Source organism: Mya arenaria, chromosome 10 (genome assembly GCF_026914265.1).
Source record: "Mya arenaria isolate MELC-2E11 chromosome 10, ASM2691426v1".
Classification (NCBI taxonomy): Eukaryota; Metazoa; Mollusca; class Bivalvia; order Myida; family Myidae; genus Mya; species Mya arenaria.
In genome coordinates, this window is record NC_069131.1 from 34,299,775 (window position 1) to 34,443,953 (window position 144,179).

Below are 144,179 nucleotides of genomic sequence, written 5' to 3' on the forward strand. Positions count from 1 at the left end.
CATTGACTTGTTTTAGGTAAGTTATTCGTACCCGTGACCTTTAGTCATATAAGGTTCTGGCTGGAACATTACAGATTACTAAAAGGTGTCGAAGACGATATTAAAAACTTATGAACAGAACAATATTTTATGTAAAAATTGGCTTTCGGCTGAATACATATTAAAGTGTTATTTCGGTTCCATCCCTGAAGTAAGTCTTTGTAATGTAAGTTGAAATTCATTCAATTCCATTCCTCGTGGATACCGGAAGATTCTGTTATTCATGTCGCTTATTTCAATCAGTGAACATTAAAAGATAAGTAACAACTATGTAGTTGCTTGAATGTTTTACTAAAATGCAGAGTTGGTAACTTATTACCCTATATGAAAAGGGCGTTAACTAAAACCTGTATTATGTTGTAAGAGCTTCGTATTTGGCAGCAGACGATCATGAACAGCAGCATCGTATCCCGACAATAGTTGTCATATATTGTACTGCACCATAGACCTAATACCAGTGTAGCCTCGGTGAAAAATACCTTGTTTAAAACATGAACAATAATGTTTCGGCCAAGGATCGTCAACACCATCTTCGTCACCGGATCGTCGAGACATATATGTTGTACTTTACTATAGAAATTGTACATAAATAGCCTCGATAAAAAGAGTCTTGTGCAAGTCCTCTACAATACTGTACTAGCATTGTCATGAGCTGTTGGAGCATCCAGAAAGTAGAATTATAATGACAGACATAGAGTGGAGCTAATTTATTTGGGTGTTTAAGTTTTCCAATCCAATGAGCTATAATTAAACGTATTTTATTTTTATATATTTTCATGTAATTATTAAATAAGCATTGCTTTTCTAGTAAAATACTTAGCGAATTGGCAACGATTTCGGTAGCGTTTATCATCATTTCAATGGTAATTTAACCTTTTTAATCTTATTGATAACCTTTAGGAGGGAGATGTTTAATACACTGGATTAATATCTTGATAAATACATTTGGGACAAGTTATTGTTTGTTGTGGGGGGCAGATTTGAATATTAATTCACGGCTTTAGACAAACATTTGCGTGTTATTTACGTTTCCCGGCCGTGGCAAGGTTTTAATATGGGATATTCTAAATTGACATGGTTGAATGAATTTCTCGTGGACCTCTTGAAATAAAATGCACTTCACATTACGCTATTACATGAAATACGTATAACAGGAGTGACCCGTGAGACTATACACAGTCGCTCGTTAAAGAACCTGAGAAGCTCTTACTATGGTTATACTGTATATGCATACAATTGCCAATGACCTAGCCAAATATGTATTAAGTAATACAACAACGGTTAATTTACCGGTAGCGTGAATGTCGACCGAAATACATACAGAAACACGATTCACAAAAGAAAAACAAGTTGATCGAACAAAACACATAATAAATATAACTATTTCTGATCTTGAAATCAGTCCTGTATTCCAAGGTGTTTACTTAATCAAGTCGATCAGTTTGAGGATGAGGGATTTGAGAGGAAAAGTTTAACCTTGTTTAATTTATTGAATTTGAATTATTCCTGAATAGGAACATTTTCATTGTGTATTCATTTATTTTGTTGCTAAGATCTATATTTAAAACATAAAGGTGAAGCGTGAATTATGATTTTTATCAGCGGTCCTTGATGGCCTTATATTCAAATAATTTACAGAGCGGTTGTAATATCCTAGCACCCTAATATCCTAGAATTTTCTTACATTAAATATCTTACCTATCTAATGTGCCAAATTGCAGAACCACACATACGTCCAATTTTTATTTTTGACGTTCTAAAACTGTGTTGAAAATTAATTTGTTGTCGAACAAGAGATAAACAAAATTCATTTCAAAATTTAAAGCGGAATATCGCTCGTCTCGTCCTAGGCGCAAGACGGTGGTGATCAACATATTAAAATTGTATCGATAACACAAGACTATACAAATTGAGACTTATAATAGCACACACATTTTTGGAAGACCTCAATCCCACATACTAATTTAGGGAGCGATATATTACAAAATGATAAAACATTGGTATTTCTAGAAGCGGTTATTTTGGTAGTTGAAATGAGTATGGAAATCATACCACTAGACACTGTAGCTAAGCTTCAAAAAGATTTGATAATTAATTAAGAAGTTATTGCCTGAACACGATATACATACATGTCGATGGGGAACAATTATGGAGTTGTTTGATTTTACCTTTATAAAATGACGACTGATGCTGCATATTTTGCTGACGCTGCCGCATTCGGTCAACACTGTTGAATAACTTATTGTGTCGCATTTATAGACGGGGGAAAAAACTAAATGTCGCCTTAATGTATTAAAAATAATGTTAAGGAAACCTTAATTTGCACAGCTCTATAGCAAAACTCGACATCAAAATCAGTATAGAAATAAGTAGTCGTTACGGCACCCACAAACAGGGTTAATAAGATTGCACAGGAGTGTTTTCAAACAGGTGTGTGCCTTCAATTATGAGGGCTTCGGTTTTGTACTATGTAATAATTAACGTGTTGTATAACTTAATGATAAATCGACATAATAATATATATTAGCAGTGGACCGACAAACATGCTTATTCGTCTATTTTTTAAGAATACATTTATTTATAACATGATCACATATGATATAGTTAGAATGGTGTATACAGCTTTATCTATTTAAAATCAGGCAATGTATTGTATCAAGAACATATTTATTCACTTCCCGTTTTTTTATGTTTGTCTTTACTTGCTTCAAGCTAATCTTTGAACCTCAGGAAGTGTGTTATTACGTCATAGACAAATGATCTTGATCCAACCAGTCACATAGAAGAATATGTTTTATTCGTTATAAAAATATATACAACATATTTTTTTGAATAAGGTCAATTTGGAGCATTATAAAAACATTTCAATACATATAATGCTTTAATACAATGTAAAAAAACAAACGTAAATAAAGTAAACAGACAATACTCCTGTTTTCAGATTCATCCTTACACTTTAATATTCATGTCATATAAGTTTGAGTGAGACATGATGTTTTTGTACCATTGGACATGTTGACCATTCCACGTTTTGCCTTTTGATAAATGATAACACATTTATTCATAAATCAACTGTTTTATAGTATACATATTATTTGAAGCCAATGCAAGTTGGTAGAAAACATAGAATACTATCAGAAAACTATTTTTAAATAAAAATATAACTTATATAAAAAAATATATATATGCAGTTATGCAAATGCTTAAATATTTAATAAAATATAATGTTACGTGCAAATCTTCTCGTACAAAACATTTTGTCAATGAAAACCTTATCAACGCCAAAAACATTTAAAATACTTAATGGCTCGTTAAAATACAACATTTTTTTTTATAAAAATGAAATAAAAAATGTTTAATTGTATGACGTCTTTGTAAACGTTTCTCATTCATTGTGTATTCAAAGTACCTTCTACATCCGGCATAATGCAACACATATGTAATGACAATGATAATGTACAATGCGTTCATTAATCATTAAAGCAGCACTAACTGCGTTCTTACATCAACTTAACGACTGAAAGTATACCCCACGTGCACATTGAATGTCGCTGAATCTTATCAAATGTTACCTATTGCGCGATAAGTTTGCATTTATGCCTCTCCTATGGGATCTCGTTTCGATCAAATACAATACACTACAGTATGACTCAAATAATGAGTGCAGTAAGTATGCAAATGTTTACAATGACAGTCAAAAAACAATGTTTAGATATACATATAAACACTAGCGTTTTGTGAATTATGTGATTACGGTGATGCAGAACTGCAATCATTTTACGTTTACATAAGTCAACATAGCAAATTATACGTAATGAAGCTGAAGATTACATATCTATCCATGATGTTAATATTCATGTGTTCTTGAAAAGGGCAACACATCGACGTCTTGTATCACAATGGTCAGTCGTGTTTACTTCCTCTTGATATTCGCACTTGTGTTGTAGTACACAGCGTCATCTGTTGTATTCAAGGATTGGAGAACACACTCGTAGCAAAAGAAAAACTGTTCCTGAAAAATAAAACCTGTATGCAAAAACAATGATCATTATGGATACACAGTTTTAAAAATATAAAAAAGACGAAAACTTCCAATTTAAATATGCGAATCGATAACATAAACAACGTCATAAATAGGATACAATCTAGGCGAAACAATAGCAACGTTACTTATTTCATTATGCAATCTGAATGCCAACTTGGCAATTACACTACCAAATATGTCGACCTTGAAAACAAATGAACAAATATTAAGAAGTTTAACAAAAAAACATATGATGGACTCATAACGTCAACCGATACAAACTATTAAAATTTATTCGTGTGCAATAAATATAAATATCATTCATGGACATTCGTATTAAAGAAGCAGTTGTTATTCAATGTGTTTCTCGTTCAGTGTATGTTAGGTTTTGAACTTGGCGCCTCTCTACAGGCTTATCGTTAAAATTACTACTGGTTAGTCATCGTGGTTTCCATTGTGCCATTGTGGTGCAAAAATAATACCAAGCATAAATTATATAAAATTATTTGGTTGAGAAAGTAGTTTTATATTTACCTTATTTGGAATGGAAAGCGGTCGTCTTGCTCTGACTTTCCTCACCGCATTGACCACACTGACTTCATTATCTAGACTCAGTGTTTCAAGTAATGTCGAGACAACACATAAAAGTCCGCTCTTACCAGCGCCGTTCCTGTCACAATGATATTATGTCAGGTAAATATTGGTATCTACGACCGTATTAATTAGTTATTTTCTTGTGATATCAAAGGTATTTTTAATATTAACACTAAGACAAAATCTGAAGGCGACTTTGCTAATAAAAGGGTGTACGTACATACAATGCACCAATATCGGTCCGTTCAAGTGAGATGATTTGGATGCGTCTTCAACCTCTTTGATGAAGGCAACAAAATGTTCTGCCGACTTTGGAGTATCGTCATTTCTATCCCAGTCCAAATATTCATAGTGTGGTATTCTCATCTCTGGCTTGGCCTAAAACCCAACGAAAATACTAATGTTGTTGTTGTTGTTGTTGTTGTTGTTTTGGCTTATTTCATACTAGAAATCACATATTTATTTCCATATGAACAATAAGAAACTTTTAAAATTTCAACTTTAAAACAAAAGAGAAATTAGCATTTGCTGTGTTTTCAATAATAATCATACAGCCTTAAATCGAACCTTTTCGTCGGGTTCAAAATGCAGCTTTCTTTTAACAAAGTGTCTTGAATTTTGATCTCTGGCAGACCGTATGGAAATCACACCTTTCTTCATTGATAGGTTGTCACCAGGAACATATAACCCAATCCCCTGCATTAAACAATATAAGTTACAGGAAACCAGTTTCTTCATCTGAATAATATACAGAGGATTTTACATAACTGGCAACTCGATACCGCATTTATTATGTTTTAGGCTTTATCGAAATGAACAAGTATTGAAATAATAATAAGTGCTTCTACATAGACATAGCTAAATAATGAAGAGTATAACTTAACACTAGCTATATATCGCTATATACGTGTAATATCGTACTTTCATAATTGCTACATTATTTGTTGTATGAACAAGATAATAACAAAAACAACACCTGTGCCTCCATACTAACAATACAGGAACAGTTTTCTTGAACAGCAAGTGCAACGAAATCGGAAACTGTGTCAGCCAGAGGTGTTTGTGCAACCAAAAAGCGGTCTTTTGTTTTGAAACTCTGAAAAGTGATTTAAAGTGACAGAAATGTATTAATAGTAATAAGGGAGTTTTGTCGCTCTCGTTTAGCGTATGTTAGGCATTAACGTTAGGCCTTTTTAAAGAGTATTATAACATTTTTTTTCTTTACGTTCTCCCTGTAGTGTACATTGTATATTTATTTTAAAAATGATTAGTCCATTTACTGAATGTAATGGAAACTTCGTTTCAGCAAGTCAACAAATTGTATGCAGACTTATAGAGCTATCATTTCAATCCAAATACTTTTAGAGCTATCATTTGAACATGCGTACGGCAAACTATCGTAAGATCAACAACTTCAATAAAAGCGTTTGTCAGTGTTACTATTTCAGTTAGATACTGTATTTCCGTGATAAAGCAAACAGACTCATATCACTAATCATATTCTTAATATCTAAAGTTATTTTATGTTTTATTTTTATGTGTCTTTTATGATACAAAATTTGTTTGAATTTGCAAATTTGTTTTTGTTAATATTGTTGGATTTTGCAAGTTACAATTTCAATTTCATGTGTGATAGTCATTAATTAACTGAAATTCCTGATTATTCTCGTACGTCTGTTGTTAAGATTGAGGCAGAATTTATGATTGAATAATCATCCTACATACTTACTTACGTTGATGTATATCGCATTGATGTAATCAGATTCGCCTGGTTTCAAAAACAGATAAAGTCGTGGTCTGTTGGAATCACCTAAAATACACAACACTAAGATCATGTTAACAAAAACCACTTCAAAGGACGGGATTTTCAAGTTGACAGAAGAGGGCCCTTTGCAACAGCAGACACCTCCGACACTGAAACAGGTGGCAAATCAAAATCAAAGGAAATATGTTACCAACGGTCATGAGGACGGGTACCGGCCTTTTGAAAATATGGCAGACGTAATATAATATTAGCACAGTTAAATGCATGTGGCTGGACTAACGATAACCGAGTTTTGCGAAAATACGGGATGAGGATATGGTTTCTATTTGTGAGACACAATTTGGAGAATTTGGCGCTAATTGAAGAAAAATAATATACATGGCTAGGATATAATAAATTGGAAATGGGGTTACAAAACCGTCTGGCGCGATATGGCTACTTGGTAAAGATTGTGTTTATGTGAAATAATACAATTCGAGAATGAAACTTATTTTGTACTGAAATGTCCATTAGATGTTAATAATTAAATTCTCAATAACCCTAAAACCAAATCAAATTAACTCAGGCATTTAATGCCAATGTACCCTAAAGCAAATGCTCATTCATTGTAGCTGCATTCTTAGGGTACAAAATAGCATTACAATACATATGTTTAATCAGATTATGGATTCTAAATCATTTTGCCTATACAAATCGAACATAAAATATATAGAAAATGAATTATATGATATAGTTTTTGTTTTTGAATTCCAGTATGTTCAACTACTTTTACACAATCAGCCAGTGTTTAAGTGTTTAAACTTGGTGATTTTTCCTTTGGTCCGGGTGTTATTATTGTTATCTAGTGAGGCCATTTATATGTATTTGTATGATCATGTCTGTATAAAGCACATTTAACGTTACTTACTTACTTAATTTTAATCTTTTAAAATTATTGCCTCAAAATCTCTTAATACCTGAAGAGAAACTAACCTGTCATATTTTGTTATTTAGTGTATGCATATATGTTTATAACATGTTTATTCGTCTAAATAGGCGATTTTGAGATAAATGCCATTTATATATCTAAACCATTTAACGAATGCTGCACTTTTGCAATAAAAATAGTGGTACCTGGTATGTCTGCGTATTTTCTGTTCTTTTTTGTCAGAAGCCGATTTCTTTCCATAGCCTGCAGTTCCTGTTCTGACTTTCGCTCTTGATTCAACTGCATTTTCTAACGAATAATCAGAACACAACATTATATATGCATAATATTAATGTAAATTTTGATACGAAGTAGTTACATTAAACATTAAAACACCGTTAATCCGAACACCGTTTATCCGAATTTATCTTTGTTTCTTAATTTTTATTGGTCCCGATTTTTATCTTATTTTTTTATTAAAAATTTGATCAATTAACCGAATTTTTCGCTCTTTTAAAGTCAAAACTACTGTCCTAAGTTTATATCAATTATCTTTCGTAAACTGAAATCTTGAATGGAGCCTGTCGGTCATCTCATAGTTTCACAAGATACTGGGATAGCATGTGTGCTTCGGCCTGCGGTGATAATGTAGCATAGTAAGGTAATACTAAAGAATTGCATTGAGCACTGGTATGTAACATACGTCGATGTCAGATAATGAGCGACTTATCTTGGATGAGTGATGTTTGTTTATAATCGTTGGTTTACACGGTCTTAATATGATTTAAAATATTTATCTTATCGAATGCAATCGCCACATTACTCTCTCGACTCGCTGTCGAACTATCCGGCGATAAGTTCATAACGTCTTTTAATAAAAAGTAAAAAAAAAAAAAAACGTTTGGCGTTCTTTTACAATAATTCGACATAACTGTATACTGAAAACAAACATTCATAAAAAATGTTGATAATGTGTAGCCGACATTGCAATATTTACCACTACATATTTTACGTCACCAATGATTTACGAACGCTGTCATTGTCGGAAAAGTGATAATCCGGATTATCGTTAGACGGATATCGTTTATCTAGGTCCCGACGACTTTGGATTAACGGTGTTTACATTAATTTTCATTAACATTTGATTCACTATAACCTTTGATACCTTAAGTAACACTCCTACCTCAAACTGCTTCTGTATCTCCTGTTTGCTGGACATCATATTCATATATTCATGGAAGTGTTCTCTTTTTATCAACGAGCAATCAAGTGCCAATGAATGGACCAAAGCTTCGTGTAGATACTTGTATTGACTCTGAAAGTAGAAATCATAGTTATTAGATAAACAGTGGTTTTAGTGTATGCTTTAGTTACTTTCGGGCGTACTGCTGGAATACTTTATAGTATGCATTAATGCTACACTTCCTTGAACTGCATTTGGCATAAAAATAAGATGTAAACATTTAATCAAATTGGTAATGATTGAAAGAAACAAATAACTAGCAAGGAATAAAATATAAAAGAAAGTATTCAATCTTTCTTTTGTCCTATAAATGCATAAATTTCATTTATATGGACACAATCGCACTTTTTACCTTCTCATTATAAAATAGTACTTTAGAATTTATTCCGTGAAACCAATGAATATCGAACGCTGCCCTACTGCGCTTATCTATTAACGGACCACGCCTTTTTGCGCCTATTCATTTAATAATCTTATACAACATATACATTAGCAAACATCTAACCAAAGTCTGAATCATGCTGGGTCTGTTCTGTCTCATGTTGAAAACACATCCCGGGATATCTATTGCTCCTTCTGTTTCACCCACTTTGGTCAGAATGTCCAGAGCTATGTAGGTTCCTGTTCTTCCTACGCCGGCACTGAAGACATATAAAGCTCAATGACTTTCTATTGTGTCTGCCAAGAAGAGAGCATAAAACATGCATTCTTTTACTCAATTATATTAAGTTTAGTTTGATTTGCAAATACCATAATTTTCAATATGTTTAATTTAATACTTTTTTGACAGTCTACGATAGTGTACCTGTGTATCTTAGAATGTATCTGTATCACTTTTTCTGGCGTCATCATACTCAATACACTCAGACTCTCAGACTAATATGATGTGATAAGTAAATTATTTTCATGAGGGAAAGCAATTTTATTCACAGACATGATAATGCTTTTTATACTTTTGTATGACAAACTATGCTAAGGTAAGGCCGGTGACTTTTATATCCGGTGTTTTATACGGTGGCCGGTGACCCGGAATGCAAATGTACGACTTTGATTACGGTTTTATATCAAATAGTTTAAGGATACGTTTTAACTACATACGTTTAAGACGTTATCAATCTTAGTTCATAAATGCACATGTCATTTGGTAGTGTTGTGCAGTAGTGGTTGCATCGATCCCCGGAAATGTTTAATGTCAGATCAAGGTTGCTGGGACACTCCTCGTTATAAGAATATGGCTTACAGTATGTCTGCTGATTTATTTTGCTAATTGCGAAATGTCATACCGTTTTGTAGTTTCAATACCGATACGATGAGAAAATAGTATCAATGTAAAAGATAATGCAATATTAACTTTTAACTTATATATATATATATATATATATATATATATTGCTTATGGAATAGTTTTAGGAGATTACGTTATCGAACGATCCGGTTATTAATAACAGAAAAAAACGGTCCAATTAGAAGTGTATTGATAGCCAAATCATTGCGGCGTATTTGAAACCTAGCACCAAACATTTTTCTTGTTTATTTTAGTATACATCAAATTGAAATACACATTTCCAAGCGAATGCTATCTGATTGTTATTTTATTGTCTTTTACAAAAGCCTGTTGTTTTTTAAACTATATGCACTGCAAAATCAATCAAGAATCTCATATGAATCGCTTCTCATTTTGTGTTTTATTTCGATCTAAAATGCTTTAAATTGATTTCCAAACATGCATTTATTTCATCAATCGTTGAAGCTAAAGGATGAACGGTGAAATAAGCTAAACCACATCTTGACACCCTACCTGCAATGCACTATCACTGGTCCATTAAACGTACTCGGCAAGGCGTTCACTTTCTGTCTTAGCTCTATGATTGATGTGACGTCATCAGGAATGTCCTTGTCTGGCCACGCTGTGAACTGAAGGTGGTGCAGATTTCTTTCTTCGAAATTGTGTTTACCCTGATTTGAAATGAAACATAAATATAAACAATGCACACTGAAATTCGTTTTTCATGTAACTTTTCTTAAAAGAAGACAAGTTTGTCTTTGTTGAACACATAGTAGGTCGAGGAAAGAATGCAACTAAATACATATTACATTTGTACATAATTCGAGTTCCTTTTCATACGATAAATGATACGAAAGCGCAATGTAAAAGTATTATATTTAAGATTAAAAATCTCTACAAATGTAAATTATATTAAAATGGATATTGCATTTAATGATTGTTTTTGTTGTTGTTGTTGTTTTGTTTTTTTGCATTTCGTACTTTGCTTATTACTGACTATCATGTTTGCACTACTGTTTTATTTAAGTTTGTTTTCTTAACTAATAAGAAAATAAAAAAGCCAATTTGGCAAAGAAATCAGTCAAAACGCAGATTTGTGATTGAAATATATTCAAGTACTTACAAAGAAATATCAACCTTTAAGGAAGTCATTAAAGCGCTTGTTTGATCCCGTAATACCTTAAGTGCACATACTTACCATATTTTAAGGGAGAAACTTCCACGTACAATAAGTGATGACATCTTAACTTTAGAATCTATTTATTAAATCCATTTTTGTCTGAGCTTCTTCTGCCTAAGTTTCTTTAATATTAAGATGTATAGTGGAGGCTTTGCACGCTGGAAGCCACATGTTGAAACCTAGACCGCCTCCTCCTAAAGACAATAAATATGATATATATCCTTTACCTGACGCTGAGCTTTTGGGGGGAGTACTTGAAAACTTTGAGTACTCAGTACTGATAACTGATTTACAGGTGAAGGATGGAGTGTCATGAAATGGGTCAGTTGTGCGAATCCGACGATGCGCTATAGTACTCCAAGTCACTGGTTGTGTAGTCATTTGTATCACGTATAGGTTATGGTAATATTAATCAGAATTGGATTATTTGATTATTAATAAGCGTAGCTGCACAAACTCCATCAACCTATGTTCACGTTTATACTCAAACTACTGGCGGTGTCCAAGTAAATTAAACTTTACCTTGGATAACGTTAACTGTCTCCAAATGAAATCTGCGTACAGTCGTTCAACCTTGCACACGACTTCTATATCGCCATATAGTTTTCTCTGACCATGATCTGGCCAATATTGCTCACATTTGGTTTTCTGCAAAGAAAAGAACATTAACTGATTATTAACTATATTGACATAACGTTGCACTTCAGTATTATAATTATACGTTATGTCAACGGCACTCTAATGCCAGAGAGGTAAAAGTGAAAGTATATGATTTTTCAAAATCATTCCCCTCTTTTTCAATATTCTCAATCCCAATAGAACATGATATTCCTACTCAATAATGTTGATGGTATTCATAATAAAATACCAAAATGTCAAATTATACTGTTGTTGCTTTAATCCTCGTTGTAGTTATAACTATATATGTATCATTTTCACTTCTTGTCCATTCAGCACAAAGCAACAACACTCTTTATCATAGAAGGTCATACACTTGTCATTTGAAAACCGCCTTACCTCACCCTCTACGAAGTTTGTCACCATGACAATCTTCTCCACTTTCTGTTGCCAGACCATTCGCCAGAATTGGCCGAAATCGCCCAGCTGCTTAGCCATTGGACCTTAATAGTTCATACTATTTACCATATACGTTTACATTATTATATAATATTTTTGAAAGTGTTTTAAAAAGAACATTTATGTTTATTTGTTTCAAAGGAGCTAATATTATTATAAAACAAACGCTAAATACATGCATCATATTACCTAAAGCAGCTATGTATGCATTTCGTTTCCTGAAACCCTGAAAAAAAGAATTTGTGTTAATTATGCCTACGGTTATTCGATTTAATGTATTTTCAATTTGTATTCACAAATGCCAAGAGTTCAAATATTACGTTTGTAATCAGAAACAGCGATGGCTTAAATTATTACGTTTATACGAATGGACTTTTAAATTATGCAGCTGTAAATGCAATCCAATATCATTTTAACAAGAAGAGTAGACACAATTGCAATACAACTACTTCTACTATATCTGTATTACTACAACTACCACTACCACTACCACTACTACTACTACTACTACTACTACTACTACTACTACTACTACTACTACTACTACTACTACAACTACAAGTACTATTACTACTTCTACTACTACTTCTACTACTATTGCTACTACTATTTCTACTACTACTACTACTACTACTACTACTACTACTACTACTACTACTACTACTACTACTACTACTACTACTACTACTACTACTACTACTACTACTACTACTACTACTACTACTACTACTACTACTACTACTACTACTACTTCTACTACGACTACTACTACTACTACTACTACTACTACTACTACTACTACTACTACTACTACTACTACTACTACTACTACTACTACTACTACTACTACTACTACTACAACTACTACTACACTACTTCTACTACTACTACTACTACTTTTACTACTACTACTACTACTACTACTACTACTACTACTACTACTACTACTACTACTACTACTACTACTACTACTACTACTACTACTATAACTACTACTACTACTACTACTACTACTACTACTACTACTACTACTACTACTACTACTACTACTACTACTATTACTACTACTACTACTACTACAACTACTACTACTACTACTACTACTACTACTACTACTACTACTACTACTTCTACTACTACTACTACTACTACTACTACTACTACTACTACTACTACTACTTCTACTACTACTACTACTTCTACTACTACAACTACTACTACTACTACTACTACTACTACTACTACTACTACTACTACTACTACTACTACTACTACTACTACTACTACTACTACTACTACTACTACTACTACTACTACTACTACTACTGCTACTACTACTACTACTACTACTAATAATAATAATAATAATAATAATAATAATAATAATAATAATAATACGTTTTGCTTTCTCTGGACTTACGTCTATATAGCTTGCATTGATATAGTCTGTGTCTCCTCCATGTACTACAACACGCGTATCATCATCTAAAATTGACATTTATGATGCAATTAAGTACACTTCAGGCCATTGTTGCTCAATCGTGCTCAATAACGAAAAAACAAGTCAAACATATTGGAAAATGAACAAGAAAAGAAAAAAGAAAACAATCGCAGTTATGAACGCCTGAAACATACAGAGATGATTCGGAAACAAACTATTGTAACACTTATACAATCGTACACATCTTAGAAAAGTATCCTGATTCAAAAAGAAGGGAAATGTATCTTACACGGATAAATTCCTTTGTATCGGTTTCTGTGCATGTTTAGCTTAATTTGTGAAACTTCATAGGGTTTCACGAGACCGTACGGTACATTCTGAAAACACACACACACAAAAACACTTTAAAAATTTAAACAGTAATCATGTTCAAAATTGAATAAGTAAATGTTTACCGGAATGTGTACCTACAATTAAACTGACTGTATTACCTGAACCATAAAACACGACCAAGAAACAAAGAGTTATACGTCAAGGCAGTGTACGGTACCTGAAACTCTTCTTCTAGACCCTTTACCGATAGGTTTTGTACATATTCAGGTAAATCGGCTACAGTCAGTTTTAATTTGCTGATTTCTCTTGCGTTGTTGTAATAAACACCTCCTTTTTCCTCGAACATGTTTGTGAATTCCCGTGCACAAAAATCTTCGTCATCTAAAAATACGTTCACTCAAGTAGAAAGTATTTATGTCAACATAAATAGAGGATAATTGTTTGTTCCAGTGTAAGATCGTTATCTGTTTTAGCGAGTACTAATTATTATATTACGAGTGACAAAAATTGAAAACAATAATTTTGCATTATATTATAAGCTTAAAATAGGATTTAAAAAATAAATTAAAATTAAACCTTTTTAGAAAAACGCGGCAATTTGTATGCGCATGTTAGGTCATTTCATATATTACATCGTTGAAATTGTGTGCCAGCCCTGAACGCGCTGACGTTTGATTTGGAATTGAGAGTGTTGATGAATTTCAAAACAGTGAAAATATATCAAAATGATATTTTTACTGTTTGATACAATAAAAATCAATTTCATTTATCTAATTAATCTTTTAAAACCACCGGAAAGAATATGATGAAAAGTATTTATATTACGATTATGATAACTAACCAATTTCAAGATTGTCCTCCGTCAAAATAGACATATCTTCCTTCTCATAGTTCTGCTGTGGTGAAATCTGGTAACTGGTGTTTTCCATGATGGTGACAGAGTGAAGATTATCGGTGTCTTCATTGGCATAATCTGCTTGGGAAGGTCCTATATACACGTAAAAGTTTAATATATTAAAAAGGCCTTCCTTTTAAGGTAGTCAACATCCAGTAGTCCTTTCGGTAAAACATTTTACTAAATGCACAAGGAAGAACATGATTTTTCTCCCAGTTGGGTAAAATTTAGGAACTTTTACATTTAGTTACAAATTTGATACACATCCATCAGAATATTGCTATGAATATACAACATACATCATCAACACGCTATACATAACGCATACGTACTTCCTCTGTTCACCGTTGCGTACAAAGCAGATAAGTTCTCAGGTTCTGTTTCAGGTGTTTTTCTTTGATTTCTCAAATTGACCTTTCTGAAAAGGCATTGGATTCAATTTAGTTTGAAGATTACAATTATCTAAATGAAATAAACAGTGTGATCATTTAAATGCATGTCAATTTCTTCGCTGAAGGCAGACGTATATAGTCACTTTATTACCTTCGTCGAAACAAAATCAGTCCAACAACCAGAATGGCAGCAAGAGCTACAGCTCCTCCGCCAATACCGCCACCAAGGGCTGCTCTTGAAGATGTTTGTGCGTCCGCTTCTGTTTCAATAACTACGGGCATTTCAAGAATACGATGAAAAATAAACCGTGCATAATATAAAATGCAACACATATTAATTATATTTTGGCAAGAACATTTAACTCTTAAATTTTCCAGAAATCAGAAAAGGCGTGAACAAATATTCTATAGTCAATTTACATTGTAGTTGCAAATAAAACCTGTTTTACCTTTAGGACAAAATCTTCCTTTGTATCCAGTTTGACAGCCGTATAAACAAATTCCAGTGTGTTCAGAACAAAGCGTTTCGTTGACTTTTGGTAAACAATAATCATCGCACGTGTTTTCACATTTCTTTCCAAATGTATTTGTAATGCATCCATTTGTACAATTTCCAGTTATGTCACATATTAATTTTTTACAGGTATTGCTACATTCTTTTCTACAATTAGGTCCATATTTTGCATTGTTCTTGCATTGGGTACACGATCCATCTGTTTGATTGCAAGATAAACATTCTTCTTCACACTCTTTGTCACATGTTGGATTCCAGTATCCATTACTGCATCCTTGAATACATCTGCCCGAAGATGAATCGCATTTGTTTTCGGCGCATCGTAATTTGCACGTTTCACATTGTCCATTTTTGTTGGGAAAATATCCACTTTCGCACAGTTGGCAAATAATGCTATCAAACGCCTTTGTACATGAAACACACTTATTAAGATTGCACGAACAACATTCATTTTTATTTGCAAAATAGGATGCATTTGTGCATGAGTCGCAATGTGACGAATTGAAGCAAATGTCTTTTCTACATGTACACTGTTTTTGTGTGTTTGAAAATCCAGGTCTGCAGGCTGAACATTTACCGTAGTGGTCACACGATTGGCAGGAATCTGGGCAAGAATTGTTACAATAATCTCCGAAATATCCAGGCTTGCAAAATAAACACGATCAATCATTCTTTTTGCAATTATTCTCTTGGCACCCATCAGGACAAAGCATTTGGCAGGATATACCAAAGTGCCCGTCATGGCAGGAAGAACAGTAAGTCTCGTTTTCACACGTATAACACCCATTAGAACAGGTTTGCTCACACGCCTGACCGTATCTGCCGGTAACACATTCATTACAATGCGGTGTGTTTGTTGATTTGAAATACTCATTTATACAGGAGCAATTTCCTGTCCGCTTTTCGCATTGATTTTCAGTACAACCTTTGCCGCAACTGTGTTGACAATAACTTCCATAATTACCCAAGTTACAAACCTCGCAATTGTACAATCCATTACACGAATCACAGTTTCTTTTGCATTTCATATCGCACTTGTTTCCAAAATATCGATCAGCACACCTGTCACATTTAACACCCTTCCATCCATCTTTGCATGTGCAAGATCCGTCATTCTGCGAGCAGGTATCAGAGGAGCAACCTTCTGAACACGCCTGCATGCATTCATGACCATAATATCCCGAGGAACACTGATCACATGTGTCCCCAGTATAATACCAATTGCACTGACAAGTAGCGTACTTTGAAAAGCAACTACCGTGTATGCATGTTTCTGCACATTGATATTGACACATACTTCCAAATCGACCGTCCGAACAGGAAGTGCACTGTGTAGAACTAGTGCACGATGTACAGGTATTTGGACATCGTAAACATTGTTCTTTATTCGGGAAATACCCAACCATACAATCAATGCAATTTTTGTATTCTGTACATGTGCATCCAATGCTTTTATAATAGCATTGGCGGCACAATCCGTTGTTGGAATAATATCCAGCTTCGCATACAGTACATCCAATTTGTTTATCACAACTTGCACAATAGTCTCCGCAATGCTTTTCACACCTAGAACCATAATACCCCGTGTTACATTCTGTACAACCATTCCAACGGTTACACGTTTTACACTGATATCCACATGAGGATTCACACTTTTTGTCATAAAAACCTGTTTTACACTGATAGCAGTTATAACGATCACATTTTATACAGTTGCGGTATAGACATTTGTTATAACACCTATTACCCCAATATCCATCTAGGCATCCATTATAGCAGTTATCGTTTTGATCACATGTATATAGACGGGGTACACAGCAACCACAGCCCGTACACTCGCTTGGAATTTCTGCGCAAACTAGAAAAATAGCAATATAAGGAATTATCCTACATATAAAATAAAATGTTCGGACTGATTATACCGCTGAGTCATGTCACGTGAGCTTGTGTCCAATCACATGATGTTAGTACCGATTAAATTATATAATTTAATCATTTAACGTTAAAAACACACTAAAAACTATTAGAGAAAGCTATCAGATTTACAAAGGATAAGGGCAAAACAGAATATTTAAACTTTTAATTTGTCATTCACATGACATTTAAATCATTTTGCATTTCACGTTGTTTTTCACAAAATATACATTTCATAAATTCATCATTAAATGGTTGATTTTTATGCTTATCAATTCCTATTATGTAATGACATGGAGTTTCCTGGCGAATCATATCAAATATGAAGAATACAGTGACTTTCACTTGAATATGTTGCATGAAATTTAGTCAAAGAATAAACTTTGTTCATATAACAGATAGATAAGCAAAATATTGGTTAGATACAAAATCAAGATTGAGCATGTTTAAATTTAAGCAATCTTAAGAGTAACAACATTGTCCGAATAACCAAATGTGTTCATATTCTTGCGTTGGAATAGACTCATATACATAATAAGATTGTTCACATTGAAGAATAGTGCACATACTCGGATATTAATGTACGCATTGCTTACTTCGTGGTTTAAAACATAATACTGTTAACATATGTTACGAATTTTCTCGTAGTATAGTAAAATATAAAGAAATAAAGACATACTTATATCAGTTATAAAAATAATTACATCATTTTTTATTTGTTTTTTTTTCTTAACTGGTTGCCATACAATGACGCGTAATAGAAAATATACCGCTGTTTACTTTCGTACTATAATTGTATAGTTGTTGTCTAAAAGTTTGATAAGAATCAATACAACAAATCTGATCACCACATATCTAGTCAGTTTTAGAAATGTATACACTTAACGTAACTCCAAACGCCCACACTGTTTTTTTATTGATGTTGACATTCTCAATCTTTGTATGAGTATGATCCTTGACCATCATGATACATTTATCAGTATATTTACTGATGTATATGCTAATAATGTCAACATCTACACAGACTAACCGAAACTACATAAAATTGCGTTTATAATAGCATCAAGAATTACTATAAATCATAAATAACTTCGTCGTTCAACTTGATACAGGCCGAAGAGTTATTCGATTTTTTGTACAGTGTAAAATGTAATATATCACTAGTCTACACATTTCCGCACACACACTGTAGCAATGCTTTTTAAGTATATTCGATCAAACTAATGTGCCTTGAAAACCTTCCAATTGACCACTGACATATATCAATGAATTAAACATCATTTAATTAAGTTTAAAAATTGATTTTGATTAAAACAATAGTAGAATGAAATATAAATGTATACCTGTAGTGCCAAGATGCATATTATACGAACGCCAATATATTTGTTTTAGCATTTTGATGAATTTTATACTCTTTGGGCCCACCAAAGAAGTCTGAGAATCAAACAACAGTTATAGCTCGCATGCAGTTCATCATTTCTTTCTTAAGAGAACTATCACACTATTGTACTGGTTCACAACATTGTTCACAACACAAAAAAAAAATGTTTTTGTTTTTTCACAATTCCGATATCATATTTAACTTTTGATACTGTTTTGACGCGACTAGCCGTGACCAGGTTGGAGGAATTGACAACCGAAGTAATCGAACATGCACCGTTCTATGATTTAAACAGTTACATGCCATAGGTTCTACGCGACTAGCCCCATCCCATGATCTGAATGTCAAAAAAACAATGGTTGCTTAGCTTTCCTCCGAAAAGATTTCTGCATGTTCATTTAGAAAATGGTGCCAAAATAACGATTTGTTTGTAATTATACGGTTATTTTTATTATTGTCATATATTTCTATTTTATCCACTATATCCCAAATATTAGTGGTAGTTGATTTACCGAATCGAATACAGGGTTTCTTCGAAATTTGAAGGAATCCGATAGAACAAGTAAGGGGAAAGGGAAGACAGAGGATAACACACACAGTTTAGTATTATAAAAGCTGGAGACAAAAGAATCTCAGTTTTATGATAGTTCATCAAAGTAAACAACTATGAATACATATCCTAACAATTTACACAGCGAAACGGAATGAATTTTGTTACTTAATAGTTTCAGCCCATTTCAGGCGTCATTGTAACAACAGATCCATGAGGTTTTATGAGTTTAAATAAAAAGCAAAATAGTTTTAAAACACATATATATCTTTGCGGAACACGAAAAAGAAGAGTTAAAAGAAATTACTGACTGGAATTAAAAACAAAGTATACTAACCTTGGGCGTGCACAAATACCAGATAAAAAAACACAATATTGAAGCAAATATCCATGCTGAAGTTATAAATGAAACACAATAAAAGCACTTAATTAATTTGTCACCACTTGAATTCAGTCATTGCTTTGTATAACAATTGAATAACAACATCAAAACGTCACTGTAACGTTAACAACTGCATTACAATTTTAACATAAATCATTATTCAAACATAATTTAATGGTGTCTAACCATAACAGCACATTGATAAAAGGCGCACAAATAAGGAAGTGAATATAGATAAGTGCTTACAAGTGTTACGAACTTACTCAAAAGAATACATGTTAAGTAGGTTTTACTTATATTTAAACATTATCATCGACAAAGGTTCTTAGTGTAGATTTATGGAACTCATACTACATTAACTCAAGTGATGTTGGTATTAAATATTGCTATTGTATACAAATACTGATACACTTTTTCAATATAAACTGGTATACACGTTCCTTCCTCTTATTATAAATATATTCCAAGGTAAATTATAATTTAAGATTAATATTTTTAGTTTAAATTATGTAGGTCGTCTTGGTAAACATGTATGCATTCCATTAATCCCAGTTAACATCATAAACTCATAACACGTCTTTGAAAATTCTTTGTTAATGACAAACATAACAATACGAAGGTCTGCATCTGGGATAAGTGGGTTTATAGCTACATATATTTACGGATCAATATTTGTAGCGCATGAGTATATAAATACATTTGTGAACGATAATCCAACCTCAACCAACTTCAAACTCCAGACAGCGTTACTTCTCTTTGTTGTTACTGTCACGAACAAAAAGAAGCGTTTAAAATCATTTCGGACAAATAAGAAGCATTCAAAATTGTAATGATTTCAATCAAACAATACAATTTAATATATATCTTAAAACCTGGATACCTAAAATCATCTGATATTGATTCGTTATAATCATTTAGGAAAGAATAATTTCGAAATATTGCTTTCCAAACATATTTCTGTTATATATGTAGGTGAAACGTATTTATCACACGGTTAAATTGTTCATTCGCATTTACAAATGAAATATAATCCCGTCGTTTAAGTGATTTTGCGTTCTATCTCAAATCAAAACATAAACAATATGTAAAGTGCCTTCTATTTGAAAGCTTTTTTTTTCAATTTATATAAAAAGGCAACATGTTTTCATCAATATTTATGAATTATTTATGAATTATATATCTCGAATAAGTTACAATTTATTAACAGTATTATGAGTAAAGAAGGTATTTATAGACTATAAATACTCATAATACTGTTAATACTGTTAATAAGTGTTAATTACATATTCTTGTACACATCACACTGGGATTTTGGTTTATGTTTTTGTATTCACAGTAGTTATATATATCAAAATCCAGTTTCCAAATTAACTTCGTAAATGATAATTTTACAAGGTTTGATCAATAATTATGTAGACTGGTCCAATAATTGTTTTCATACTACTTGCAACATATTAAAATTGGTACTATTTGAAAGAGTAACCCCTTTTCCATTGACTGCCTTGATTAGAATGCATAATATAGCATATTGCGAGACAACATGATATAATGCAACCGTAGTAACGCGCTACCGACCCAGGTGACATTTTATCGTAATTATGCTTATTTAAAAACTTAATAAATACATATCAGCTGCAGAAGTTCTAAAATAAATCCGCGACTTTGTTTGACGACGTCTGCCCGACGCCATTTGAAAATATGACGTCAATCAGCATTTACATTTTTAAATAAACAGCGTCTGCTGTATGACAGTCACGCATGCTATAAATTTAAATATGTCGTCACCAGAAGGTTTGGAAATTCGCGCAAACATTAAATTTTGCAAAGAAGTAGGGAAAACACCATCCGAAACGTATGCATTCAAGTGGCATTGACGCTTTTCCGATGACCGAAAGTCCCTTGAAGATGATGCAGGTCGTGGACGGAAGTCAACAATCTGACCGTCAGCCGTGTTGTCAATTAAAGAGAAACTGCAAGCGGACTGCAGAATGACTGTACGGGAGCTGTTAGAGGCTGCCAATGTCAGCTATGGAACCGCACACAGCATTCTTACCACAAAATTTAATATGAGGAAGGTATTTAGCAGTATTCACTTGTCTTCACTGATTTCTAATTTAGAGAAGCATAATAAAAGTTTAATACTGGATCGATTGGGGAATATTCAAATTGTTGCAAATTTGATGAACACTAACATTTTATAAGTTGTTCTTCCAAGTTAGGAAATCGCAAACAGTTATTTTTATCATGTTCAAAAGCACAAAATCATATTTTATCATTCTGATAGCCGATGTTCATGCTTTTGCAGGTCCACGCACGCTTGGTGCCACGCATTTTAACCGACATCGAGAGAGACAGGCGCGTGAAGGAGTCGGGGAAGTTTCTACGGCTAAAAAGATGACTTTCTGAACAACGTCATCACGACAGATGAGACCTGGTTATATCTAAGAGAACCAGAGACCAAGGCACACTCAGCTGTATGGAGGAGAGCTGTGTCACCGGCACCTGAGAAAGCACGAGTCTCACGTTCCGCCGTTTAACAGATGAACATGATGTCTGCGGACTGTCGGGAAATGATCCTGTGTCACGCGGTGCCTGTTGGGAGGACGGTCAACGCGGAGTATTATTCGAAGGTAATATTCATTTAAAGTTGATAACAATAATAAACATTTAGAAGAAGTTCAATTAAGTATACTTTCCATATTAATTTACGCATTGTAAAACATGTCCAATATATCAACAATTTGGGTAAATCCATTTTGCGCAAATTGTTTAATTATAAATAGAGATAATCATCTTGTAGTTGCTAAACACCTGTCATGAATACAAACGCAAATTATATAGCACACTTCTAACTGTAATATGACAGTGTGTCTCTTATAACGTTTCAACATTGTGAAATGGTATTCGGCTGTGATCTCATCCGGGCGCTTTGAAAAAAGAGGAGTGACATCCCGGTTGATCATTTCAGCCTCCATCGCGATGGTTCTTCACCGCTGATGTCTATTTCCCAATATGTATGTATTTTGGATTTGCAAATTTTGTTTTAGCTAGGTTTTGGTATATTCCATTGCTTTTAAGAGTCTCCATTAATTTGCTCCCGACTTTTTTTGTTAAGTCCGCCTTTTTTAAACGTTTCTTCTGATTCCATTATCTGTTTTCGGGAATTTGGTACAGCTTATAAAAATGTGGTTAACTTCGCTATGCAGTTTTGTTTAGCGGAAAGGTTGTCTAGAACTGTTATTTGATCTACTCAGCCATTTTAAGTTAGAATATCGTTTAAGATGATAATACCTGAGTCTATCTAGGCTTTATACAATAAGAAAATTAATGCTAAATTTCAAATGTGTGTTTCCCCATATAAATTGATTTCTTATCCAATCAAACGTTTTGCGTTTATTACTACTTTACATACTTTTATTTTGCACCCATACTTCAAACACGTTCTTACAGAAGTCTGGAATGTTTTCACTTACACTGTTAATACTATCTATAGCTGTAAATACTAGGAAGCAAATGTCACATTCATCCAGGAAGCAGTTAAATATGATTTTCATGTGCGTCAGTAAGACATTTGACCATTTTTATCTTTTTTAATCATGTAAGATTCAATTTATATCATAATTATTTCACCAATAGTGCTGTCACCAATAAATATTATTCGTTTCATCTTTACCGTTTTATTGTCCCTTACACATTTGCCAATTGTGCTTTTACTGTTTTCTAATTTATATTTCGGCTTATTCTAAATCATTTGCGTTACGTATTCAGAGCGCCGTAATCTCAGTAGCAATAACATACAAAAATGCAGAAACTGGACACGCCTGTTGTATTTCACGGTTTAAGCTAAACGTTTCAGATCTATACCCATTATTATAACTGCATGCTTTATTATCGAAGTATATAGTTCAGAAAACTGACCATTCATGGAATGAAAGCAATCATAACGGTGAACTATCATGATGAAAAATAGCAAAGGCTTTCCGAAAGTCTAGAAATAGTTCTTTCCCATCTACTTGTAATTTGTCTATATAGCCTTAGACATCGTGTATGCGCCTTATATTTATAAACTAAAGACAACCAGTTTTATGTGCATGATAGTTCACGGCTATAATACATTCATTTACAAGACTGTCAATACCCGGACTTTTATCGGACTTCATTTCAAACACTGCATTTATAACCTCTTCTGAACTAAATAGCCTTTGCATTTATTTGTATTTATCGGTAAGTTTATAATCTAAATAAGTTTATTTTAGATCTGTTTTATATCTTCAGTATACATTTTGTTTGATGCATATACATTTTTACAGTTCATAACTTCTTCATTTAAAATGGCTTTCGGTCGCGGCTGGCATAAGGGTCTATTATATAAATTGAGACAAAAAGTCGTTGTCTCGAACTCTTCGTCATCTTGGGCTGATATACAGTCAGGAGTACCCAAGTCTCTACTCTCTGCCTTCTTCTTTTTTCATCTACATTAACGACATTGTTTCTTGCATTGAAGCTAAAAATGCGTTTTCCTGGATGAAACTAGCCTCTATAATGTTATCGAGACGTTCCAGCTATTATCATTAATTCTGATCTTCAAAATCTAACAACTCGGTCAAGGAAATGGCTAGTCACATTCAACTCTCCAAAACATAGTCAATGATTTTCTCTTGGAAACGGGATGAATTGATTCACCAACCCTTGTTTATACAAAATTTCCAGATAAAAAGGGTTTAGTCGCATAAACATCTCGGTCTCTGCCTCTCTGATTATGTTAGATGGAAATATCATATCAATTATTTTCTCAACAAATCTTGGCAGAGATTACATATTAAATATTCTGCGTTCCCTTAAATTGGTTTTGTCCCATTCTTGCCTTGAAAAATTGTAACGTAGCTTGATAATGCCGCATTTGGAGTATGCTGACGTCGTGTTGGACAATTGTAGAGCCGATTTACATAGCAATGTCGAGGCGATTCAGATTCAAGCAGCACGAATTGTAGCCGGGGCCACAATACTTTGTGACATCCACAGTCTATTGGCTTAGTTAAAGTGGGTCACCCTTGCATATAGAAGAAATAAACATAGACTTGTTAACTTGTATTAGATGAACAACGGCATTACACCTAATTATTTAAATTCCTTAGTCCCCACCCAACCTCAAAACCTTAAAACCGCTATCGTCTTAAAATGTCCTAAAACGTACCCCTATCTGTTTGTCGAACTCAGTCATATCCCTTATCATTGTTTACGTACTATCCGAGTTTGGAGCTACCTTTCACTAGCAAAAACAATCGGAACCTATCCAATCTTTTAAAATTAAACTTCACATACACCTTGCAAGGTTATTCCCGCTTTACAACGTCGGTTCACGGCGATATCAAATCACTGTCGTCTTATGCTTGGTTGCAGTTCTTTTAATCATGATCTTCACATAATAATATCATTAAATCGCCCTTATGCGTCAGAAACGCTATTTAAAGGATTTCCTATTTTCTTCTTATATGGCCCTTATACTCACCACAGAGAAAGGTTTTTTTTAGTGATATCCCCTGTGTACTTACCCTTAATGCTCTTCTCTTAGGTGACAAAAAGGTACACATTTATATGTGAACAGAGGTTTATATCATCTTCAAAGAGATTCCATCTTGTTGGGAAAGCATTGTCGGGGTTGTGTGTCATATATTCAATCTTATACGTATAAAGCTACATTAAATAAACATAATAACAGTATATATCATTGCATGTTCTTTTAACACGTCACTAACTATGAGTTACAAACTAAGCTAAAGTTTTAGTAACTTGCTTTTGGATCCTTACTTTTTCGTATTATTGTAATTGTTTTCTGTTCATGTTAAATTGGAATGGTGTCCGTTGCCATTTCATTGTGTACGTTAAGTGTGCAAATTGATTTTGTGGATTGACTTGATTTTTCAAGGTATGTGAAATATTTTATATTTTGTTCTCTTTCCTGGAGAAATTTTATTCGAGGTCATTTATATAGTTCATGTTTTAGTTAGATATCATGAAATCAATTCTTAAGACTAGGCGGAGTGAGCGCAGCGTCAGTCATCTAACTGACGTAAATTGAACTCCCCAAACGAGCTGTTAACTTAGTAGTCATGTTGAAATGTGAGTTGTCTAAAACCGGTACAATATCATAAAATATTAGTATTAGCAGCAGCAGATCATGAAGGGCATCATCGTCTCAAGTTGCATACTATTGTACCAGATCACCAGTGCCTGTGAAGCCCCGGTTTATTGTACCTTGTCTATTCTTAAAATCTTAGAATTTATTGATTTACAAATCATCAGACTGTATAGCACAGGAAAAAACTATATAGCTGAATATATTATTAAGTAAAAGACTAAGCAAACCGCTGCTCGTCAATGAAATTTGGTACCTATCGTTTGGCATTTTATCATCACATAGGAAATGTCATGAGTGAGGAAATGACTTCACACGTTTTAGGAATACCGCTCCTGGTATTCAGATATTTTAAAAAATGGATGTATATTTAAAATTGTATGGTATTCCTGAAAACAAAAATAGGGCAGTAATTTTGCAAACTCAGTTTCAGTTTTAACGTTATAACTGTTAAAACGATTGTGACGATACTAAGTCACTTTCGTTGGCACGATGTTGCGCGAGATGTTGGTATTGTGTTGTGGGGGAAACCGGAGTACCCGGATAAAACCCACTTGTCCGGCTTCGTGACCACTAACCAAACTCACACGCGCCCAGGCCGGGAATCAAACCCGGGTCGCCTGGGTGAGAAGAGAGTGCGCTAGCCGCTGCGCTAACCGAACAACAAACTCAATTTTGATGAAATTCAATCCAGTGCTAACATGTGTATACATAAAAAGGGTTTTACCCTTCCAAATAATGACAAACAATATACAACAGGCTTTTGGTATGTGATATTAAGCAAAAGAATTTGGCTTAACTCAGGCATTTTATTACATTCTCATTCACAGAAGTTGGTAAAATTAATTATCCTACAGACCTATAGCCTTTACGGATTTATTGTAAAACAGGTAAAGCTATCAAATCAATTTACTGTTATTTTTAACAAAATACTTTATTTACAAATCAAAATGGGAAGGAAGAATACCAATATTTGCCTTGCTTGCCAACTGTCTATGAACATGACTTAACAAATACACAACAAAAGCAAAGGTGCAGAAGAAAAGTAAAAGCTGTAAAAGGCGATGGCAACAATTGGAAACTCTTATATTTTGATAGCAGTGCTCTTCTATATAGTTAATAGTAGATATATCTAAATGAAATACTCGTGAAATACTGTTTGTCATGAGATTTTCCATCCAAAATTGTTATCTTAATTTTTGAGAACTATTTTCCTCCAGTTGTTTTCATTTTTCTCCGATTTCTTTACAAGCTTTGTAGAAACCAAGTCCCAATTGAGTTTGTTCAATTGGTTTCGGTTGTTTGTTATTACTATAAATATTGGCATTAATATTTTGATTTGTAAGACATAAAACATTTTATACTTGTTGGTATGAATGGGAATTTGACTATAAAAACAACAACAACCAAAACCTGAAAATAACAAACAAAATGACCCTCATAATAATTTTACAATTTTGTGGCAATATTTGAATTAAATTAATGATTAAACTAAACTAAATACATTGGGGAAAGACATTTTACATATGAATAGGAAGCTTATCGAACACATTTATTCATTGCGAAGTATTACGGTATCCAACTCATTGGACCGGTTTCACAAACAAATCTAAACATTAACTTAACAAATTAGTGACAAATTTTATTAATTGATTAAATATTAACATCAAAAGACGTTTTATTTCTAGTATGCATGAAGATATTGTGATTAATGCTAAATATGTTTGTGTTGCTTTCTACGTAGTAAGTATCCCGTTTAGTGTAAGTTAGGTTCTTGTACAATTGAACCGTATATTGTTTAAATGTTTGCTACACGCGGACTTGTACTTTCCACTGTATTATGAATTCGATTCACGGGCAAACTTCGCAAATAGTAAGTTATGAAGTATGGCAAAGGGCGACCAATCTAAACGAAGCAAATTGAGCCGATCGGCTTGAACTATGTTTCTCCGGAAATTTAAGGCATTGATAAAGTATGTCTGTTCACAATTCTTTCTCTCAATACGGTGCATATCTGGAGAAATCAAATATATTTTGTATTGTATCGCTACTTTCGTTTTTGGGATACCAATCTCCGTTTGTGGCATGGTTGTAACGCGTTGTAACTTTAGAATGTTTTCTTTTTGACCAACCAAAAAAAATCCAACTGTATTTCCATGTTTAAGGGGAATAACGCTAGTCTCACCACTAGCGGGCTCAAGTTAAAACTGCTCAAGTTTCCTTTAGGTAGACAAAATATGCATTGATTACAAACGAATGCTCAATTTAAGACTGTTATTACCACATGTTTTTTTCTTTAAGCAGGACCATAATCCCAGATACCACGCTAAGAGGCTATATGTTTGATTCCTGAGGAAGAGGATCGTACTGCTTAAGTAACGGCTCATCTAGCGATCTAAAGTGAACCCCTGATCAACCCAAGTTACTTGGGTAATTCATTTGCTAATCAATCTTGATAATGATATTATGATCACAAACACTGTCCTCAAGCTTCAATATAGTTGAATAATGAATATTTACTTGGGGTTGTCTTGATAAGTTAATGAATAGTAACCGTCGAACGTCACGTATTACCTTCCTGCTTTGCACATGGTTATATCAAATATCGACATCTACTAAGGGAGTATTAATATGTACAGCACCGGACCTTTTTGACTCGAGTGTATGAACTAAAGCACGAATTATGCGTAGCGTGTGAAACAAATGTCAATACTACAACCAAACATTTCAAATATTTGTTTGTAAAAGGGTTATTGGATTATTATAATCGAAAAATTTTCTATTGAACGTTTTTTCAGTCTTGCTGATATCTTATCGTACAGATAAAGATCCTCAGGTGAATAGGTGATTGTAACCTCAAAGGCAAAGAAAATGGATCCAACCAGTCACATTGAAGAAAATTCTTTATTGTACAGCATATGTCATTATATTAGGGCAAAATGAAGCATGACTTAAACCGGTCGATACATAAAATGCAAGTATTATGATGTTGTGTAACTAAATCAAACAGAGAAGAATCCTGTTTTAAATTTGCGCAGATTCCTCAATGCACTGTAAAATTTAAGACATGCGATTTTGAGTGGGAAATGATATTTTAGTTTCATTAGACATTTTATCCATTCCACATATGGAAAATAATGTGATTATCTGGTATCTTTTCTCGACAATTGATATTAAAAAAAAATACAAAATATAAATATCTGTGTTTGTTTATTCTGTACATTGATCGATAATATATATTTTTTCATTATTTGTATATTCGTATTACAGATTATTTGAAGTACTTGTTCAGAAACATTGTTAGTATATAAAATACAAAGAACATCAGAAAAATCAATTGGAACCCCCAAAAAAGTATATACAAATACTAATATATTCTTTGCAGCAAAAGTAATGCAAACCATAAATACATAGGTGTAAACATTCATTACAATGGTCTTCTTCATGCAAATCTTTTCTATGTATATCACATCTCGTCTATGACATACCTTTAAACGCCTATAACACTTTAACACACTGAAAGGCTAGATTAATAAGAGCAATTATTTAAACAAAAAACCTTTCAGCCATTGGTTTCCATGTATCAAATATAGTGTGTATTCTGCAAAGTCCTCCAACATGATTGAATAGCTATAGTAAACAAGATGATAATGAAAATGTACAATGCGATCATAAAATATCAAAAAAGTTCCTACAGCCACTTCATTCACTATAAACAACGAGCGTAAAGCCCGAGCTATCAAAGGGGTTAATCGGTTCGGTGTTGTTAGTTTTCTGTAACAAATTGTCAAGCTAATCCTGCACATATTGACGCGCATAGATTATCTATGAATGTTTCTAATCAAATGCTACTTATCGCATGGTACGCTAGCATATTTAGCCTAATTGCCTATCGGATAATACTCTGATAAAATAAAACATGTGATAAAAGGACTCAAAAGCATAAATATATGCAAATATTTACAACGTTATTTACAACACAGTGCTCATTTTTCCATATTAAATACTAGCGTTCTGTTTCTTATGTAATGACGGTTATACAGATGATATGTTTGCAAGTATAACCATGTCTGCAAATGTTATACAGTACAGCTTTACATGTCATCATATATTTGTCAAATGGTTATTCATTTCTTCAAGTCAAGGACACACATCTGATGATATTGCTCTAAATTAGACAGCCGGCTTCATTCACTCTTATAATGTTTAACGCAGCATTCCCTCTTATAGTGTATAACGCAGCATTCCCTTTTAAATTGTATTACGCAGCATTCTCTCTTATGATGTATTACACAGCGTTTTCAGTTGCGTTCAAGGAATGGAGAACACACTCGTGGCAGAAGTAAAACTGCTCCTAAAATATCAAATTCATATAAAATTGCATTTAAAAATGAAGTATATGCATAAATTATTTTTGAATATATAAAAGGAAGGCATGCTCGTACTTTCAAAACATGATTGAACTGTAGTCAGTCTACACGATGAGAGCAAACGAGCACAATTAAGTTAGCGACGTAATAAAAATTCAAAACATCACGATGTAACAACAACGTAGTTACGTAGTTACTACTTCCTGTTCAATGTGACAGACAGCTTGACATAAATGTTAACAGTTGCAGAATTTAAATACAATATTAGTACAAATAGTTTGTGGTTAACACACAGAGATTTGCATAGACTCAAAATGTATTGTTATTAATACTCTGTTATTTTTGTTCAATAATTGTACAGTGAATTCATTAACATTCGTATTAAACAAGCATGGTTAAATTGCGTCTCTAGTTGAGTGTATGTTAGGACTTGAACCTTGTCCACTTTGAGAGGCTTATTGTTAATTATCTTCCCACTTCAATTGTCCCTGTAAGTTATTGGTTTCCATTGTATCATTGTGTTCCAAACCTATTATGAAGCAGATTATGAATCACAATCATACAAAATAGACTAATAGATAAATTATTGCATTGCAACAGTATTACCTTATTTGGAATAGCGAGTGGTCTTCTAACTTTGACATGATTCACCGCATTGACCACACTGACTTCATTATCTTCAATCAGTTTTTCGAGTAATATCGAGACAACACATAAAAGGCCGCTCTTTCCAGCACCATTCCTGTCACAAAGGCCATGTAAATTTATGGATGTTCAATCGTTAAATAAAATACAATGTTTTCATTCCCTCCATAAATTTGCGGTATGTTAGATGTTTAATTTACAGTATCAATCTATGCCTATCAATATCGGATTGTTCATTGTGATTTTGATTGTACAAAGGTTATGTTATAAAATAACAGACAATAATTAAAGGCGAATGGGAGACACGCAAACTTAGTACGTACAGACAATGCAACAGGATCGGTCCCTTGAGGCGAGATGATTTGGAAGCGTCTTCTACTTCATTGATGAATGCAACAAAGTGTTCTGCCGACTTCGGAATATTGAATTTTGTATCCCAGTCCAAGTATTCATAGTGTGGAATCATCACGTCTGTTTTGGTCTTTAATATAGCAATATCATACTTTCACAGGGAATGTTTGAGCTGTTATATAGTCAATGCATTTAACACTGCTGTGGTTGGAGGTGGTGCTATTGTTTAAGTCGTTGGTTGTGGTGCCTTTGCTGTTCTTGTTGTTTTGTGATCGTTGTTTATATTTATGTTTTTTGAATTTGTTTTCGGACGTAAGAAAACTGTTTTAAATTAAATTTAATTTTATAAAAAAAAAGAGAAAATGACATTTTGCTAATTTTGGTAAAATCACATGTCTTAAATCTGACCTTTCTTTCGTGTTCAAAATGTAGCATTCTTTTTACAAAGTGTGTCTCATTCAGAGCTGTGGATGATCGTACGGAAACCATATTCTTCTTCAATGTCCGATTGTCACAAGGAAAGTACAAGCCAATCCCCTGTATAAAACAATGTAAGTAGCAGGAAACCAATTGTTCGTATTTGCATTCCCTATAAAGGATATCATCATTGTATCTCAGTATGGGGTTCATTAGCTATCAAAATTTATAGAGAACGTATTTTATGTTTACGGACTAAATACATAAAAGTCGCTAAAATTCTACAACGTGCAGCCCATTTATTAATGACGCCATGATAGAACTTGTTTAACGAATAATATATATTATATATGCGAATATTGACAATCAATAATGACTTCCTTATAAATGATTTGACATTTATAAAAAAATCAGATTAAAACATGGTGTTATAATATTTGAAGGTAAGCGTAGAAGATTAAAAACGTAACTTTTTAAAATATATTGACAGTCTGATATTACCTCATGCTTTTCCAAGTGTCCCTCCATACTAACGATACATGAACAGTTTTCTTGAACAGCAAGTGTGATGAAATCAGAAACTGTATCAGGCAGAGGTGTTTGCGCAACCAAAAAACGATTTCTAGTTCTTAAACTCTAAAAGTACAGGTTTAAAAGGTCATAAATGATAATTCCAGCAATTCATTAAACGCAAATTATCATTTGAATATATAACATTCACTTACGTTGATGTATATTGCATTGATGTAATCAGATTCGCCTGGTTTCAAAAACAGATACAGACGTGGTCTATTGGAATCACCTAACGATATAAAATACCAAGAATACAGATCATGTATACACATAAACACAAATGTTCAACATTACAAGATATACAATTTTCAAATGAAAAGTGGTTTTGAAATTTCAATCTATTTGATGAGATATGTATATGTGTAAATCGTTGCATTTGAAACATATGTAATATATGTATGATTTCATGTTCTTTAAAGAAAAAAAGATCTTTTGCAAACAAAACAATCGAGGTACCTGGTATATCCGCGAGTTTCCTGTTTTTGATTGTTAGAAGCCGATTCCTTCCAGTAGCCTGTAGCTCCTTATCCGACTTTTGCTCTTGGTTCAATTGCAGTTTCTGAAACATAATGAGAATGCATTATTACATTTAAATATTATATTATACTATGATCATTTTTTCATATAAGCTTGAGTAAAATATGCACATAGTAATTCAAACATGGATTCATTTAAACAGTCTATACTTTCAGTAGCAATCGTACCTCAAACTGCTTGTGTACCTCCTGTTGGCTGGACATCGTCATATATTCATGGAAGTGGTCTCTTTTTATCAACGACCCCTCCATGGTCAATGAATGGACCAAAGCTTGGTAAAGAAACTTGTATTGACTCTTTAAATATAAATCATATATATTAAATAACCGTGATTCTTAGGCATAGGGTAACATCCAGTATTTGTTAATTTTCGACATATTGTTAATAACCTTTAAAGAATGCATTTTTGCTACATTTTGCTATTCATCTGAATCTGTCATGGGTTCTCTAAGATGAAATGAAATTGGTAATGAATAAAAAATATATTATGTACTTAACGAGAAAATAATGAAAAGTAAGGATTCAGTCTCCTTTCTGCCCATTAAATATATTGCTTTGAGTTCAACTACTATATTTAATTCTGATTTCCATCATTTTCAAAATCGAAATGGTACTTCTAAATTTCACATATCAATCCAATGGTTAACATACGTCGCCATAGAAGAAACTGAGATTTACTTACCACCAAATTGCGGAGAATAATTTACATTGTGAAATAACGCTTAAGAAATAAGGAACGGTGCCGTATTGCGACAAATGATTAATCGGAGACGTCATATTGTCTGAGCAAGGATGTCGATGGTTCGGGGTGTGAATTATAGTTGTCTATGGAGCGGACACGATCGTGATTCATAGCAGGTTATAACTCTATTCACAATAGTGATAACGCTTATAGCACTATTCACATTGCAAAAATAGTATTATACATTATATAACAGTTAACATCCCACCATAGTCTGAATCATGTTGAGTCTGTTCTTTCTCATGTTGAGAACACATCCCGGGATATCTATTGCTCCTTCCGCCTCACCCTCGTTAGTCAGAATGTCCAGAGCTATATAGGTTCCTGTTCTTCCAACACCAGCACTGAATTCAAACAGATGTCAATATCAGTCTTTTGAATTTTCCCTGAAGAGAGACTCAAACACGCATGTAATTTTAATTCTGTTAATCTAATTTTGATTTACAAGTAGCGTCAGTTGCAATGCGTGTTTTTCCATGCTTTATGATATTTTTCGAGAGTGTCCCAGTAAATCGTTGTATGTATTTTTATGTTTATATCTGGCATACAATACATTGAAGCTAACACTATTTCATCAGCAATTTACCTGAATGGAAAGCCGTTTAACTTAAAGAAATGATAACAGTCTGAAATTTGCAGCTTAAACATTTAACCATGTATGCCAAACTATGCATAGGATTTAGTGACTGTTTTAAATGACTTTTTGTAAGAAAATAACGTTTGGAAGACACGACAAAAACTTACTCAATGTTGAAAAACTGTTTCAAAAAATATTATGCACTGTTAGCGTGTGTGATTCCATAACACGTATCTAAATAGATTTATTGCGTTTGAAATTGTTTTATGAGGTTGAGTTCTTATTTAGTCAATGAGTCAATGTTTCTATTTATGTACTTCAGAGACGGGTTTATTCCACTATGCTATGCATTAGCCAATGCATTTAACAACTTAGATACACCTAAGTTACCGGAAAGGCCCGTCTATAAACGGCCTATTTCATACATTTTCCTAAGCCAAACCATGTATCCTAGTACATATTAATTTAACACATATTTAATTGTGTAATACAAAACCATGTAACATCTCTATTAAGAACATACCATGCAAAACGAATAATCACTGCTCGCATTAAATAGTCGCAATGGAACTGATACGGCTTTCATTAATAAGATTACCTTGTGATGGTAAGGGATCGCTTCTTAATCTAAACGAAGTTTAATGCATTGTTTTCGAATCGTTTATTATCATGAGTTTTTGGTGTAGGAGTCGTAAGCTTTTTAATTATTTCCTACACGTTAGGGATTGTACGCTTAAATAAATGTATCTGGAACACAGTTTGACATCTAACCTGCAATGCACAATTACTGGTCCGTTAAAGGTACTCGGCAAGGCGTTCACCCTCTGTCTTAACTCTATCAATGATGTAACATTATCAGGGACGTCTTTTGCTGGCCAGCTTGTGAATTGAAGATGATGGAGACTTCTTTCTTCGGAATTCTGTGTCCATGTTTAAAAAAGAAAGTAAAGAGCCAAGAAGAAGTTCATTAGATAACTATTTTATATGTGTTATGGTTATGGTCTTCAATATGTACAATCATATTGCTCTTCCGTTGGTACAGGCATATCTATATAACAATGAACGCCACATGTTCGGAAAACCCCTGATTAATATAAAACCGACGCATGGGTTTGGTCAATTGATGTTTTATTAGGGAAAAATGAAATGGATTTTTCATTGTTGTAGTTGGGTAATCCCAAAGACAAATTGTAAATGAAAAGTACAAAAATAAATCTTGAATACTTTAAAATGAACTCCATAAGTTTGGGAAAACATCTGGTCAGTGCTCGGACTTCAATAATCGTTAAGTGACATAATCTTGTCATACACCGAAAAGCTTAAACATTTACTTCTCAAAAAAGCTCGTTTATAGTCACATCAGAAATATCTAATTGAAATGTACCTTAGAAAGCGTAAATTGTCTCCAAATGAAATCTGCGTACAATTTGTCCACCTTGCACACAACTTCTATATCGCCGTATGGTATACGTTGATTATGATGAGGCCAATATTGCTCGCATTTGGTGCTCTGCAAAGAAACAAATATGTGACTAAAATTCAGGACCATCTAGTTAATGAACTTAAAGGCGAAGGCAGTATCTTTCTGTTGTTCTTCAAATGGCATACGACCATAGTGGAATGACCAAATCCATACATCTTGCATCTCTTTATAACATTTACTGACGTATACATGTACTTATAACCTAAAAGTTGATGTTGCTTTGTAATCCAGTTCAGAATTGTTTAAAAAATTTAAAGTATCAACAAAACCATACCATACTTTATAAGAAGTCTATTTTAATTAATATGTAATATTCAAAGTTCCACCCACATCAAACTTAATCATGGAAGGTAATCTACCTTTCATTAAAAGATCACATTACCTCACCCTCTACCAAATTGGTCAACATGACAATCTTCTCCACTTCCTGTTGCCAAACCATTCGCCAGAATTGACCGAAATCACCAAGCTGCTTAGCCATTGGACCTTAGAATTGTATTATTGATTCTAAAACATGTATATAATCAGCAAATATTCAATACCGTAAGCAATTAGGTTTTATATCAATTTAGTTAATTATTCACGAAAATGGTCGTTAACGTTGTGATATAATTGTTTTCATATTGCATTATAATACAATAAATTATGTGTTAGAAATACGTGAAACTTACCCAAAGTAGAAATGTATGCATTTCGTCTTCTGAATCCCTAAAAAGAGGAATCTCAACTGTGTTAGTTATAAGAACCTTAATTTATTAAAAGTGTTTATTCGCGTTTTTCCATTTATTCATGAAATATGTGCACAAATCCTGGCTTAAATAGTTCTACAAATGCAAATCATCCATCCTATAGCATATACAATATTAAGTTGGTCTGTAATGCCTAAGCCAGAGTGTTATATGACAGAACAGAACATAACAAAAACATGTATTTGGACTTGACCATTTCAAGTTCATCTTCAGACAAAAAATATACAAGCCACGTTAAATTATTAAAAATATAATGTTGATTAATTATACTTCCTTAAACACATAAAAAGAAACTTATTGGTGAGAATATATATATATTTTATGTTACACGAAAATATAATTATATAATTGATCTATCGTAATGAGTGAAAGGTTTGTCACTAATACGGAGCTTTAAATTACTGCAGTTTAAAGTAGGTGCAATGGTAATAATAATATTGATTTATTAAATGCATTTAATGACTATATAGGACTGATTCTAGTGTACAAATTAATGTTAAAGTATTGGCCACAACGACGCGTTTGTAATGTCTTTTACACAGAGATACGATATGTATTTGTTATCTAGAACAAGAGGCCTATTTCAATAAGGAATTGTAGCCATAACTGCACTAATATTTAATGTGCTCAACAAGAGTCACGATTTATCAACATTACAATTACATTCTACGTATGTTTACAATATATAATACCTAATACATGTTGGGACACCAGCTTGGAACGGTCTATAAACACGAGTTAATTATTGAGCGTTGGTGTTTTACTCAATTGTATTGCAAACATAACGATATAGAGTATATATTTGTTGATTTCGGTGTAAGATTGTACTTTCTATCACAAGTGTCATGGCAAAATTATTGTCAAGAGTTGAGAAGACAAACAGTTAAAGAATTTTTTATTTATCATTTATTTATTATATTATTAATTTTCTGCAACATTTTCTCATTCAGAAATGACGTTTTTAGTTTAGATCAAGGAGATTTTAAAAATAGTTCTTTAAGTTGATATGTTCCCTCCTAATCCCCAAATTATTATGTTCACTGTTCTTATTTCACTGGTGAAACACAACCTTTCATCAGAAAGCATGAAAGAAATTATGATATAACGTTTAATTTTAATAACCGATATCATTTTCATTCATAAAATGGGCTCCTGTGTTACTGACAATAGACTTATATAAAGGATAGATACAATCATTTTGCCTTTTAAGAAACAACATACGTCTATATAGCTTGCATTAATGTAGTCTGTGTCTCCGCCGCGTACTAAAACTCGCGTATCATCATCTGAAATGAAACAAGCAAAACATCTACTCTTGCAACGAATACAAATAGTATGAACAGGGTACAAAAATGAATTGGAATCCACAGGCACCAGCGTATATTTTTAACGCTATATAGCAATGAATGACAACTAAATTAAAAAGAAATTGTAAGTGGCCTTACACGGGTAGATTCTTCGATACTTATTTTTGTGCATGTTTAACTTTGTTTGTGAAACTTCAAAGGATTTCACAAAACCGTATGGAATTTTCTGCAATAGATAAATCGAATTAAACATATTAAAAGGCTAGTTCATTATGTTAACATTTCAACGCAAAGTATGTGCACATTACCCTCGAGGTAATGCCATGAGCAATTATGATGAAGTACAATAAGGCGGCGAAAGGTACCTGAAATTCTTCTTCTAGTTCCTTTAAAGAAATATTTTGTACATGTTCTGGAAGATCGGAAACATTCAGTTTGCTAACTTCTCTAGCGTTGTTATAATAAACACCACATCTTTCAACAAATAGTTTTGCAGTTTCATTTGCGAAAATATCATCTTCGTCTGCAAAATCATTAAATGGAGATAACATCAGGTTGATTTTAGAGAAACAAAACTTTTAGAGCATTACATTGAGTTGATATGAACAGATATTTCTCTGTAATAGATTAAGTTTGAATGTTAATGTGCACTTTAAACACGTATCCTCTCTTTATATATACTCAGTCATATCGTTAGTTGGAATTAACATTAGTTTTATGAAATGACACATTTCTCTGGCATTTCGTTAGTTTAAATTAACACGAGCTTTATAAAAACACATATTCGTCTGGCATATGGTTGGTTTGATTAAGCACAAACACCGTATACACAGAGTAAACGTTTTAAAAAAACACCTGTACCAAGTTCAAGATTGTCTTCTGTCAAATAAGGTGTATTTTTCCTATCAGAACTACCCGTAAGTAGACTTTCGTAATCGGGGTTTTCTATGATGATGACAGAGTGAAAATTGTCAGTATCCGCATTAGCGTTCCCTGCTCGCGCAGCTCCTAAAATACGAAAACAAGATTGTTGCCCTATTGTGTGTCTCTATTGAATTATCATTATGTGTTTGTTTGTTCAGTGGCTTATTATTTGATTGATAATCGTTCATAAAAGATGGGTCAATTTTCGTATAGATAAAGTAATTTAGCGTGTGGTGTGCACGTCTACCCAATGCGTATAATCGCTAATAATTTACTTAATTCAAACGTACTGTACCAAATCCTAACATCTTTAGTGCAAACATTATACGTTATAAAACACAAAAAGAACATAACTAATTGTACAGAGGGTTCATACGTACTTCCTTTTTTCACTGTTGCGTACAGGGCGGAAAGGTTCTCGGTTTCTTTTTTGGATAGTTTGCTTCTTCTGAAAATAAATAAGGTACCCTTTACATTTTCAGGTTTACTGTTACCAATATAACCTATGATTCAAAAATGAAGTAGCTTAAGTCAGAAGTAAATATTTAGTGTTCAACCTTCTCCGAAGCAAACAAAGTCCAACAACCACAATGACAGCAAGAGCGACTACTCCTCCGCCAATTCCTCCACCAAGAGCTTCAATTGACGATGGATGTTGTTCCACTACTGCTTCAACTGCGGACATTTCAAGAGCAAGATGAAATCAAAATAAAAATACTGTATAGAACAACTAGCAAACCAGGACCACTTTGTTCAGGAGTAATTTCAAACACGAATTGCACTAAAAATAATTCTGCTTTAGTAACAGAAAATTTTATTACATTTAATTCATTCTAAATGAATACTAATGTTGAAATAGTATACTGAGTCTAGTATTACCTTGATGACAAAATCTTCCCCGGTATCCTGTTTGGCAACCGTATAAACACATTCCTGACTCTTCAAAACAAAGTGTGCTATTGTTCTTTGGTGAACAATGGTCATCACACTTGTTTTCACATTTCTTTCCAAACGTATTTGTTATGCATCCATATTTACAATTGCCATCAATGCCACACTTGGAATATTTACAGGTAGTGCTGCATTCTAGTCTACATTTAGGTCCATACTTGGTATTATTTTTGCATTGTGTGCACGATCCATCTGCTTGACTGCAAGATAAACATTCTTGGGCACATTTGTTGTCACAGGTTTGATTCCAGTATCCATTTGTGCAGCCTTGAATACAATTTCCCGAAGACGAATTGCATTTATTATTAACGCATTGTGAATTGCAAGCTTCACATTGTCCATTTCTATTTGGATAATATCCTCTCTTGCAAATGATGCAATTAATTATATTAAAAAACTTAGCACATGAAAGACAATTCTCAAGATAGCACAAGCAACATTTACCATCATTTGGATAAAAGGAGGTGTTCGTGCATGAGTTGCAGTTAACTGAATTATCGCAAATATCTGTTCTACATGTACACAGTTGCTGCGTGTTCGAAAACCCAGGTTTGCATTCGGAACATACGTCGTGTTGTTTACAAGATAGACATGACTCCGGGCAAGACATGTTACAGTGTTCTCCGAAATACCCACGTCTGCATGATAAACACGACCCATGCTCTTTTTTGCAATTATTTCCTTCGCACTCATCAGGACAAGGTATTTTGCAGGATACCCCAAAGTATCCGTCATTGCACGTTAAACAATGGGACTCATTTCCGCATGTCTTACACCATTGAGGGCATGTTTGCTCACACAGGTCTCCATAGTGTTTATTGTCACATGTGTCACATTTATCTCCTGTCCAACTAGATCTACATGTGCATGATCCGTCTAGTGCTGAACATGTATCAGAGCATCCTGTAGAACATTTCTGTGTACAGTCGTGACCGAAATAACCCGCGACACACTGGTCACACGTCTCTCCGATATAATTGGCATTGCAATCGCATGCAGCATTTGTTGACACACAATTACCGTTAACGCAGTTTGCTGTACATCTATACTGACATATATTTCCAAACCATCCATCCGTACATGACGTGCACTTTGTAGAATTGACACACGTTATACAGTAATTGGGACATTTTTCACATAGTTCTTGTTGTAGAAAATAACCGTCAATACACCCATGACACTGTGAATTAAGAGAACACTTACATCCCGTGTTTTGACATTTCTTGCATGCACCATTTGTAAGGTAATATCCGTGCCTGCATCCAATACAACCGGATTGTTTATTGCATTCCAAACAGTTATATCCACAATAATGCTTACAATTGGCACCATAATATCCGGTATTACATTCTGTGCAACAGTGCCATTTCTGACACGTTTTACAATGACTACTACACTCAGATTCACACTTGTAACCATAAAAGCCAGTTTTACACTCTTGACAGCTATGTCCTCTGTCGCCGTTACATATGGCACAATTAGTATATCGGCATTTGTTATCACACTTATCACCCCAATATCCATCTAGGCAGCCATAATTGCAGTAATCTCCGACTCTACATTTGTTGGACCGTCCGGTTTTGCAGCAACCACAGTTCTGACACTCAATTAGAATTCCTATGCGACATACAAAACATTTTTTTCACTCCACAAGTAAATTAAATTGTTTGGACTGATGCCGTATCATGGGACTTTGGAGAACATATTCTGATACCGATGGTATCATTAATGTACGTGCATTAAGCCTTCACGAAAGAACACTGAAATGTTCAAGCCTACGCAATCCCCTTTTAAAAATATAACAAAAACTAGAGTATTAGAGCGATAGTCTTTGGTAAACGTATTACAACTTTACTCATATGACGTTGTACCTACCTGGAGATTTATATCAAGTACCTTTACTTGTAGTATAATAAGTAAATATGTGGAATCTCATATGACTGACAAAAGTAATTACATATATACTATTTTAGTTTGTTGAGTCGTTTGTCCATAATGACGGTTATTATAGCATACTGGCACACAATGAAATCACCTTTTATATTATTTTTGCACTATACTTTCATTTATATGGTTATGACCTATATCTATAAAACAAAATCACCTTAGTTTAATTAATAAATGAACTTCCAAAAACTTCCAAAGCCACTATAGGAAAATTGAGAGATTTCTTTACTCTTGATGCATATAAGCCTTTACCATAATTTTGAAACAACCAGTATGTTTATAGATGACTTTGTAGTTATTATTAAGTTTTTCACAATAATCCGGAAACTATTATGTCAAATGACGGTAAACAATCCAGAATTGCAGAACATTACATATATCAATGTAATTTAAATCGCCAAACTTAAAACCGTGTAGATTCATTGTTTAATAAAGGGGTGTAAATGCATTTTATTTATTTTTTGACAGGAGAATAAGCATTCGATGAACTTTTATTACAGCAAAATAAAAAGATATTCAATATTCATTCAATAAAGCTGAATAAACAAGCATGTACTATGACAACAAGATAAATGAGTACTCAATATGTATTTAGTTTAGCTTTATAAATATGCATTCAATATGCATTTATTTCAGCAGAATAAATGAGAACTCAATATGCATTTATAACAACAAAATAAATGAGTACTCAATATGCATTTAGTTCAGCGCAATAAATATGCATTCAATATGGGTTGTTTTTTCAGCAGAATAAATGAGTACTCAATATGCATTTATAACAACAAAATAAATGAGTACTCAATATGCATTTTGTTTAGCGGAATAGATATGCATTCAATATGCTTTTATAACAGCAGAATAAATGAGTACTCAATTTGCATTTATAACAGCAGAATAAATATGCATTCAATAAGCATTTATAACAGCAGAATAAATGAATACTCAATATGCATTTATTAAAATGTAATAAATGAGTGCTCAATATGCATTTAGTTCAGAGAAATAAATTAGCATTCAAAAAGCATTATTGTAGCAGAATAAATAAACGTTTAATAAGCATTTATTACAGCAGAATATAATATGCTTTTCTTTCAGCGGAATAAATAGGCAATATACATTACAAATGATATCATGAAATGTGACGGAATAAAACAGAGGAAACGATCGACATACTCCTTAAAAGAATCTACAGTTAGCTTAATTGTTAGTATATAAATACAGAATCAATATATCAGATATATTAGAGAGTTTTGAATGAACATAATTGCTATCGCAGTTAAATGTGACTAAAGTTAAAACATTTAACTTATTTTTAACTTTGAATATTAGTTTAAAAATGTCATACAGAAGACTTACTAAATAAACATATGTGTTGCAACTTTTGCAAAATCAGGTTTTTTTTGAACAGACAACAATGTTAAATTAAAATTCTTCGAACATGAATTATCTCTTGAAAATATTTTTTGAAAATGAAACTATTTTGAAGTCGACACAAATATTCTTCTGCAGACTAAGAGTTTTATTCCACCTGTTTGAAAATTCAAACGGAAATATTAAATGTAACCATTTTCATTTTAGAATGACGATGCTTTTCATGTTTTTTATGTTTATCAAGAGATATTTTAGAAAAAGACCTATTCGTATGTACCTGTCCATATCTTGATTTTTGAAAGAAATGCAAAACAATATTATGTTTCTTATCCGTCTGAGTACAAGTATATAGAAATGTATGTTGATTGTTAAAGAAGCTTTGTGTTTAAGGCTAACACTGTGAATGATGTATGTGGAAGTTTAACGTTGTTTCTGTCCATATGCACTTCTTATTACTTTAAATACTACAGTTTCATACTTTACTTTACCTATAAGATGTTTGTGTTTATATCTGTAGCTTCAAAGACGATTCACCTGGTGAAAATATGTTTGTTATCATTTCCTCGCTTTTGAATACACTGCATTGTTTTAATAGCAATAGTTTAATTTCCATTCATTTTTTTTGAGAAAAAAAAGATAAAACATTTAGCAACTGTAGTGTCAAGATGCATATCACGCGAACACTAATGAAGATGGTATTGTAGTTTGATGATTGTTATACATTTCTTCTTCACAGAAGTACGCGGGCTTGAAATATAACAAATGGCAACACCAAAGGGGCCCGGAAATTGAAACAATATCAATTATAGGTTGCTAAGTCCGGGCGACCATATTTTTTGTATGTTATATAAAAGTCATATAGTTTTGAAAACAAACATCTAAGTTGGTAAGAAAAAAGAGTGTAATGAGAAATAAAGGGAAAAACGAAAAAATACTGACCTTGAGCTTGCACAAATATCAGCCACAGAACCACCACATGGAAGCAAACCTCCATGCTGATGTCATGAAAAAATACAACTTAAATACATTCAAATAGATATGTCATAACTTAAATTAAAGCAACACAATTATAGCAAGTATTGTATGCTTCAAAACATATGCAAACTTTAAATTGTTACTTCGTTTGTTTCCAAATGAATTGCGATTTAAAGATGAATTGCCTTTTAAATATGTCACCACACACATCACGGCAAGTAATCAAATTTTTAAAACATATTCCTAATTCAAATTCCTTGGTTTCTAAATGCATCACGATTTTGAAATTAATCATCATTTAATCATCAAGTTTAAACAATCCAGCCTCGAAACTGTTTGACAAAGAAACAAGGAAACGCTTGCTGATTGTTTTACGGGATTTGTGGTTTACGTATTCATATAAATTTCATGATAAATGTTAAGCTTTATAAAGAGTGTGTAAACGCCTTCAATATTAAAAAAGTAAATGAGGATAATTAATCCCACATACCACACTCTTAGACAACAATACCACTCGCTAAAAAATACAAGACTTTTAGTTACAACAATAGAAAATGAATGTATTATACATGTTGAATAATAGTGTTAGAACAACTAGAACGATAATTTGTTATCTACTCAGGCCAGTACTTATACCTAAATTAAAAGTATATTTAATAGTTCACGTATGCAATTTAGATCAAAGGTACATATTTCATATTTTAAATTTAAAAATTAAACCTTATATTACGATTACGCTCAGGTTCGATATAACCTAATAATTCTTTTTATTACGTATTTCATTTTCAACACTTTCTTAAAGTGTTCAAAGTAACGTTTTCTTACTGCAGTGCTATTGTTTCAGTCAACATTTTGTAAAATATAAGAAATGACTACTATTTAAAGGGTCTTTTATTTTTTTTTACTTTCGGTGTATTACTCATTGCACGGGCTTATTTCTTTTACAATCATAGTCAAATATTCTGTAATTACCTCCCTATCTATCATAATAAAAGCGGTATTACGGTGGTATTCTTAAATGCTGTCAATATCAATATCTAAAATGCACTTGCCCATCTTTGCATCCTCTTGATGCATGTCTAACCTTTACATTTACATGGTGATTGTGTCCAGCTCAAAGATAAAAACTCTAACAATGTATGTCATGTGTTTACGTTCCGGATAGCAAAATTCGATCCTAGGGCACCTGCGTTGCCAGGTAAGGAGGCTTGTCTTACTTAAATGCCATATATTTTTTCTAGCATACCTTAAGTAACATTTTGTATAAAAAGAACTACATAGAAAAACGCATTTTTGTACATTTCACCAATAAGCGCGTGCGATGATATTTTATGACGTCATGACGCGCAGTAATTTTTATTCACTGCATACGTTAGGAAGTTCGTTCAGTATCACGTCTTTTAAGGGTTACTTTGCTTTATTTTGAAGGTATTTTTTGTTAAGTTAATGGTTATAGATCTCATCTATTGAAATGTCATAATTATATTTACATAAATAATAAAAGAAATAAAAATTATTAAATCACAGCGCGTGATTTACCTGGCATGGGGGGAGGTTCCAGATGGAATTTACAAGCACGACTGAATTCATCGGAAATGCATCAGGTGTGCTAGAAAAAATATTTCTTCTAATACCAGTAACAACATGTAGGTCATTATATGCTTGACTTCTCTACGGTAATAGTATCATTATTTTTAAAACTGGTCGAAAATTGTACATAATTCATTTCAATAAAATAAACAAGGTGATAAAAAAATATTGTTTGAATCAAGACCACTCGAATAAATCCTCTGTAATAAACAGTTTAAATCCTGGTACCTGGTATGTTTTTTTTTCCACTGAAGCATATATCTGACGCAGTGACCTCCATTGACGAAGCTTGAGTTTGAACTATATAGTAAACATAATGCAATTACAACTAATGAATGAACTGTTTCTGTATACAGTAGAACACCGCTATTTCGAAGTCGTCGGGACCCAGCTAAATTCTTCGAAATAACGATTATTCAAAATAAACATTGAGAGAAATAATCCGAAGTTCCACCAACGATTGTCTCAGAAATCCGGCGCATCCGAATTCTACTCTACCGGCGTCAGTAAATATTTGTGTCGTAAAAATTTCAAATGGCTGCATTATACCATTGTATTTTACACTATGTGACGTCGCTTTACTCCCTTCCCCTTTACTGCCGATCCGGATATCCTCCCGGGTTTAATACCGGGCCCTTCTCCAGATAGCTCGGCAGTGGGTCGAGTGATAAAGCATCGATCGGTGTTGTTGTGGCAGACATTTCGAATGACGATTTTACCGAAAAAAACATCCGTTATATACAAATAATATCACTCAACATTTATCACTGTATAACATATACAATAAAAAGCTAAATACAGGTTTTAAATATGTCACATAATGTGATGGTATACCTTCCGTCAATAATCATGGCACATATACCTACCACGTGTGCCATTATAGACAGGATTTTAACCTCTTACTTTATGATCCCTCTTCTTAATGCTCATTGGCCATTCTAAAATTGATATTGATGTAATATAACCAGTCAATGTAATTTGCCGTATTTGGGTTATGCGGTGTTTCACTTGATTAAATTGTTATCTGTCATCAAGCCTCGAAAGCTTTAATCAACGTGCTGATAAAACTTAATTTGTAATTTGTAATTATATATTGTCATTAGCGTTTCACGTTCATGTTTCGTAACGTATCAACAATGAAGTGATCGAGTCTTTCCGGCCTTATTATAACGTCATTTGATCAACTGTTTCCGGTAAAGTCGGGTCGTTCTATTAACAGGATAAATAAGAAAGAATTATTGCAAGATTTTCTTACATGAAATTAGGTATTTTTGGAAAGAGATAATTAAATGTTGGTGTCAATATAAATAATGACTTGCGTAATTGGTGTCATTATCGAGGTAATGAACGTTAGATTGGTTTAAGTACGCGTGGAATCCTTCAATCTATGCACATTTTAACCTGTCAAACTGCGTTCATTAACCTAAAATGACATAAAACACGCAATTCATTCCTTAGAAATATGGTGTTATCCGATTAAATTTTAATAACATGATACAAATAAATAGCTATAAAGTCTCTTAGTGGCAACACATTTTATTGTTATGTTATCATAAAAACGTACTGCTGAGACTTATAGAAACTATGACACAATGTGCTCATGTATGGTATATGTTGATTATTATATGTCTAGCAGTTTCCTTTCCCAAAACCAACAGTTCAACTAATGCACGCCGTTTTAAAAATCTGTACCACTTTACTGTCGATTTCTGATCCCATATCATGATAGAACGGTTATTAGTCTAGGAACTTCTTTCGCGTCGCAGAATTTAGCGTGATAAAAATAACTGAAAAATGTCTTATTTTAGGAACATAACATGAAAGGCTTTTACTCGTGCCACCAGCAGCAGGTTAATATTCAACAACTTTATATTCAAAGACACATGATGAGCACGACATTTTCTCAACTGAGAAAACTTGATGTATCTTGGCAAATGTTTGCAAATTTGAATCATTAACGAATTGTATGATGAGTAGCTAACCAAAACAAAAAAGAAGACGATTTCGCGCAATCGATAGTAAAATAAGATGGCAATTTGTAGTGTTTGTTTCATGAACTTCCCTCAGTTTTCTTTCGACCGAGTTGTTCAAATGGTCGCGTTACAACATAGTACAATTAATATAATTAATATACCTTTTTGTGCTGTGACATTTAATAATTGTTTTTTGTATAAGCATTATTTTGTTACTGAGATATAAATTCCTTTGTCGTTATTTTGCTCAATAAAGTGAATTCTGTAAATGCTGACTTGTTTCGCTAGAGAAGCTTCCCTTTACTTCAATACACAAAAGTACATTACTTATTCATATGTGGCTGTTGTCTTGATTTCCAATTTGATTTTGACCATTGCCAACACACAACAGAGCTGTTCACGTTACAGATGTGATGATTTGTAAACACTAATTTGATTAAAGCTTAAAATACAAAGCAAATAAAGTGTTAATTTTGTTTCTGTAACATAATAGATGATTTTGATACTTTGGATAGAAAGATGGACGGGCTGAGGTCGGGCAAGAAAATTATTGCGGGGAATTGGGCTTAAAAGATGGACGAGATAAAATGTTAACAAACAGGAGGCTTATAAAGAGTTTGAGACTAAATGATTGACGACGAGGGTGAGGGAGGGCTGTCGCCTTTTACCAAGGATTGAAATTATAACTAGTATGCAAACACTGTACGGCTTGCGTAGAGTCAGTCATTTGTTCATATTTGTGCCATATCATTTGAGTCGGAAGTCGTATTACATAGTCAATTAGAGCCGCACCATTACATTTACGTTTGCTGCAAATCATACACTTGCTCAAAAGCGCGGGATTATCATACTGACCCTTCTATTCGTAATACTTTGTTCCCCACTTTAAAGGGCCTTATTGAAATCTTAAACTATAGCAAGGACATCATTGGTCTCGTAACGATTGTCTGTTTATGCATGACAGGGAATATGTTAATATATATATATATATATCTTTATTTTTTTAGTTAAGTTTTGTTTTTTATGTAGTATATGTTTGATTTCCCTTTACAAATCATTACACACGCTTCATTGATTATCAAAATCTACCACAATCTTTAATTCTGCAAAAATTGGATATATTTATAACAGTTATAATCCAAAAACTTGAAATACCCTATTAACCTTGACAATTGTTTTGTTTGGAACAATTATTTAGGGATACCATATGAAAACGAGAATAACTGAGCAATCAGGACATTTGTGTTCACATAATGAATAATCACAAACAGGTAGGGCACCCAGAACGTGAGTAATTTAGATTATGCAGGGGCGCTATACTACGTTATCAATGATAGAGTTCACAAAATAGAGTTTCGCATAATCAAATACCGTTGAAATGTATCTAATATCATGCCCCTTTCCAGAATCAGATCGTGTGCCTTATTCAATTAATGAAATGCCAATGCAAGACCCCGGTTTCTTGACGCACGTTACAAGTCTCTTGTAACAGGATTTAGCTGAACTCACTTATTTTATTTTAGTCCTATTTAAAATGAAATCTTATTTATAATTATAACGATGATCCATTTATTTCTTTAATGAAATGAACATTGAGTGCGCTTGTTACGCTTAAGAACTTTCGTGAATTTGGGGCCGGGAATGGAGGATATACACACTTTATTAACATTGAGTGACTTGAAGTTTAACAGTGGTGTTCAGAGTTATTTGAAATAACTTTCCTAATGCAATAACAAAACAACTTTGTCCACTTGAACATTTTCATCCTGATATGAATATAATGAAAGCGTAACCTTCATGCCTGATCAATGTCCACTATTCCTTGTTTTTGTTAACCGCTTCATATGGTAATTGTTATGTCCTCATTCAATAACCTTTAGAATTTTGACAGGTACAGTTTACTACCACGAATATTATTTGGTGTAAGATAATGGTTGCGAATGGAAATTCCTTAAATTTCGCAGTAACTGTAGGCTCTTATTCTAGCTAATGGAACGTATTGCATCTTTTGGGTCCTTTGACATGTAGAGATACTTTTGATTTAAGATAATTCGATCTCATTTAATGTCAATATATAGTTTATATAGTCACACGTGACACGCGGAAACCAAACACTTCCACATCAGAGCCTTGAATGTATCATGTACGTGGTCATTAGTATAATTTTTGTAGGGTTCGCGACCGCTTGAAGAGTTGCGTTTTTAACATATACTTACAAACTATCAATTAACCGGGAATATTAGTAGTGTGTACATACGATTAAGGCTAAGGATGCATAGGGCCTATTTAAATATGATCCTAGGCTAGATAAACTAAGAATAAGTTGCACACACGATACAGCCGTTTGAGTGTCATGCTGTTATAATATACAATATTTGTTCGTCTATAATGTTTTCTCAGATATAAACCCTTTAATTATATACACATTATGTACAAAAAGGCGGAAACATTTCATGTTTAAAACGAGGAAAAAATAATTTAATTAAGTATTATAGGTATACTAGTTTATTTACAAATATAAGCACATTGAGACATTGTTGACATTGACATGTCTGCAACATTTTGGCATAAAAATATACTATTGTTCATGTTGTCAAAAATAATCCGGTAGCTGCTGTCACAAATGTGTCAAACAATAATATATCGCAAAATATGCTCCACTCCTATACACAATCAAACATGTTGCAAAGGATATATTTTTTATTCGGTGTTAAATATTGTCCAAAATTACCGAGCGAAGAATAAGCACAAATACAGCGATTCAACTCTTGGCTTTGCCAACGTTTTTGTTTTGTTTTAAGGTCCTAAATGTTTTTATTTTAAGCGTTAAATTCACACAAAAACTTTATCTAGTGAACATTTGCGATCGTGTGATCATGCTTAAACACAATACTCCTACAGTAAGTATGGTTAATGTTAAAGATTGCGAAAATGTATAATGTGACTTGTATTATCAGGACTTTTTTCATATTTCAAAATTTACTGAAATGTATTTTTTTTTTGCCTATGCCCAAGCGAAAGTGGCTGTTTTATTACGCTTGGTTTGTGAATTATACCTTTCCTACATTATATTTATTGAAACATAAATGAGAACATGCGAAGTTGTTTTATATTTAAACTATTTATAATGAGCCATGTTTGAATATTGAAAGAAAAACATATTAACGCAACCTTATTTACTATATATGTATACATTTTCGCTTTTCTTAAAAAAATTGTCATTTTTGCCAACATCAAAGCCGGTTGGCTAAAACATATAATTCCAAATAACAAATTATGGATAAAGAATTTTATTACCATCATGAAAGTTATCAGTGTTATGTAAATCATTGTGTTCCGTATTTGACCTTTAACTGAAATTAAACATGGACAACCTTCACGTACTTCACAAGCACCACTATATGTTTGGGTAAAAAATTTATCCCTTTTTACTGGTCGAGAGGCTGTCACGTGCAAAGACCACAGGAAGTGCAAGGAAGAAATTAATGCTTTTGTTAACGACCTTGGTATCGAAATTTATAATGTATTTATGTAATCAAATATAAAAATAGTATTGTTCTAATATATATTTGTGTATTTATACATGTTGTGTTAGTGTTTAAAATTATAGTGTGGCCAACAGGAATGAAGTATTTTTCAAAACTGCCGTACATATAACTTGGTAAATCATCAGTCATCATTTATTGATTTTAATCAGCAGAGGCTAGGCAAAAATAAAAAAATAAAAATCATCAGTTGCATTTACCAAAATGATTAATTGAGATGCAACTTCGCCGCATTTTAACCACATTAGTTGATAAACAATGACCTTGTCTATTACTTAAAAGTACTGGCTGGCGTCAATTCTTTACGTTTGTCCTAATGTCAACCCATTTATATGTTATACATTCCGACTTATTCATTCTGTTATAACAGACAACGATGTTTTATATAACATATTTTGCTAGGCGATCGCGGCATTCGTAAATACGGTGTTATAAAGCTGTTAGATTATATATTATTAAGATATATAAAACCATGCGATTAACCTTGGTCTTCGCAATAAGAAGGAAGTGTCCAATTAAGAAGTTTTGACTTTCTTAACTTGATACATTGCGTGTGTGTATGCTGCGTTAATATCTGCTTTCGTATCCAAGTTACTTCCTTATTTGTCTGCTTGATAGTAACGTTAATGTTCTATTTGAATGTTTATAAACTAGGAGTTTTAAGTAAATGTGATGTATAGCTTAATCATGGAGAATTGTTATAAATTGATATTTCTGTGTCTGATATTTGTTCAAACTCAAGGTATGTATATATAACGTTTGTGGTATTTTTGTATTTTTTCTAGGCTTTTGTTAAACTTAAATTCGTGGTTTTGATGATGATGATGATGATGATGATGGTGATGGTGGTGGTGGTGGTGTTGGTGATGATGATGATGATTGTTGTGATGATGATAGTGGTGATGATGATCATCATGATGGTGATGGTGATGGTGATGATGATGATGATGATGATGATGGTGGTGGTGGTGGTGGTGGTGGTGGTGGTGGTGGTGATGATGATGATGATGATGATGATGATGATGATCATGATCATGATCATGATCATGATGACGACGACGACGACGACGACGAGGATGACGACGACGACGATGACGATGATGATGATGATGATGATGATGGTGGTGGTGGTGACGATGGTGGTGATGATGGTGGTGATGATGTTGATGAGGATATTGTTGATGATCTACATAAGTAAGATATATCTAACAATTTCATATTTGAATGTCTAAATAAATATTTGATCTGTTTTGTTTAAAATCTGATGTTGCAAGTATAGTATTTTCATCATGTATCGTTATTCTCTATTCTTTAATGCAATGTGTGGATATATAGTTACATTAACGCTACTATAATTATTATACAGCGATAGCTATATTAACAGGTATCCGTACAATTCACTACGTCACACAACCTATACAAAACGAAGCTTTGGGGAGCCTTAAAGAACTAAATAAATCTTTGAGTACATTAGTGTAATATAATTAGTTTCCGGATCAAATGAAATAAGTTCATAAACAATTGTTTCCATAAAAGACATAACACTTAAAAACATAAAATAATGGGTGGTTAGTTTGTTTTAATGAAAAAGTTGACCAACAAAAAGTATCGCACACACTTATGTATGCATTTTTTACTTGCAGAAAAGTGTAACTATATAATATTGGTTGAACATTCGCTTAGGTAATACATAATTATACTGTTTACCCTCAAACCCGGGGCCGGGATAACATTATTGTTTAGAAAACCACAAAAAATGCTATTATTTAGTGTTGAACGCGAAATGCCTCTTTCCTAGCGAGTGCATGCGCAAGCTTATAAGTAACCCCTTCAATAAATGCGCTACTAGCACTGGCGTATGAATTGGTTGAAGACTGGGTAAAGTGTGACGTCATTGCATTCGTCATGTATTGTATAAAGATCATTAATTTTGCAGTGACACTCATTGTCATTTTATGATACTTTTTATATGTGCTAGTATATGTTATATTATATTGTAACATACTTTCTAACAAAGTGAGAAGCGAGAAGAGCACACAACAACGAAGTTAAATAAGTAAAGTAACAACTACTATGTACTGCCAAGCAGTAAACACGGTAGTTGCAATGTTGAAGTCCGATGGGGAATGCACTGCTATATAAACTGAAGCAACACAAGTTTGAAATGCGTGTTAATAACTGTTCGTGTGTAATCACTTATAATAAGATAAACAAACACAGTCAAACATAATCAGATATGATTTTCACAATGAAATACTTAGATGGCAAATTTTCATTTGCCACGTTGATTTCCTTGTTTAAGGGAGTGAGTTTTTACTGTATACGGTGAACGTGCTAGTTTGTAAGCTGGGAAGAGTTATGCCCTTGCATTGGAACTACATTATATTCCACATAAAGCATTTAATTTCAGTAACTACTGCGTGTTTACATTGTAAAGGTGAACACGCTAGTTTGTACCTTGGGAAGAGTTATGTCCTTTCATTGGAACTACATTATATTCCGTATGCCCATGCGCACAATGATTTCTATAAAACGGCTTTCTACTATCCACCAGGCTTGGACATATGTATAGCGCAGTAGAATAGATACACATGCTTTAAACTTAAGGAGTTAACATAATGACCGACGGCTTGTTTCTACAACAATTATACGTTCTTCTTCAAACGCACTATGTTGTGCCTCGTAGTGGGCAGTAAAGAATTTTAGCAGTAAAAGAATCGGGAGATTCGTGAGACCCTGTTTTATCATGAAACTGTATCCACTTTCTTACACAGTGAATATAGTAACACTAATTAATAACTAAACGGAAATTTGGCGTCTGTAGTCGGCTAACTAGATTATTGATGTTCTGCTTTGACATATCCATTCTAAAGGATTAAACGTGAGTCGTTACGGCGATCTCATTTGTGGACTATCTAAAAGCCAGACTTCAGACGTCAGAAAAGCGTTTAACGTAATTCATTTTTTACTTTGTATCTTTGTTAGGTCCATTTATAAACGTACTTTTTCAAAACATCGCAACTTCACTTTGATAAAACACGGCATTCCCCTGAAATTTCCTCATAAATCAAATGGACTTAATGAGTTTGTGCAGTTAAGTTTATATAAACGAAATCATTAGGACAAATAATACTTTTCTGAACACAAATATTATGGTCGGGTAGTAAGAAGATATTGTTGAGTGTTCCAATAATTAAAATAAACTTTATTTTGTAAACGGTAGCACTTATTTACTGATGGCTGATGGTATCGTCATATGGATTTGTTCAGCACTGTCGGATAAAAATACGAAAATATATATACAAATACACGTTTCCAGTTATTTCCGTTTAATTGAAGTTGATCAATACAATACTGATTAATATTAAAGGAATATTATGTACATTTTTTAACCAAAAAAAACAACAACACTATATTAGCTTGTGTACTATGAACATAATGTCGTTAACATCACTCGAATACACATGACATTTCAAAAAGTATTCGTCAAATTAAACAAAAGAAACAAAGAAAACAGCTGGTTATATGACGAACATAGAAAATTAAGTACCCATTCAATACATATTTCGGAGATAAAATACAACCACAGTGTCAATAATCTAAATATGAATCTCTTTGTTAGAAAAGGAAAACCACAGATAGAATGAAAGATCCAAATGGAAGACGTATTTCGTATTTCGCAGACATTGAGGGCAAAAAGTTAAGTTAAATTAGTTTATTAAACGTCCCTTCTTTTGCGTGTAGCTGGTATCAGCATTTCTATTTAATTAACTTCCGTGTTTATCAGATTACATTATTAGATACATTCTTTCAAATATTGTTGAACAGTTGATTTATCTTAAAAGTATATGTCCGTAAAACATCGAACAGTAATGCATTTTGAAAAAAAAACAGAATAGTTTGTATATTCTAATTTTGTTTGTAGAATAGTAAAAAAGCCGGAATATAAGTGTTGATATACAAATTTGAAGGTGCCTTCATCTTGATCATGGATGGTTACCTCAGCATGGTGATTGTTTGTCTGATAGCTGTTCAAATTCAAGGTATGTAGTTCTCCTGTTGTTCTATATTTTTTGCAGGATTGATAATTTATACTTAAGTGAGATCTTCTTAGTAGCTTAAATGCGACTGTGGAATTCCTTTTATTAGTTTGGTCAATATAATTTTCAATTGCATTCTACCAACTTACATATGTAGATACTCTACATACTTTCTTCAATACAAGTTAAATATTTTTCGTTTAGTAATACTTATGTTAAAAGCCGATTGATTGGCAATTTCGCATTTTTATGCTTTCTCCAGATCGCATAAACTATGATATAACATCTCTTTAACACAGAAAGAAGAATTGTTACCAGTTTTCTTATCTCTTTTTTTTCAAGTAATTTGCGTACAAATTCCCGATGAGTGTCAGAGTTGTGGTTGCTGTGCTTACCGAAACTACAATATATGTGATAACAATGGTTACTGTTATAATGGGTGTCAAGATGGATACTGGGGTGACAGGTGTTACAACAAATGCAAGTACGCTAACTGTTTACGATGTGCAAGAATTAATGGCAATACTTGCGAGGAGTGTAAAACAGGCTACTACGGATACAATTGTGGATCTTTGTGTGGAACTAATTGTAATACGTGTGACAAAAATAGGGGATGCCTTTCTTGTGTGAAAGGATACTGGGGAACATCATGTTCTGATGAATGTGGATATCAATGTAAATCGTGTAACAAATGGAGTGGTTGTACAGAATGCAATGCAATCTATTATGGATCAAGATGCGAATATTACTGCGGAAACAATTGTGCGAGTTGTGATAAACGTGTAGGTTGTACTGCGTGCGACACAGGGTATTATGGACCCTCTTGCATGTGTGATGCAAACTGTGTTCATTGTGATAACCTAAAAGGATGTACAGGATGCAAACTCGGATACTATTCAAATAAAGGAGTATGTTATGAATGTGTTTATAAAACCAATGGGTGCACATGTTCTAATTCCCATAACTGCATTGGTTGCATTGAAGGGTATTTTAAGGAGTCATACCTTTGTTCACCATGTCCCTATAACTGTACATCGTGCACTACGTCTACACAGTGCACTTCCTGTACGGACGGTCGATTTGGAAATATATGTCAGTATAAATGTCAAGGAAATTGTATACATGGTAGTTGTGTTTCAATGCAAGCTTTTTGCCAGTGCAAAAGAGGTTATACTGGTTATAAATGTGACCATTGTATGTCAGGATACTATGGTTTCGGCTGCACGCAGTGTTCACTAGGCTGCTCTGATACATGCCATCAACATGACGGATTTTGCACTTGCAAATATGGCTGGGCAGGGGATAGATGTGACACATGTGCTGATAAATACTTTGGAAACATGTGCAACAGAAAATGCAATAGTAACTGCGAAGCATGTACTGCGGAATATAACTGTTCCCTTTGCATACCTGGACGTTATGGTGATTACTGTCAATTCAAATGTGGGAAAGGCTGCAAACATGACAAGTGTGATTTTAAATCAGGATATTGCCATTGCAAGAATGATAATTTCATTACAGGATATTGTCATGATTGTAAATCCGGACAATATGGTCAAACGTGTGAGCAGACGTGTCTACAGACGTGTAATACATGCGAACACGAGTCTTATTGTCTTTCCTGCCAAAGGGGATATTTTGGGATATCCTGTAAAATACCATGTCCTGATGGGTGCGAAGGTAACAATTGCAAACAGGAAACTGGATCATGTATTTCATGCAAACGCGGGTATTTGGGAGCACAATGCAACAAAACTTGTCCCGAATCATGCCGATCATGTGACCAGTCCGGTAAATGTTCCGAATGCAAATCTGGTTTTTCAAACACACAAAGACAATGTACATGTAGAACAGATATTTGCGTCGATTCTGATTGCAAACTATGTACAAATACGTCGTATTTTGCAAATGATGATTATTGCTGCTTGTGCAACATTGATAGTTGTGTTTCTTGTGAAAAGACTCTTGATACCATTAATTGCAAAACATGCAAAAGTGAATATTTTCCTGACAATAATGGACAGTGTGAAAAATGCAATTCACAATGCGTCGCAAATGAGTGTGATTCGTCATCGGGAAGATGTCTTCACGGTTGCTCAAATGGATATTGGAATGATTCCTGTGAAAAAGAGTGTCATACAGATTGCTTATCTTGCAATCAAGCACATGGATCGTGTTTACAATGTAAGAACAATACAAAATATGGACCTGATTGTAGACTAAATTGTAGCACTAACTGTAAAGATTCTATGTGTGACATAAGTGGGAATTGCACATACGGATGCATTTTAAATATGTATGGAAAGCAATGTGAAAACATTTGTGAAAAATATTGTACACCTAAGGACAATAAAACACTTTGTTCTGACAAGACAGGAATGTGTTTATACGGCTGCGACACTGGCTTCAGGGGACTATTTTGTCCTAAAGGTAAAACAGGCTTTACTTTCATAGTTGTGTCTACATTAAAATTGGATTTACCAAGAAGACTTTTGGTTAATAAAACATAACGTTTTTAATGCAAATATCTAAAATTTGTTTCATGCGTTGTTTATATTTTTTGTTACTCTTATTATCTCCCAAGTCATTGAAACAGTAGCGGAAACACAAACATCGTCAGCTGCAGCACTTGGAGGAGGAATCGGTGTAGGAGTTGTAGCTCTTGCTGCCATTGTTGTTGTTGGACTCATTTTGCTGAGAAGAAGGTAAGAAAATTATATTAAACGTCTCACTTTAGCGTTATTAATGGCATGCAATTTTATTATTCATACTTTTTAGCTTGCTTTATGTTATAGTAAACTTGAAACTTCAATTTAATCCAACACATTTTTATTAGAAGAGTCAATATGAGCAACAGAAGAAAAACACCTGAAAAAGAACCTGAGAACCTTTCCGCCCTGTACGCAACGGTGAACAAACGAAGTACGTACTATGAGCTCTCTGAACTGTCAGCAATGTTCTTGTGTACTTATAACATATAGTTTTACAATGTATAAGAATTTGTTCAAGTTAGTTCCAAATAAGTTACTAATAAGGGAAAATGCTACTGTAATTGAAAGTTGAATAAACACTAAGTTATCTTACAGACGACATTTTGAATACATGCATTTACCTGTATTACAATCACAATATAGCTATTGTCATTTTCTATTAACGGTTGAATGTTGATCAACTGTGGAGACAAAAACATTTTCATAGCAAACAATGGAAACAAAAGATAATTATTGATAGCTAATTCGCTCTCTCAGGAGCATCCCACGTAGAGAACGCCAATGACGATTCCGACAATTCGCACTCTGTTACCTTCATAGAAAACCACAATTACCAGAGTCCACCACCGAAGAGGTCTGTCAAAGAAAGGACTCCTATCTTTTCAGAAGACAATCTTGAAATTGGTAAGAGTGTTATTCAATTGGTTAAAATAAGGTCATTTTATGTTTCTACCATGCTTCTGTTATATCAAATGAACAATATGCTAGGCGATTTATTTAATTTACAAATATCGTGCTTAGTTAAACCAAATTTATGTAAGATGATATTTTCTTCATGTAAAACTTATGTTAAAGCAAATAAACAATATGCCGGACGGATCTTTCAATAAAGCTTATCTTAATCTGAAACATATGAGATGCCAACGATATTGCAGACGAAGATGATGCCTCTGCAAGGGAAATTGCAGTCAAATTTGAGGAAAATGGTGGTGTTTATTATAACAACGCTAACGAAGTCGGCAAATTCAAAATACATGTTGCAGATCTACAAGAATATGTGCAAAATTTATCTTCGAAGCACACAGAAGAAGAATTTAAGGTAAAGTACACCCCATAGATGTTCATTATTCTGAATTACTCGATTCTTTTAGTGAGGGATCATGTGCAAGTATGTCGTATTTAGATGTTTATGTATATTATTACTCGATTGTAAACGAATTGTCCTAATTTTCTTCATTCGTTAATCTTTCATTACAATGTTTTATTTTAAACTTGCAGAAAATTCCATATGGTCTTGTGAAAGCTTATGAAGTTTCACAAACCAAACTCAACATGCACAAAAATAGGTACAGAGGAATCTACCCGTGTAAGAACAGAAATTTCATTATCAACTTACTGTGTTCGCATTGCACAATATTTACATTTGCTTAGTTACTTGACGTGCATACTGAATAAAAGACGAGCTGTTATGACGTATTTCTTTATCTCAGTACAGTGCTCTTTTAGGATTTACGTGACCTTTTTAGCCAGTGAAACATGCAGTAAGAATCATTGGCTTCTAATGTATACAAATGCAAAGACAGTAGGGCACGCTTGATATGCGATCAATCCTTAATGCTTAGAGTTCACGAGAATTGTTGTGCAACGTTTCAGTATTTAAAGATCAGTCTGTTTGATTTCAGATGATGATACGCGAGTCTTAGTTCGTAATGGAGTAACAGACTACATTAATGCAAGCTATATAGACGTATGTTGTTGCTAAAAAGGCTGTTGTATTGTAAAGTGTATCTGAACATTATATAATTTTATGTGTTGTAACAGAGCAATATTAAAGGAAAATTTCAGTAAGTTGAAAACTATATTTGGATATTTAAATCCCAAGAAAACTCAAATTTCGCTGTCCGTTCCAATGCGGTAACCCACATCATAACTTTTAATGACTTTTACTGTGTACATATATGAATTATATCAGTATTTTGTTTATTCGTGCTGTGTTTCGTTGATTGTCTGATAGGCCTTAACCGTATGCCTCTCAGCAGGCTTATCTTACAATAGTTGGCTACAAGGTTTGCCACTGTATCAATTGTATTAGTTTTAAGTATAAACATTACTGTTTTGAACTAGACGAGGAGGAAAAAACATTTCAAAAGTGTCTTTGTGGCAAGTGTTATGTAATACTATTGTTTGCATAAGGAAGAAGGAAATGTTTGCCTCAATCATCACAACAAACCTATTATAATATTGTATATGCTGAGGGATTGCCGAAACGCAATAACCCAATTGTTTAAACCATTACTTCGGTATACAAGTCACTGCATATTTAATATGGAGTAAATATAAACTTTGACAATCAATTACTGATATTACATATAGCATAATTAACATTCTATTTCAGGGATACAGAAAGCGGAATGCATACATTGCTACCTTGGGTAATATTACGTACTTCTATAAGTAATATCATTAAGTGATATTTGACAATATGATATTAGAAACAATTAAACTTAAATGTGTACGACCAGTTGCCTGGTGAATTAACTTAGTTCATATTGACCTAATTGCTTACGTTAATAAATAGTTGCTGTGTATATAAATGCATAATAAAATCAAAATCAAACTTATAAGGTCCAATGGATAAGCAGCTTAGCGATTTTGGCCAATTCTGGCGAATGGTCTGGCAACAGGAAGTGGAGAAGATTGTCATGGTGACAAACTTGGACGAGGGTAAGGTAAGGTGATTTAGCCCTTATGACCAAGTGTAATGTATGTGTGATGTGGAATATGTTGAGGTTAGATAACATTTTAATTTAAATGGCCTTCTAAGTATGTTATGATTTTAAAATAAATTGACAACAAATGATTGTTTATATAAACAATAATGAACTAAAATAAACAGCAATAACATATCCTAAGCTAAAGTATTCCTTTATGTTTACTTTAAAACATACGGTACCATATGTTAATAAATAGGTCATAAGTATGGATATTTATTACACTGACGATCCTGAGAAGTTTGACATTGCTGTGGGAGTGAAACTCCGTTAACGTCGCCTTTTAGTTCATAACTTTTTTGGTCCTAAATTGTATTTAAAAAAAGTTTATATTCATTTCTTTGCAGAAAACCAAATGCGAGCAATATTGGCCGGACCAACATCAAAGTAAACTATACGGCGATACAGAAGTTGTATGCAAGGTTGAAAAACTGTACGGAGATTTTACCTGGAGACAATTCACACTTTCTAAGGTACATTGACCATTATGTGCAAAGTAATATACCCCCTTCTTCGAAGGAGGGCATAATAACTAAAAAAGAGACCACAGGCTACAAGTTCATTGTTATTATTGACGTTATATAACGTTATTGACGTTATATAACAAGGCAATCAAGGCTTTCAGTTATTTATATGTCTTATCAACTTTCATCATTAGCATAGGTTACAAATGTGTTTTGTTTTTTATTTGCAATACATGTCACGTTTTTACAACTCAAACAACATGTAATTTAACTAATATATAGGATACGGATCATGTTGGTGCATCTTTGCTTAAGCTTACTTACTTTCCTGTGTCTAAAATTACATGAACTTAAAACTAAACTTCGGTTACACATGGTGCTTTCTCCGAGTGTCTACATATCTGCATTGATTAACCCCTAAATAAGAGTGCATTTATTAAAAGAACACTACGTAATATTACAGATACAACTAAGTGTAAACGATGTGACCGTATATATTTCTAAAATAGGTGCATATGGTGTAAGAACAACAGAAGGGATTTATTGTATATGGTGCCTTATCATAACAATAGCCATGGTCGTTCCAAGTACAATATTGTACTAAAAAAGGACAGTTATAGTTCATTTTGGAATTGAAAGCAAAGATGTGCTGATGAAAAAATGCAAGCTGTGGATGAGATTTAATCGATGCAAACATATGTCGAAGAACAGTCAGATTTAAGTAAATTTCTGGAATTAATTGTTAACGTTCATCTCCACAATCATGATGTTGTGCTTAATACATTGTTATATAGCCAAATGCAGGTTGAACAATAGATTGTATTGAATCTTTTTAAGAGATAAAAATGGGATTCGTTTAAGCTTAACACTCACGCATAATGCCTTTTCAAAACTAATACAATTCTTGGTTCCTTACATTTATTTATAATACTATACAGCACAATACACAAATACGTTTTTAAAAACCCAACCACAGTGCAACACTCAAAACAGCTTAATCTGAATTTTCGCTAGTATCAGTAGTAAACTAAACCATTTGGGAAGTATAAACAACACAATCCGTTTTAACCATCTCTGCATCTTGAACATCACTAAAACGACTAAACAAGAATGCAGCCATATGCCTTTGAGGAGGTCACAGCGTTTATGTTTGGTTGAGTGGTCTATTCGATTAAACCAGCTGGTAAGCCGTATCCACAACGACACTGGCCGTCTAAACAATGCCAGTCCTGAGCCCAGTCTGCTCCGTCACACTCGGATGGCATCACGCACTGTGAGGTCACTGAATGTGGCTATTAACACACTGAAAAGGCTGAGGGGGGTTAAAATATTGTGTGAAAAAAACACGGCTGTTCAGTATCGGCGCATTGTTTTTGTTTATCACTTTCCATCCAATCAAATAGTGTACCGTTTTAAAAACAAATTTGTTACCGAATAATTACAATAAATCAAACAAGTGATTGCTTTACGTTTGTTGTAGTTTTCTGAATTAAATTTATTCAAGAAACAATACGTAAATATATGAATGATATCACGATAATGATGATATGTCTTTGAAAAGTTTCTTTTAAAGTATATATCTTGTGTTGTGTGTGTTTGGCCCAGAACTGTGTGTCTACTAAACAAGATCGTTTATTAATTTAGGTTACAGGATTTCTCACCAGTACAAACATTGTTTCAGTTCTAAATCGAGCAGATTTATTGATATATAACGTCAAAATCATTAATCTGGACAACAGATCAATGAGTGTTGCTTTTTTGTCCTTAATATTTCTTTTATTTACTCTGTAACGGATTCTATCAACACACTTTACCGGAAATCAGTGATGTATGCCAGTTGATGTGTACATGTTACGATAGCTCACCGTTTATCTTTAGCTCTATAGGTTCATGATACAATCTGAATTTCACTAGTATGGGTATGTTTTACAATTCATACTGGATTCAATATCATATAAAGTTTAATTAATACTGCGTTATTTAATTTCACATTGAGGTTTTATCTTCAGCTAGCTATAAATAACTTTATACGCAAATCATGTTCATTTCGTTTTGCCGTGAAATGTTCACTGGGACATGGGCTTATTTCGGGAATAAAATATATGAAAGTTTACTTTAGGTAACTGGTTTTGAATAAATTCTGACATTAAAATGTTTAAAAATTATAAACCTATAAGTACTTATAAAGTGTAACGGTATGGGTTGGTACCGCGAATTAGTTACAGCTTCCTCAACGTATGTTTCTCTAAATTTAGCCGCTTAAATACTAATTGTAACTCAAGCATGTCTCGGACCGTTCCAAGGTAGTAACGCCAACACTTTTGCTGATACATGTATGTTAACGCGTGGTGTGTCTGTCTGTGTTGTTTATATACTATGTTCATTTTTTGGTCTAAGCCTTTTCCATCTGAACAAAATTAAGCTTTATTTGTTTGACTTCTATGCTTATCTCTGTTGTTTCCATTGTAAGGTTTAGATAAAACTGATTTGTGTATTTACACACATTTTGACACATTTTGTTTCAGGGTATGTTAGAAGACAACGTAAAAGTAGCATGCTTAAAGTTTAAGAAATATTCTATTATGATTCAACTGCATTGATATGTTGGTATAATATAATTACATACTGATTGCTTAATTTCATCCGAAGAAGACAATTACTTTACCAGAAAAAGAAACGTACATAACAAGAAAACGATCAACTTTACCAAAAGAAAAAAAAACTTTACAAAGTCAAGCTAATTGATAAATAGATGACAACTGACTGTCCCTGTTCAGAAGATACAGCTAGATTTGCAACATATTCCTGAATCAAATTTCTAACTATCTAGCATTAAGGACCTAATAGCGGCTGTATATGATCGATGACGATAACCTCAATAGTGTTTACTCAGTAAAAAAACATAAGTATCACACTTCCCTCTAACTTATGTCTTAACCTGAACAAACACGCGACACATTTTGGCCATTATTCACCATTACATCATTGATATGTGGCTTATCCGTTTCCGATTCGTTGTTGAATATTATATCACGTAGTAGTGGCTTAGTACCATTTACTGTTTTTTAGCATCGATATCTTAATATGCATTTTCTATTGTTCCGAATAAATAGTGTTTTTTTAAGATAAAGATTGGTTAACTTTTACTCAATTGTTTGTGTTCCCCCTGCTACTGCTGGTCACATGTAATTTGCTAAATACATAAAGCTTGAATTTTCAATTAATTCATCACTTAAAGATAACTTCCATTTTGCCATTTTGCATTAAGTATGAGTTCCGTGGTTATTTCCTAAAGTCTTCTTTAAGCTATTTTTGTTAGATCCGTGTCCCTCCCTGCTCTCACAATCGCAATGATTTACAATAACTTGCACTGCTTTAAGTGCTGAATGTCTTGGGTGTGTTCGGTCTCATATTCCTGTTTTCGACACGAACATTTCTTGTTAATATTAAAACGGATATCCAACCATGCTTTAAAGTTAAACGATAGTAAACGAAATAAATTGTTTATTTTATATGTTGTTTCAGAAATGGACTCTTCATGATATTGAATTTTCGTTGTTTTATTTCTTCATGCTTTGTGGTGCCTTGAAATATAAAAAGGAACACATGGACAATGAACACGAGCTTTTTTATGTATCAACTAAAGCTTAACTTCAGAAGGTTTTCGATACAGAAATATACAAAAAGGCTAGTTCTAATCTCACTGTGGACGTCTTGTGTGGCAGGTAAACATATACCTCAGCTTCTTTATTGATACAATGCATGTACTTAAATGATAAGTTTGGTATAAATAGTCATATGGTATTGTTTTTTTTACTTTTTAAGAAATGATAGCGATTACCCCGAGAGAGAATATTAGCATCATAAGAGAAAGAAATGGATTTTAAAACGTTTTTGAAGAAAAACAAATTCTGAATTATTTGAACATTAAAAATACCATATATAAATCATGGAACCGGGCAATATTTATACCAAATAATTTCATCGAAGTTTGGGCTTTGATATTGCCACGTCGTTGTATTTATCGTTTTGTCGCAAGAAATAATAATATATGTATAAAATCAATCGAATCATTTTACATTGTTTTGTCAACTTATACGTCGTCATTAAAAAAACAAATAGACCGAATTTCATCGCAATGATATTTTTGGCCTGAAGCAGAGTACCACACTACTGCACATGGCACTGATGCATTAGAAGTATTACACTGTGTCATTCCCTTTTATCAATGACAGTTGTCCTCAACAGGTAAGGAGTTTTATTGCCCGAGCATGCCAGACTGGGCCGACAAGACTGTGAAAGAACGTGTAGACTACACACAACTTGACCTTGTTAGGGAAGGGGTTTTCGTGGCAAGTGCGATGCAAATTTTATTTGAAACTAAAGGTAAGAACAAAATGGAATCAGATCCACAATTAAGCGCAGTCTCGGACAGTGATATAAATCATCATGTTATATTTACATTAACACCTCATTCCTTAACGATGGTCGTTGTTTATCAATTTCACATTATTTCTGTATAAAGTGCAATGGCATTTCCCATCGGAATCGCGTGCGTTTGTTCGATACTTCTGTCCTGTCATTTGGCGCAATAATACTAATGGGCGGGGCATACTTACCATGGAACCATTTTTTTTCAATGAAATCGTTGTAAAATATTGGCAACATGCAAAACTAAAATATGCAGTAAATCAGTTAAAACAAAATAAGCAACGATAATTTGATTGATTTTAATGTAGATGTAGACTTGTAAATTACATATATGGGAAAGAAATGACTTAAATTTATTTTATAACTGTTTGCATATTTGCTCATTATTTTTAGACATCTTAAATAGGATGTAAAATCAACTGCTTGCAAACTTTTAAAGTCAAACAAAGATATTGTGTTAGATCAAATAATTGGTTATTTGTTAACACTTTTATTTCCTGCTACATTATTATTTTTACCATACCAAATGATACTTTATAACAATATGGGCAAAAAAGGCATAACAAAAATATATATTTAGGATCGGATATTCTAAATGAAGGATTGTTAAATACCCTAGATGCTCCCCTTAACGATCATTGCAAGCATAATTATAAAATGATAATTTGAGTCACGTTTGGATTTAAGCGTTCTGGGGGTTTTTCTATCAGTAACTTTTTTGGTATACAGTTATTTTGTTATATCAATAATACTATAAAACGAATATTAAAATATTAAATTTAATTATAAATTCACAGAGGACATTCGTGTATCCATTAATCTGAGTGATTATTGTTTGTCACTGTATTCGCACTATATCTAGATTAATGTAAAATACCCTAGCTTGTAGACATACTGTGTATTGTCTGAATGGTGCTGATGTTTAATTGCGGCCATTACCAAAACATGGACAAGATGGATATCTATAAAAAAAAAGTTGTCTTCAGCCTAGTTAAAAACTGTTATTGTTGCTATTAACTTAGAAAACAGACATGAACAATAGTAAGTCCAATTGAAAGGTATACGCGAATGGTTTCTCCAATCAGTGAAAAATCCCGCAGAAACAATTGTATAGAACAAACTCTTTTATATCTGGTGTCAATAAATAATACACAAAAGACATTAAAGAAGTTGAATCTCAGTTGAGGAAAGTGAAAAGTGCACAATGTCTGACACTTATAAACATGCCTTTCCGCTGGTATGACGTTCCAAACCTTATTGTATTAGTTATTTGGTAGCCCTTTTCATTTTGACTGTGACTCATAGTATTCTGACCCACATAGTCATCATTTGTAGAAATTGGAACGAGACATAATGCACTGCACTGTAGATACACATATATGTTGGTATTTCTCTTTATGGAGCAGCAAGGGCATACATATTACTACAAAATAAACCAGGGGAATTTTCTAGAAACGCTTATGAAGTTGTGCTCGGAACATCTAATAACAACATGTCTATATTGCGATTGAGATCTAACGGAACAAGGCTTGATGCCCGTGAGGTATGCCTTTTTCTAACATAAACTCAATGCGGACATAATAACTTGACTATCGACGGAGCAGATTTAACCATACCTTCCGTTACAAAGTTCAGCATGCCAAAATGATTTAAAAAAATTCTCCCTCCGGTTTGACCTGAACTCTATTTCTAATCTTACCAGAACGAACGTTCGATTTGAAATAGTATCTTGTGTGTTAAAGCGAATTTACGCAAATAACTGCCCTTTAGTTTAAATTAAATGTTTTGAAAATAGAGGTTTATATATTCAAAGAAATCTATGACATTAAAGTTTGTCAGATAATATTAATGTTTTTATTAAATATGACATGTGGGATATTAACATAAGTTAGAGCGTTATCTGAATTATTCAGAAAATGGTAAAAACACCAAATTTTGAACACACTTTCTAAAGAACAAACCGAAAAAATGAGTCCGAGACCCACTCTGAAAAATCCAAAATGACCGACAAAATCCAAAATGGCCGCCATAAATGTTATGACATTTTATTTATTCATAAAAAAATATATCGGTAAAATTTCAGACCACTTGCGTTTCAATACAGTCATTGACCTTTATTAAGAAATGAATCATTCTGAATACTTCATTATTAACGTACATGGAATGCTGATCCATGTCCAAACTAGACAGTGGGGACTTGTTTAGAAGTTCAATGAGATGGTTATATCGGTTTCGTAAAGCAGTTTTCTTGAACTTTCCACGCAACTTGGTAATAGTGTCTCGGCGAGATACAATGAATTGGATGTAGTCTATCCATCTTCATTGCGCCATGGAGTCTTCACAACTGGAGCAGTTGGCAATATTGATATTGTTTTCTCTGTACTTTCATTGTTTTGCACTGGTTTTTTTCGGAGTTGGGAAAATGTTGACAGGCCCGGGACTAAAACGTTCTCATAGATAGTTCAATAATGGGCATATATAAATAATACATATAAAATTGTTTAGTGATTAATCTGAATGAAGTAATGTAAACTTAAAATGCAACAATATTAAATATGCATTGATAATGTTGCACTATAAAGAAAACAGCACACATAATACATTGTTTGATTAAAATGTTAACATGTGTCTTACTTTGTATTATTTAGTTACCACTTCAAAATTTAAGAGTTATAACTGTTAAATAATTTATTTGTTAACAAATTGCTTTAATCAATATTTGCTAATGCTCATGTTATAAGGTTCCAAAACATGATACATTTATACCATGCAATCACAAGACTGATCTGTCGGATAATGTATTGATTTTTGTTCGTTTCTATGTAACTAATATTAATTTTTCAAATTAATTTATATCTATATATAATTTTTCTTCCTTTTCCTCATTCAATATATAAGAAATAATCAATATATAAACAATTACCTCTAATATAAATCAAAAATAACTGTTTTTATTTTAATATTTAAGAATTGTTTGAAATATCATACATTTTGGCGGCATCTTTTGAAAGTTACAAGATGAGTCTAGGTCTCAAATTGTTTGTTACTCAGTTCTTAATTTGAATAAATTAAAACGTTAACTAGTACAGGTTTCACTTCAGAAACCTAAATTATACTTGCTTAAGACGTTCGAAGAATCAGTTCTCTCTCCTTTAAAGTGCGCTAGTCAATTACAGTACCACGTCACACATCGCTATCCGTTCTCGCGCGTCGAGTGTAGTTGAAGCGAGCTAGTACCGGGTCTTTCTCACTTCCGGTAAAACTGCTGTCTCGCAGCAGCGTGTTTCTATTCAGTCTACCCCGCTCCAGGTTTGCATATCATTATTGTAGCTGATAATACAAGACAAACCATATAATGACAACTATGAAAACATCAAACTGTGATGATGATGTGCTGTATATTTAAACATTTTGAAAATATGTAACGCTGAGTTTAATATTTCATCATATAAAATATCAACTTTGTAGAAAGTGTTTATTGACATGCTGTCTTATGTTAATTTACTATGTAAAACTTATGTTGTCTACGGCTTGCAATTGCGAAATTGGCAAACCCGGTGCTATTAAAGTTTTGAAAATGTAAACTTTAATGTTGGATTGCTGTCATGTCGTTTCTACTTGATGAGTCTTGCCTTGTATCTTTAGGAAAATGTATATATAATCAAGTTATACACCATTGTTCTGATACTGTTAATTCGCTTTTTAAGTTAGAATATTTCCAACAATTTAAGAGAGATTTTAGATTCAAGAAATATTAATATGAATGACAAATTTGGAATTGCATTATCCAGACTACGATTGTGTTTACACTCTCTGGAAATGAAGTTCAAAAGTTTTGAAGTTATAATAATATTAAACGTATATATCGTAAATGCAAACTATGTAATACTAGTATGTTAGAATCTGAATACCATATTTTTCACAGCTGTCCTTTTTACTCCAACATAAGTTTACAATATAACGTTTCAAGATCGTGGAAAACACTAAATGAATAAAGATATTGTCATCAAATAAGTATATCACTTTAAGATGTTTGGCTAAATTCATACTGCTATGTTAAGGTATTTTTTCGCCGTTGATGCAGTTGCTTTATACTTTTATATTAAGTGCATTTTTTGTTTTATGTTAAAGCAAATTGTTTATGTACTGTTAAAACATTTGTATATTGTGTACATCTCATTAAATATGTATTTATGTTATTGTTCATGGCCAAAGGATTTTGTATTACCGATAATGCAAAAAGAACTTGAAAACCTGAAACTTTAAACTTGAATATTGTTTTAAACAGTTAATTTTTAATTATAAATAAAAATGGAATAAGTTGTTCTTCTTCTAAGAAAAAAATATACCGGGAACCAAGTGGTGACACATGCATTTGCGTTTTAATTGAATAACATTTATACCTTTAACATGGAGATGTTCTACAATGTGGTGGTTCTTTGCCATTTACTGAATTGCAAGACGAATATTGATAGTTTGTTTATTTAATTTCATAATTTATTAAACTAAAATGCGATCGTTTTTTCACTTGTTTTTTTTTTGTTTCAAATGTGTCTTGTCAATATATGTATCAAGTATAAGCTATGTCGGAAATAGATTAAGAGTCGTGTATTTGTTATTTATTAAAGAACATATGAACGTGTATAATGACCACAAAATATTGTTATGCATATTGTCTTTACTAACTAAAAAAGTAACATTAAAGAAATCATGCTAGTTTTACTCAGACTAAATTACTTTAGTGTGAGATGTTCATTACACGTTATAACAGTAAATACTGCTATTCATACCAGAGTTTATGTAATGTATAAAAAATGATACATATATCATATTTCTAAATTATATAATGTTACTTTATATTTATCACATGTACAATTGTATCCCCTAAAAATTATAGTACATTAACTTAGGTAACCCATGATCAAAGATGTGTTCTGTTTATGGTATCTAGTGAACTTATTAAAACATAATATGTGCTTTTAATTTGCGTCAAAGTTTACAAATAACGGATATGTTTTTGTTTTTTTTTACAGAAAAAATAATGCTATGTAATTATCAATGTAGCTGTGACACTATGCGATAAGTTATTATGCACCGATAGATGCTAAATATCGTAAGCAGTCTTACTTATTCATTACAAAAACTATCTTGATTTAAGATAACCAGGCCTATTGTTTACATTGATATTGTCTATGAGTTTGTTCATAATGTGAAAATATCGTGCAACCGGCAAAAGAATGAAGTATTTCTGTTATGTTTTAGAGTTAATTATTAAAATACAGGTCAACAAAAATTGTTGCATGATTTTACTGTTAGCATGTAAACCACGTTGTCCTTTATAATATATAACAAGAGATGTTTGTCAAACATTATGCCCCCCTGAGCGTCAATGTTGTCAGGATTATATGGACAATTGAATGAAATATGCATGGACTGAAATGACAGCTGATTTGTTGCTGTTTTAAGATTATGGCCATTAAAGTGTGAGGATAAAGTGTGTTATGACCGTCATGACCTTTGACTCTATAAACTCAAAATCCAGAGTCAGCAGCTGGTCACCAGAAACCTAAATGTCAAGTTTGAGGGCCATGGGTGCAGGCATTGTCAAGTTATCACAAGACAAGTTTTTTTCGTTCAAGGTCACTGTGACCTTGAAATTTGAGCCGATGACCCCTTAAATCATAAGGGGTCATCTACAAGTCAGATGCAACTCCAAGTCAAGTTTGAAGGCCATGGGTTCAGGCATTGTTGAGTTATCACTCGGACAACCTTTTACCATTCAAGATCACTGTGACCTTGACCTTTGGCTCTATGAATCAACTGGTCAGGCTTAACATCCATGTCAAGTTTAATGATCATAGGTTCAGGCATTGTTGAGATATCAGTGGGGGAAGATTTGTTAACTTTTTTGCGTTAAAGGTTACTGTGACATTGACCTTGGCCTGATGACCCCCAAAGTCGATAGGGGTCATCTACTAGGCAGGCCCAACCTTCATGTCAAGTTTGATGACCATTGGTCCAAGAATTGTCGAGTTTGCTTTCAAGGTCACTGTGACCTTGACCTTTGACCCCTAAAATCAATAGGGGTCATCTACTGGTCAGGCCCAACCTCCATGTCAAGTTTGAGGGCCATTGGTGCAGGCATTGTTGAGTTATCACTTGGACAACCTTTTATCATTCAAGGTCACTGTGACCTTGACCTTTGGCCCAATGACCCCTAAAATAAATAGAGACAATCTTCTGGCCGGGTTCAACCTACAAATCAAGTTTGAGAGCCATGGGTGCAGCCATTGTCAAGTTATCACTCGGATAACCTTTTACCATTCCAGGTCACTGTGACCTTGACCTTTGGCCCAATGACCCCTTAAATCAACAGGGCCATCTTCTGGCCAGGCCCAACCTCCAAGTCAAATTTGAGGGCCATGGGTGCAGGCATTATCGAGTTATCACTCGGACAACCTTTTACCATTCCAGGTCACTGTGACCTTAACCTTTGGCCAGATGACCCCCAAAAACAATAGGGGTCATCTCCTGGTCAGGCCAATTCCTCAAGTCAAGTTTGAGGGCCATGGGTGCAGGCATTATTGAGTTATCAATCGGACAACCTTTTACCATTCAAGGTCACTGTGACCTTGACCTTTGACCCAATGACCCCCACAAACAATAGGGGTCATCTACTGGTCAGGCCCAACCTCCATGTCAAGTTTGAGGGCCATGGGTGCAGGCATTGTCACGTTATCACTCGGACAACCTTTTACCATTCAAGGTCACTGTGACCTTGACCTTTGGTCTGATGACCCCCAAAAACAATAGGGATCATCTACTGGTCAGGCCCAACCTCCATGTCAAGTTTGGTGACCATACGTCTAGGAATTGTTGAGTTATCACTCGGACAAGCTTTGGTCTACCGACGGACCGACCGACCGACCGACCGACCGACCGACATACCGACATGTCTGTGCAAAGCAATATACCCCTCTTCTTCGAAGGGGGGCATAATAATATAGCCAAATCATTAACTACCGACTGTCATTAAACAAAAGTGTATGTATTTGTTTATGTTGTCCAAACATCAATCAATAGTTTATATATTAATGTACCGCTTAACTGCAAACACAAAGAACACAATAAGAGAAAATATGATGAATTTCATTCTTTTTGAGGTAAGTCAGACACTCAATGGTTTTGCTAAGTGTGGTTCAACCTTCAGTAATGGATATGGTTAGGCTATATCCAAATGTTGATGTTAATGTTATATAGAAACACGTTTGAATTTCTCACTGCTTTAATTGTTCTTACTCAATTTTTGCCTATTCGAAATGGGTTTTTTAATCGAGACGAATGAATCATATGTTCTGAAAATCAATACTTAAAAAGCTAGTATTACGGGTTTTTTTTGGAATAGTGTGGATGTAATATATGCATGAGTATGTTAATTATTCATGGCTCACTTAAATTGATAAATGAACTGTTTGAAAAACACGTTTTTATGAGCACGTACTGACGAAACTAGCTCGACTCATTGCTGACCAATATTGGTTTTAAAATGAGATTCACAGTAAATTAATCTAAGACATAAAGTTTATTTAAAAACTTCAAATATCTTCAGGGGGTTGAACGCGGTGATATGCGTAACGGCATTGATAACATGTACTACAAAAGGAAGTACCGCTGCATGTAGTTTGATATCAAATATGTAGTGTACATAATTTCAAACCCTATAGTACCAAATGTATTGTGATATCGAATGCGTAATTCAACAATACAGTGATATCAAGTTGTTTTGTTTTATTTTGATGTCCGTTTTGTAAGAAGGCTCCATTTGGTTTATTTTTTAAGTATTAGCTAAACATTTTGTTCATAAAATAAATAATTTACACTTATTTAACTACATATGCAATTCAATATATATGGATTCAACTAAGCTGATTGTGTATGGGTTTTTTTAATGAATTTAATCTCATTTATAAGTGAAGATTTTAAGTGTAATTGGTATACTAAACATTTATTTTGTGCGTACGAGGTACGCGGATCTTCATTCGTATTTAAAATAATTTCCTTATGTGTCAGCAAAATATGAACACATTTATGAGGTTATATGATATAATAACATTATAGTTTAATTAGATAATGATTTATCTAAACATGGTTTTTTTATGGAATAGGGGTGGTAAAATATCGTTTTGAAGGTTTTTTTAAGATTTAGTGTATTTTTAATAATTGCACCCATGCGAATTGATGCAATGTGTTTGTTCTTTGTCCTATATATGAAAGTATTTAAACTTTTCTTTTCATTTTTAACTACTTTTTCATATTCTTGACTAATTTCTCAAATGATTTTATTTTCTTTTGATTAAACCGTTATTCGAAACATTTAGATAGAACATCTGGTATGTCCAGTTGTTGTGAGAGACAGAAATGTGCAAGATAACAATTATAATATGATTATAGTATTTTGCCAGTTTAAAGAAGTATAAAGAAGTCTTAAAACATGTTATTGCTGCGTCTAGATCATTTTTATGGATTCCTTTAAAAAATATTTTTGAAAAGAAGTTTAACTTAACAAATGTATTGTCAAGAACAGACTCGATATAAAAGCTCTCGTTAGAATTATACGGCTATGAGTTGATTTTGTATTACACCCACCCGAAATGACTAAAACTGAAATAGAAGTTTGTAATAGTAAGCTGTGTGGAAACGCACTCTACGGAAATAAAGTAACAAGAAAGCTTTATGGGAACGCACTCTACGGATATTAAGTAACAAGAAAGCTTTATGGGAACGCACTCTACGGAAATAAAGTAACATGACAGCTTTATGGGAACGCACTCTACGGATATAAAGTAACAAGAAAGCTTTATGGGAACGCACTCTACGGATATAAAGTAACATGACAGCTTTATGGGAACGCACTCTACGGATATAAAGTAACAAGAAAGCTTTATGGGAACGCACTCTACGGATATAAAGTAACATGACAGCTTTATGGGAACGCACTCTACGGATATAAAGTAACAAGAAAGCTTTATGGGAACGCACTCTACGGATATAAAGTAACAAGAAAGCTTTATTGGAACGCACTCTACGGATATAAAGTAACAAGAAAGCTTTATGGGAACGCACTCTACGGATATAAAGTAACAAGAAAGCTTTATGGGAACGCACTCTACGGATATAAAGTAACATGACAGCTTTATGGAAACGCACTATTATGATATAAAATAACATGAAAGCTTAATGGGAACGCACTATTATGATATAAAATAACATGAAAGCTTTATGGGAACGCACTATTATGATATAAAATAACATGACAGCTTTATGGGAACGCACTACTAGAATATATAATAAAATGATACTTTTATGGAGCGTTCTATTAGGAAATATAATAACATGAAAATTATGTGGAACCGCACTCTAAGGATATGTTATAACATGATAGCTATGTGGTAATGCACTCATCATCATCATCATATTTTATATTTGTGTGAAAATAGCTTTTAGTAGACGAAAGAAAGACACAAATACAATTCTTTGTATTGTATATTCCGAACAGTTGGCTGTGTACCCTGTTAAAACGTAAATTGACAGTTTATGTTCAACATTTGATTTGCTTCTATATATAAAATCGAGATGCCTTGTTTGCAACGGTGTCTAATAAAATTAATGGCAAATACTAAAAAATACCACATACATCGTGCAATTATGAAATACTTTGAAAATGTTTGTATTTATTCAATTTCAAGTCAGGGAAATTAAATCTTAATCCTTTAGTATTTTATTAAGTAAATGTGTTGGTTTTAGTTCACTTAACTTCCTTGTTTGTTTATACAATAGCGCGTTTTAAAAGATCTCATCATTGTACATTTCAGACTTGGCTCACAAGCTCTGTGTTTAAACACTGTTTTGTCATTTTATGGAAACGAATGGCATTTTTGTCGAAATGAAATTAACATGAAATACAGATGTTTTAATGAATATTTCACTGGAATTTTATCCTGAATTTCGATTAATGAATAAGTGTACACCAAACTAAGTGCAATGTATTCGTGTTTTATTCTGTTTATACTTTTCATACGAGGTAAGTTTATTCCTTTGTCTTATATGATTCAGAAACTCGTGATTTCAATTTAAAGATTCATATTAACGTTGGTTTTGCATTTAATATTTTTGAAAGCAAATATTCACGATTCAAAAAAATTATTTCATGATAGAAATTAACAATAGTTGATCGTTTCCATATATATCTTAAGGAAATACGACTAATTATTAAGCATATTAAGCTTAAACTATCGAGGGTAGATGAAAAGTTCGTGGACACTTGCTTTAACTATAATTCAGAACTATACCTTTTTATGTTATGCGCGATGTTTGATAAAGAAATCAATGAAATCAGATAAACTTGACAAACACGAACGGTACGAGAAACTCTGTCCAGGTCCGATATTTACACTAAATTTAGTTATCATTTCTCAGTTCTATTTCAAATATAAGTTGAGGAAGGTTTTTCAAATGTTATTAAATAATTTTATCCAGCGGATGCAGCTTATCAGTTTTGCAAATCTAAACTTGCCCTTTGTATCTTCACAATTTAAACCAATCGTTATATGCATTAAACTGTTCATTTGTAGCAATGTGAAAAATGGCAGATTGTGGCTGTTTTTAATTGAGTGAAATATTGATGACAGAGACATAGACAAAATGACTTATTTGGACGTCGCTATGCAGATTACGTGTTTAAAACCTAACATTTACCGATAAACGTATATATGATTGTAGATGAATTATAAATTACCTTTATTGTGTAATACAATGACCCACTACTCAGTATATCATTTATATATAGGAAATATTCATGATTTCATTGATTTATAATTACACATGTAGTGTCAACACTCAATTGATATAAATGTTTTAAACGTCACGTTACAGTAGGAAAATGAGTACGGAAAGACACGTTTTAATTACTTGGTCTTGTACATATTGAATTAATATTTACAAAATATATTTGAACAACACAGTCCTTTGGTGTTACAACTTCATTTTCAACGCATAATTATTTCAAAGGTAATGGGTTCAAACTTATTAACCAATGTTCACATCAGTTCGTAAACAAAAGCATCATCACATTTGATATAACTGTCTGAACTATGTTTACAGTTGTCTGTGCACAGGAGTGCTCAAAATGTCGGTGTTGTGCAGAAGGCCAATTCAGAAAATGTGAGAGTTCTGGCTATTGTAATTACGGATGTAAAGACGGGTATTATGGAGGAAACTGTATTAACAAATGTATAAATCAGAACTGCCTTAAATGTGATCGTTTCAATGGCAATTATTGTTCAAAATGTATAAAAGGACACTACTTGTATAACAATTATTGCTATGCTTGTGGAACTCACTGTGCGTCCTGTGAGTCAACCGGTTGCCAAGCTTGTAATGACGGATATTGGGGAGATACATGTGGTTACATTTGTGAACAACGATGTAGCCAATCACAATGTAAACAGGCAAATGGTTCTTGTTTGTCTTGTGTTCTTGGATATTGGGGAAACAAGTGTGAACATCCATGTGAACAACACTGTTCAACATGTAACCAAAATAACGGCCAGAGTATATCTTGTGAGAATGGGTACTGGGGATGTACATGTGGTAATAGTTGCTTGCAGCGTTGTAGCGAATCTAAATGTGAAAAGTCGAATGGTAATTGTTTGTCATGTGTTACTGGATATTGGGGAGACAAGTGTGAATATTCCTGCAGCCAACATTGTTTAACTTGTAATCAAAGTAACGGCCAGTGCATATCTTGTGAGGACGGATACTGGGGAGATACATGTAGTAACAGTTGTTTGCAACGTTGTAGGGAATCAAAATGTGAACAGTCGAATGGTTATTGTTTGTCATGTATTCCTGGATATTGGGGAAGAAAATGTAGTTATACTTGTGGACAACCTTGTAGCGAATCAAAATGTGAACAGTCGAATGGTAATTGTTTGTCATGTGTTCCTGGATATTGGGGAGTAACATGTGGTAGCCGTTGTGTACAACGTTGTAGCCAATCAAAATGTGAACAGTCGAATGGTAATTGTTTGTCATGTGTTCCTGGATATTGGGGAGTAACATGTGGTAGCCGTTGTGTACAACATTGTAGCCAATCAAAATGTGAACAGTCGAATGGTAATTGTTTGTCATGTGTTCCTGGATATTGGGGAGACAAGTCTGATTATTCCTGCAGCCAACATTGTTTAACTTGTAATCAAAGTAACGGCCAGTGCATATCTTGTGAGGACGGATACTGGGGAGATACATGTAGTAACAGTTGTTTGCAACGTTGTAGCGAATCGAAATGTGAACAGTCGAATGGTTATTGTTTGTCATGTATTCCTGGATATTGGGGAAGAAAATGTAGTTATACTTGTGGACAACCTTGTAGCGAATCAAAATGTGAACAGTCGAATGGTAATTGTTTGTCATGTGTTCCTGGATATTGGGGAGTAACATGTGGTAGCCGTTGTGTACAACGTTGTAGCCAATCAAAATGTGAACAGTCGAATGGTAATTGTTTGTCATGTGTTCCTGGATATTGGGGAGTAACATGTGGTAGCCGTTGTGTACAACGTTGTAGCCAATCAAAATGTGAACAGTCGAATGGTAATTGTTTGTCATGTGTTCCTGGATATTGGGGAGTAACATGTGGCAACCGTTGTGTACAACGTTGTAGCCAATCAAAATGTGAACAGTCGAATGGTAATTGTTTGTCATGTGTTCCTGGATATTGGGGAGTAACATGTGGCAGCCGTTGTGTACAACGTTGTAGCGAATCAAAATGTGAACAGTCGAATGGTAATTGTTTGTCATGTGTTCCTGGATATTGGGGAGTAACATGTGGTAGCCGTTGTGTACAACGTTGTAGCCAATCAAAATGTGAACAGTCCAATGGTTATTGTTTGTCATGTGTTCCTGGATATTGGGGAAACAATTGTGAATATTTTTGTGGCCGAAAATGCTCAACTTGCAACCAAAGTAACGGCGTGTGTATATCATGTGAGGACGGATTTGGGGGAAGAACATGTGGTTACAGTTGTGAACAACATTGTAGCGAATCAAAATGTGAAAAGTCGAATGGTTCTTGTTTGTCATGTATTCCTGGATATTGGGGAAATTATTGTGAACATCGATGTGGCCAACGTTGTTCAACTTGTAATCAAAGCAACGGCCAGTGTATATCTTGTGGAAACGGATATTGGGGATATACATGTAGTAACAGTTGTATGCAAAGATGTAGCGAATCAACATGTGAACATTTGAATGGTAATTGTTTGTCATGCATTCCTGGATATTGGGGAAACAAGTGTGAACATCCCTGTGGTCAACATTGTTCAAGATGTTATCAAAGTAACGGTCAGTGTATATCCTGTGAGGATGATTACTGGGGAAGTCCATGCAAAACGTGTGGATCTCAATGTAAATCATGCGACATGTCAAACGGATGCTTGGAGTGTAATAATGAATACTTTGGTGAAATATGCGACAAATACCAATGTAATGATTGTTTAGAATGTCGGGAAGGGTATTTTAGATATAATAACTTTTGTCAAGAATGTCAATATAAACAACAAGGATGCACATGTACACGCGAAGCAAGATGCAATGGATGTATTAATGGTTTTTTTCTGAACCCTCAAGTTTGTTCGAAATGTCCTGATCAGTGTAGAACGTGTAAAACAGATGGATCGTGTACACAATGCAAATATAATAAAACTTATGGACCTAACTGTAGAATGGAATGCAGTACTACCTGTAAAAACTCCATATGTGACATTAAAGGGGATTGTACGAATGGATGCATTAAAAATACGTTTGGAAAGCAATGTGAATTCCGGTGTGAGAAGTATTGTCTATCAAAGGAAAACAGAACAGTTTGTTCTGAACATACTGGAATTTGTTTATACGGCTGTCAAACTGGATATAGAGGAATATTTTGTCCTCAAGGTAAAACTGGCTTCGTTTTCAGTTACATTACATTTGACTTTGGAGTGTATCAAAAAGTAAAATAAGGTGTTAAGATTATTAAAATTGCTGGTTAATGAAACATAACATTTTTTAAGTGGAAAATTGCTCCATTTTCTTGCACAAATATATTGTGTTGCAATTTATTTTATACATTGTTTAAATAACGTTTTACGTTTGGAATGTCCGTAGTTATTGAAGCAGAGGCGGAACAACAAACATCCTCATCTGCAGTACTTGGTGGAGGCATTGGTGGAGGAGCTGTAGCTCTTGCTGTCATACTGGTTGTTGGACTGATTTTTTTTCGACGAAGGTAATAAGAAATATAATCGCCTGTTTTAGGTGAGAGAAATTACATGCATTTTAAATAATCATAATCTTTATTCGATTTTACAAATATTAACCTAGGAGCCGAAATTTAATCCCTATGTTTTTTAGAAGAGTCAGTTTTCGCAACAGAAGCAAAACACCTACAAAAGAACCTGAGAACCTTTCCGCGTTATACGCTACGGTGAACAAACGAAGTACGTATAAGCTCAGTTCAGTCAGTAATAATTTTCTTGTGTACTCATCATAAGTAATGTTGGAATGTAAAGAAGTTGTTACAATTTAGTAAAGTACGTTTTAAATAAGTATATAATGAGGTTATTCTATTTTAATGAAAATGCAATAAACAATATGTTATCTTGCGAACGACACTTTTAATACATGTATTTACTTAAATGCATAAGATATCAAAATAGACTAATCACTTACTAACGATTTTGATCCACTATATAGACAAAAACATCCTCATAGAAAACAATGGCAATTTCGAATAATTATCGAAGCAACCAAGTCTTTATTTATTTCCACAGGAGCTTCCCAAGGAGAGAACGCTAATGGGGATTCCGACAATTTGCATTCTGTCACAATTATAGAAAACCACAATTACCAGAGTCCACCACCGAAGAGGTCCGTCAATGAAAGAACGCCTATTTTAACCGAAGACAATCTTGAAATTGGTAAAAGTGTTATCAAATAGTTGAAAGGTTAAGTCTGCGCAATGTTAACTCAAACTAACGATATGCCATCAAATAATTATTTGCAAAAGTGTAAATTTGAGTTGTGGTCAATACAAGGTTGTTGTTTGACCAAATTAACATTATGCCACGAATAAGTGTTTTACAAAGCTCTTGTTAAATAAAACGTAAGGTATTGCAGACGAATAGCATTTTCTTCAAAAGTTCGCGTTAGCTGAATCTTACGATTTTGCAGACGAAGATGATGCTTCTGCAAGGGAAATTGCAGAAATATTTGAGGAGAATGGTGATGTTTATTATAACAACGCTAACGAAGTCAGCAAATTCAAAATACATGTTGCAGATCTACAAGAATATGTGCAAAATAGTTGTTCAAAGCACACAGAAGAAGAATTTCAGGTAGAGTGCACCCCTTAGATGTTCGTTATTGTGAATTACTCATTCTTTAAGTGAGAGATTATGTGCAAGTATATCGTATTGAGATGTTTGTTTATTCTTACTCGATTATAAACGAATTTTCCTGATTCATTTCATTCGTTTATGTTTTGTTTCAATGTTTTATTTAAAACTTGCAGAAAATACCATACGGTCTTGTGAAAGCATATGAAGATTCACAAACGAAACTTAACATGAACAAAAATAGGTACAGGGGAATCTACCCGTGTAAGCACACATCTTTTCTTATCAAATTAGTTGCGTGTGCATTGCACAATATTTACATATGCCTAGTTACGTGCATAATGTATAAACGACGAACTGTTATGTCGTATTCCTTTACCTTAGTACTGTGCTCTTATAGGATTGACGTGTCCTTATCTCGCCAGTGGTACATGCAGTAAGAATCATCGGCTTCTACTTTATACAAATGCAAAGACAGTAGGGCACGCTTGCAAATATCCTTGATATGCGATCAATCCTTAATGCTCAGAGTTCACAAGCATTGTTGTGCAACTTTCATATTTGTTCTAGTAATTGAAGCTTAGCTTGTTTAATTTCAGATGATGATACGCGAGTCTTGGTTCGTGGTGGAGAAACAGACTACATTAATGCAAGCTATATAGACGTATGTTGTTGTTTTTAAAAAGGAAATATTATTGTAAATTGTATCTGGTCTTTACATAAACATCTATGTAGTAACACAGCACCCATAATTAAAGGAAAATTTCAGTTCGTTGACAAATATATTTGGGTGATTTAAATCCCCAGAAAACTCATTTCACTGTCCGTTCCGAGGCAGTAACCCCCGTCATAACTTTTAATGACTTTTAAAGTATACATATGTTATATATCATTGTTTTATTGATACGTTGTGTGACTCTCATTTATTGTCATGTAGGCCTTAACAGTATGCCTCTCATCAGGCTCAATGTAAAATAGTTTGCTATAGGGCTTGCCACTGTATCCATTGTATTAGTTTGAAGTATAAACATTACTGTTTTGAACAAGAAGATGAGGAAATAAACATTCCAAAAGAGTGTTTGTGGCAAGTGTAATGCAGTACTATTGTTTACATAAGGAAGAAGGAAAAGTTTGCTTTAATCATCACAACAGTATGATATTGTACATGCTGAGGGATGGCTAATCGCAATAGCCTAATTTTTTAAGCCATTACTTCGGATAACAATTTACTGCATATTTAATATGGAGTAAATATAAACTTTGACAATCAATAACTGTAATTACATATAACATACTTCACATTTAATTTCAGGGATTCAGAGAGCGGAATGCATATATTGCTACTTTGGGTAATGCGTACTTCCATAAGTAATACCTTTAAATGATGTCTGACAATATGATATTAGAAACAAGTATATCTAAGTGTGTACAACCAATTGCATGGTCAATTAACTCAGTTCATATTAACCTAATTACTAACGTTTATTAATATTTGTTGTGTATATAAATGCGTAATAAAATCAAAATTAAACTTAAGGTCCAACGGCTAAGCAGCTTGGCGATTTTGGCCAATTCTGGCGAATGGTCTGGCAACAGGAAGTTGAGAAGATTGTCATGGTGACTAACTTAGTAGAGGGTAAGGTAAGGTGGTTTGGCCTTTATGACCAAGTGTTATGTAGGTGTGGTGTGGAATATGTTGAGGTCAGATAACATTTTCATTTAAATGGCCATCTAAGTATTGATTATTTTATAATGAATTGACAACAGATGAATTTGAACGTTATATAAACAATAATGAACTAAAATAAACATCAACAACATTTCCTAAGCTTTAGTATTCATTTATGATTACAGACGGTACCACAATTAATAAATAGTAAATAGCTATTGAATTTATTATTCCACTGATGATCCTAAAAAGTTTTTCATTGTTATGGAAGTAAATCTCCGTAAGTGTAACGTCGCATTTTAGTTCATAATCTAGTTGGTCCTTAATTGTATTCAACATAAGCTTATATTTATTTCTTTGCAGAAAACCAAATGCGAGCAATATTGGCCCGACCAATATCAAAGTAAACTATACGGTGATATAGAAGTAGTGTGTAAGGTTGAAAAAAATTACGCAGACTTTATCTGGAGACAATTCACGCTTTCTAAGGTACATTGAAATTTCATATTACTCCTCGGTCAATAAACAGATCATAGAATACATGTTCAATTTTTAACTATTGTGGATAATCGGCGTATGAAAATATTTTGTCTTCAAGACTGACCAAACGTTTTTCAATACAGATTAAAGGCAATTAAAAAAAGTCATCTAAACTTCTTATTTGCAAATTATCTCTGGAAAAGGCAAACAACAACAATCAAAAATGACACATACTAGACAGTTAAACGTATTGTACTTTCGGCCGAACACAATGAGGTCAAATGTTTCATCGACTACACATACAGTCGAAACCTGTTTGCTCGATATCGCTTGCTCGAGTTCCTCGTTGGTCCGAACTTGCGGTTAGGGATCGATTTGTATTATTTTATGTACACATTCCCGCTTGGCTCGATATTTGCGAGGCTCAAAGTATTTGGGCCGGTCCCAGTGATATCGCGCAAAAAGGGTTTCGACTGTACATGTTCTGTAATATTACGTTATTTGGCCAAGGCCTAAAAAAATAAATTGTTTGGTTAGGGTAACATCCTTTTAAAAAATAAAAAAATAGATAGGGTAGGTAGTTGTTTGTTGTTGCTTTTTGTTTTTGTTTTTTAAGCTTTATATTAGAATGTAATTTTCATCATTGGAGAATGGTGTTAAAGTTATCTTCTGTATTGCATTTAAGGTTTTAAACTACATATTGAAAATCAGTTTTTCATTTTTTTTTTCAAACTGACTATAAAAACGGTAGGGTTGGCGCCTATTCCGTAGGTAGGGTCGGGTTACCGAACCAAATATATTTTTTAGGCCCAAGCACAAGCGTATATTTCGAACTATCAAAGGTATTCAAACGATGATGAGTTCATCCAAATATGTATATGCTTTCAACAATGGAAATGCAGTCGGATTGTAAATATTGAATATATTAAATATAAAACGCTTCAAAATAAGGTAGTTGTACATTATATCTTGAGATTTTGTACAAAACGCAAATGGCTCAACATTATATTATTTAACAAACTATTACGCTAAATCAGATAAATCCAACTGTAATAGCTGAAACAAAATAAGGATATATTTTAAATAGTTGCCTAACAATCCATTTAGCCTCTAAACGATCGCGGAATTTTATCCTTGTAAACATAATACAATGCTCTGAATAAATTTCCTTTCAGGATGTTAGATAAAATATATCATTCTTAAGTATGACTTTAAATATTCCCCGTTTACCAGATGAGGAGTTAAGTGTGTGTGTGCGTGAATCAAGGTTAAACGAGAACAACCAAACGCTTTATCACAAAAACTTCCTTATTGCTACATATTGTGCGTAAATACCATTAATAGGCACATCAAAAAACTATTGTGTGAATAATAAGCGTTTGCAAATTTGTTTGCTGAGTAGCATTTGTGAAACAGTTGAGCAGTATTAATCTCTGATAAGGGGAAACAAACATTTTGAACGAATACTTTGTAACACATTTACTAGGTAAAATTTATTTCGTTAACTATGATAAGTTGAGTATATAACTCTTGCTGATCAGAATTAAACTCAGAAACATAGCTTATTTCCCTTTTTTCATGAGTAGAATGCCTTTTAAATGATGTTGTCAGTTAGGATTCAACCGAGGGTTTTAACTTTGTTGGGTAACGTCAACGTCTGTAGATGCTCTTAAGCGCCGAAAGAATTTACCCACCAGAAAACAATATCTGATTGATAACCATGGAATTGATAATGCTGTTCATGTCGTTATTTTCAAAATTAACAGAAATTTGTAGCCTATTTTTTGCAACTTAAGTTTATTTTAATTTGAGTCATTAAAATTCTTCGATTGCAATCTCAGCTTATCAACAGACATATAATCAGGTATTATTTTAATAATAAAAGTGTTACTTGGCAAAGCAATGGTTTGCGTCGTAAATGTATATATTCATAACAAAAAAAACCAACATGTTATTCATTTCAAACACTTATTTTTTTCCCTCAAAAATGGTACCAGAATTCCGAAGAAAGAAAGTTGCATCATCTTCAGTTCACTAGCTGGCCAGACAAGGACATCCCTGACGACGTCACATCAGTTATAGAGTTTAGACAGAGAGTAAATGCCTTGCCGAGTACCTTTAACGGACCAGTAGTTGTGCATTGCAGGTTTGATATTAAACTTTGGTTCAAAACTACTTTGTATAAGCGGTCATTTCCTAGCTTGTAGCGATGGAGAATAACAATGAAAATAGAATTAAATTAAAACATTATAGGCACATGAGCTTCAGTGTCGATCTGATTAGATAAAATCTAGTTTCAACGCCGTGTAAACGTTTACGAAATAAGTTCAAGAAATAAGTAAGGAAAACAAATGAAACAATATTGCTGTGCCGGCAGCATCAATCGAGCCGAGTTTTTCTTAGTCTTCAGTCGGGAACCAAAACAACTGCACCACTGACGACAAATCAGTTTCATACGATTTTATGAAACATTTAAAAGGAAATTGTAAAATTGAGGGAGAATTTATCAACATTGCAGTGGAAGCTGACAACATTCAAATATCTATGTTCGGTTTGGTTTGCTAATAATACCTTTGAACAAAGTTATTAACATGTTAAGTTACCAATTATGAAGTTTATAAGACGTGTTCCAGAAGCTTAATACAACATGTTATTAATGTATTTACTCGCAAAATGAAAAAAACAAATAGTCATAGCCGAAAGTTGGTTAGAATTATGAACGTTGGAAGCGATAAATAACAAGCAAAACATACACCCAATATATAGCATAAGAATCTCAATCTGATTTGGCCTGTTTCATGAATGCAGCATAAGTTTTGTTTAACTTCAGTTCTGGCGTAGGAAGAACGGGAACCTATATAGCTTTAGACATTCTCACAAAAGAGGGTGAGACAGAAGGAGCTATAGATATCCCGGGATGTGTTCTCAACATGAGACAGAACAGACCCAACATGATCCAGACCTTGGTGGGATTATTACTTTTATGAGCATTGTATAAAATTAGTTTTACATTGTGACGTTTATTTAGCACAGCTTCGTGTAAGCTGAAAATGATCATAATCGGGTCCGTTCAAGTTGTAGAAAAAAAGTATATATAGCTCTCGAGCCAAACATATTTTTGTTTAGATGTTGGTATCTATACCACCAGACCACTCGTCAATTTTATGTCAAGATTACACCATTAGTTGATGTATTACTTGTAGTTAGTACAGTACTTGCATTCATTCGTTGTCCTTCAAAGTGCCACACAACAAGCAAGATACTCATTTTAATATTGCTATTTTAGAGTCAATACCAGTATCTTCACCAAGCCCTGGTCCATACATTGACTCTTGATTGTTCGTTGATAAGAAGAGAACACTTCAGTGAATATATGGAGAAATCAAGTAAACAGGAGATACAGAGGCAGTTTCAGGTAGGATTACTTCTTAAAATATCGAATGTGAATACTATGCATCGACGTTGTATACAATGCGATATCATTATTTAAACGTAATATTGCATTTGGAATATACTTTAGAAAATGCAATTGAGTCATGAGAAAAAGTCGGATAAGGAATTACAGGCCATTGCAATGAATCGACAGCTGACAAAGAAGAACAGGAAACACTCGGATATACCAGGTACAACGAGTATTTCGACAATATTACTATCTCACTAAGATGTACACTGTATCCATCACAATCGAATATTAAAAAAACAACGCATTTATGAATTGCTAACATGTCTTTTTATAAATTCAGATGAATATTTTAAAACTCTAATTATTCGTGATAACATGTTTTGATTGGTTCAATATTTACCAAGCTTAGCCCCTTGAAGTCTTCTTAATGATTTGTATGATGTATATGTTTGGTTCTGTATATTGTTAGGTGATTCCAACAGACCGCATCTTAAACTGTTTTTAAAAGCAGGGGAGTCTGATTACATCAATGCGATATACATCAACGTAAGTGTAAACTTTGCATGACATGATAATGTGCATTATATTTATCGCTCGATGACAGTTGTCCAGTGCATTAAATTTAAAATAATAATACAAGGTAAACTATAGAGACAAGCCCAGAAATAACAACAACTAAATAATACCTGTATAGAGGCTTAAGACAAAGGCCTATCAAAATAAACAAGGAAAACAAACCTACAATGATGTTGAGACAAATCTCCTTTTTAGAGTTTAAAAACAAAACAACGCTTCTTGGTTGCGCAAACACCTCTGCCGGACACAGTTGCTGATTTCATTGCACTTGCTGTTCAAGAAAACTGTTCATGTATCGTTAGTATGGAGGCACACATGGAAAAGCATAAGGTAAAAAGTACACTGGCCAGATATTTAAAAATAAATCAGATTTGTATTTTACACTAACCTTAAAGTGGAGTTTACATTGAGTTGGTATTTTATATTATTACTATTTTTATTCAAAACATGACGTAGCATTATGGGATAACATCTTTATATATTGTATTATGCATAGTAATCATTGCGACATGTTTGTATGAATTTTACAAATTGAAATAGTATTTTCCGTATCATACCACAACTTGTAATACCCTGTATGTATCTCATTTTGATCTGAACGTATGTTTTTATTGTTTAATACAGGGGATTGGCTTATACTTTCCAAGTGACAATCAAACAATGAAGAAGGGTAAGGTTTCCGTTCGATCCATCACAGATCAAAGTGCAAGACACTTTGTGAAAAGAAAACTGCGTATCGAACTAGAAGGAAAGGTAAGATTTTAGACATTTTAATTGTGCACAAATTTGCATTGATTGTAAATATACTTCGAAAACAAATACGTTATTTATTTTATGAAATAAATGTAAACAACACCAACACCCGCAAACAACAGCAACAATCATTTATTAATTGGCGCAATTGCAACATAATAATTGTGTATGAAAAGGTATGTTTTCATTGGAACATAGACCAAGAAAGATGTGACGATTCCACACTATGAATATTTGGAATGGGATACAAAACACAATGTTCCGAAGTTTCCAGAACTCTTTGTTGCCTTCATCAAAGAGGTTGAAGACGTATCCAACGCATCTCAATTGAAGGGACCGATACTGTTGCACTGTCTGTACGTTCAAACTTTGCTTGAGCCCCCATTCGAATTTAGTTGTTTTTTTCTTAGTGAAATTATTAACAATACATTCGTAATTTGTTTTCTCATTGGATAATAAAGATATTTCGTAAATCGAATTTCGTGTGTGTGTGGTGCTTTACATTTTTATCTCAACCATGCAATAAACGAACATTGTTAATTAAACATCGAAAACATATTGCAAAGAAAATATTCGGAGGGTTAAAATAAAGCATGTATGTTTCTACTTTCTAAGACACGTTTCCTAACACGATATATACCTTTTGTGATAGAAACGGTGCTGGAAAGAGCGGCCTTTTTTGTGTTGTCTCGACATTACTTCAACAACTGAGTGATGATAATGAAGTCTGTGTGGTCAATGCGGTACAGAAAGTCAGAGCTAGAAGACCGCTTGCTATTCCAAATAAGGTAAATATAAAAAAACTTCTTCAAACAGATGTTTCATATTGCATGGAAGAAAAATCTGCTTTGTAATGGGTTTGTATCCCAATTATACAATTGGAACCACAGTGACAAACGAAGAAGGAAGATAATTAACAATGAGTCTTTTAAGAGGCACAAGGTTCAAGGTTAAACGTACACTGAATAAGACGCACAATTAAATTATATTTGTATCAAACGAATGTCCATGAGTCATATATACTTCAAGGTGAACACGATTTAAGAGTATTTTATTATTGTAATTCTTAAGTCCTATATCTGTGTGTTACAAATCTGATATTTTTAATTATAGTTATCAAATTCGGCATCTTGATTCAAATTATCTTGAGTCAAATTATTCTGACATTTGTCAGTTTGTAGTTTATGCTTTTATCTGATGAAGACTAAATAAAGTCGAATCTCGTTTTGATAGTGAGAGTTTGCCTCATTGTTGAAATCATTTCATCAGTTGTTTATTATGTTAATTCTTATTGCATTATTGTACGAGTTTTATCTTTCAGGAACAGTTTTTCTTCTGCTACGAGTGTGTTCTCCATTCCGTGAACGCAGCAGATAACGCTGTGTATTACAACATAAGTGGGGATATCCAGAGGGAATGAACGATTCGACCATCTCGGAACAATGGCGCACGTATGGTTACCATTGACACGAAGACATGAATATACATACATTTAATAGGCATATGATGAAATATTAAGTCACAAGGTGAAGACATGATGACAATTATTTCAACGGTCTTTTATTGCAATGCTGTATCACCTTTATGCAGAACACGAGTATTTCACCTGCCAATATAAACATAAACATTGCATTGTAAATCTCCTTGTAATTAGTTGCATGTTGTTATGCTTTTATTAATTTTACCATAGTGTATACTGTTGTTGTTTTTTTTTGTTTTTTGATGAGTTGTATATTAGAACTTTTTTGATATATTAAATGATTGAATTGTACATAACTTTTATCATTATGTTACTATAGATATACTTATATTCCATTTTGTTTGCGTTGCCCTTATACATTTAGCTTTGAATACACATTATATTTGAAATTTGAATAACAATGTCATAACGATTTATTTTTTAATAATTTCTGTAATAAATCGAGCTTAAAGTATGATTGTAGGTGTTGTAAGCGTTAATAAGAAAAAGAGCATTTGTTTTGAATTTTCGTCAGAGTTTTCTTTTTAAACTTAAAATGTGTTTAGTTTTATGAGTAGATTGGCACGTAATTTTATTTATATATTTTGCATTTTATGGAACATGTACACCTGCATATTTCTGGTATGTAGTACTGTTGCTTAGTATGTCATATAAATTTGTATAGAAGCCTTTTTTTATTTTGGAAAAATATTATTCACCTGATATCCTTCATTTTCTTAAAACTTGCATTAGCCCAAATCATGAACTAGAAATGATTTGTATGATTAAATAACCGATATATAGACAGTCATAGATGACGCCAAATATAGATCATATTCACTAGGGTTTTCTCATAAATCTGATCAAAATAAAGAATATCAGTTTTCTTTTCATATTTTTCCAAAATGAAACTGGAACCAATTAACCAGATTATTAAACCTGATCATGACAAAGAATGCCATTTAAATAATAAATTCACTGTTTGTGAGGTTTGAATCTTAATTTTCTTTTCATATTTATTTTTGGTTCCCAACTTAAACGTGAACCATTTTATTTGAAAAAAATCTGGTTTGATTCCATTTTTTTCTTCACACCTTATTTGTTCGTGGGTTTAAACGGGGACCAATCCATTGACTTTTCCGGAATCAATTGTCTACTTGTTGTCAAAGTTAACTTGACAATGTAATCAGAATATTGCCATACTTTTTGATTGTGTTATGGCTTAGTATGTTGATTTTCCAATTCGGAGATTTGGGACAACTAGGATCTATTTTCGAAATAATTTTACAAATTTATTTTGTATTTACATAATAAGGGTATATTCATTGATATGCTTGATCAATCGCACATCATTGGAGCATTCCATTTGTATTTCAGTTCTTCCAATAAACGTTCTCTTCCTGTGTTATGTTTTAGTTACATTGAAGATAAAATTGTAAAGCAAACCAACAACTATTGTTGTTTGAATTACAGAATATCACAACCAGCCCTTTGTGTATAGTTTTTGTTAATCATTATGAACCCTTTGACCGCCATGTTGTCAATAATATTTTGACAATGGAATTTGTCATTGACATTGGATATCTTTGAGACAGTGTTAAGATTATGACAAGTCAAACTGTAAGGATAGAAGGTACAGTTTTAAATCATGTTCAGATGATGACTGATATTTGCAGATAGACATGTTTCTTCTTAGCAGCAGGGAATAAAAACATATGACGTAACTGTAATGATCAGTATGATATGTGGCCTTGACTTTTGACTATATGACCATAAAATACATAGGGGTCATTAACTAGTCACCCCCATCATAATTTTCAAATTTGAGGGCCATGGGTGTAGGCATTGTCGAGTTATCACACAGACAAGTCTTTTGCGTTCCAGGTCACTGTGACCTTGACCTTTGACGCGATAACGCCTAAAATCAACAGGGGTCACATTCTGGTCAGGCCCAACCTCTAAGTCAAGTTTGTTGGTCATGGGTGCTGGCATTGTCGAGTTATTACTCGGATAAACTATTCGCATTCAAGGTCACTGTGACATTTGGCTTTGACCTGATGACCCATTAAATCAATAGAGGACATTTACAGGTCAGGCCCATCCTCCATGTTTTGCCTGATAACCACAGATTCAGGCATTGTTGAGTTATCACTCGGAGGTCACTGTGACCCTGACCTTTAATCCGATGACCACTAAATATCAATAGAGGTCATCTACTGGTCTGGCTCAACCTCAATGTCAAGACAGATGACCAATGGTTCAGGACTTATTGAGTTTGCATTTAAGGTCACTGTGACCCTTTGACTCCTTAAACCATTAAGGGTCATCTAATGGTCAGGCCCAACCTTTTAGCATTCAAGATCACTTTGACCTTGACCTTTGACCCTATCAAGTTTGTTGACCATATGTTGAAAACCTTTTCCCGTTAAAGATCACTGTGGCCTTGACCGTTAACCCGATGACCCCTAAAATCAAGAGGGGTAATTTATTTGGTCATGCCCAACCTTCATGTCAAGTTTGATGATAATAGGTCGAGTAATTGTTGAGTGCAATGTAACTATCTCTGCAGCTTGATCAGTACTAAAACTACCAGAATGCAACCAATTGCCGGGGTCACCGCTTTGATGTTTAGTTGAGTGTTTTCGTCGATGAACTCAGCTATGAAGCCGTACCCACAACGGCACTGGCCGTCTTTACAATGTCAGTATCTGTAGCACTCTGCTACACCACACTCGAATGGCATCACGCACTGTTTGGTCACTGAAATGTTATAGAAATATGGCTAAAAAATACAACGTAAAAATATTGTGTAAAACAAAGACGTCAGTTTAGTTTCGGCACATGGTTCATTTTGTTTTGTGTTCTTTCAAACCAATACAAAAATGTACCTATTTAAGAACTAATGTGTAAAGGAATAAATCAACTTAATGATTTCATTATGTATGTTGTAATTTCAACAGTTTTCTTAATATATTTTCCGTTTTCTGAACGAAAACTAATAATTTTAATAAGAAAATCTCGATATTGATATGTTGTCTTTGAACAGTTTCTTGTGACGTCTGTCACCTGTTTTGTGTTTGTTTGGCCTTGACCTTTGTGTTTTCTAAACAAGATCGTTGATCAAGTTAAGGTTATAAGACTTCTCCCCAGCGCATCCATTGTTTTAATACTACATTTGTATTTCGAACAGTTTTATTTGTTTAACGTTCATGTCATTAATCTAGACAACAGATGAATGAGTGTTGCTTTTAGTCATTGACATTTGTTTCTTTTTTATTTACTCAAATTAGATTTCAAGTGCCTAACAATGAGTACACGTGCACTGGTGAGTATGACACTTGAGCTTAAAGTCCATTTCCGGGCATGTCACGTGACGGCAGTCAGTGATATCTTGGCAGTCCTCTCCTGACACAGGAAATAAAGTGTTTAATACCGATTGTGTGTGCAATGAACACTCCTTGTAAAGACCTTGATAAAGATACTCATTGAATTATATGTTTCACCAATTGAGAGGTTGACATTGAAATCCTGGATTGAATTGAACATATGTTGTGTTTTTATATGTGGATTTCAAAAACCAACAGAAAATTTCAATTTCATTTTTGTGTATTTGTTTCAAATTTAGACTTTTTACCAGCTTATATTAAACGTCTTACAAAAACTTAGGTTTCAGTTTTTAAGATTAATTTCAAATAGTGATGTTTTATCATTTTTTTCTTGTTTTGACTTAATGTTATAAGGCCAAAATGAATGTTGCCTTATGGTACTGGACTAAAAGACGAGCATTTTCATCTACATGAAAAGCTCTTGTTTACTTTTGCTTGAGTGAAAGCAGCTTCAAATCAAAATTAAATTAACCTTATTATTATTATAACGCAACTCTAGCTCCACCTTGACTGTACTATGATCATTTCTATTCAATCACTCTTTCAATACATTCAATACAAACCTTTCATGCATGACTGTTTTTCATGTGTGAAGTGCATATTTGGTTAATTAGGTATACATGCAATCAGTCGCTATTAGCATTCATAATTTAAGAAACATAACACACCACTCAGGGCCATATCAATTTGTATACCGGAAATGTTTCATTCCCTATATTATCGAATGAAATATGTATTAATCATGGGCTGTAAGCTGATAGTAAATAAACTATCTATCTATCTATATGATATAATTATATTACAAACTGAAAATAGCCGAAGATTGTGTTAGTTCTAATAATGATTTTACAAATACAAGTGAGAGTTTCGAACCGTTACTAGACGGAGATATAAATACATGAATTAAATGCTGCTGTTAAAACATTAAAACGTAACAAGTCCTGTGGGTCAGATGCCTTGTTAAATGAATATTTCATAGAATCTATAGATATTTTGGGTCTACATTTGTGCATGTGTTTAATGCTATTTTAAACAGTGGTTATTTCCCCGAAAGCTGGACTAAAGGAATCGTTAAACCCTTTAATAGAAAGGGAGCTAAAAACGATGTAAATAATTATATAGGCATTAGCCTAGTTAGTTGTATGTCCAAATTGTTTACGACGATATTGGACAAAAGAATACACTTCTGTTGTGAAGCGAATGTTGTATCAGATGCCCAATATGGTTTTAGAAAAGGTAGATCAACAACTGATGCTCAGTTTGTTTTATTAAGTATTATATATTTTTTCTTAACGAAAATAAACGCCTGTATTGTGTTTTTGTAGATTTTAAAAACTAAAGCTTTTGATTGCATTTACAGAAATGGCTAAAAATGTATAAAAACCGGTATTAAAGGTAAAGTTTTAAGAATTGTTTAAGATATGTATGAAAAAGACTCTTTCGAATATGCCATAGGCTTGAGGCAGGGTGAAGTCATGTCACCGGTTTTGTTTTCCTTGATTTTTGATGATATAAAACTTGTTTACAAGCTGATATGAATTCAGGCCTCACTATAAATGACCTTATAGTTATACTACTATTGTTTGCTGACGATTTGATTATACTAGGCAACACACCTGAAGATATCAATAGGTCATTGTCATTATTGGAATTTTACTGTAAGAAATGGAATCTATAGGTTAATACAAGTAAAGCAAAAGCCATGGTATTTCGTTAAATAGGTGGTCTGTTAAGAAATGAAACGTTTCTATACAAAAATAATTGGATTGAAGTTGTTAGCGACTTCAATTATTTGGGAACTGTTTTCAATTACACGGGCACATTTGCCAGAAACCATGAACAAATAATTGAAAAGGCTCGTAAGGCACTAAATGTATTATTAGCTAATTATAAATAAGTATAATATCAAGCCAAAAGTTAGATGTCAATTATTTGACGCTTTCGTTAGCTCAATACTAGGTTATGGGTCTGAAGTTTAGGGATGTGGAAAATAAAAAGAAATCGAGTGCATTCAAGTTTTGTAAAATAATCTTAAATGTACGCGTCAATACTTCCAATTGTGCTATACACGGGAAACCAGGCCGTTAACCCCTGTTTGTATTACGATATATTAAAAGTATTGGTTCATAGATATTGAAACAGATAATATTATAATCAAGGAAATATATGATATGTCCGTTAAAGACTATCAAAATGGTAAACATAATTGGGTTACTGTTGTTAAAGATATTCTAAGCAAACATGGCTTTCCATATGTGTTCGATAATCCACAATTATATGATGTTATTACAATTGTCAGTCTTTTCAGAGAAACATTAATTGATGCATTTTAGCAAACATACGGTAATGACAAAGCTGGAAGTAGTGTTTTAAACTTGTATAATAATATTAAAAGTACATTAGACTTTGAACAATACTTGAACATTTTACCGCATGATTTTATATTATATTTTATATTACTAGATTAAGAGTGTCTGCTCATTCATTAAGCTCATTCATACACCGGTAGATGTGTAAATAACAACATTACTAGAAATTAACGTTATTTTACTGTTTGTAATATAAGTGATCTAGAAGATGAATTTCATTTCATATGAATGTGTCCTTTTTATAATGGCACAGAAGGAAATACATTAAAACATATTTTTATTTCAAACCAAGCATGTATAAGTTTATAGAACTGCTTAAGTTAGACAACAGAAATACTGTTTTTAAAATATCCAAATATATAAAAGAAGCCCTTAAACATAGAACTTCCATTACATATAGTGATTAGTTTAGATCAGCTCATCCTCCTGTTTTATCATTCGCATATTTTTTCACGTATGGACAATTATTTCCTGTATCTTATCTGTATTATGTGACATGTTGAATTCACGTTATATAAATGTATTTATATTCTATGACCATGTGCCTTGTTGGTGAACGTCCAATAAAATTATGTTCTGTTTTGATCTGTTCTGTTCTAATAAACGTTGAGATAATGCCATACAAACACACACTATTTGATGAATTTATTGTTATATAGAATGCATATGTTGCAGAAATTTACAAATACATATTATGGTGAAAAGCAATCAGAAACATAATCAGAAACATAAAAACAATGTACACAAATATCTAAGTACACCGTTTTTTGTAGAAAAGAGCAACCCTCGACTAGCTTTAATGTGAAAGTGGTCTGTGAGCATTAATTGGTTTATCGGCCATAGTTATGTCTTACAGATATGTGGCAATGTGTACGGTAAGTGTTCGGGATGTCGAATATACGGGTGTGTTCGGACCCGTTTATTCATAAAACTCGTACACCAATGCTATCATAAAAAATGAATTCTGTAATCAAGTCAAGTACGTTGTTGTTTAATTTGATAGCATATATGATATGAAAACCATTTATACCATTGACTTAAAAAATCACATTCAAACTTGTCCTAGAGAATATCAATATTAACATTCTGACTAAGTTTCCTGAAGATACAGTAATAAATGTGACTTCTATAGTGTTTACAAGCTTTTCCTTTAACTTGACCTGGTGACCTAGTTTTTAACCCAAGCTGACCCAATAGCGAACTTGTCCAAGATTTTATTGAGGGTAACATTCTGACCAAGTTTCATTAATATAGTGCCCGAACTGTGACCTCTAGAGTGTTAACAGTCAAATTGTTGACGACGGACGACGACGGACAACTACGACGGATGACGGACACAGGGCGATCACAATAGCTCACTTTGAGCACTTTGTGCTCAAGTGAGGTAAAAACAAGCACATAGATTATTGAACAAAACATAAGTTATTGATATTGATACATTAATTAGAACAAATATGTACTATAATTATGCTTACATAATTAGCTCATTCATTAGCTCATTCAGTTTTAAAACTACAAAATGTATATCCTTTGCCAATACACTTAATTGTTCAGAACGTATTAAGCTTTGTTTTCATTTTAACAATGTCACTGTATTTTAGACATAGTAAATTGCCCCCTACCTCCCCCCCCACCAGCAAGAGTTTAGCAGCCTACTGACAATATGACTGTAATAAACTAACGGTATGATGTATTGATCTATTGATAGGGGAATACTCTGCAAGAAAATTGACACATTTCTCTGCATATGCAATTCTTGTCTATTATTCAATTGTTCATGATGATAACAGTACTGAAGTTATCGATCCAATATACATAATGCACTCTGGTATAGGGTACTGAAGTGATCTTCCCTTATGCCAACTCTGGTATTCTGGATAAAATGTTACTGGTGAATACAGTACTGAAGAGATCAATCCCAGATGCCACTCTGGTATCCTGGATTAAACGTTACTGGTGAATCCAACTTACTGAAGAGATCAATCCCAGATGCCACTCTGGTATCCTGGATGAAACCTTGGTGAATACGGTACTATAGTGATGAATTCCGATCTGAAACAGATTAACACCTAACTCAGAATATAAAAACTGGGGTCATTTGTTTACATTGACGTAGATTAAGAGACTATCACACTTACAAATGAAGTCCCCGTTGTTAAAATTATGTAAATATGGCCTAAGACCACAGTTATTCTAACTTTATGTTTCATATAGACATTAACCTTGAGCTTACAATGTATCTCTTCAAAACAGTATTTTCATACTGAAAGTTTGGCAATGATATTTAAAACACTTTTAGAATGAGTATAAGCACTTGTGGTGTTTTCGTAAAAAGCAGAAATAGCCATATCCATCAATCGGTAAGCCGCAAACTTTTAAAGGGCCATTATTTCCTCATGCATTGGATTAATCTGACCAAATAAAGTTTATATACATATAAGACAGCACCATAAAAATGGCCTGCCTACTCTATTAAGATTTCTTCAAAGCAAAATAAGATTTTTCCACTTTATCAGCTTAGCGTTTATATAACATGAGCCGTCGTAAGACAGCGCGCTCGACTTCGCCGCTATGACTTAGAATACAATAACGATGTAATAATACCAAGTTTGGTCTCTTTATGTCAAACCTAACTAAAATTATTCGATACATAAGGTGACTTTGATGCTGCCCTGCCACCAGCCCGCCCAAACAATAACGCAAGTCTTTCAAATAACTTGATTTCCCATTATGAAAATGTGGTTAAGAATATACGAATATGCCGTTCAAAGAAAATAAAAAAAATAAAAAAATAAAGAAAATCAAGGGCCATAATTTGTATTTAGGCTTGAAACGGAGTTATGTTTCTTGTTGTGAGATGGTCGGTAATAATTTTGAATTTTATTAAGTACATTTAATGAACGGTATAGAAGTTTTTTATTAATATCCCTTAACTTTAACTTGCCTAAAACCTTAACCTAAGTCAATCAGGGGCCATAACTTAAGGATATGGAGTTATGTTACCTCATTGGGTGATGGTCCTGAACAATTGTGTGAAGTATTAAGTCAATTGAATGAAGGGAATATAAGTTATTAAACAATATCCCAACCTGCCCTAAAACTTTAACCTAAGTTCCATAGTCAATCAGGGGCCATAATTTGTATAAAAGATGACATGGAGTTATCTATCATCATTATGTGATGACACTGAACATCTGTGTGAAGTATTTAGTCAATTGAATGAATGGTTTTGGAGTTTTAAGTGAAAATCCTAACTTGCCCTAAAACTTTTACCTGCCATAAAACTTTAACCTTAGTCAATCAGGGGTCATAACTTGTATTTAGGATAATATGGAGTTATGTAACCTCTTTGTGTGATGGTCCTGAACAACTGTGTGAAGTATTAAGTCAATTGAACAAAGGATATATAAGTTACTAATAAATAATACAACTTGCCCTAAAACTTTAACCTAAGTTCCATAGTCAATCAGGGGCCATAATCTGTGTAAAGAATACTATGGAGTTATCTAACCTCATCATGTGATGGCCCTGAACAACTGCGTGAAGTATTAAGTCAATTGAATGTATGGTATTGGACTTATAAGTGACAATCCCAACTTGCCCTAAAACTTTAACCGGACGCCGACGCTGACGCTGGAGCAAGAAGTATAGCCCACCTATTCTTGGTGCAGCAAAGGGAATGGCAAAAAAGCACCAAAACTGAAAGATTCATGACAACTGCTAGTGTTTTCATGTATGAGATGGCTACATGATGTAGAAAATGCCGTGATAGCATAAATATGCTAAGTTTTAATTTTTTTCCCCTTTAAGTATCTGTTTTGAAGGCTGGATTTGCCTTAAAATTAAGATTAATTGAGATTACAGCTCTTAACCAGTGTCTATGAGTTGCTTATTTACACCTGATTAATATAAATCTCACCCTTTGGAATCATTTACACACAAAAAAGTACTACAAAGTTAACTTACATCTGCATTCTGAAATATTAGATACAGAGCTGCAATTCCTGGATCTAGATTGCAGGAACACTGCCATGGGCGAAAAGCCGCAGCAAACTGGAGCTTATTGGCACATCATATTCTGCAAGCAAGACACAAAATCAATGTTTGACACAGAATAATCTTCTACTGTAAAAGTATGAAAAATGCCTGTAAACACTCATTTGAGACAAACATAACCTTTAATGAGGGAATTATGCTCCAGTCAATTGTAAAAAAACCCAAGCCAGGGGATTAGCGGGGACTTTGACTTTAAGTCCAGCCAACCCAGGGTAAAATCCCCGCCCTGCAGGCAAGAAATGATGTTAAAATACCCGCCAAATGCCCCCGCACTGCTATAGTTTGCGCCAAGACAAAACCACCGCATTCACCCGGCACTGCAGGGACACCTGAATGTTAAAAACACAGCCCATTACAACGGCTATCCCCGGTTTACCACTGGACCTGGAGGGTCCAAGGTAACAATTGACTGGTGCATTAATGCGATAAATGTGCAGAAAATTTCATTAATTCTAAAACAATTATGACAAAATATTTAAATATATAGTCCTTTGTACGATTTGCAATAACTTTTTAACATCTCAAAGGTTAATCTTTACTAATTGAGTACCCAGATGCATTTTGAAAGCCTTTAAACCAGACTTTCTTAGAAATCTTTCTTACTTGCAGACAATATTCCTTTCTAAAAAATCCTTGCCAAGAACGGGTATGGAATTCCATCACTAGACTATGTTTTGATCAGCATTGTTTCTTGTCCTTGAAAATATCTCTGTGGCTTCAGCAACCAGGTTGGCTATATTAAATAAACAATAAATTAGTGTTTTTAATTTATTAAAGCTACCCTCTCACAGATTGAACGTTTTGATCAAATTTTATTAAACAATTGTCCCGAGATTCCCTACAGAAACAAATCTTTTTGGTGCCAACCTGGTAAACCCTTTTAGGTATTTTGAGTGTATTTAGGTTTTTTCTTTAATGCATAAAGGGAAAAGGTTCTTATCTCAATCCCCCTGCTCACTTTTTATTGCTTTTGCCATCAGAGATGTAAATTTTTTCAATGTATTAACTTCAAGTAAATTAATATATTCATGAATGATTGACAGTATGAATGAATGAAAAGTAGCAATATTTCCTTAGATAGGGATTTCATTGTGTTGCTGTGATTGTGAAGTAGATGTTTTCATGTTCATAAGCTAAAATCATATGCACACTTAATGAAACATAATTCTGCAACTGTGTAGTAAAATGGGTGAATAGATGTACAATACAGTCCAAAGACCGATGGAGGTCAGCAGTTTTATTAGAAAATGATATTATCTAAAAGCCGCAACATAAACGGCATGAAAGAAATTCAATTCGGAAAGAAACAGTTCATCAATGAGCTATTGAAATTAACACTGATCATGATGTCATAACAAGCGAATGTTAATATCAAAGAGCAAGAAGCATACTGGCAATTTATTTCAGGGAAACCTTGACAAAAGTCTGGTTTATTTCCAAACTTATTACCTCCAGTAATTCATAACATATGGCAATACCTGAATTGCTAAAAATCTGTCCACAGCAGTAATGTCAAAAACCAGGTGGCATGGATGCATTCTGAAATACAAAATAAAGTCTGTAATTTGTGCTAATCTTACATATCCCATTTACAAGTGATTTACACTGAAATCTAATTGTTCTGTAACACAACTTCTTTATGACCAAACATATTGCTATTGAGCATTTGTACACTGTATGTACATGACTTTTTTATTTTGTATGTCATGTTTCTTTGCCCCAATTTATGGAAATATTTATTAAAATATTAAATATTTTATAACAGGTTCAAGATTTTTAAGTCTGTTACGCTTAAGATTTATCGAGAAGCTGGGGTCTTATGCACCAGTCAATGCAACCACGCCCCCCTCCCAGATCCGGGGGTATACAGGGGATAGACGGGGAAATGGGCCGTGTGTTTAGCTTTCAGGTGGCCTGCAGTGCCGGGTGAATTTGGTGGTTTTGTCTTCGCTTTAAATACTGTGAAATCATTAATGTTCGTGGTGCATTAATGTTCGTGGTTTTCGTGGGTTGGGTGATCCACGAATTCAAGATCCCACGAAATATTGACACTTCATTCCCTTTTTCAATTGCCATGTTTATATGTTACGGAGGCCGCAGTACACATCGTAAATATCCGTCTAACTGTATATCTTACTATCATTGTTTTGTTAATATATTATATCAGCCTTTAACAAATAATAAACCAAATCATTTTAATGTGTTTTTATAAACCGAGTGACGTAGACAGCGGAAATCACGGGCCAGTGCGTGGAATGCAGTCGATCTAGGACGATCACAATTTCGATTATATATTTTTTTCAAAAACGAAAAACCACGAATTCAAGTACCCACGAAATTGTAATTTTTCGGCAAACCACGAAATTTCATGCCAACGAATATAAATGATTTCACAGTATAGCGGGGAATGAGCCTTACCTAGGGTCCCTGGGGTGCAGGGGCATTTGGCGGGGATTTTACCATCTGTTCGTCCCCACAGGGCGGGGATTTTAGCCGGGGTTGGCTGGACCAAATGTCAAAGTCCCCACTATTCCCAGGACCTAGGGGGGGGGACGTGGTTACAATTGACTGGTGCATTATCGCATGCAGATTTGAGTGAATCACAGAGGGTGTTTACAGTATTTACTGTCAACAACACAAACTTCTTTAGGCATCTCATTTAGACTTTTTTTACTAATTAACAAGCAGAAATTTGACACAATGGCAATTTTATAACAAACTTGACCATGAGATTGAATGTGAGCAAGCCAGTACAGTTTGACTTATCATTTGGGTGAAAAATTACTAAACGGCGATGTTAATTGAAAAAATGGAGTTGCAACTAATTGTTTAAGGTGCAGGTCTAAGAAAAGGCATGATGGTCTAAATATAGAGGTGCAGTTGTATATTAAAGATGTGCACCTCCATCTTAAATATAGAGGTGCAGTTGTATTTATGTAAGAAGTGCACCTCCATTTTAAAGTTTTATAATATATATAGAACAGAACGTGTGAATAAAGTGTCAGCCTTCCTCTCAACATATTCAGTCACGATCTCTCATCTCCCATAGTGTTGCTTGGCACGAGTAGTCACTCTGCACTATTTATTTACAATCTTTCACACAATCTGTGGACCAAAGCAAAACCATTCATCTTTACAGTCACAATAGCTCACAAAGCCATGGTGTTGGACCGCAACCGTCCATTTATCTTTTCAGGTATAATCTTGCGCTCCGCCATGGGTTTTTTTTTGGAAGGAGGGTAAACCCATCCCCTTCTAACTTCTTAATTTAATAACATCTGTCACAAAAAAGTGGTGTTGCATTTCAGTTACCTGGTATTTGGACTGCAGTTGAGGCCAGTCGAGCTATCTGATTGGGGCGATTCGGTCCCTTAAGTGATCTGACTGGGGCGATTCGGTCCCTTGGGTGATCGCTTGGTCTGAGAATTATAAAAAATGTGTTTGTGTACTCTATGATACATATAATAAACAAATAATCCACTTTTTGTCGTATATTTTTACATATTAAATATTTTAATATTACATACAATCTTTATCATTCACATGGTGTCGGACCGCAACTGTCTTTTGATGTTTCAGTCATAATCTTGCGCTCCGCAACCTCCCCACCCAACTTCTTAATTTACACAATAGTGGTCTTGCATGGCACAAGAGTTCACCTGTCACACAATTCCAGTATATATTTTAGTTTCAATCTCTCAACCAGCGTGTTGATAATTGAAAGGTGTTCCCATCCTCAGTCAAAACATTTCACTCATCCATTGTTGAGGTTCACAGACGGAACACCCCATCCATCTTTTTAGTGACAATATCTCGCTCAGCCATAGCGATTTCTGAACTGGTCAACCGCATGTCATAAGTTTATAAAATTGATATATTCATTGTATGATTTACTGAAAAGTGTTTTTACAAAATGATCATACTGTACCCGGCTGACGTGACAAGCTCTGCTATGTGTACAGGTATAATCCATGGTCGTAATTAAATCAGTAATCCAACAGGAATTAATTCTTCGCAATTTCTATCCGATCAACAACTGTCAAACATCTAAAAAATATCGATATTGTAAAGCCTAAAAAGACAACTACTAACTGTCAAGTATGACCTTCGTAATGAATGGTAAACAATGCGTATGAATATCTTTAATAAACAAGTGAAAACAAAGTATATATCTCAGACAATCTTTAGATTTGAAATATGTTCTATTTGTATTTTTGAGTTTACCAAAAGTATTCATAGTAATTGTTTATAAGTATATTTTAAATTATTTTAATAACAAGTGGGGCGCTATTTCGCCGCATCGCATAGTTTAATTTTTTTCTTCCGTGTCGTCACGCTCTGATGACGCTGGTGTCCGGCATGCACGCGCTCAATATAGTTTATGAACAGAAAAAATACTGGTTTCATCACCTTTACATCTTTTTTTCAGTCTGATAGTGTGTGCAACTTTTGAACGAAAGTAGTGCTATGTGTGACCGTCATAGGGCTCTGCCGAGCTTCGCTCGGTTCAGAGCCCGTATTAGATGTTTCAGATGTACATTAGAGACATAGGAAGGCCAATTCTCGATTTCTTTTCGATTCTATAAATTTGTTTGTTGTATTATGCACAGATACATTTAAATGGTTGTGTGTGCATAAAACATGAAATTATCGTGTGTAAAAACGTGTTAAATAGTTTTGCAATACAAAAACAACATTTATTACCCGAACATCCATTTATCTGATTGCACACTTTACAATGTGATCCACACGAAGTGCAAAGATGTCACCAATATCCATGTTTACAAAATATACATTCGCCGCTAATTCTGTTGCATGATAAACAGTGGTGGCTGCAGGAATGTTCACAATTGTTTCCCCAATATCCAGGAACACATGACAAACAATAACCATTCGACTGTTCACATTTAGATTCGTTACAACGTTGCACGCAACTGTTTTCGCATGCACCTCCCCAACGTCCGTTAAAACAAGCTTGGCAACCGGTAGACTCACAGGATGAACAATGAGTTCCACAAGCATAACACAAAGTTTTGTTCAAGTAGTGTTCAATTCTACAGGATAGACAATAGCCATCCGATTTTTTACACGAAAAACAGTTTTGTGCACAGTTTTTATGACATGTACTTCCCCAGTATCCGTCATGACACGATGTACACCCCCTTGGGCCACATACTGCACAGTGTGTACCACAGTCGGTACATTTGCCATTAAAAACGTAGTATCCGGAAGCACAGGATAGACAATAACCATCCTATTTCATACACGAAACACAGTTTAGCGCACATTTCCTATCACACCTCTTTCCCCAATAGCCGTCATTACACGAGTTGCAGCCGTATGAAGAGCATAATTGGCATTGTGGTCCACAGTCATAACAAGTATTGTTTTTCAAAGTGTATCCGGACATACATTCTAAACAGATACTACCAATATGTTGATCACAACTACGGCAGATCCGAGAAGTAAATTTTTGTTTACAATTTTCTCCATAAAACCCGCCTATAAAACCGTTATAGCATTTGCCTTCTCTACTACATTTAAAGTAATAGCCGTCACAACACTGACATGTTGGACACTCCTGTGTACAGACAACTGTAAAAAAAAAAAAAACCAATACCTCAAAAATAATTCGTTCGTTTCAAAGTTATTGAATTGGAATTCTTGATATTGTTTTTGGACACTGCATAACTTTCTAAAATATCTTGAAATTAAAGTAATGGGTATGAACCAGTCACAAACGCAATGCAAATAAGTCGTCATAAATTTATGGAAATGTGACTAAATGCCTTGTATTTACTCAGTGAAATACTGTGTGGAGAAATAAAGTAAAAATATTGATCCAATGTATAAGATTTCAAATACATAAACAATGTTACTCTTACGAAAATACGTATTATTTTAATTCTAAGTTTCACACAACGCGTGTTATTATCGGTCGTTACAGTTGGTATGTGAATCGTTCATATATTGACCATTCCAAACAACATGCGAATTAAGTGTCTAAGTTTATTTCGCACTATACGTCGTATATGAACACTCATAATATATATATATATAAAACACAAATATATAAAATATATAAATACCAGATAAGTCTTTTATCCATTAATGTATTATCAGATTTGATTTTTATCCCGAATTTCGAACAGGTTAATTAGAGAATATCAGGCCATTGGTCCATGTCTTTATTTCGTTATTGATATATATATAAATACACAGTTTGATGCTTAACGATTTCACGTACATTAAGTAAGTTTAGATTTACAAGTTGAACTAGTTTTATCCGCTGGATAATATGATTTAATTCTACACTAGAAAGCCTATGTCAAAAATATATGCTTTTGATATTGTGAGAAGTAAACACACTTTGCGGGTTATTTTTAGACTTAGACACATACTATATGTGTTTGTAAAAAAACATATAATTGTCATGTTTGAAATTAGATTGTGTTATTTTTTATTTGAAAAGACAAATAATGGTATCTAAAAATATTCCGTTCAAAATAAACATATTTGATTCTAAACTGTAGTTAAAAAAAGATTCTTATCAATCCCGTCTATACAAGTATATTTATTCATTATTTTCCGTTTAATTGTATTTTCTCAAGACATAATATATTTAAATGTAATAGGCAATATAATTTATTGGGATATTTTGCATTTTTGTTATTGAACCGTGAATATTGATTTTCATAGATATGCAATATATAAGCAATTTCTGTATTTTTAAAATATTGAAATAATTACGAGATTTTTAATTTTATTTGACAAGAAAAAAACAACTTACCTCGCACAAGTATGAACAGAACAGCAAAATAATACATTTGGCTTGGTTACATCTTCGTCATAAGTGTCCAGTTTTCAAAACTCATGGTTAATTGTTGTTTAATATTCATAGACCTTTTTTATTTTATATACAATCCATTCAGACAGGAGCATCCTTCATATTTCTCGTATGTGTAAATACTGTTTAAACAGAAAGCTTGCAAACCAAGTATAGAATGTAAATCTATTAGACATGCCTTGGAACACGTTATGTAATATATAAACCAGGATGTGTAGTGAACTTATGACTTCATATTATACTGAAGCAAAACATTTTTGTACTTTTATTGTAAGATTACTATAATTGCAAGACTTTGACAAATTTAAATTTGGTCAACGTTTATAACATGAGGCCTAAGTTAATTGGTCCAGAATATGTCTACGCGGCAAACATGTATATATGTTTGTTTTTTTCTTGCGTAATATCTAAGATATAATATATAACTTTCCTTTGGATTTGCTTTCTAGATATGTGTTATCAATAAAAGAGCACGTTATAATTAAATACTGCGTTCTAACAAACCTTATACACAATAAGCTGTTTTCTCTTTATGTCGTCTTAAAGGCACACGTGCAAAACAATAAGTCAATATATTAACATAAGCAGATCATGCTTAGTTTTAATAAATAAAAGCGATGTCTTCGTTCAGAATCGTCGAAACAATTGATCCGAAAGAGGAAGTGATATAAAATATTCCAAATAGTATTGACGCTTTATATAGCAGTCAAATGTACCCAATATACAATGCTACTGTTCCTGTTATTTATCGTCACTATAAAGGAGAGTCCCATCCACATACCCCATGAAACCCGTTTTTAGGACTGGAATCCAAAATACCGCTTTAGTTTGATCTGGAATGAATCCGGTATACCACATATAAATAGAAATGTCAAATAATGGTTATACAGTATTTAACAGTCGTGGTACACTAGGACGAGCAGCATGTGTATGCCAAGCATTGTAGGAGTACGGAGGCATGTTCTCGGGGCCTAAAATAAAAAGAGCTTGTAACGTCAGTTTGAGACTGAATTAACATTCGTATTTCATGGCTTAATATGAGATAATATGATTCGACAATTTAGCCCAGCCATGAATGGATAAGTTAAACCCTGTGTCGTGTTTAATACAACCATCGTACCCTTTTCTGTATTACACGCATGCAGTATAACATTCCTAAAAGTATATAGGTCAGAAGAGGTATAAGTCTTCATTTTTGGTAAAAATCTAAATGAACAACTTCTTGCTTAATTGGTACAGTTCAAGCCAGTTGTCCGTTTATTTCTTTTTTTTGTCTTATGATACTTTTGATACAATGGTTCATTTTCCATCTTAATCATTAGAGGAAAACGTGATATTTTCAGCTGTTTTCTTGGAGTTGATAACATATCTTTTCTCCCATTCGTTTTTTATTCGTAGAAAAAAGGTCCCAATTGAGTTTGATCAATTGATATCTGTTATCTGTCATGATTGATAAAGTATTCTAGCTGAAATAAATTGTTGGTAAAGATAAAGCAGTGTATGCTTGTTGGTATAACGGTGAATTTTGGCATACAACAATAACAGAAACCAGAATATAACAATAAATAACCAACTAATCAATGAAACATATTTTTGGAAATAAGTGATTTTGTATTTATAATGAAAACGTGCATTTGTTAAATGTTTAGCTAATGGTGGACATGCAATTTTCATTGGCAGAGAGCGACCAGTCTAAACATAACAAATAGAGCCGACCGGCGTGAACTCTGTTACCCCGGGAAATTTATGTATTGTTAATATGTCTAGTATGTTTATAAGTACATCTGTACACATGTTTTTTTCTCTCCATACGGGGCATACCCGGAGAAATCAAACAATTTGTATGGTATTGTTATTTTTGTTTGGAATTAAATTGCATTTATTGTCTTTAAATTTAAGACTAGCGCAATGTAAAAACAAACTTTTATAATAATAATTTTTCCTCATAAATGGATGTTTAAACCTTAAACATAATCTTTAAAATGAAATGACAACTGAAATTTAAGGATTTGTGGAAAGTATCACTTTTATCTGAAACCACATCAATGTCGTTGATATATCAAATCGTTTTCTGAAAAGCTAAACTTGACTCAACCTCTTATTTATAAGTTAAGCTTTTTATATTTTAATCTGTTTCAATAATGTTTCAATTACTCATAGGTACCTTTCCTTAAACACCGTACAGGCATATCGATACAATTGCGTGCTGCAAAATTTCATCTCACACCTTAATAAAATGGTGATGTATTGTAGTGTTGAATGTATCTATTGTTTAAGTATTATTTAATTATGTCTATTTACAGAGTTTGGTTTAAGTTATCATCACAGTAAAATATACATATGAATATAAATGTTGCTAATTAGATAATTAGAGGACGCTGGGACGATTTGCGGATTTACGGTTTATTATCATTTGATAATACCAACTATGTTGTTAGGGGAGTAGGCTAGATCCGCACCAGTACTTGACAGAAATTTTAAATCTTGACACGAGCAATTTGCTTAGTTTTGAATTTGTGTGAGCTCTGAAAATCCATTTCAGTCAGACTCCGCTCACAGTTAAACTATGATCTTAAAGTTTCTCCTTTTGATATTGCACTAGATACTTATATCGTCTGTACAAATTTCAACTCCGTATTGAACGCAGTTTATAAGTGTTTTATTGCATTTAGAAAATACATTAATTGAAACAACACTTCAACTCAGGATTATTATTCATAAAGTATTATTTCCTGTTCGATTATATCTTATTAAGCTCACTTAAATTATGTCCTTTTCTCGTGCGCACGTTCCGTAAATGTCGAATGAAAACATTTTATCAATTTGTTGTAAATATCGCACGATTTTATTTCTATTTTATATTGTCCTGGTATGGGCTCTCTTAGTGTGATAACACATACTAGTCGATCTACTTGCTTATCATTGTTACTGCCTTGCTTATCGCTTATATACATGTATATCTTTAAATACACTAATTCTATCAAAATATTACGTTTGTAAAAGAACAAGTAAATGTATAATGTTTACAAATTTAGTATTTTTTGTTTCTAGTTATGTCAAGCCATACTAAAACGTTATAATAATAATAGTTTCTGTTAAATCTTACCTCTATCACTCTACCAAATGTAATGTGGTTCTGCTCTAAACAAAGGCTTGACTGAACAACTTTCCACGGAAAATCGTGGCGTTTTTTCGTGCATCAGCCGTACGCTGGCTGGTAGTACTGCCACAATACGTCATAGCAGTGGCACCAAAAACGTTGGCAGTGCCAACCAAAATGATGGAGGTACAGCAAATTGATATGCAGTCTTGTGATCGCCACAATTAAGAATTTATTTTCTTTTAAGAAAACAATGGCCGCGATCTTATAACGTGCGCTTCTGACACTAAGAATAGCTTTGAATGAAGTATTATGTTTTGGAATAAAGAAATTATTCAATTCGGTAACAATTTAGTGTACATTTTCCTCATTTTACTTACACACCTAATGAATTCATAAAATGGTTTATTATATCGATTTTTTGTAAACAACGACAGGGTTGTAACGCGTTTAGAATGTTTTCTTTTTGATATGGCAACCAAAACAATACAACTGTATTTAAATGGTTGAGGGGAATAACGCTAGTCTTACTACTAACGGGTTCAGGCTAAAAAGCTCAAGTTTCCTGAGGTACACAAACTATGCATGGATTACAAACGAATGCTCAATTTTAGACTGTAAAAACCACATTTAGAGGCTATATGTTTGATTCCTGAGGAAGGGGGTCGTTCTGCCTAAGTTACCCCACCCCAAGTGATCTTGTTCACCCTAAGTTCACACCAGTTACTTGGGTAATTCATTTGATGATCTATCTTGATAGAGATATTATGATCACAACACTGGGTTTTTCTTGAATATTTTGCCCACATGGCTGAAGCTCCCACCGTCGAACGTCACCGATGCATCACATAAATGTTGCACTTAAACACGACAATTTTGATGTAAAATCAAATTGAAATTAATTAGAATACTGTTGAAACATTTTCTTTTTGCACAGGTAAACAGCACATATTGACATCAACTAAGAGATCATTAATAGGTACGACACTCGCAACCTGATAATTGAAATGGTACAGGGCCGTTTTGACTGGATTTTATGATCTTTATCACGAAGTATGCGGTTTACCTAATTAGTTTGTACGATTGTGTCAAGGACGACGTTTAATATAATATATATTATAGAGTGCGAAAAAATGTCAATATTACAACCAAACATTTCATATATTTGTTTGTTAAATGGATATTGGTTTATAATCGAACAATAACTTCCATATTCTTTGCTCGTTTTTGTTTCGTTCTTGCGAATATGTTATCGTAGAAACTCGATGAATGGGTCATTATAACATGAAAGGCAAAGTAAATGGATCCAACCAGTCATATTGGAGAAAAGTCTTTATTCGATGTCATTTTGTACAACATGTATGGTTAAATTAGGTCAACATGAAGCATGATTAGAACATTTCAATACATTCAATACAATTCCTCAATGCACTGTTAAATGAATGTCGTGTGAGATTGAGTGGGAAGTGATTATTTGTTCCATTAGACACTTTATCCATTGCACATATCGTATATGGAAATTAATGGGATTATCTGGTATTTTTTTGACAATTGATATAAAACAAGTACCAATCAAAAACGGTAACAACATTTATTTATTTATTATGCACAATGATCAATAAAATATATATTACACATAATATATAATATATTATATATATATTCGTATTACGGATTATTTGTACTTGTTTAGGAAAATTGATTGTTTATAAAATTCTATACAAATTCTGATATATTTTTTGCAGCAAAAGAAATCCAAACCAGAAAAAATCAAAGTTGTGAATATTTATATCAATGGGCTTGTTCGTGCCTATGAACATCAATTCTTGTCTACGACATACCTATTAACGCCTATAACACTTAAACACAGTGTAAGGTTGGATTAATTACAGCAATATTTTAAACAAAAAACCTTTCAACCATTTGTTTCCATGTATCAAATTTATTGTGTATTCTACAAAGTTCCCCAGCATAATTGTATAGCAATAGTAAACAAGATGATCATAATAATGTACAATGCGTTCATAAGATATCACAGAAGTTACTGCAGCCACTTCTTTCACTATAAACAACGAGCGTAAAGCCCGAGTTAATAAAGGTATCAATTGGTTCGGTGTTGTTAGTTTTCTGTAACAAATTGTCAAGCTAACCCTGCACATATTGGCGTGCATACATTAACTATGGATGTCCCTAATGAAATGCTATTTATCGCACGTTAAGATTGTATATTTAGCCTTGCCCATTGAATACTTATTTAATATAATAAAATATGTGATAAAAGAGACTCACAAGCATAAATATATGCGAACGAATATTTACAATGTTATTTACAACACATGCTCAATTTGCCATATTCAATACTAGCGTTCAGTAGCTTATGCAATGACGGCTATAAAGAACATAATTGTAAAGTTTGCAAGTATAACCATGTCTTCAAATGTTGAACAGAACAGGTTAACATGCCATCATATATCTGACAAATGTATATTATGTGTTAATGTCAATGACAACTGAGGTCATTGTTCTGAATAGAACAGTCGGCTTCATTCCCTCTTATGTTGTATTACGCAGCATTCCCTCTTATGTTGTATTACGCAGTATTTCTTCTTATGTTGTATCACACATCATACCCTCCTTTGTTGTATTACGCAGCATTCCCTCTTATGTTGCATGACGCAGCGTTTTCATTTGCGTTCAAGGAATGGAGAACACACTCGTGACAGAAGTAAAACTGCTCCTAAAATACCAAATTCATATAAAAGTGCATTTAAAAATGAATTATATGCATAACTTCTTTTTGAATATATGAAAGGAAAGCATACTCGTACTTTTAAAACATAATTCAACTGTAGTCAGCCTTCAAGACAAGAACAAATGAGTACATTTAATTAAGCGACGCAATAAGAAGTCAACACCTAAAGATGTAACAACAACGTAGTTACTATTTTCTGTTCGATATGGTAGTCAGCTTGACATAGCTATTAACAGATGAAGAATTTAATAAAACAAAACAATATAAGTTCAAATAATATGTGGTTAAAACATAGAGATTTGCTTAGACTCAAAATGTATTGTGACTAAAGCTATTTTTTATTGAATAACTGTATAGTTTATTCATTGACATTCGTACAAGGAGTGTTTGCTTGCGTCTCTAATTGAATACATGTCCTTGTCCTCTTTGACAGGCTCATTGTTAATTATCTTCCTACTTCAATTGTCCCTGTAAGTTATTGGCTTTCATTGTATCATTGTGTTACAAACCAATTATCAAGCAGATTAGTATACACAATCATACAAAATAGACTTAATGCATTGAAACAGTAGTTTTAAATTCACCTTATTTGGAATAGCAAGCGGTCTTCTAGCTTTGACATACTTCATCACATTGACCACACTGACTTCATTGTCTTCAGTCAGTTTTTCGAGTAATATCGAAACAACACATACAAGGCCACTTTTTCCAGCACCGTTCCTGTAACAAAGTCAAATAAAATATGATGTTTTTCCCCTTCTTAAATTTGCAATATGTTGGATGCTTAATCTACAGTATCAATATATGCCTATCAAGATTAGATTGACCACGTGATTCTGAAGGTACAAAGGATATCCTAAAAATACAGAAAATAATAAAAGACAAATGGGAGGTAAACAAAACTTTGTACAAACAGACAATGCAGCAGGATCGGTCCCTTGAGGCGAGATGATTTGGAAGCGTCTTTGACTTCCTTGATAAAGGCAAGAAAGTGTTCTGCCGACTTCGGAATATTGAGTTTTGTATCCCAGTCCAAGTATTCATAGTGTGGAATCATCACGTCTGTTTTGGTCTTTAATGTAACAAAATCATGTTTTTCAGGTTGTTGTTGGTGGTGGTGAGGCTATTGTTCAAGTTGTTGGTTGTGTTGTCATTGCTGTTATTGTTGTTGCTGTTTTTGTTGTTTCGTTGTTTCTGCTTACATTTATTTTGGTTTTTATTTTCGGATAAACATAAGGAACCTTTTTGAAATTGTATTTGATTTTATAAAACAAAAGAGAAAATGTCATTTTGCTAATTTTGGTATAATCACATATCTTAAATCTGACCTTTCTTTCGTGTTCAAAATGTAGCATTCTTTTTACAAAGTATATTTCACTTTGACCTGTGGAGGATCGTATTGAAACCATATTCTTCTTCATTGTATGATTGTCACAAGGAAAGTACAATCCACTCCCCTGTATAAAACAATATAAGTTGTAGGAAACCATTTGTTGGTATATGAATTAAATATTGAGGATAATATAACATAAGTTGTAACTCAGTATGAAACTTATAATCTATAAGAATTTATAAAAACTAGTTTTTATGTTACTTAAGGACTAAATACATAAACGTCGTTATATTACATTTTACAACGTGCAACCTATCTATTAATGACACCATGTTAGAACTTTTTTCACTAGTAATATAATACATATACGTCCATTGCCAATCATCAATAGTTTTGTCATAAATGATCAGAAATTTATAATAAAATAAGATCAAAACATAGTGTTACCTTTATTAAAAGGTTATCGTGGACGAACAAAAATATCTTGCATGTCAAATATAACCTCATGCTTTTCAAAGTGTCCTTCCATATTAACAATACAAGAACAGTTTTCCTGAACAGCAAGTGTGATGAAATCAGAAACTGTGTCAGGCAGAGGTGTTTGCGCAACCAAGAAGCGATTTTTCATTTTAAAACTCTGAAAGTACAGGTTAAGTAAAGTATTCACATTGTAATTCAAAAATTGATTCATTGATCATTTTATTCTTTCGTACCGCAAACTGCGTGTGTACCTCCTGTTTGCTTGACATCTTCATGTATTCATGGAACTGGTCTCTTTTTATCAACGACCTCTCAATGTTCAATGAATGAACCAAAGCTTGGTGAAGAAACTTGTATTGACTCTTCAAATATAAATCATATTATTATACAAAATAAACAGTGATTCTTAGACATAGGGTATTTCCAGTTTATGTTAATGTTTCGACATATTGTTAAAAACCTTTAAAGAATGCCTTTTAGCTACAGAGTATTCAGCTGAATCTGTCATGGAGTCTTTAAGATGGACGTTAATATTATATTATATGAAAGGATATCGGTAATGAGTAATATATGTATACACAAATGAACTTAACGAGAAATTAATGAAAAGTAAGGATTCAGTCCCATTTAATTTATTGCTATTACTATATTTCATTTAGTTATCACCATTTTCCAAATAAAAAGGGTATTTCTTATTCCATATATCAACCCAATGATAAACATACGTCGCCATCAATTAAATTGCGATTTACTGACATCATCAAATAGCGGCTAACGAATCATTAACATTGTTAAATAGCGTTTCAAAAATAGAGACAGCGAAATATTGCACGAACGGCGCCGTATTGCGCCAATCAATTAACGGGAGAAGTCATATTGTCTAAATTAAGAGATCGTTGGTTCGAAAGGCGTATTATAGTTGTCCATGGAACGGACACGATCGTGATTCATATCAGGTTATAACTGTATTCACAATAGAGAAAACGCTTATCGATTAACGGACCATGCGTTATTGCTCCTATTGATTTAATAATCTTATACAAGATATATAACTGGTTTCATCCCACCGTAGTCTGAGTCATGCTGGGTCTGTTCTGTCGCATGTTGAATACACATCTCGGTATTTCTATAATTCCTTCTGCTCACCCTCGTGAAGCAGAATGTCCAGATCTATGTAGGTTCCCGTTCTGCCTACACCAGCACTTAAGTAACACAAAGCTCAATATTTGCGTTTTACTTATTCCCTGAAGAGATACTAAAATACGCATGTAATCTTAATTCTGTGAAACTTATTTTGAATTTCAAGTACCGCAATTTCCAATGTGTTTTCTTCCATTATTTATCATATTCTATGGGAGTATCCCAGTAAATCGTTGTATGTATTCTTATGTAATATCTGGCGTGAAATTATATCTAAGATAGCACTATTTGATATTAAGTAATTTACCTTGAACGCAGTATAACTCTTGGAAAAGATAACGCTTTTAATACTTGCAGCTTAAACATATAACAATGTAACGTACTGCTTGCGCTAATAGGAGTAAACGTGACACAGCGATTATGCCGCAGTTACCTCTCGTCGCAAAGAGGCCACGGAAAAAACAAGAGACAAGATTGTCTCTAGCGGGGAAATAATTGAAAAACCACGCCTAATACATGAACAAAAATTGAATTCACCGCAAAGTCGTTTTATATTTCAATTTCAGTTTGAAATCATCGTCAAAAGATGTCACAACATAAATTACGGCAAGTACTCTATTTGTCAAAACATACTCGAAATTCTAAATTCCTTTGTTTCTAAATGCATAACGATTTTACGACGAATCATCGTTTTAACATAAATATGAAACAATCTAACCACGAAACGATTTGACAATAAAACAAGAAAACGCCTATTGATTGTGTTACTGGATGTACATACAATGAGAAAAGAATATGAACTTCATTGTTTTTCAGCTGAATGAAAAGTGTGTGAACGCCTTAATATTAAACATTTCTAGTGCATGACAATAAAATCCAAAACATAATTACTCAAACGTAGCTGATGTCAACGGTGTTAACTTCTTGTACACATATAAACCAGGTAAATTCCATTGACAAACACCAGACATGAGTAATTTATAGCTCAAAAAATATGTTTTAGTAAGACTATTTTATATTTAAATAAAGCGAATTCGTCCATATAGACAAAGTTGCAAACACAGCATTACACACTCTTAAACACTGATACCACTCGCTTAACCAAAAAATGGTACAAGAGTTTTAGGTAAAACAACAGGAAATAAGTTTCTTATACATGTTGAATAACAGTGTTAGAACTAGAACGATAATTGGGTAGTAAGTAGATATTGTAAACATAGCTTTAATACACATAAGTTTGTTAAAGGTAGCACTCAACAAACGCTTCCTGGCTGAAACGTGATCGATCGGAAAACGGCAGTATCATGATACAGATTTTTTTAGCACTGTCAGATATAAACCAGTAAATTAATAGGCATATAATAAATATGGGTATTTAATTAATATATCTCCATTTGTTTCCTGGCCCGAAAAAAAATCATAAATACTATCATGATTTATATCATTGAAACGTTATGTAAACATTTTACCGTACCAATTCCGACTAAATGAGCTTGTCTACTTTCAAAATAGTTGCTGTTGATACTGCTCATGTCATTTCTGACAAGAAATGATCAACTGATACAAAGAAAATTGCTTGTTGTTTTAATCAAAAATTAAATAAATCAATTAATAATTAAATAATAATTAATACAATTTGTTTTTCTGATTTAGTACAAAATCATATTGTCAATTTCCCTAATATGAATCTCGAAAATCGAAATAAAATTACAAAAAACATGTGTTTCCAAAGACCTTCTAAGGGATTCGCTCATTCTGTTTGTTTGTTTCGCATTGTGGCAACATAAGCATAATTGGCCACTTCTTTTTTGTATGCAATGTTTGTTTGATAATCGTCATTCGTTTGTAAAATAACTTCCTTGTTTAAAAGGATAAATGAAATTGTTGAACAGATGATTTGTCATAAAACCCGAGTTACATTGATGAGTAATGCAGTCAAAACAATAGCAGTACATCTTTATTCAGTTTGATCAGTAACACAAATACAGGCAGTTATGTGGTGCAATATCAGTTTGAGGGTGTTTTTTTAATTTAATAATATGTCATTTATAACTTCATTATGAATATTCACTTAACTATCGGTGTTCTTTGTTTGATAATTGTTCAAACTCAAGGTATGCTTTTATTTTTTATACACATTTTTGCTGAGGTTTTAACAAACTAAAACGCAATCTTCATTTCTAATATAGTTGTTTATAACTGACTTTGAAATAACATTTGATAAGTACCATTGCCTATATGTAATTCAAACTATTTAAGCTAAATTCAGTTTGTTTCGTCTTGTACATTTTGAAAATAGTTTTAGCATTGTTTAAATGAATTTATGACGATACTATTCATAATCATTTTAACACAATTTCAATACTTTTTGTTTACGTCACATTAATACAATCCAAATGATTGGCCCATCGTTTTTTATCTTTTTTCCAGCACGCATAAACTAAGATATGAACTGTTTTAAACATGGTACATATAAGGGTTGTATCTATTTTTGTTATATTATTTTAGTAACATGCGCACAAATTCCATATGAGTGTCAAGGTTGTGGCTGCTGTGCTAAAGGAAACTATAAAAAATGTGATAACAGTGGATACTGTAATAATGGGTGTCAAGATGGATACTGGGACGACAAGTGTTACAACAAATGCAAGTACACTAATTGTTTTCGATGTGAACGCAATAATGGCTACCATTGCGAGTGTAGGACAGGCTACTACGGATTCGATTGTGAGTCTTGGTGTGAAACTAATTGTGATACATGTGACAAAACCAAAGGATGCCTTTCTTGCAAAGGAGAGTATTGGGGTAAAACATGCAATATGAAATGTAAAAGAAATTGTGTTGATTGTCGGAAGTCGGATGGCAAATGTAGGTCTTGTGTGAAAGGATACTGGGGGCGATTTTGCTATGATGAATGTGGTAGCCAGTGTAAAACATGTAACAAATGGATTGGTTGTACAGAATGTAATAAGGTTTATTATGGCTCTAAATGTGAACATTACTGCGGAGACAATTGTGCAAGTTGTGATATAAAGCTTGGTTGTACTGCCTGCGACACAGGGTATTATGGACCCTCTTGCATGTGTAAAGCAAATTGTGTTCATTGTGATAACCTAAAAGGATGTACAAGTTGCAAACCTGGATACTATTCAAATAAAGGTGTATGTCATGAATGTGTTTTAGGGTGCACATGTACTAATTCCAAAAACTGCATTGGTTGCATTAAAGGTTATTTCCTAGAGTCAAACCTTTGTTCACCATGTCCCTATAACTGTATATCGTGCACTACGCCTACACAGTGCACTTCCTGTACGGACGGTCGATTTGGAAATATATGTCAGTATCAATGTAAAGGAACTTGCATACACGGCAGTTGTAATTCAACGATAGCATTATGCCAATGCAATACATATTATACTGGACATAATTGTGACCAGTGTATCGCAGGATATTATGGTTACGACTGCACACAGAGGTGTTCCGAAGGCTGCTTAAGAACATGCTATCCTGTCGACGGATCTTGCAAATGCAAAGAAGGTTGGGCAGGGGATCAATGTTACACATGCGACGATAAATACTATGGAAGCATGTGCAGTGAACAATGCAATAGCAACTGTGTAGATTGCACTGCGGAATATAACTGTACGCTTTGTACACCTGGACGTTACGGTGATTATTGCCAACACAGATGTGGGAAAGGCTGTATAAATGACAGCTGCGCTATTAAATCAGGATTTTGCGATTGCAAGGAGGATACTTTTATTACATCATCAGCAGCAGGATATTGTCATGAGTGTGTACCCGGAAAATATGGTCAAACGTGTGAGAACAAGTGTCCACAGACGTGTTATACATGTGAATACCAGTATAATTGCCTTTCCTGCAATAGCGGGTATTTCGGGATATCCTGTCAAATACCATGTCCTGATGGGTGTGAGGGGAACAATTGCAAACAGGAAACAGGATCATGCATGTTATGCAAACATGGGTATTTCGGAGAACATTGCAACAACACTTGCCCCGAATCTTGTCAATCATGCGGCAAATTCGGTAAATGTTCCGAATGCAAACCTGGATATTTTAAAACTAATGAACTGTGTGAAAAGTGCAATTCACAATGCGTTGCAAATGAATGTGATTCGTCTTCTGGAAGATGTCTTGAAGGTTGTTCATATGGATACTGGAATGATACCTGTGACAGAGAGTGTCATACAGAATGTTTATCTTGCAATCAAGGAAATGGATCATGCTTACAATGCAAAAACAATCTAAAATATGGTCCTGATTGTAGACTGGATTGTAGCACTAACTGTACAAATTCATTGTGCGACGTGAACGGAAATTGTACAAATGGATGTATTTCAAATATGTATGGCAAGCAATGTGAAAACATATGTGCAGAATATTGTACACTAATATTGGACAACAAAACAATTTGTTCTGAACAGACAGGAATGTGTTTAAACGGCTGTGAGACTGGTTTCATCGGAGCGTTTTGTCCTCAAGGTAAAGAGGCTTTATTTTCAATACAATGTCTTAGTATAATAGTTCGAGAGTGTTTATTACCTAATTTTATTTGCAGATAATAAATGTGTTATATTGCAAAACTTCTTGTATCGGTCTTGCCCAAAGAATTTTGACATATTTTGCGTTTTATCCTTTTCATATTTGAACTTCAATTTGTTATACCTTAACAACAACGAACAATTAAAATACTAGTCGCTAACTTTAACTAATTATTTTGCGTATGTGTAAATGAACGGTTTTGTGGGGTCGTTTGATTTTCTCTTGGTTAAATCCAATATGATGCCCATACAATCAATTAAATGTTATGCGATATTTAAAATATCGGAAATATTTAAATCAGTGTGCATTCTTTTGTCTCAAATATACATCTAAAACATCTGCTACATTATATAAATATAACTGTTAATAAAAAGATAAAAGCGTTTATTTGCAATGTATATATTTTTAAATTGCTTCTTAACCTCGAATAGTGTTGCGCTGAAAATACAATAGGCACAAACATGGCATATAACCTATTTGGGTTAAACGAAAATTGAGGAAAGTCCTGTCTGGTTTCGATCCAATGCCAAAACAAACCTCTAGATAAACAAAAAAGATCATTAGCTTAAAAAAGGATTAACGACAGACAATATTTAGAAGCCAGTTATAATATAGTTTAGTAATTTTGAAATAATTATACCCCGCCGAAGGTTTTCGGAGTATGTGTATGTGAATTATTAAATGTTGTAAGAAGTGTTTGCACTATATGGCAGTGAGGAACCTCTAATTTCTTTGTTCTTTGGTCATTGAAAGAAAACAAACTGTATTTGTCTGATTTGAGTCATTACTTTTTAACAAACAAAAATACATAACTGAATGTTATATAATGTGTGTAAAACAAAAGTGTAATTAATGTTACACACAAGTTTTGCTTGGTTTGGATTAGTACCTTACTTGTCTCTTACTTGCATTGGGTGGGTTTGCTTGATTAATTAGTGTTAACATACGTGAATATCTTTTTCTGTAGACGTTGGAAAAACAAAAGAAAGACAGACATCATTATCGGCAGCACTTGGAGGTGGTCTCGGTGGTGGCAGTGCGTTGCTTATAATCATTATTATCGTTGGAATGTTTTGGTTTCGTAACAGGTTTGTAACAGAAGTGACAGTTATCCAAAATATAACGTTACTATTTAGGTGAATGAATAAATCCAAACCCATGGCTAGGATGATAATTATTATGAATAGTATGTGAAATTAATATATTGGGTTAATTTAATAATAATAAACTAAAAATGAATACAATGCTTAGAGATGATAAGGTATATAAACCATTCAGTGGATTATATAAACTGATATTTCCCTAATAAACCCTTTCCTAGTACTACATGTTTAATAACATCCTAGTTGTTTGCTAACGAAATGGCGTCACTGACATATTTTTCCTATTTTCCGTCACTTATATCATTAAAGCTTTCAAAACGTCACGTCATGTTGCGCACGCATGTTTGTAATTTAAAATATATCTGCATGCCGTATAAAGCACTTTCTGAGGTTCGGTACGTGACAGGTTGAATATACCAAGCGTGAATTAATGTTATTCATATCGTTGAACCAAGGATTTTTTTCGGAAATATTCTAAGGTGTCTGACACATATACATGTAGCAATCCCAAATGTGTAGAGGTGGTAAAGCAAACTATGTTCACCATGATTATGAAGTTTTTGTGCAATGGCGTATTTAAGGCGAAGATCACACACAGAACTGGATAATTTAGAAAACAATGATTCCCTTCAAGATGGTAATTAATTCAATTAAAAATGTACCATTTTGATTTATATGTGATTTGGAATTATCTACTTCCTATTAGATTTGTTTGGGTCACAACGGACAATTATACAAGAGGGCACATTATCAAACAAATTTACAGTCAATATAAATACATATTTAAAAAAAATCAGCAGAAGAGGGTATTCACATATAGACAATACATTAGTTTAAACAGTTTTCTTTTACAGTTTTAAGATAAGAGATACAAGATGGTACGTATATACATTTACTTCGCAAGTTCTCACGTATATTTCATTGTTTAAGCACAAAGGGATTATGACACAGTGGACGCTAATCTTCCTGAGGTTGAACTCAACGATCTGAGGTATGGAACTCTTCAAGTGACAGCTTTAATGACATCCAAAATGTCACACTAACCAAATGACGTCACTGACTTTAATTGTATTTCCAGTGTCTCATTTTCTTAGAAAAGAACTGGTTTAACTGTTAACACGCAGGTGTGTTATTACAAATGCCTTTTTGTTCGTGTTTATCACTTTCTGTGCTTTGGCACGTGACAGCGGCTCGACGAATGAAGATGACGAAATATACCAAGGGTATGATATTAGAACTGATATCTATGGTCAATTTTGTTTTCGGAAACACATAGCGGTTCATAAAACTACAACATGTAGCAAGCCCAGATGTTTACAGGAGGTAAACATACTATGTTGACTTTGTGTTAGAAATGATTGTATTATGATGCATTTCAGGCGAAGGCCGAACACGGAGCACAATGATTTACAGAACAATGATATAGTTCAAGATGGTAGGTAATTCAATGAACGTGATCGTTTCGATTGATTCCTATTTTTGAATTATCTATTCCTACCTACTAGCTTTGTTTCGGACACAAATGCCAGTTATACAGGTGAGTCAGCAAGTGTTTCATTATAATTGCTGTTTATAAAAGAGAGTATTCATATATGCTCATTACTTTTGCTTAAACAATTTTCCTTTCCAATTCTAAGATTGGCTTATATTTAATGATATCTATATGAATCTACTTTGGATGTACTCATGTATGTTTAAATGATTTAGCTCGAAGAGATTATGACATAGTGGATACTAATCTTCGTGAGGTTGAACTGGACGATCTGAGGTATGAGACTCTTGAAGTAAGTGAGGTTTACACGATTGATCATACATCTGCTTATTCGAGCATCCCCGAACAAGAGGATGACATCATTACATACGTAAGAAGAATTAAATTGTTTATATGTATGCATGCATGTGATATAATACATCTGAATATTAGGAAAAAGGTTTCACTGAATTTATTTACTAAATATTTTCGCCAAATGTCGAGACTGTTAAGTATTAGTATTGTTTTGCAATATTAATGCACCCATCAATGTCTTTCCTCACCAATGGAGGTGAGGTAGATAGCGGATTAAACCCGAAAATAAGGCCAGTACGAACCCTAGTGCAATAACTCAATACCTGTATATATAAATAGAAGCAGATATCGAGTTATTGCCATAAGGTGACGAGTAAAGACCGGTAAACATGAACAACATTTTACCGGTGTTGTTGCTTTCAAAGATTGTTGATGCCTTAAACTTCACAGACCCCAGATTTTTTAACTTTTATCTGCTCAATGAGGTGAATTTAGACAACAACATCTGCAGTCTGTCTAAATTTGTGATTGTGCCAATGACCGGTGGGTGGGTATCATCAAACATCAAATGCCGTACTTAAGGGTAAAATCCATTCAAAATAAGATTTCTTGAAGATTAGCTTTGCTTTGCTTAAGTGATTTGACATTTCTGTCTTTAATTCATCTCATAAAGTTGTTAAAGAACTACATATTAATAATGTATGGCGAAGTGTTTTGTTTGCATGAACTGTGTTCACTTAACTAATAATATAATTCAATGTCCTCAAAAAGTATTCAGAATAAAAGAAAACGTACGCCATGTATCAAATAAGATTCATCATGTTTTACGTCAAGTTTAGATATCAACGTGCAGTTTTCAACTTTTGGCTGCGCTTGTAATGATATACTTCTTTCTAATATTGCATATAAAGACTAAAGCGCGAAATGTTGTGTGGAAACATCACGTTACGACCTCAAAGCTGTACCCACATTGCACTCTACTCTAATTTAGTTTTACTCTTTAGAAAATGTTATCCAAACTTATAGTTTTCTTTATTTTTAAAGGTTAAGCAATTAATTTTACACGACCTATTTTCCTCGGTATTGATTCTGTAAACATCTCATTTGACATTTATTTCTGCGTGTTAAACGATCTATATTTATTGAACAAATAAGATGAGCGCAAGATACAATTTGCTTTCGCTGAGTACGTATTTATAACTGAACTCATGTCGAGCATTGGTTAAACTTGTATTGTGTAAGCATTTCTTTGATTTCAGGAAAATGTTATTGGTGGACTCTAGTCATACATGTTCTCACCTTAGACTAACATCAAAGGACAGCGCTTCCAAAGGGGATAGCAATTCGCATCAGTCCAAAGTAAAAAAGATGCCAAGAAAACAGTTTATTGAAGCAAATTTAGTGTAAATATGAATTGTTCACTATATATATTGTTGTAATTGAAATGTTCCAACACAATTTTGACGATTAAATAAACATAAATCTTGTTTTAGTTATAAAGTGTTCAAATAATAAAACAAACTTAAACGGTTTTCATATGTTATTCTGAGTCTTAATGAAAACAGACCTATTAAAGTATAATATAGTTGCATTTGTAAGTTCCCATTTTACATGAATAAACATGACACATCTTTCAGTTAAATTCATTGCTTCATATATGTTTTGAAAATGTTGTTACAAACATTTATGGTACATGTACACATGGCACACGTACCACATTTTCTTGTCACTATATTCTAGTTTGTAGCTGTTAATAAATATATTTTAACCCAGATGTTATCTTGCCATCATTATTCCATTGTATCCATAACAAATGTCATACGCCAAATAACCAAAATACATGACTATATTGGGAATTGGTTTTTAATGAAATTGACAACTTGTTTTAGATGACAACAAGTATAAAAACGTTTCGGATTTTTTTGTAATAGACATTTCAAAACCGTAATGAAATGTAACACTCGGAAGATGTTTGTTTTTTGTTTTTTTTGCATAGCTTAGTACTGTACATGATGACTCATTCGCTGTTGTTAAAGCTATTACTATTTATTGGTACGAAGTGGATATCAGCTTTGTTCTTCATTGAGTGTGATAATAATTTGCATAATTTATATTTAATTTCACGCTTTTAGAAAGTAAAATGTCTATAGTTCAACTCTTGGTAATGTCAGGTATTTGTTCCATCTTAATTTAATGTCTGACAATACAATTAAAGAAATAATTTCATCTTAATATTTACCAGTAACTTTGTTGACAATTAATTAAATTCATTCAAAACATATTTTGTCCCGATTATGTATGTTTGTTGTAAATATGTATGTATGTATACATATATAATATGTGTGTGTGCGTGCCTGCATGCGTGCGTGTGTGTGCGTTTTAGAATCGAACAATAATGTAATACTATAGTCCAATGGCCAAGCAGCTTGGCGATTTCGACCGATTCTGGGCAATGACCTAGCAACATGAAATGGAAAAGATTGTCATGGTGACCAACTTGATAGAGGGTGAAGTAAGGTCGTGTATGACAATGAAATATGTGACCTTCTATGATAAGGAGTGTTCTAGGTGAGGCTTTGAAGAGGATAAACAAGGATTACATTATCTTTTAATTATGTTTAAGGTGTTTTAATGAAATGACGATTTGAACTATTAAAGAACAATCATAAAAAATGTTTAACTGGAATAGACTTCTTTATGTTTACAAAATATACGTTATATTTTTCTGCTTTCAAACTAAAGAGACAAGTAAGTAAAATTACACCGTATGCAGAAGCATAAAGAAAAGACCTTACAAACGCTTATCGCATATCACAAAATTAAAAAGAAATGACATATCCCTTCTTTAGAGTTTTAAAACAAAAGAGTGCTTTTTGGATGCACAAACAACTCTGTCCGACAAAATTACCGATTTCATTGCACTTGATGTTCAGGTAAAAACTATTCCTGTATGGTTAGTCTGGAGGCATATCAGAAAAAAAAATGAGATAAATAGTTTAGGGGATATATATATTAACTAATATAATTTTTTCATATTTAACGTGTAGTCATTATACAATAAATTCATTATACGTATACGTATATAATTGGTGAAATACGTTCTAACGTGACGTAATTGATGAAAAAGCCTTAAAAATTCTGCACGATATGAACTTTGCTACTGTACAGTGAATATTCAATATACATTTCATGAATGTAATACGTTTTGCATTGAATAACCACTTAATATGCAATATCCTCTACATCTCATTCTATTTTTTTTATTTCCTGCTACTTATATTGTTTGCCGTAGGAGGTTGGTAATTACTTTCCTGCTGACAAGTAAACAATGAAGACGGGTGTGTAGTCTGTGCAATCAGCCAACGATCAAAGTGCAAGACGATTTGGTTAAAAGAATGTTGGATTGTTAATACGAAGGAATGGTTTGATTTAAAACTGCGATTGAACCCAAATTAACAAAAAGACAATTTATTTTTTGTTTGAAGATTGATACGTTACTTTATTTTTTCCTATATTTATCCAAAAACAAACATGTGTTTCCTTGTATGAAATAAATGTAAGAAACAACACGAATAACACCATCAACAGTAGCAGCATCCATACAACCACCGCCACTACCAACAACAGCAACGACAACAATGAATACAAAAATGAATGCCACCAACATGAGAATCACCATCACCACCATTCAAACAACAAAAGCAGCATTTTAATGTTCTAAATACCACCGCAAGCACTGTCTGTAAATAATATTTTTTCGTTGGTAAATATGCAATGAAAGATATAACAATTCCACACTATGAATACTTAAACCGGGAGACAAAACAAACTGTTCCAAAGCTGGCAGAACACTTTGTTTCCTTCATCAAAAAGTTAATGAGGTATCATAATCATCACAGCTGAATGGGCTTATAATTTTGCACTGTCTGTATTTACAAAACATTTCAGACCCTATTGTCCTTTAAATTGTGTTTGAGTGTTATTATTTAAAATACCTTTGTACCATTGACAGCGCAATATACATAGTTTCTCTGTTATATTAAAGTTTTACAGACGTAAGTAGTATTAATGAAATAGGCTGGAGCGTCAATCTAATCTTAAACTGTATAGATGAATACTGTTTCATAAACATTCATAACTCCAAATGTACTTGTAGGTAGAGACAAACATTTGTTTATTTTTTTACGATCTTGGACACCACTATCTTAACGACCTTTTACAGTTCTGGCAGGATCTATACTTGACTGAACGGCATGTATGTGTGGTCTCGACATAACTTAAAACACCGAATCAATGTAATGCAGTTAGTATGGCCAATGTGGTGCGGAAAGTTAGAACATGATGATCGCTTGCTATTCCAAATCAGGTCAATATAAAACGTTATGATTTATGTAGGAATCTCTTTGGAAATAGAGTTGTATCACAATTATACAATGAAAACCACAAGGACAAAACAAGCAGCATAACAATTAACAATGAGAATGTTAAGACAATAAAGGTTAAGAGGAACAAGGTTCAAGGAGTAGCATACACTGAACGAGAGACGCAATTAAAATCTTAATGTTTAAAATGGATTCCCATGAAGCATATCGTCACCTTAGTGTAAGAACTCAATATCTGCTTCTATTTCTATATGCAGTTATTGAGTTATTGCACTAAGGTGACGATATATACATTTAAAATAAACAAGAATAAGGAGTTTTACTGTTTTAGTCAAATATTATGTCTATTTTGTTGTACTACTTGATATTGGTTGTAATATTTTTTTTATTTTTTTAATTCGGTATGATAAGGCGATTGTCAAATTGAATAAAAAGATGTAACGTCGTTATAGGAAGGTTAAAATGTCATGATTGTTATGACGTAGTTGTGTCAAATGAACTCAATATCTCTCATCCGATTAGACCAATTCAGACCGAAAAGCGAAATGCCATACTAGTTTTTAACAAATTTAACCTGCCAGTAAACCTCCAGAATTGTTTAAATGTTTGGATTGCATATTATCAATGGTACTTTCGACAAACCACTGTTAAATTTCAATTGCCATTTTATAATAAATGTATTCTCAAGGTTTGAAAAATAATTTAGGTAAAGTTAAACAGGAAATAAACACATGTATATTTATATATTATACCTTAAATAAATTTGTCCCTTCTTTGTTAGTGTATATATAAAGTCATCGGTCTGTATATCACTGTATTTTGATCAAAGTTTGATGAGGTCAACGGTCCATATTATATTTTTGTCCCCTCTGGACCTCGCCAAAAATGTTATATGGACCGCTGACGTCAAACAACTGGTAAGTGCGGCTTGCTATAGTCACAACGGCAAAAATTTTCTCAAGTGAACATTATTAGCTTTGTTCAATAAAACACTTCTAAAGCGCTTTAAAAATATTAAATGGTTATATGAAATGTTCGGTGTAATATAAGGAATATTTACACACCACTTCGGGCCATATGGCATTATAAGGACTGGCCAGCCAGTCCCCAAACGTGAATGGACCTCGGCTAACGCCAAGTCCAATTACATAATTGGTGGCTGACTGGCCGTTTCTTATATTGTCATATAATCCTCAATGGTGTGTAAGATTTCTTAAATAATATGTTTTTGTACCGAACGGGTGTGCTTTATTGCTGTTCGAGGTTGAGTTCCGAATAATGATTATTGCAACACAAAACAAAATATTTTGTTTCCGAAATATAGGCCCCATATCTAGAGCAAAATATATGTACAGTGTTTGGAGTTCTTAAAATGTCCTGACTAAAACCAAATACACTCATTATGCGGTAAACCAGTTGGTTCTTGGCGGAAACCATTGTACATGATAACCTGATTTAAATAAGCCGTTATTTCAATACCTGCTTAATCAATATATTAATGTCAGAACAAATATTTGTTATTGAACTTTTTATAATGTTGTATACTTAACTTATTTGCAAACGAAATCCTCATACATTAAGTTTGCTTGACTGGTGTCGGCCTTTCCCTACTATTAGTGGGCTATGCGTTATGTTTGTAGTACTTTGAATGTGTTCAATTGTTACTGTCATATATTCGTCATATATACGTATGGGTCTTCTTTGTTCTCTATATAAAGATTGATACAATAAAGCATTAAGAAGCTACAATGCCCCCAAAAAGAAGAATTCTGCGAATGGATTGTCTCCTGCTTGAAACATTTTACTTATCATATAACTACTATTACATAAGAAATATCACTACAAAACCTGGCCAAGTTACTTTCAATGCACCTTTTATAAGATTTTGGAGAGAATTTTCTGAAGTAAGAGAAGTTAATTCGGTCAATTTTTGATGAGAGTGAGGAAAATGAGGCCGCTAATGAAGAGGACAGCTGCAAGATCTTACCGGCTAGGTACATAACGCGTTTTAAGTGAATGCCATGCAAGGAATAATATATCTGTGAGCTCGTTAGTCTGCATGGAAGTTGAACCCTAAAAATCAAATGAATATAGAATATGAACATGCACCGCTTCGTTTTTTCCGTCGTACACAATGAGTGAGCAACAGCAGTTAAAGTCGCCGAATGAAATTATTATATAAGAATATATATTTCTCTTGTTGTTGTTTAGCTTTCACTTAGCTGTATTTTCGGAAATGCACATACGCAGGTTTCCACACAAAATAATTACTGAAACTTGAGTCACTCTGATTATTGACAAAAGACAAACCAGTGCAACATAAAAGTTACTAACAAGTGGTTACACGGAGAATTTACATACCTGCACTTATTTCCGTTGAACAAAGCACAGTTTTTAAGACTTTATCAAATATTTTTTTTTACAATACTTGAAAGGTAGAATTGCAATTGCAATAAATGTTCTACTTTTTCTATATTATTTAAATTAAAACATTTAATTGAAAATTGCAAAGCTTAACAGAAGTGTAAGTTAAGATTGACCATTATTGACACAGACATCGAAACCAGTTTCAGGTCGTAATATTCTTCTCTAAATTAGCATATTAAAATTGTGGAAATGACGTGTTTCTCTTGTACATGAACTTTCTGTTTTGTTGCATTGGCCGAGGCAGTTTGACTATTGATGGTTATTTGGCAGTTTAGAAAATCAGCTTATTGATAACATAAGTAACTTTTCAACTCAACCAATCAGCGGCGTTGATATTTGTACTGACTTGGTAGACTTATAGGGGTCATTAGCGTGTCCAATGATACTGCCACAGTGAAGGTTCGGGGCACAATCAGTAAGCAGTTCGAGCGATATTGGTGAAACTTAGTAAATCGCGGCCACATAGTTGACGGTAATTGCATAAATCTTGCCTACTGCTGTATATGATTTATTTTAGATCCGGAACGGCGACAAATCTGTTATATTGTTTCATTAAATCGTGACAGTAGAACAACCTTTTTATTCAAACTGAAGATCAGTACTAGCAAGCTAACTTCTCTTACCTTGACTATCTTACATTCTTTGTCTTCAAAAAACATAGCGTCTTTGTCACAATACAGTATAAATGATAATAAGTGAAAAAAAAATGTTCGGTACACATTGCTTCCCATCACGCATGGTTTATATCATGCGAAGAGCTTTAGCTACGGTTAAATTGCGATTCTAGTTTGATCTGCTACGACAGTTCACTAGACACGACGATAAATTATCTACTACGGCAATCAATTACGCTGACAGCACACTCCATACGTTTGTACGAGTTGCTTCTAAGGTAGAGTACATATCAACAAACTACCACAATACCCAGGCAACTTATACTATTGCAAAATCTAGACTAATGTTCGTACACTACGATTTTTCTATGACAATGCCGTCATAAACAACGCAACCAACGTCATCTATCGTGGTGTAGTTGTTATTGTCGTGGTTTCTTGTTCTAACTAAGATAATTGTCGAAGTATAATTCACAATAAAAAATGCGTTGAAATAGTGCTCAATCCGTAGCAAAATGTTGTTCATTTTTAAAAGTATGTTTTATCATAATGAGTATTATATATTGCTTCAATCATTGCCTTACTGACTTGAGATATGATAATTGTTGCTTTGGAGTAGATTTGAAACTGGTATGAATTTAAAAACAATTTGAGATGGCGTTCTCATTATAGACATATTAAAACTTTAAATTTTAAATTAGTATTCAAAGTGTTCAAATCATTAATAACGATGTTGTGATTGGTGGACATAATACAACAACAAGGGACAAATGTTTGTGTTTATTGTCAAGATATTGTAAATGGAACTATTTCAGACTCGGGATTCCACGCACTGTTCATGTATAAACTCAAATGATGTACCTGCGCAATATTTATTTAATTGGTTCTCTTATGGCACATAATTTAACGCATACCTTACACTTTTGAAAAAAAGTATTTTTAAACATTACACAAACAACTCATTATGTATACCAACTGTTTTTAATACATAAGCTAGCTAAAGGGAAATAATATTGTTAAATATATATATGCTATGATAATCTTGTATTGATTTGTTCCCCTGACACAACTTTTCATGTATTTGTTTTGCGTTGAATGTTTGCTGCTATGTTTTTTGTCCGGTGTCCATTTATTAAGAATTAAACATTGGACTTCACTTAAACAGGTTCAGATACCAATAATGAAGAAAACAATCTCGAAATTCGTTGTGATTATATATTTTGTATAGGCAGTATCATCCCGATTTTTAAAACCAAAAAATGATTCGTAAAATTTAATGATTGCAACAGATGGTTGGGCAGATAAACTCAATGGATAGCTTAACAGTGACGGATACACATACAAGAATACATGTTGAAAAGATTGATATTTATACGATTTATACACATTCTCACTGACAGAGGTTAAAAGTGATCTTTTATGAAACTCATGATTTATGCTTTTATAGTTTTAATTAAAATTATATTAGCAGAAACGTAGGATTGATATCTAGACGAACAGTAAAGTAATCCTTCGGTACAGTTAACATCATACAATGATGACAAAGTTCTCAGATTGTGATAATTCCTTGAGTACTAATTCCGCATCTGAGATAAACATGTAAACATTCCTTTTAATATGTTAATATAACAATAATAACTATAATGTTGTTTTTAAATAGCAACTTTTCCTGACACAAGTGATTTATGAAAACGTAAACGGTGTATTATAATGTTGAAATGGAACATGACTAGCCTCGGTAAAGAGTGTCTTGTTGCAGACCTCTATAAAACTGTACCCGAATAGTCATGAAACATCCAGAAAGTCGAAATATAAAGACCTACAGCTGATTGAGGAGATGATTAATTTGTAGTTAAAGTTTGCCCATTCAATGAACTATAATCAAACTTAATTTCGTTGGTGATACGTTTTGTCATATAATTATTTAATACTCATTGCTTTACAAGTGATTTACTTAGCAAACCGTTGCACGTCATAAATATTTGGCATCCTTCTTGTTTGAGTCTAACATTTCAATGATCATTTACCATTTTATATCAAATTGATAACCTCCTAAGGATGGAGATGCGTAATAAACTAGACGACCCTGTACATATATGATATAGCAAAGGATATCTAATGTACACACCAACCCATACTTTTTTGAAGAAAACAACAATGATATGATACACAGCTGGTAATGATAGGTTAAATGATGATAAGGGCAACGATGATGACGTTTACTTGTCAAATACAGTTTGTGCAAGTAAAAATTCAGTGATTGGGACAGATTTGATTAGTAATAGACGGCTTTAGGCTAATATTAGCGTGTTGTTTAGGTGTCTGGTCTGGACAAGTTTGTTTTAGTGATATGGGATATTGCAAGTTGACATGGTTGAATCCATTCCTCGTGGACCTCGTGATATTAAATGCACTGCAGGTTACACTATGACGTGAAATACCTTTAACTGGAGTGACCCGTGTGGCAGACCTATATACAGAACGTATGAATAAAGTGTCAGCCTTCCTCTCAACATATTCAGTCACGATCTCTCATCTCCCATAGTGTTGCTCGGCACGAGTAGTCACTCGGCACTATTTATTTACAATCTTTCACACAATCTGTGGACCAAAGCAAAACCATTCATCTTTACAGTCACAATAGCTCACAAAGCCATACTGTTGGACCGCAACCGTCCATTTATCTTTTCAGGTATAATCTTGCGCTCCGCCATGGGTTTTTTTGGAAGGAGGGTAAACCCATCCCCTTCTAACTTCTTAATTTAATAACATCTGTCACAAAAAAGTGGTGTTGCATTTCAGTTACCTGGTATTTGGACTGCAATTGTGGCCAGTCGAGCTATCTGATTGGGGCGATTCGGTCCCTTAAGTGATCTGACTGGGGTGATTCGGTCCCTTGGGTGATCGCTTGGTCTGAGAATTATAAAAAATGTGTTTGTGTACTCTATGATACATATAATAAACAAATAATCCACTTTTGGTCGTATATTTTTACATATTAAATATTTTAATATTACATACAATCTTTATTATTCACATGGTGTCGGACCGCAACTGTCTATTGATGTTTCAGTCATAATCTTGGGCTCCGCACCCTCCCCACCCAACTTCTTAATTTACACAATAGTGGTCTTGCATGGCACAAGAGTTCACCTGTCACACAATTCCTGTATATATTTTAGTTTCAATCTCTCAACCAGCGTGTTGATAATTGAAAGGTGTTCCCATCCTCAGTCAAAACATCTCACTCATCCATTTTTGAGGTTCACAGACGGAACACCCCATCCATCTTTTTAGTGACAATATCTCGCTCAGCCATAGCGATTTCTGAACTGGTCAACCGCATGTCATAAGTTTATAAAATTGATATATTCATTGTATGATTTACTGAAAAGTGTTTTTACAAAATAATCATACTGCACCCGGCTGACGTGACAAGCTCTGCTATGTGTACATGGTCGTAATTAAATCAGTAATCCAACAGGAATTAATTCTTCGCAATTTCTATCCGATCAACAACTGTCAAACATCTAAATAATATCGATATTGTAAAGCCTAAAAAGACAACTACTAACTGTCAAGTGTGACCTTCGTAATGAATGGTAAACAATGCGTATGAATTTCTTTAATAAACAAGTGAAAACAAAGTATATATCTCAGACAATCTATAGATTTTAAATATGTTCTATTTGTCTTTTTGAGTTTACCAAAAGTATTCATAGTAATTGTTTATAAGCATATTTTAAATTATTTTAATAACAAGTGGGGCGCTATTTCGCCGCATCGCATAGTTTAATTTTTTTTCTTCCGTGTCGTCACGCTCTGATGACGCTGGTGTCCGGCATGCACGCGCTCAATATAGTTTATGAACAGAAAAAAATACTGGTTTCATCACCTTTACATCTTTTTTTTCAGTCTGATAGTGTGTGCAACTTTTGAACGAAAGTAGTGCTATGTGTGACCGTCATAGGGCTCTGCCGAGCTTCGCTCGGTTCAGAGCCCGTATTAGATGTTTCAGATGTACATTAGAGACATAGGAAGGCCAATTCTCGATTTCTTTTCGATTCTATAAATTTGTTTGTTGTATTATGCACAGATACATTTAAATGGTTGTGTGTGCATAAAGCAGGAAATTATCGTGTGTAAAAACGTGTTAAATAGTTTTGCAATACAAAAACAACATTTATTACCCGAACATCCATTTATCTGATTGCACACTTTACAATGTGATCCACACGAAGTGCAAAGATGTCCCCAATATCCATGTTTACAAAATATACATTCGCCGCTAATTCTGTTGCATGATAAACAGTGGTGGCTGCAGGAATGTTCACAATTGTTTCCCCAATATCCAGGAACACATGACAAACAATAACCATTCGACTGTTCACATTTAGATTCGTTACAACGTTGCACGCAACTGTTTTCGCATGCACCTCCCCAACGTCCGTTAAAACAAGCTTGGCAACCGGTAGACTCACAGGATGAACAATGAGTTCCACAAGCATAACACAAAGTTTTGTTCAAGTAGTGTTCAATTCTACAGGATAGACAATAGCCATCCGATTTTTTACACGAAAAACAGTTTTGTGCACAGTTTTTATGACATGTACTTCCCCAGTATCCGTCATGACACGATGTACACCCCCTTGGGCCACATACTGCACAGTGTGTACCACAGTCGGTACATTTGCCATTAAAAACGTAGTATCCGGAAGCACAGGATAGACAATAACCATCCTATTTCATACACGAAACACAGTTTAGCGCACATTTCCTATCACACCTCTTTCCCCAATAGCCGTCATTACACGAGTTGCAGCCGTATGAAGAGCATAATTGGCATTGTGGTCCACAGTCATAACAAGTATTGTTTTTCAAAGTGTATCCGGACATACATTCTAAACAGATACTACCAATATGTTGATCACAACTACGGCAGATCCGAGAAGTAAATTTTTGTTTACAATTTTCTCCATAAAACCCGCCTATAAAACCGTTATAGCATTTGCCTTCTCTACTACATTTAAAGCCGTCACAACACTGACATGTTGGACACTCCTGTGTACAGACAACTGTAAAAAAACAACAACCAATACCTCAAAAATAATTCGTTCGTTTCAAAGTTATTAAATTGGAATTCTTGATATTGTTTTTGGACACTGCATAACTTTCTAAAATATCTTGAAATTAAAGTAATGGGTATGAACCAGTCACAAACGCAATGCAAATAAGTCGTCATAAAATTATGGAAATGTGACTAAATGCCTTGTATTTACTCAGTGAAATACTGTGTGGAGAAATAAAGTAAAAATATTGATCCAATGTATAAGATTTCAAATACATAAACAATGTTACTCATACTAAAATACGTATTATTTTAATTCTAAGTTTCACACAACGCGTGTTATTATCGGTCGTTACAGTTGGTATGTGAATCGTTCATATATTGACCATTCCAAACAACATGCGAATTAAGTGTCTAAGTTTATTTCGCACTATACGTCGTATATGAACACTCATAATATATATATATATAACACAAATATATAAAATATATAAATACCAGATAAGTCTTTTATCCATTAATGTATTATCAGATTTGATTTTTATCCCGAATTTCGAACAGGTTAATTAGAGAATATCAGGCCATTGGTCCATGTCTTTATTTCGTTATTGATATGTATAAATACACAGTTTGATGCTTAACGATTTCACGTACATTAAGTAAATTTAGATTTACAAGTTGAACTAGTTTCATCCGCTGGATAATATGATTTAATTCTACACTAGAAAGCCTATGTCAAAAATATATGCTTTTGATATTGTGAGAAGTAAACACACTTTGCGGGTTATTTTTAGACTTAGACACATACTATATGTGTTTGTAAAAAAACATATAATTGTCATGTTTAAAATTAGATTGTGTTATTTTTTATTTGAAAAGACAAATAATGGTATCTAAAAATATTCCGTTCAAAATAAACATATTTGATTCTAAACTGTAGTTAAAAAAAGATTCTTATCAATCCCGTCTATACAAGTATTTTTATTCATTATTTTCCGTTTAATTGTATTTTCTCAAGACAAAATATATTTAAATGTAATAGGCAATATAATTTATTGGGATATTTAGCATTTTTGTTATTGAACCGTGAATATTGATTTTCATAGATATGCAATATATAAGCAATTTCTGTATTTTTAAAATATTGAAATAATTACGAGATTTTTAATTTTATTTGACAAGAAAAAAACAACTTACCTCGCACAAGTATGAACAGAACAGCAAAATAATACATTTGGCTTGGTTACATCTTCGTCATAAGTGTCCAGTTTTCAAAACTCATGGTTAATTGTTGTTTAATATTCATAGACCTTTTTTATTTTATATACAATCCATTCAGACAGAAGCATCCTTCATATTTCTCGTATGTGTAAATACTGTTTAAACAGAAAGCTTGCAAACCAAGTATAGAATGTAAATCTATTAGACATGCCTTGGAACACGTTATGTAATATATAAACCAGGATGTGTAGTGAACTTATGACTTCATATTATACTGAAGCAAAACATTTTTGTACTTTTATTGTAAGATTACTATAATTGCAAGACTTTGACAAATTTAAATTTGGTCAACGTTTATAACATGAGGCCTAAGTTAATTGGTCCAGAATATGTCTACGCGGCACACATGTATATATGTTTGTTTTTTTTCTTGCGTAATATCTAAGATATAATATATAACTTTCCTTTGGATTTGCTTTCTAGATATGTGTTATCAATAAAAGAGCACGTTATAATTAAATACTGCGTTCTAACAAACATTATACTCAATAAGCTGTTTTCTCTTTATGTCGTCTTAAAGGCACACGTGCAAAACAATAAGTCAATGTATTAACATAAGCAGATCATGCTTAGTTTTAAGAAATAAAAGCGATGTCTTCGCTCAGAATCGTCGAAACAATTGATCCGAAAGAGGAAGTGATATAAAATATTCCAAATAGTATTGACGCTTTATATAGCAGTCAAATGTACCCAATATACAATGCTACTGTTCCTGTTATTTATCGTCACTATAAAGGAGAGTCCCATCCACATACCCCATGAAACCCGTTTTTAGGACTGGAATCCAAAATACCGCTTTAGATTGATCTGGAATGAATCCGGTATACCACATATAAATAGAAATGTCAAATAATGGTTATACAGTATTTAACAGTCGTGGTACACTAGGACGAGCAGCATGTGTATGCCAAGCATTGTAGGAGTACGGAGGCATGTTCTCGGGGCCTAAAATAAAAAAGAGCTTGTAACGTCAGTTTGAGACTGAATTAACATTCGTATTTCATGGCTTAATATGAGATAATATGATTCGACAATTTAGCCCAGCCATGAATGGATAAGTTAAACCTTGTGTCGTGTTTAATACAACCATCGTACCCTTTTCTGTATTACACGCATGCAGTATAACATTCCTAAAAGTATATAGGTCAGAAGAGGTATAAGTCTTCATTTTTGGTAAAAATCTAAATGAACAACTTCTTGCTTAATTGGTACAGTTCAAGCCAGTTGTCCGTTTATTTCTTTTTTTGTCTTATGATACTTTTGATACAATGGTTCATTTTCCATCTTAATCATTAGAGGAAAACGTGATATTTTCAGCTGTTTTCTTGGAGTTGATAACATATCTTTTCTCCCATTCGTTTTTTATTCGTAGAAAAAAGGTCCCAATTGAGTTTGATCAATTGATATCTGTTATCTGTCATGATTGATAAAGTATTCTAGCTGAAATAAATTGTTGGTAAAGATAAAGCAGTGTATGCTTGTTGGTATAACGGTGAATTTTGGCATACAACAATAACAGAAACCAGAATATAACAATAAATAACCAACTAATCAATGAAACATATTTTTGGAAATAAGTGATTTTGTACTTATAATGAAAACATGCATTTGTTAAATGTTAAGCTAATGGTGGACATGCAATTTTCATTGGCAGAGAGCGACCAGTCTAAACATAACATATAGAGCCGACCGCCGTGAACTCTGTTACCCCAGGAAATTTATGTATTGTTAATATGTCTAGTATGTTTATAAGTACATATGTACACATGTTTTTTTCTCTCCATACGGGGCATACCCGGAGAAATCAAACAATTTGTATGGTATTGTTATTTTTGTTTGCAATTAAATTGCATTTATTGTCTTTAAATTTAAGACTAGCGCAATGTAAAAACAAACTTTTATAATAATAAGTTTTCCTCATAAATGGATGTTTAAACCTTAAACATAATCTTTAAAATGAAATGACAACTGAAATTTAAGGATTTGTGGTATACTTTATATATCACTTTTATCTGAAACCACATCAATGTCGTTGATATATCAAATCGTTTTCTGAAAAGCTAAACTTGACTCAACCTCTTATTCATAAGTTAAGCTTTTTATATTTTAATCTGCTTCAATAATGTTTCAATTACTCATAGGTACCTTTCCTTAAACACCGTACATGCACATCGATACAATTGCGTGCTGCAAAATTTCATCTCACACCTTAATAAAATGGTGATGTATTGTAGTGTTGAATGTATCTATTGTTTTACAAAGTATTATTTAATTATGTCTATTTACAGAGTTTGGTTTAAGTTATCATCACAGTAAAATATACATATGAATATAAATGTTGCTAATTAGATAATTAGAGGACGCTGGGACGATTTGCGGATTTACGGTTTATTATCATTTGATAATACCAACTATGTTGTTAGGGGAGTAGGCTAGATCCGAACCAGTACTTGACAGAAATTTTAAATCTTGACACGAGCAATTTGCTTAGTTTTGAATTTGTGTGAGCTCTGAAAATCCATTTCAGTCAGACTCCGCTCACAGTTAAACTATGATCTTAAAGTTTCTCCTTTTGATATTGCACTAGATACTTATATCGTCTGTACAAATTTCAACTCCGTATTGAACGCAGCTTATAAGTGTTTTATTGCATTTAGAAAATACATTAATTGAAACAACACTTCAACTCAGGATTATTATTCATAAAGTATTATTTCCTGTTCGATCATATCTTATTAAGCTCACTTAAATTATGTCCTTTTCTCGTGCGCACGTTCCGTAAATGTCGAATGAAAACATTTTATCAATTTGTTGTAAATATCGCACGATTTTATTTCTATTTTATATTGTCCTGGTATGGGCTCTCTTAGTGTGATAACACATACTAGTCGATCTACTTGCTTATCATTGTTACTGCCCATGCTTATCGCTTATATACATGTATATCTTTAAATACACTAATTCTATCAAAATATTACGTTTGTAAAAGAACAAGTAAATGTATAATGTTTACAAATTTAGTATTTTTTGTTTCTAGTTATGTCAAGCCATACTAAAACGTTATAATAATAATAGTTTCTGTTAAATCTTACCTCTATCACTCTACCAAATGTAATGTGGTTCTGCTCTAAACAAAGGCTTGACTGAACAACTTTCCACGGAAAATCGTGGCGTTTTTTCGTGCATCAGCCGTACGCTGGCTGGTAGTACTGCCACAAAACGTCATAGCAGTGGCACCAAAAACGTTGGCAGTGCCAACCAAAATGATGGCCGTACAGCAAATTGATATGCAGTCATGTGATCGCCACAATTAAGAATTTATTTTCTTTTAAGAAAACAATGGCCGCGATCTTATAACGTGCGCTTCTGACACTAAGAATAGCTTTGAATGAAGTATTATGTTTTGGAATAAAGAAATTATTCAATTCGGTAACAATTTAGTGTACATTTTCCTCATTTTACTTACACACCTAATGAATTCATAAAATGGTTTATTATATCGATTTTTTGTAAACAACGACAGGGTTGTAACGCGTTTAGAATGTTTTCTTTTTGATATGGCAACCAAAACAATACAACTGTATTTAAATGGTTGAGGGGAATAACGCTAGTCTTACTACTAACGGGTTCAGGCTAAAAAGCTCAAGTTTCCTGAGGTACACAAACTATGCATGGATTACAAACGAATGCTCAATTTTAGACTGTAAAAACCACATTTAGAGGCTATATGTTTGATTCCTGAGGAAGGGGGTCGTTCTGCCTAAGTTACCCCACCCCAAGTGATCTTGTTCACCCTAAGTTCACACCAGTTACTTGGGTAATTCATTTGATGATCTATCTTGATAGAGATATTATGATCACAACACTGGGTTTTTCTTGAATATTTTGCCCACATGGCTGAAGCTCCCACCGTCGAACGTCACCGATGCATCACATAAATGTTGCACTTAAACACGACAATTTTGATGTAAAATCAAATTGAAATTAATTAGAATACTGTTGAAACATTTTCTTTTTGCACAGGTAAACAGCACATATTGACATCAACTAAGAGATCATTAATAGGTACGACACTCGCAACCTGATAATTGAAATGGTACAGGGCCGTTTTGACTGGATTTTATGATCTTTATCACGAAGTATGCGGTTTACCTAATTAGTTTGTACGATTGTGTCAAGGACGACGTTTAATATAATATATATTATAGAGTGCGAAAAAATGTCAATATTACAACCAAACATTTCATATATTTGTTTGTTAAATGGATATTGGTTTATAATCGAACAATAACTTCCATATTCTTTGCTCGTTTTTGTTTCGTTCTTGCGAATATGTTATCGTAGAAACTCGATGAATGGGTCATTATAACATGAAAGGCAAAGTAAATGGATCCAACCAGTCATATTGGAGAAAAGTCTTTATTCGATGTCATTTTGTACAACATGTATGGTTAAATTAGGTCAACATGAAGCATGATTAGAACATTTCAATACATTCAATACAATTCCTCAATGCACTGTTAAATGAATGTCGTGTGAGATTGAGTGGGAAGTGATTATTTGTTCCATTAGACACTTTATCCATTGCACATATCGTATATGGAAATTAATGGGATTATCTGGTATTTTTTTGACAATTGATATAAAACAAGTACCAATCAAAAACGGTAACAACATTTATTTATTTATTATGCACAATGATCAATAAAATATATATTACACATAATATATAATATATTATATATATATTCGTATTACGGATTATTTGTACTTGTTTAGGAAAATTGATTGTTTATAAAATTCTATACAAATTCTGATATATTTTTTGCAGCAAAAGAAATCCAAACCAGAAAAAATCAAAGTTGTGAATATTTATATCAATGGGCTTGTTCGTGCCTATGAACATCAATTCTTGTCTACGACATACCTATTAACGCCTATAACACTTAAACACAGTGTAAGGTTGGATTAATTACAGCAATATTTTAAACAAAAAACCTTTCAACCATTTGTTTCCATGTATCAAATTTATTGTGTATTCTACAAAGTTCCCCAGCATAATTGTATAGCAATAGTAAACAAGATGATCATAATAATGTACAATGCGTTCATAAGATATCACAGAAGTTACTGCAGCCACTTCTTTCACTATAAACAACGAGCGTAAAGCCCGAGTTAATAAAGGTATCAATTGGTTCGGTGTTGTTAGTTTTCTGTAACAAATTGTCAAGCTAACCCTGCACATATTGGCGTGCATACATTAACTATGGATGTCCCTAATGAAATGCTATTTATCGCACGTTAAGATTGTAAATTTAGCCTTGCCCATTGAATACTTATTTAATATAATAAAATATGTGATAAAAGAGACTCACAAGCATAAATATATGCGAACGAATATTTACAATGTTATTTACAACACATGCTCAATTTGCCATATTCAATACTAGCGTTCAGTAGCTTATGCAATGACGGCTATAAAGAACATAATTGTAAAGTTTGCAAGTATAACCATGTCTTCAAATGTTGAACAGAACAGGTTAACATGCCATCATATATCTGACAAATGTATATTATGTGTTAATGTCAATGACAACTGAGGTCATTGTTCTGAATAGAACAGTCGGCTTCATTCCCTCTTATGTTGTATTACGCAGCATTCCCTCTTATGTTGTATTACGCAGTATTTCTTCTTATGTTGTATCACACATCATACCCTCCTTTGTTGTATTACGCAGCATTTCCTCTTATGTTGCATGACGCAGCGTTTTCATTTGCGTTCAAGGAATGGAGAACACACTCGTGACAGAAGTAAAACTGCTCCTAAAATACCAAATTCATATAAAAGTGCATTTAAAAATGAATTATATGCATAACTTCTTTTTGAATATATGAAAGGAAAGCATACTCGTACTTTTAAAACATAATTCAACTGTAGTCAGCCTTCAAGACAAGAACAAATGAGTACATTTAATTAAGCGACGCAATAAGAAGTCAACACCTAAAGATGTAACAACAACGTAGTTACTATTTTCTGTTCGATATGGTAGTCAGCTTGACATAGCTATTAACAGATGAAGAATTTAATAAAACAAAACAATATAAGTTCAAATAATATGTGGTTAAAACATAGAGATTTGCTTAGACTCAAAATGTATTGTGACTAAAGCTATTTTTTATTGAATAACTGTATAGTTTATTCATTGACATTCGTACAAGGAGTGTTTGCTTGCGTCTCTAATTGAATACATGTCCTTGTCCTCTTTGACAGGCTCATTGTTAATTATCTTCCTACTTCAATTGTCCCTGTAAGTTATTGGCTTTCATTGTATCATTGTGTTACAAACCAATTATCAAGCAGATTAGTATACACAATCATACAAAATAGACTTAATGCATTGAAACAGTAGTTTTAAATTCACCTTATTTGGAATAGCAAGCGGTCTTCTAGCTTTGACATACTTCATCACATTGACCACACTGACTTCATTGTCTTCAGTCAGTTTTTCGAGTAATATCGAAACAACACATACAAGGCCACTTTTTCCAGCACCGTTCCTGTAACAAAGTCAAATAAAATATGATGTTTTTCCCCTTCTTAAATTTGCAATATGTTGGATGCTTAATCTACAGTATCAATATATGCCTATCAAGATTAGATTGACCATGTGATTCTGAAGGTACAAAGGATATCCTAAAAATACAGAAAATAATAAAAGACAAATGGGAGGTAAACAAAACTTTGTACAAACAGACAATGCAGCAGGATCGGTCCCTTGAGGCGAGATGATTTGGAAGCGTCTTTGACTTCCTTGATAAAGGCAAGAAAGTGTTCTGCCGACTTCGGAATATTGAGTTTTGTATCCCAGTCCAAGTATTCATAGTGTGGAATCATCACGTCTGTTTTGGTCTTTAATGTAACAAAATCATGTTTTTCAGGTTGTTGTTGGTGGTGGTGAGGCTATTGTTCAAGTTGTTGGTTGTGTTGTCATTGCTGTTATTGTTGTTGTTGTTTTTGTTGTTTCGTTGTTTCTGCTTACATTTATTTTGGTTTTTATTTTCGGATAAACATAAGGAACCTTTTTGAAATTGTATTCGATTTTATAAAACAAAAGAGAAAATGTCATTTTGCTAATTTTGGTATAATCACATATCTTAAATCTGACCTTTCTTTCGTGTTCAAAATGTAGCATTCTTTTTACAAAGTATATTTCACTTTGACCTGTGGAGGATCGTATGGAAACCATATTCTTCTTCATTGTATGATTTTCACAAGGAAAGTACAATCCACTCCCCTGTATAAAACAATATAAGTAGCAGGAAACCATTTGTTGGTATATGAATTAAATATTGAGGATAATATAACATAAGTTGTAACTCAGTATGAAACTTATAATCTATAAGAATTTATAAAAACTAGTTTTTATGTTACTTAAGGACTAAATACATAAACGTCGTTATATTACATTTTACAACGTGCAACCTATCTATTAATGACACCATGTTAGAACTTTTTTCACTAGTAATATAATACATATACGTCCATTGCCAATCATCAATAGTTTCGTCATAAATGATCAGAAATTTATAATAAAATATGATCAAAACATAGTGTTACCTTTATTAAAAGGTTATCGTGGACGAACAAAAATATCTTGCATGTCAAATATAACCTCATGCTTTTCAAAGTGTCCTTCCATATTAACAATAAAAGAACAGTTTTCCTGAACAGCAAGTGTGATGAAATCAGAAACTGTGTCAGGCAGAGGTGTTTGCGCAACCAAGAAGCGATTTTTCATTTTAAAACTCTGAAAGTACAGGTTGAGTAAAGTATTCACATTGTAATTCAAAAATTGATTCATTGATCATTTTATTCTTTCGTACCGCAAACTGCGTGTGTACCTCCTGTTTGCTTGACATCTTCATGTATTCATGGAACTGGTCTCTTTTTATCAACGACCTCTCAATGTTCAATGAATGAACCAAAGCTTGGTGAAGAAACTTGTATTGACCCTTCAATTATGATTCATATTATTATACAAAATAAACAGTGATTCTTAGACATAGGGTAATTCCAGTATATGTCAATTTTTCGAAATATTGTTAAAGACCTTTTAGCTACATGGTATTCAACTGAATCTGTCATGGAGTCTTTAAGATGGACGTTAATATTATATTATATGAAAGGATATCGGTAATGAGTAATATATATATACACAAATGAA

The 144,179-nt window shown here is 33.3% G+C and overlaps 5 protein-coding genes across 5 annotated transcripts; 1 reads left to right on the plus strand and 4 right to left on the minus strand.

The window, feature by feature from the left end:
- Positions 1 to 2,671: 2,671 nt before the first annotated feature.
- LOC128205319 (receptor-type tyrosine-protein phosphatase C-like) lies at positions 2,672 to 16,348 on the minus strand. Its single transcript, XM_052906852.1, has 20 exons — positions 15,625 to 16,348; positions 15,327 to 15,447; positions 15,116 to 15,201; positions 14,730 to 14,876; positions 14,106 to 14,269; positions 13,845 to 13,932; positions 13,535 to 13,599; positions 12,304 to 12,340; positions 12,055 to 12,158; positions 11,560 to 11,685; positions 10,371 to 10,528; positions 9,078 to 9,213; positions 8,513 to 8,644; positions 7,536 to 7,638; positions 6,391 to 6,467; positions 5,634 to 5,753; positions 5,225 to 5,353; positions 4,878 to 5,035; positions 4,598 to 4,733; positions 2,672 to 4,051 (listed from the first exon to the last, which is right to left on the minus strand). The coding sequence occupies exons 4-20, from the start codon at positions 14,815 to 14,817 to the stop codon at positions 3,953 to 3,955; spliced, it is 1,920 nt and encodes a 639-aa protein (XP_052762812.1). The 5' UTR covers positions 14,818 to 14,876; positions 15,116 to 15,201; positions 15,327 to 15,447; positions 15,625 to 16,348; the 3' UTR covers positions 2,672 to 3,952.
- Positions 16,337 to 20,053, minus strand: LOC128205318 (cell death abnormality protein 1-like). The gene is made up of 2 exons (XM_052906851.1): positions 19,872 to 20,053; positions 16,337 to 17,547 (listed from the first exon to the last, which is right to left on the minus strand). The coding sequence occupies exons 1-2, from the start codon at positions 19,924 to 19,926 to the stop codon at positions 16,352 to 16,354; spliced, it is 1,251 nt and encodes a 416-aa protein (XP_052762811.1). The 5' UTR covers positions 19,927 to 20,053; the 3' UTR covers positions 16,337 to 16,351.
- Positions 20,054 to 28,969: 8,916 nt separating this feature from the next.
- Positions 28,970 to 36,245, minus strand: LOC128205317 (receptor-type tyrosine-protein phosphatase kappa-like). Its single transcript, XM_052906850.1, has 12 exons — positions 36,130 to 36,245; positions 35,649 to 35,774; positions 35,036 to 35,184; positions 33,896 to 34,031; positions 33,113 to 33,241; positions 32,865 to 32,967; positions 32,561 to 32,637; positions 32,337 to 32,471; positions 31,827 to 31,955; positions 31,391 to 31,548; positions 31,029 to 31,164; positions 28,970 to 30,406 (listed from the first exon to the last, which is right to left on the minus strand). The coding sequence occupies exons 1-12, from the start codon at positions 36,226 to 36,228 to the stop codon at positions 30,341 to 30,343; spliced, it is 1,443 nt and encodes a 480-aa protein (XP_052762810.1). The 5' UTR covers positions 36,229 to 36,245; the 3' UTR covers positions 28,970 to 30,340.
- LOC128204624 (receptor-type tyrosine-protein phosphatase F-like) lies at positions 36,235 to 46,007 on the minus strand. Its single transcript, XM_052906025.1, has 10 exons — positions 45,790 to 46,007; positions 45,511 to 45,580; positions 43,936 to 43,991; positions 39,108 to 39,175; positions 38,659 to 38,811; positions 38,169 to 38,326; positions 37,942 to 38,029; positions 37,718 to 37,782; positions 36,419 to 36,455; positions 36,235 to 36,254 (listed from the first exon to the last, which is right to left on the minus strand). The coding sequence occupies exons 1-10, from the start codon at positions 45,816 to 45,818 to the stop codon at positions 36,235 to 36,237; spliced, it is 744 nt and encodes a 247-aa protein (XP_052761985.1). The 5' UTR covers positions 45,819 to 46,007.
- Positions 46,008 to 56,382: 10,375 nt separating this feature from the next.
- Positions 56,383 to 90,758, plus strand: LOC128204625 (receptor-type tyrosine-protein phosphatase kappa-like). The gene is made up of 20 exons (XM_052906027.1): positions 56,383 to 56,848; positions 57,704 to 57,824; positions 57,956 to 58,041; positions 58,368 to 58,514; positions 58,766 to 58,929; positions 59,109 to 59,196; positions 59,513 to 59,577; positions 60,226 to 60,262; positions 60,456 to 60,559; positions 82,957 to 83,082; positions 85,071 to 85,219; positions 85,904 to 86,039; positions 86,360 to 86,488; positions 86,594 to 86,696; positions 86,946 to 87,022; positions 87,248 to 87,382; positions 87,677 to 87,805; positions 88,004 to 88,161; positions 88,458 to 88,593; positions 89,127 to 90,758. The coding sequence occupies exons 1-20, from the start codon at positions 56,383 to 56,385 to the stop codon at positions 89,223 to 89,225; spliced, it is 2,655 nt and encodes an 884-aa protein (XP_052761987.1). The 3' UTR covers positions 89,226 to 90,758.
- The last annotated feature ends 53,421 nt before the right edge of the window (positions 90,759 to 144,179 follow it).

What these genes read in the sequence shown, in the direction of transcription:
- LOC128205319 (XM_052906852.1), bottom strand. Translation starts at nt 14,817, where the DNA reads ATGGAAAACACCAGTTACCAGATTTCACCACAGCAGAACTATGAGAAG. An exon ending in GACAGTTAACGTTATCCAAG is followed by an intron (nt 10,529 to 11,559) that starts GTAAAGTTTAAT and finishes ATTTCAAATCAG; the next exon opens with GGTAAACACAATTTCGAAGA. An exon ending in CCAGTGATAGTGCATTGCAG is followed by an intron (nt 9,214 to 10,370) that starts GTAGGGTGTCAA and finishes ATATGTCTTCAG; the next exon opens with TGCCGGCGTAGGAAGAACAG.
- LOC128205318 (XM_052906851.1), bottom strand. Translation starts at nt 19,926, where the DNA reads ATGGATATTTGCTTCAATATTGTGTTTTTTTATCTGGTATTTGTGCAC. An exon ending in GGTATTTGTGCACGCCCAAG is followed by an intron (nt 17,548 to 19,871) that starts GTTAGTATACTT and finishes CTATTTTTCTAG; the next exon opens with TTTGCGCAGAAATTCCAAGC.
- LOC128205317 (XM_052906850.1), bottom strand. Translation starts at nt 36,228, where the DNA reads ATGGCTAAGCAGCTTGGTGATTTCGGTCAATTCTGGCGAATGGTTTGG. An exon ending in AGGTACACAAGCAGTTTGAG is followed by an intron (nt 32,968 to 33,112) that starts GTACGATTGCTA and finishes ATTATGTTTCAG; the next exon opens with AAACTGCAATTGAACCAAGA. An exon ending in CCGATCCTGTTGCATTGTCT is followed by an intron (nt 31,165 to 31,390) that starts GTACGTACTAAG and finishes CCTTTGTGACAG; the next exon opens with GAATGGTGCTGGAAAGAGCG.
- LOC128204624 (XM_052906025.1), bottom strand. Translation starts at nt 45,818, where the DNA reads ATGCTTCAGTGGAAAAAAAAACATACCAG. An exon ending in CAATCTTGAACTTGGTACAG is followed by an intron (nt 38,327 to 38,658) that starts GTGTTTTTTTAA and finishes ATGATTTTGCAG; the next exon opens with ACGAAGATGATATTTTCGCA. An exon ending in TGCATACATTTCTACTTTGG is followed by an intron (nt 36,255 to 36,418) that starts GTAAGTTTCACG and finishes TACATGTTTTAG; the next exon opens with AATCAATAATACAATTCTAA.
- LOC128204625 (XM_052906027.1), top strand. Translation starts at nt 56,383, where the DNA reads ATGACGGATTTTGCACTTGCAAATATGGCTGGGCAGGGGATAGATGTG. An exon ending in GTACAGAGGAATCTACCCGT is followed by an intron (nt 59,197 to 59,512) that starts GTAAGAACAGAA and finishes GTTTGATTTCAG; the next exon opens with ATGATGATACGCGAGTCTTA. An exon ending in AGATACAGAGGCAGTTTCAG is followed by an intron (nt 86,489 to 86,593) that starts GTAGGATTACTT and finishes AATATACTTTAG; the next exon opens with AAAATGCAATTGAGTCATGA.